The sequence below is a fragment of the Talpa occidentalis genome, unplaced genomic scaffold (assembly GCF_014898055.3).
Source record: "Talpa occidentalis isolate TD23 unplaced genomic scaffold, MPIMG_talOcc4v2.1 talOcc4.2, whole genome shotgun sequence".
Classification (NCBI taxonomy): domain Eukaryota; kingdom Metazoa; phylum Chordata; class Mammalia; order Eulipotyphla; family Talpidae; genus Talpa; species Talpa occidentalis.
The window spans coordinates 74,815,879-74,960,057 of NW_023602073.1; the positions used below are offsets into that span (position 1 = coordinate 74,815,879).

Genomic DNA, 144,179 nt, shown 5'->3' on the forward strand with positions numbered 1-144,179 from the left:
TAGTACACCTAGGACAGGGTTACTAACATCAACAAGCATTCTCTAGTACAATTTTGTGGACTCCCATGTTTACCACTTTCTTGCTCATAATTTTTGTATATATTTAGCCTTTTGGGGATAATTTTCTTTCTTCCAGAGGTAAAACCTTTACCAATGGCTCTGCTATTGATGGCAAATTTTCATTTGCCAAAAAATATTTTTATTTTGCATTAAATTTTGAAGTAGTTTTGCTGAATAAGAATTTCAAATAACTTATTTTTCTTGAGAAATTTTCATATAGTACTTAATTACCTTTTGACTGATTTCCAAGTTGAGAAGTCAACTTTGATGGAGAGGTCAGTTGTTACTCCAAAAAGCTCTCCATTTAAGTGGAATACTAAACAGATGCTAGAAATGCCTTTGATTCCCATGTATTTTAAGTTCTAATAGACTTTTTCAACACTTTATCTGTCTTATCACTGCCGCTGGATAATTTCTTCATATATATCTTCCAGCTCTTTACTTTTCTCTTCAGTGACATCTAAGTCATTACTGAAGACATTTAATAAAGTTTGAATTACAGTTTCCTCCCAGAAATTCTAGTGGTTTAAATATTTGATATTCATGTTTTTATACTTTGTCCTTGAAAACACATAAAATATACTTTTTTATATAAGTATGGGTGTAAATGTGATTTGTTGAAGAGAGTAGAAATATATGAAGAATCTTATTGGCCATGTGACTCGAAGATTAGAATTATTCTTTTTTTTTCTATAGCTAGAAAATGAAAGCATTCCAGCTTTTTAAGTTGGTTCTAAATTATTTCAATACTTACTAGTAGCCTGGTAAAGAATCACTCCTCATACCCCACTAACCCATCAACTTAAGTCCTTTTCCCAGACTGGCTGAGTCTTAGGCTGCTCATACAGTTTCACCTCTCTGATCCTTCTGTTTTTAAGCAGCAAATTTGAGGCTATAGCTGATCTCCTCATTTTCTCCCCATTTGGGATGTACATGGACTTTTTAGAATTGATTTAAGGCTACCTGCCTCCATGAAGTTGAAACTAATAAGCAAAGATTAAGGTGCATGCTTTAAATTTCTCAAATTTCTTTGAAAATTTTAAAGCCTATACATGATTTAGTTTATATGGTCTTTGACATTCCTATCTTTCAAACAAGCTTTAACAAACATTACAAGACTTTGAAGTAACTTCTGTAGAAACTTTGCTCTTTTTAAATTTCTAATTTGGATGTAGTGTCATTTTTCTGCCTAAATATGAGTAAATACAGGCATTGATAGCCACTTTTCCTACTTTCTCTGGAGTTAAGATTTTAAACAAATTTGATAAAATACAGATGCATAGGTTCATACTTACTTAGCAATGTATCTGCTTTATCAGCAAAGGCATCTTCACTTCTAACTTTTAAAAGTTCCAGACAAAAAAAAAAAAGGAGAGAGAAGAAAAACCTGCAAAAGAGAAAGCAGTAAAGCAAGTAATCTGAGATGGAGACTGGATGATTGATTGAGCATCTGACTGAATGGTTCTGAGACAGTTACGTATGTTTGGGAATGAGGATTTCTTATGTCTTGAATGGAACTGCAGCATAAGCTAATTACTCACTCTAAATGTCTTGGGATATGATATTTGCCAGACTGTATAGTAGCCAGTAGACTCTGGCTCAGATTTGATGATGGTGATACAGGGATTATAAAATGACAGTTCTTTAGTTGAGAAAAATATAATTTTGGATTTTCTTTGTTGTATTTTATTTTTTTTCAAGTCAATGTAGACTATTTACAATTGCTGTAGTTTTATTTTTTTTTTAATTTATATTTATTTATTTATTTAGATTTATTTATTTATTTATACAAGCACTGGGTACAGTCAGAAGTGCGGGAGGGTGAGAGAATTCACCAGAGCCAGAGCGGGGAGCAGAACAGGCAGAAGGACCGAGGTACACTGCTGAGGGGAGCAGCGGGCGGCAGAAGAGGTCTGCGCACCATGTGGGACCCTCCTCTGGTGGCTGGGGAGCAGCCGGGGATCGAACCGGCACCGCAGAGGCCACGGGCAGCTTCGCAACCCAGCGCTCAACCGCTGCGCCACCGGGGAGGCCCAATTGCTGTAGTTTTAAATAACTTTCGTATTTGTATACATGTCTTTCTATTTCAAAAAGGATTAGGACCCATTTATAAAACAAAATACATATAAAGAATAATTAAAAACAAACACAAATCAAAAAATCTAATTCATACTTAGTTAAAATGACCTGAGTAACTGAACCTCATGAAAATAGGCCAAATTTTTCTGATTTCTGGTAATAAAAAGCTAGAGCATTGCTAAAATAATACCAATAATTAACTACAGTGGTAATATTGAGAATATAATAGAACATATAAACATACAGGTACTTATCATTTGAGAAAATGAAAACACTAATATCAATCAACTCTTTTCTTAAAAGAGAACAAGATATTTTCCCATCCTAATCATTTTTTTTTACTTTAAAGATTTCTTTATTACTTGAATAGATTAAGAACTTATTTGTGAAAAAAAATTATTTTTGGATTGCTGCTTTGCCCTTTTAATAGAAACTTACATATCCACAACACAAAAACTAGTTTTGGCAATCAAAAACAACATAAAGAATCACGTAACCCACAAACATTTTACATGTGATATTCTTTATGACATTCTTATAGCTTGTAACCCTTAAATAAAGGACCAAATCAAGAAGCACAGTAGAAACTAGCATCACAAGTTTAATATATTTTAATATATAGAAATACATTTAAACAGCACATTTAAAGAATAATATAATAGACTTCCATTTCTTACTCTTACAATGGTACACCATTAATTCAAAAATATATTACTTAATGTACCCCCCAATATAATTATCAAATTTTCTTCAAGATAAACTGTATTTTAAAACAACATTGCAATATACCTGAATTACAAACCCATAACATTTTTAAGCTATTTCTGATATGTTAACAGGATGATTAATAAATGATATTTTATGAATATTTTAGATAATTGTAAAAAAAAAAAAAAAGCCTAACTGTGGAGCCACCATAAATAGCAAGTTATTCAACTAAATGTCATTCTTCAAAAAGTCAGTGTGTGTTGAAAAAAAAATAAAGCTAAAGCAAGCCTTAGAAGGCAGAGAGAGAAAATAAATTAATTTCAGAGGAAAGAACACACATGCACATACACACAACAGGACCTTCCCATTTGGAATTATTTGTGCTTGGAGGAAGGTTTACAAAATCCCCTTACAAAATAAGGTTTTCATTGAGCTCGTTCTCAAAGATATGAAAAATGGATTTCAGCTGTTCTTTCGAAATGGCAATTCTGTCATAGCCATTCTGGGATTTTTGGTAATTTCCTCCAGTTTAGTTTCAGTGCTTTTACCCTAAATAAAATCCCTTGCATCACATCAATCAGCAAACTCAGTTATAAAGTAGAGCGAAAGAAAATGGCTCTGTCGGCATCTTTGCTCCAGTATATTTTATGCATGCAGTTGTACTCTTGTCTATGGGGAGGGAAGTGGAGCACATGTAAATGTTTCTTTATTTTGGATTGTTTTTAAATCTGAAAAAAAATCTGCAGCAGTAGTGTTCTAGATAATAGGCAGACATAATTTACTTGAGGTAAGAAGGTTGTACTACAATTTTGTAGTGTTAACTTGGAAAGTTATGGACACAGGCTCAAGTCTGTCTCCATAGAATTCCTGAAGCTTTGAGCTCTTTGCAAAATCTACAAGCCACAAGCCAAGAAGGAACATGCTCCTACAGTTACACCAATTCTGTTAAAGCAAACAGTTATAACAATGATGTGCAATCTTTCAGTTTCTATGTTCTGCCTACCGTCTATTTATTCAAATCCAGTTCAACATTTCACTTTATCTAATGAAGCAGAAACTCTACAAGAAAAAATGTGTTTATCCAAGCTTTTTTGTTAGGGTTATTATTTCTTTAAGTTTTATTTCTAAATAAATATCCTATCATAGTTTTCATTGGCACAACATACCCAAATGCATTCCGTTTCGTTCAACAGAATTTAACAGTCACAGGAGTTCTAATTTCAGAAAATTATATAAAAATTATACATGAAAAAAAATTGAAACACAATTGAATTGGACTTTACATATTCCATTGACAGTTTAACGGGGCTATCTAATTATTGTATGATATAGTGACCTATGAAATAGATTTTATTGACAAGGCATCCACGAAAGAGAATATATACCTTTAAATAAATAAATGTGGCTATATACATGATATTGTACATAAAGAGATGAAAAGAGCCAGACTAATTTAAAAGTTCCCCTTTTGTCTGAAAGTATACTTTTTATTGAAGTCATAAACCTTAATACAGATCTTTTCCTTATTGCCATTATTATTTAATATTAGTGGCAGCCACATGAGCGCACTACCATATTTCTGTATTTTTTCAAAATGACATTGGAGCTGTCATCAAAGTATAGCACAGAGATGGCATTTAATTTGGTTGGAGCACAACAAGGCTTTGGGACATGGTCAGGAAACATCAGATGAACCTGGGAAAGAAAAACATGGTTTGCATTTTTAACAAATAAGTAGACATTTTGTCTGCAGTTTTAAAATAATATGCTTGTTTTATCACTCACAATCAGGTACACCCTTAAGCTACCACTTTCTCTTGTTTGTTAAGTAGGATGGCTAGGGTGGGAGGACCAGGCTGGTGGCGAAGGATGTATTCTTGGGCATTCACATCTAAAATCAGCCCAGCAGTCTAATTATGTGTTGGGGCCTTGAAAAATATTCTACCAAGTAAGGAAAATTCACTCCATGGAATATTCAGTGGAAATTTTCCCCGGGGGGAAAAGTACATGGCAACTAACATTGGTTAAAATAACTATTTCTATTTACTTCATGAGAAATACAGACGTTAAAAATGCAAATCAATGGAGCTGCATGATTGGACCGTAGAATGATTTGGATCTAAGAACTTTTAAAGGATAATTAAATAATAAATGGTAAAAGATATACAAACTCTTAATTTTCCATGGTAAAGACAGTATAAAAATTATAGCAAAATTAACTCCAGGTATAATGCAATGATTTCAACTCCTCCCTAAGGAATGCTATCCCTATTGGCAGGAGCTTAATATCCTTTTTCATTCTTTCTCCCCTAGACAAATGCACATAAGCAGGCTAAGCTAAATCAGAAGGAAGGAGCCTACATATTTTGTAAACTGAATATTCATCTCCCCCTAAAACCTGAAAAGGTGGTTATACATGCAAAATGAAATGCTTAAGTCAAGGGCTTACACTCATTTTGATCAGCCTGGCAGTCTGCCTACAATTTGCAATAACTGAGCAAGGAGCCAGAATACAGCTTCCCTTTTCCCACCCACCTATCCTGGCCCTTTCCCCAAAGGAGTTTATGGGAAGTCCCACTGATGAGTCCCGGGGGACCTACAAAAAGCAAATACAGCACTTAGAGTTTTGGCTGCACAACGTCCTGGCTGAAATGATATAGGAGCCCTGCTTGTGGACAGAAACAGCAGGAAAAATGAGGTGATCTGACATGGACTTGAAATTTCCTAAGACCTCACAAAACCAAAAGTTGGATAGTTACTACAAATTTCAGATGCAGCTTGTGTCCCTCATCAGCTTTATCTTCCATAACCCACACACACATGATTGATCACCCTGTTTCAATGACCTTGGCAGCATCACGAAGCAGTTGCTCTGAAAAAAAATGGATTGTTCTTGAATGGTTTCTCAAACATATTAGTCACAAACATGCTTTCCTTTAGCAACAAACATGCCTGTCTTTTTGTTTCATGTCTTTCACGGAACATATGTAGAGAGTGCACAATGCCAGTGGGGAAAAACAATCAGACTTCCCATGTGCATTGCAAGTTTTGCAATGACTTAAGTCCAACATCCCAGAACAGTGAGGGAAAGAGGATTCTTGTTCCAAGTCCATGTCAGATTTTTTAAAAAAATGTTTATCTTTCAATATTGTCTTGTAGACTATAGTCCTAAAACTAAAAATATGTAATTACATATGTGAAAGAAAAAAAGAGAAATGGGAAAAATGGGACAATGTGACAATTATTTTTTTGCAATAATTAAGCACTGTTTAGCCTGATAGGTTAGATATATATCAAAGAAAGCAAGAGTCTGCCATCTGGGTTATTGAAATGACAGTAAAATTAGGCAAAGAATTTGCTGAGAAGTTAGTGGTATTCTATACAACCCCAAAATGTCTGTAGCTGAATGTTCCTCTATGACCCTACAAAGAGACTGTGGTCATGCTTGTCCCTTCACGGCATGAAACAGCACATGTCTCTGTATGTAATAAACTTTCAAGTCAAAGTGAATTCTTGAAAACAAGGATAGAAAGCTAAATGTTATAGAAATTCTTTTCGCCAGCAAAGACACCAGCAGAACATCAAATTATTCAAATATTCAATCAATTTATACACCATTCCTTATTTAGTAGGAAACTGGGATATTCCTTTGACTTTTAAAGTTTTAATTAATTGTTGGGGGCGGGAAGTAACCTTTTTAGAGACAACTTCTCACAAATTTAGTCGTTGCTCTTTTTGTTAGTTATAAACCAACCTCACAAAGATTTTTTCCCCCCCTAATAACTCCTGTGCTGCTGCCATCCACCAAATAACTCTACTCCCATGATTAAGACTTAATCTGAAATAATGTGGTCTTTTCCTTCTCTCCTAGTTACAGATAGCTAAAATGTTCATATTAATCTCAAAAGTAGTTAGGAATTATATCACCCAGTTACTGCACCTCTTAGGAACTTCTCACTTAGTCTTCCAAAGCTTGTGCCTCTGCTACATCAATAAGTCACATAACACGAGGCAGGTATATCAGACTCTCAAGAGGTTTCATGAGCTCATTAGACTTACAGCACCATTTAAGATCCACAAAATCAACACTTCATTATCTTTTTCATAAAAGCAAGCCTAGTTAGGGGCCTCCCTGGTGGCGCAAGGGGTTAAGCATCATCACTATGAAGCTGTCCGCAGCCTCTAAAGAAGAGTTTGATCCCCAGCCAGGGAGCTAAACCACATGGCGCAACAGACCTCTTCTATCTCGCCCGTTGCTCCCCTCAGCAGTGTATTTTGGTCAGTCTGCCTGTTCTGCTCCCCACTCTGTCTCTGGTGAATCCTCTCATCCCTCACACCTCTGTCCTGCATCCCAGTTCTCGTATGCATAAATAAATAAATCTTAAAAAAAAAAGGCTAGTTATTAGAGATTAAATCACTGTTAAATTCTTAAGAGTGAAGGGAAGAAATGATGATTAATTCCCTGAAAGATTATCAAAAGAAAGATGTCAAGAAATAGAAATGTATCTTCAATTCATTCTACATTGAAGAACATTCATAATACCAATGTTATGGAACATTCTTAAATAATTAGAGTAAAAGTGCCTGGATGAAATTCACTACAGCTATTATTCAACGTTTTTGCAATGATTACTAGTGAATTGTTAGGTTCAAAACAGTTCCTAGAAAACTGTATGGTTAGTCATATTGAACAGTGAAGAAATTAGTATGGAATAACCACTTCTTTGGATAACCACAGTTTTCCTAATCCCATCCTCATTCTGGAATCTGGATTATTCTTTAAACCAGCCTATATTTCCTGACTATATTGAATATTATGTTTTTGGCTCTTAAAGTAATAAAGGAGCTTGAAAAGAGAAGATAATGTGCTGATAATAATAGCTCCAGATTGATGCTTTCCTTTAAAATAATTTTATATGATGCTCATATTATAAACCATTTTCAATCCTACAAAAACAAGGCATACCAAAGTCTGAACTATAGCATGGTTGGTGGCATTCATATGGGCATTGAGTGGAAAAGAACATTCTCCATCACAATAAAATGCAGCATATCCTTCTGGTGCTATGATCCAGTCCTAAAATGCACAAATAAATAAATAAATAAATAAACAAATAAAGAAGAAGAAAGAAAGAAAAGAAAAAAGTAATATCACCAAAATCAAAACAAAGGAAAATGTTTTTTAAAAAATACTCAAATATATTTTATCTGAATAGATTTGTCTTTTGATCCAACAATTATTCTAGTAGGACAGTTCAAGTTTACAACAAAATATAAATATTTTCACAAGAAGTTGTCTTCTGCAATTTCTCCCAAGAGGTTGTTATGTGAAATATTCATAGTATGCACTAATCCATGTATTCATGAATAAAACCATAATCACAAAATAGCATTCTAAATATTGTTTAAACAGGAAATGATGAACTCTGGAGAGTTCAAGTTAAGCAGAAAGGAAAAGAAGAATAAACTTAATTAGGATAATTCTCATCATTTCTTAAAAACTTACTCCTGGTTTTAGAAGCCTGATGACTTCCTAAAGCTTTATATTTGCTCCTTGTGCTGTTTTTCTTTCTACTTGTATATTAACTTTATAGTCTCACTAGAAGAAATAAATTGGAGCAAACTTCTGAAAACTGTACATGAAAAATTTTAGGAAGCTAAAAACTTGGCACAATAAATAGCTGCCCTGACTTTTTTCCCCCAAGAAATAAAATCTGGTCCAAATGTAAAATTATTGAACCATTCATGTTGAAAGTTCACGATAAAATGTGTTTGCCATAAAATATTTACACTTTAATATTACTTTTCAAAAAAAAAAATCGTATGTTCTGAGAATTCACTGTAAGGGGATAATGAAATCTAAAAAACATTACTTTAAACTATTACTACATAGAGGCTATCAAAACTATCTGGGTTAAATCCTCCTCTTCGTGAAGTGCATGTAAAATGATTTTTAAGTGCAAGAAAAAAAAATTTTCTGTAAATCTACCTATGAAAGAGACATAGTCAAGGATTTTATTTCCTGGACTGATAATTTGGCACCATAAGGGACACATGGAATTGCTCAAGTTAACCTGAAGATTTGGTATTTAAATCAAATTAAACAGCACCTTTTTTTCACTTTTAAATATCATAGGGTTGTATTTCTTCTACAGCACAGTTGTTGGGGACTGTAAACCTTAACAATTATGTTCCAAAGGTCAAAGGATAATGGAGAAATACAAATGACTGGATAATTCACTCCCTGCTAAGTCATGTCAAAGATAATTAGTCACTGTACTGGAAAAAACACTGCAAAGATTATGAGTAACTTAGGATTTATAATAAAGCAGAAAAGAAGCACTGAAGTGAAAAACCACTATTCTTACCTGCCATCCCAGATCCCGGAAACTTACATAGAGTTCATGTTTCTTACAGGCTTGTTTTTGTTCACTTGTATTATAATCTGAAGATTGAAAAATCAGATTTTAAAGAAAGGGCAGCTTATTAGTAATACTAATATTTCTTTGTGACATCACTAAAAAGTTCAAGCTACATTTGAGGTTGTAAATTTGAGTTTAAATCTTAAAGTGAGAGCCATTTACTAGTTGAACTACACATCACTGATCCTACATTTCTTTTTATGGACAGTGCTGTTTACTTGTGAGGTTCTAATGAGGATGTGCTTCGATCCCCTGCATGTGAGTATACAGTCCCACCTGACATTTATTGAGTCTAGCTGCTCAGTGAATACCCATTCACTAATTCACACACACTACAGCGCTATTTAATATATTGACATGTATTAAGTAGTCACACAATATTATTTTAACATTTTTCATGAGATAAGTAATGGAAAAGCACCAACTGGGATATTAGTGAGTTGATATTACATTAATAAGTATCTTAAATTCAGGATACCCATATTGAACTTTTAATAGTGCCCCCCCAAACCTGTGCCACCTATAGACCTCTCCATTCTTGACTGGTAGTCAAACAAAACAAAACTTACTCCCTGTCCCGCTTTTACACCTGCTTCCAATCTGTCTTAAAAGGTCAAAACCCTCTCACCATTTCCTTGACTTTTCCTGGTACAAGTCACCATTGTCTCTTACCTGAATTTGAGCAATGTCCTCATTGTTATTCTCCTTGCTTCTGCCCTTGCTCCCCACGACGAAGAAATCACATGCATTTTTTAATAAATGATATTATGCCATTCCCCACCAAAAATTCCCATTAAGTTTCCCTATATCTTTATGGCTGAACTATCTTCACAGTGACTTATAAGGTCCTATCTGATGTGGCTCCATTACTACTCCGGCTCATTTCCTACCATTCTTCCTCTGCTTCACTACACTGACTATGGCACCCCCTTGATTTTTGCACATAGGTCAGCCTTTTTTCCAGATTATTGCCTCCACTCTCACTATTTCTTCTCCCTGCAACCTTCTGCCCCTGGTTTTTATATAGCTAATGACTTTTATGCCTTCTTCAAATCTTCATGGCAGCATCACCTTCTCAATTAGAGTTTCCCTACATATCCTATTGTAACCCAACCCCAATCTTCCTGACCTCCATAAACTTGCTCCTGCTTTTTTTTTTCCATTTTATTTGTCATATTTTTTTAAAAAAAGATTTATTTATTTATGCATACAAGAAATGGGGTACAGGCCAGAGGTGCGGGGATGAGAGGATTTACCAGAGACAGAGTGCAGAACAGAACAGGCTGATTAACTGAAATACACTGCTAGGGGAGCTGTGGGCAAGACAGGAGAGGTCTGCTGTGTCATGTGGGTAGTGCCCTGGCTGGCCTGGGATCGAACTCGTGCTGCAGAGGCTGCAGATAACTTCATAGTGCTGTGCTCACCCTCTTGCAGCACAAGGGAGTCCCTCACTTGTCATGTTTTAATATTCAGTATCATTCAATAATATATCCTGAGTGTCGGGCATGGGACCTGGCACACCATAGATACTCTACAAAAAATTTGAGGAATTAACAAATAAATACCTCAAAATGTTCTTCCAATGATCTGTAGCAAATGAAATACATTATTTCCATTGCAGATTTTGGAATATAATCTAAAAAACCCATAAACTTCTATAATTGTTTAAAAGAATTAAGGGTAAATGCATAGGCCCAATCTTGCATCTAGATAAAGCACAATACTAAACAAACACAGAACTTAACAGAAAATATATGTTTTCTTCTTAGAGTTTATTCAAACTTTATTCAACTTTATATAAATACCATGCTAAAAACTAACACATTTTGACTATTTTCAATATGAAAAAGGGAAAATTTAGGGTAAGGGAGCAAACAAAATAACTTATTTTTTAAAAAGCAACTAAAAATAAATGAACATTTTTAAAAAAGAGGCAGTAGCTATTTCTATGAATAAATGTTACATTCACTCTGACAATCAGCTCTGGCCAATCAATATAGCAGTTTATGATCCATAAGCAGTCTCTATTAAGGTGTCACCTTTCAGTTTAATTATCCTCAGCTTCTAATGAAAATGGCACAACAATGATCCAAATGGTCCATATTAGCAAGTCATGTCATTTTACTCAGTTATTTCAACTATTTATATAATGTCTGTCTAGAAAACAAGGTGACTAAATTTTGAACGCATGTTGGAGTTATCCCTACTGTTCATTAGCTCCATTAAACTAAATCAAATATGTAGCTAATGATGGGAAACAGAGAAAAGACAACTTATTCGAAACTTGGCACTTTTATTTTTTGGGTAAATGCTTCCTCAATCAGAATAGCAGATAAATTTTTGAGAAAAAGAATATTTGATTCTGGTGTTAGCTTAATTGCATAAAATTCTTGATATCTAGAATTTTTAAAAAGTCAGCTCTGCATTAGACCATAGACCAGCAGATTTTTTCTTTAAAAATACAGACAGTAAATATTTTAGGCTATGTGGTCTTCTTGCAACCAGTCAACTTTGCTGCTATAGCATCAAAATAGTCATAGACAATATATCCATGAATGGCTATGGCTGTGTTCTAGTAAAAATTTATGTAGGAATACTAAAATTTGAATTTCATATGATTCTACATGAAACAAAATATTACTCTAGTCTTTTTTTCCCCAAGCATTTAAAAATGTAGAAACCATTCTTAGCAATTGGGCTATACAAAGACAGGCAACAGGCTAGGTTGGGGTCTTAGATCTTACTTTGGCAACATGTGCATTAGGCAATAATGGGAATATTTAGTCACTCATCCTTGTTCTAATTAAATACACTGAATATGAATAAAGGCATTGTAGCCAGTGACATAAGTATATGTGAAAAGCCATAAACTACATGTATGTTTATTTGAATTTCATGTTTATTAAAATAAAGGAAGCATAACTTAAAAGTTAATATATATTTGTTCCAGCTATACAGTTTTCAAGCAGGCTAACTGATGTATATAATGTAACATCACATAAAGGTAACGAGCAATGAAATTTATAACAGAACCTGGTTCCAAGAGTCTGATTTCATAGAATGTTAGGACCATATGTTTATCCTGTCAGAAATAAAAATTAATGGACACAGAGTGAAGTAAACGTATCCAAACCAGCAAAGTATGTGGTTAGGTTTACTATAAATGGTTAGAGGAATAAACTGTGGGAGAAAGGGCAAGGAAATTAGATTTATATCTTAAAAAATACTGATTTGCAGCTTCTCTTGGGATAATAAAATGAATTAAAATAATGCTACTGTTGATGAGCTTGCCTACAAATGAAGAATCATGTGAATAAAGTACCTAAATATTCTAGTGCTATAGCCAAAACCAGAAAGTTATGCTAACATTCCTCAACAATACTTACAAGTGTTATAAACTGCATTCTGTTTTGTCTCTTAATAGTAATAATATTGAGAAAATAACATTGGGAAACAGTGACAAAATACTGAAAGCATTTTTAAATATACCATTTCTTTATGGTCAATTTCTGGAATCAGTGAAATTTAAGCTATTTTTTTTTAGTTTGATTTTTTTTTTTAATCTATTTTGTCTTTGAAAACAATCGTCAAGAATGCATCAAGGTTAAAAGTGGTAAAAATAATTCGTGAGATCTACATATGGTTTCAATGGTCTGCCTAATAGTCTCTGGAAAAACAGCAAACTAAATAAACATGGACTAGCTTAGGTACGAAAGGAAGAAGAGAAATCACGTTTAACAAACTCCAATTAGCAAGGTGGGTTTCTAACTAATATCAGTTTCTTTAAAGGATGAAACTAATATCAGTTTCTTTAAAGGATGAAATATAGACATATCTTTAAAAAAGAGAAAAAAAAATTGCATGTAGAATTTAACATGTAATTGTAACAACAGCTTAAACAAGCCAAATGTGGTGAGACGCTGCAGTTTCAAAGTAAAAGGGGAGATGTTAGCATTCTCACCCTGAGTTCCCAATGGGAAGAGGAGATAAAGGAAGTCAGCAGGTACAGTATCAGGATTTTAATTATTTTACAGATAATGGAAATGACAAAGGAATGAAGATTTAAGAGATAAAGGAGCAGTAATGTTGCTACAGTAGATCATTCAGTCTATTCAGGAGTGTGCTTTTTATTTTATTTATTTTTATTTTTTATGACCCAGCAATTCCACTCCTGGGGATCTACCCAAAGGACACACAAAAACACTGATCCAAAAGAACAACTGTACCCCTATGTTTATTGCAGCACTATTTACAATAGGCAAAACTGGGAAACAACCCAAATGCCCAAAAATAGGTGACTGGATCAGGAAGACGTAGTGTATATACACAATGGAATGTTATTCAGCAATCAAAAAAAGATAAACTTATGCCACTGGCAGCAACATTGGAGCTAGAAGGAATTATGTTCCGTGCAATAAGTCAGAAGGAAAAAGAAAAATATTGGATGGTTTCACTTATAGGAGTGTGATTTTTAATATGACTTTGGGGTAGAGAAATTTCATGATAAACCTCAAGCAAATAATTCTCCCCAAAATGAGGGATTTCAAATTGCTACTGTTTTTCTAGCTTAATCACCATCTTCCACATCCTCTGAATTCTTCACTTTAATTTATGCACAACCCAGTAGGAAGTACTATTGTTTATTTGTATAGGGATAACTATGTTTGCCTATATACAAATCTGGAATACTAAACAGACACACAAAAATAATTCTCTGGAATGTTTGCTTAACTCTGCTTAGCAAAGTATCCATGTGGATGATCCTTTTAACATTCTCACTTTAGAGCTCATTGATATAAAAACCTGTCTACAAACCTGAGTTTTTTACTCCCTGTCAGACACCTCCAGTTAAAGTGTCTTAGACATCTATGTGATTTCGCGCTCTTTAGATGCTCAGTATTTTAGTTAACATAATCAACAGTTATCAAGTATCCCAAATCAGAAAATTTACTGTTTTATTATTTTCTTTCTTACCCATATCCATTGTGATATTAGTCCCAAAAGCCACATTTTTAGTCTATTTAACCTGTTGGAAACCCTCTGGTTTTGAAACTTCCTCAAAATTCTTTTTTGGTAACTTTATCCTAGGATAACATTGCATCCTTACTATCCTCCTACATCTATAATGATAAGTCTTTTGTCTTTTTTATGGAACTGTTTTATCTCCTTGGTGAGGTACTTAAAATGATAATGTTTCCTAGGAAGCTCCATCATTATGCTTTTCTCTCTGTTTTCTGTCAAAACAAAGATTCCTTAAGTCAGGTTTATCTAACAATTCAGGCTCATATCTATATCTCTCTCCACATCTTCTATTTAGTCTTGCCACACCCATCTCCAGAGTCCTATCTAACCTATGCCTTGAGGGTTTCATCCCACATGTTTTGATATTCACTTCTCTTTCCCATGTATCATCTTCACTGCTCAGTGTTGGACTGAACTACTCAGCATATTTGGACTTTCAGTTCTGTCCCTTCATATCCCATCCTTATTCTGATGTCAAGTCAATATTTCAAAATATACATCAGATTATGAAACTCCTTTTTTCCAATTGCCCACAAGGCACCATAGCTTCTTACCATCACATACTGACACTGATCTGGCCCATTATAATTTTCTAGCTAATCTCATACTTTTCTCCTACAAGAATACTTGCACACCCAGAAATGTGACACTAGTATATGACTTAGCTGTTGTACACTTCAGTCCAAAATGGCTTCACCCAGCCTTCTGTTTCTGGAAAATGTCTGTGATTTCTCACTGAAGTCCCTCATGTAATCTTTTGGCCTATTCCTAGGCATTACTTTGGCCTATTTCTAGGCATTACTTCCCCTTACAGCTGTCACACTACCTTATAACAGCTCCACTAGAATTATTCTCCGAATAAGCACTAATGTGCATCTTTCCATTGTCTATGGGTATGCTTTTTTTCATTGTTTAGGAATACTTTGATTATTTTATTATTAAATATCTATCATAGAAATATTGACTAGAAAAAAAATAGGGAAAAAATCATGGGAGAGGCAATGGTTAAAAATATGAATTCTGGTACCAGATTTCAGTTCTACATCTTACTAATTCTGTGTCCTTAGGTAGGTTTTGGAAAATTTTTGCCTTAGTTTCCACTTTTGTAAAACTATGATGATAATAGTACCTACCTCATAGAATTAAGAGGACTAAACAAGTTAATACTTCAAAATCACTTAAAACAAAGTCTAGCACATCAGTAAGTGCTGTATGTGCTTGTAAAACTTAAAAAAAAATAATAACTGGGTTTATTTCTCCACTGGTCTTGCCTATCATTATACATTTTTTAGATGCTATAGTAGATATATAGCAGATATAGCATATCTTTCCTATTGTCTAGGAGTACTTTTTAAGAAGAAATATCCTCATTTTATTCATCTTTTATCAGCATGTATTTTATGTTGTATATGTCACATAACAGGTGCCAATTTTATACTAAATATTATTTTACAATAAATTGTGCTTAGATATATACTTTTTGTGGATTCTCTCTAGACAAAGACTTGGCAACAGGCACAGTACATTAGTGTCTTTTGACAAGTTTTGTTTTTTTTTTTTATTTTTAGATCATATATAGTTAATGGTTCAAACAGACTGGGCAAGCTAGGTTAAAGACTCTAAAACCCTCTTGCTTCTGAAATCAGAGGCCAAGAAATCCCAGAAAATGACCAGGAGTAAGGGCACTTATTTTAAAGAGAGAAAACTTTTAGAACTCTCTAATGTAGGAGTATAAACTCCTTATGTACCAGTATGAAGTCATATAAAAAATAACAAAAATAATGACTCACACGGAATAAGCATGTTCTCAGTTCTTTACATATATTAAATCATTTAATCCTCACAACTCATGTAATCTTATCCTATGAGTAAAGTACTTTCAATAGTCTTATTTTACAGGTAAAGAAACAGAGGCAGAGAGAAGTGACATTTTTGTCTAAGATTATACCAGTAGTAAGTGATAGGCCCAGGATTAAATGGCAGAATGGTAGCTAGGTGATAGATAAATAGATAGCTAGATAGAGCTAGACATATGCACCAAAATAATTACTGTTTTTGGAGGGATTTCAAAAATTTTCATAAGTTCCAAATACCAGTTTTTAGTATTAATTATCATAGAAATCATATGGGTTCTAAATAGTCTTACATCTACAGCTTTGCAGGATTTTCACCATATCACTGATTTTGAGAGCCCCAAATTGCAAACAACCAATATATCTTTTAATAGAGACAAAATTAGATATACTCTGATACAAGCACTACTGAATGTATTATTGCCATTAAAGAATAAATTTGCTCTATTTGAAAGATGGCTGAGACAAATTGCTACACTATACATAAAACCAATTATATGATATTCAGGAAAAGGCAAATTTTTTGTTATAAAAATGATCAGTGGGTTGCTAGAGATGAATGAATAGGCAGAGAAGAAAGTAGTTTTATGTCAGTGAAACTTTTCTGTTATTGTAATTATGGGTATATTTCCTTATACATTTGTTTAAACCCATAGAATCTACAACATCAAGAGTGAGTCCTAAGGTAAACTATAGACTGGGCATTTCCAATGTTCAACATCGATTCCTTCTTGGAAACAAATGCACCAGTCTTATAAATAATATTGATAATAGGGGAGGCTATATATGTCTGTGAGCAAGGTGTATGTGGGAAATCTATATTCTCCAAAAGAGATGCATGTATGGAGGAAAAGATTTGGCAGTAAGGGTACCACCATGCTGATATAAATGTATCAGGGTAATCCATTCAGTTTTATTTAATAGTTAATTATCTTTAATGAAAAAAATACACTAATTATATATTACATTCTAAAGAAATAATTCAAATTAATTATTCTCCCTGGTTTTAGTTAGTATCGGTTTGTCTAAGAGGCATGAGTTTGCATTGCATGCGTTAGGCAAGGGATAGTGCCTATGAGAGTTGAGAATAAATGCAGCAATGTTTCAATATTTATGATTGTTTGAAAGACTTGTACTAAGAAATCACCATGGTTTCAGGTAGGTTCAGGTAGGTTCCGGTTTCAGGTAGGTTACCAATAATGTTATTCAACTTCAAAGATCATAGTATCAAATATGCAATCAGGAGTCTTTTCAAGTAGCTTTTCAGTGAACGCAAACATGACTTATATTCTGCTAGTTTTTCCAAATTCTTAACATTCTATTCTTTCTGGCACTAATATAGTCCTCAAAACAGCATCTTGCTCTTGGTAGGTTCTTTTTTTTTTTTTTTTTTAAGATCTATCTATCTATCTATCTATCTATCTATCTATCTATCTATCTATCTATCTATCTATCTATTTATACAAGCACTGGGTACAGTCAGAAGCGCGGGAGGGTGAGAGAATTCACCAGAGCCAGAGCGGGGAGCAGAGCAGGCAGAAGGACTGAAGTACACTGCTGAGGGGAGCAGCGGGTGGCAGGAGAGGTCTGCGTGCCATGTGGGACCCTTCTCCAGTGGCCGGGGAGCAGCCGGGGATTGAACCGGCACTGCAGAGGCTGAGCGTTCAACCGCTGCGCCACCAGGGAGGCCCTCTCAGTAGGTTCTTTAAAATTGTATTAGTCCAGTACCTTTTTATATTAAGAGCAGATAAATTTTACCTATTGCCTTCATTTCCTTCTCCCTCCCCCCTTGGTATTCAAATTCCAATAAACACTCATTGTGCTACCTCATCATGAAACAGGTAATATCTTCCCTAACCTTTGTGCCAACCTTTGTGCCTTCCCTAACCTTGGCTAAACCGTTGTGCCAAACTCTTGAAGGAGACCAAAGGAGGATGTTTCTGCAGAAAATCTGGAAGCACTAGTTCTGTGTATATTCATTTAAAAAGAGGAAGTTTGTTTTTCCCATATAAACACATTTATGTATTCAACAAGCATTGGGGGTTTCTGTTTTGTGGTGGACATTAATCTATATGCTCCTTCCCAAAGAAACATGGGAAAACTTTCCTCTTTGAAAGAGGAAAGAAGTAAAGTCAGCAAGAATGACCTGGGTTTACTTTTCTTGAACTAACTGAGACTTTCAACATTTGATGAGATACTTTGCAGAAAAAAATGCAGTCAAGCAAACATCTAATACAACTCTCCCCTCTCCCCACCATCTTCACTCCTAGTCTTGGAGGCTTCACACATATTTTATTGTAAAAACCTAGTATTTTTTAATATTTATATTTGGATATTTTAAAATTTTCACTGGCATTTCAAGCCTCCTAAGTATCAAATTTTGTGTTTATATTAACTTTCCCTTTGCTTAAATCCCTGTCTTTTAGGCCAAATCCTATGAGACTTCTCTCTGTATGCTTGATTACTACTTATTGAAAGGTTAAGTCTCAGAGACACAATCCAGCTACTTTTTTTCTTATTATTATCAAAATATTAACATGCTCCAAACCATCTACCACATATTTCACAGAAAAGGTTGCCAATGACAAACTTTTAAAGAAAGAAAATATTGGTTTATATTAGAATAATTTTGTACTCTAAATGGTGTTAGGGAACTGGTGAAAAGTTACGTGATTCCTGCTCCATGTGTTTTATTCATCTCTAGTTATAGAAGTACATTTGTTACTTGTGGTCAGGAAGAGAAGATAAATAGAGTTTACCAACAGGGAAAAGAACTTTGATGATTTCAGTCGCTAGAACTCCTCTGCCAGAGTCATTATGATCTCTAATAATAAGTATGTGACTTATACTTTTCTCTTTATAATTTCCTCAAAAATTATTTACTATTCTATTTAAGGTTTAACAAACCTTTTTCTTAATGCAGTCTGTTACATTAAATTAAAAACACTTCAACCAATTTCAGAACCATTCTACATGAAAAGAAAAATACACAACTTTGACAGACTAGTATTTACAAGGAAGAAAAGGTCTTAGAAAGTTATTTTTCTCCATCTTTCATATTAAGCAATTATACTTTTTGCCAAACTAAATACTTTATGGAGATCTTTATAAAATAGCTTTTTAAAAAGGCACTAGTATTATGTTTTACTTTCAAATGAAGAGACAACTGAACTTATTGTTTAGAAAATATTTTAAAGCATTGTTTAACACACAGTATGTAATTAAGTATAATAAATTTCCATATAGAAATCTTCCCTCCTGCTTCTATTATTGCACACACCAAATAGACTTCCTTCTAACATGATCCTCATAGCAACACTTTAGGAAATGTCCAGTGAATTTTCTTTAGTATTTTTGTTAAGACCTAGTTGCAATGAAAAAAAAAAAAAAAAAAAGTATGGTTTTGGTTTTATTTATAACCATTTTTTGTTTATTTTTTTTTATGTAACACACATGTATGAGTAAAAAATAATTTGTAGTATGACATCAGTTTCAAGTAACTTGGCAAAAAAACAAAGATTTTAGGAATAATAGCAAACACTATCTATGTTTTTTGAAAGAGTGAGGCATTCTAATTTGCTGAAATACCATATGCAGAGATCCATAATGTCTGTCTGTTCACCAGCTCATCAACTGGGACTCATAAGTAATTTTCATATGGTAGCTAGCAACAGAAAAATACATATTTTAAAAGTGACCAAGCATAATGTACTGAATTTGGGTATTCTAGAATAGCTTTGTCCTTCAAAAATACTTATTTCCTATAAAGTCTTGAAATAAAATAGCTATAATTTTAATCTAAGAACAGCTTATGAAAATGTTTGTAGCCTGAGATGAACACAGTATTTATTGGTATAAATCATGATTAAATTTAGATTTTGGCTATTAGAAGCTTATTGATCATCTTTCATCTCCTTTTCTATCAATTAATAGATTAAATCATAAGCACATTGGGGTCAATTGTGTATTTGAAATATTTTGTTTATAGATTGTACATATGTATTATATGTTTGTATACAGGTATACATAATTACTTAAGGCACATTATCTAGACAATAACCCTCCAATAAATTAATGGAAACATGAAAATACCTTATTTCCCATACAATCTATTCTTCTTCTTTTGTTAGAAATAAATTTAAATTGCATGATTCAGATGAATTGTTTAAACACAAAAGAAATATTTGTACATAGAATTTACCTGGTTACCCATTTATATTGGAGAGGGTCTGAGGAAGTCAATCCAGCAGTTGTATAGTTCAATTTTGGCTAGTTTTTGTTGATGTAGTCATTTCATAACCTTATTACTGCTAGCTTGTTTTTAATTTGAACTGAATCTTTCAACAGATGAAGGCAAGTCAGACTTATTTTAAAATGAATTACTGAGTGATTCATTGATAAAACATTCTAAGGATGCTAGATACATGGCTGGATGATTTAATAGACCAAATGAAGGTATATCAAGAGGGTGAATTTATTGTGGCTACTTGATTTGCAATATATGACCCCATAACTCTTAGTGCACAACTGCTGCTCTCATTTTATCTTACCTCCAACACTGGACATTCTGGAGGAGTCCTGATGAGAGCTGGATTTATTGCGGTTTTGATTTTTTCTTTTGTTGGCTGCTCGCACAGATCGAAGAAGTACCTCACTTGCCTTAAAAAAGGCCACCATGAATGGTTGTTTTGACTGAGGCCCATGTCTTCCCACAAGACCAGCAGATTTTACATTGATACTGCGCCCTGAAAAACACAAACACTCAGTTTATGAAATTTACTCGGTTTATAAAATTTACCTGATCTGAATGAATTTTGAGGGTACTTTGAAACAGGGAACAGTTTTAAAACATTATCAGAATGTTTCTTCGCAGGCCAAGGATTCTTATAAACATTGAAAGTTTACTATTACAGACAATTATCCATGCTTGACTTTTCATTTTGCATCATTCTTCTCCCACAGAACACCCTCTGGCTGATTTCACTGATACTTCTCAGACTAGGAATTCAACAATATTATAAATGGAAGGGCTTGACTGCCATCAGCCTGGAAGCCTCCACATTAAATAAATAACAACTTCAAAATTTTTAGTTGCAGGGTCTTCTATATTAAATGCCCTATAATTTTCCTCTAAGTGATAAAAACTGAATGGCTAAAAGGGTGTTTCTACTTCTCCACCTTATTTCTCCTCTTTCAAGTGTTAATTAGCCCTGATAGCCTTCCCTTCCTCACCTCTGGCCTGTGCCTAACAAACTTTAGGAAGCTGTGCTCTACTGAAAGCTCCTCACTAGTCATTCTAGAAACCCCTGCTGGGGGTGGGGGTTTGCTTTAAGCTTCAGTTCTTTCTCATTGTGAAGTATTTTGAAGTAAACAGGGAAATTTCAGAATCCCTTACCCTTGGAGTTTTTGACAGACCTGCATATTTACGGAAAGGATTTCAGAAGACCCAAACCAAATCTGGAGGTTCTCAGAAAAGAGAAAAATTCCAAGAAATCTTGGAGAATCACCTTTGTTTCTAAACCAGCATATATCCCAGATCTTTCTGAGCTCATTGGTTTTATCTTAGAGAAGAAGGAATGCAACCAGGGCCTGAACAGGAACGAGTTATACACCAAGCTGTCTAAAGACTAGCAGAGTAGTAGATGTTGATAAATGACCTCTCCCATTGGGGTAGTAAGATTAATTATAATTATGACAAATAATTTAAAGTGCTTGTTATGTATCTACTAGGCTTTTTTAGAAAAAGTATTTTCCATGCATTATTTAATTTGCTTCCACAAATCCTCTAGGAAGTTAGTATACCTATTTTTCTCCTTATGCAATTCACTGTTGCTGTGCTCTTCTACTTTAAATTATCACTGAAAATAATATAGAGGATATATACAAATAAAACAGTTGGCTCATATCTAGTTTCAAGAAAATCACCTAAATTGGATGAACCATTCAACATTAAGTTGTAGTTGTAAATATGCAGTTGAGAGTTACTCAAAAGTCATGCAAAATTTCTAGTTTAGCATCAGCAGTTAGCAATCTTTGAAGAGAAATACATAATGTGGTTTGAAATATGTGCATGATTTGACTCTGCCATGTCCCCTGAGAGATGTGCATGTTTTCTTCAAATATTTTTTCAGAAAAGACTGTGAAGCAACCTCAGTCCATTATAGGACTTGACCCACCTTATAAGAAAGAAAAGGAAAACAAGTCCCTTAAACAGCATCAATAGCATGTTAGCAAATAAACAAAGTTTACTTTGGCAGCATAAACACTTTTGTGTGTACTTGTATTGTGCAGAGTCCTTCTACCATCAGAAAAGGAGACCTGTCATGTGAGGCTGTGCAGCTGTGAGGAGGGGCACAGAGTATCTTTAAAGGTGGAGGTATTGGTTAGAAAACAAGAACTGTACACCAATCCCAGCAGCATCCGTGTCTTCAACAATTCTTCCACAACATATTGGGAAAACCTTGTTCAATTTCTACATGTATGAAAATGGCCATCTGCCTCACAAATGACACTACACTCCCTCCTACCAAAGAAAGAACTTACAAATAATCAAAACAGTAAACCTTAAACAAATAAGCATATAGGTTTCTCTTTTAAATGCAAACTTACAGTGGCTCTATGCCAGAGTCTATATTCCTTAGAAAAACTCTATCACTGGCATAAATGAAAGAGGCAGTTTGATTTGTGGTCAGAGCAGTTTCCATTCTACTTCCACTGTAACAAATGTATTAATTCAGCTCAGACTTCCTCCTTCTGGCAGCCCTTTTGCTGTAAAAAGAGAAATTAGAAGTTCTAGCCAAATACCATACCTTGAACTGACCCACTTCAATACATAAACACTTTTACAACATGTTTATTCAGGTGTAGCACTTGAAATTGGTTTAAGATGTTTCCAGTGACAGAGAACTCAGCAAAAGAAAAAAAAAAAAGAACTGAGAAACTTAACTGCTATAGAATAGAATAACTGGCAATCTGTTCTCTGAATTTTTGATTTTCTTTCTGTCTTGGAGTACAACATAAAAGGCATTTGTTGAACTTTTATTTTGATTTTTTAATGAAGTGTTAATTTAACACGAACTAAATTTTTACTTGTATATATTGATGACTGCAGAAATCATTTCTAATATATGGTCTCTCTAATGCTGAAATAGGTTGCTGCAAGATGTTCACAAATGGAATACAGTAAAATCGGTTTTCCATTCATTACAACACACACTGACCCTTTTATAGTTAAGTAAGCACTTAACACAAAGTTCCAAGTTTTCTTTGGTTTGCGAGACAGTTTCTTTTATTATTATTCTAAAGACTCTCAATATTTTAATTTTTATCTGTGGAGAAATAATACTGCTCTAAAGATTTATGTTCTGAAAACTGTAAAGATGTGTGTATTTTAAAAATATGGGTTTCTTGGGCTTTACAAAGGTGGATATTGTATGTGAAGCAAAGTACCCTTCAAACCAATGTGAACTCCCTTTAAAATAACTTTTAATATTATTAGGTTTCCTCTTGGTTTCCTTTTTACTTCAGCAATGAGGTGACTATTAAGATTCCATAAGTTAATGCTTGCTCAGTTACTCTTGGTCTAGAACTACATTATAGAAGCATTAACTATTTGACCTACTCCTTCAGACACAATATCCCTACATTGATTATGTTGATGAAACCTTTTGAATGGCTGAACAGTTGTTTTTGTTAGAAATGCTACGGGAACCAAGACTATATTGTATGTATTAAAGATAGTGAATCTACTATAAAAATTACTTGACTATGTTGAATTTTATTATTCAATGAATGGGTGTTTTAGATATGGCAAACAGATGAATCTTACCTAAAATATTTTGATTTAGGAAAAATATACATAGGTGTGTGTCAACATGGATTTACTATTCAAAGCTGATCATCACCTCTTTCTAGGTTTAAGCATACAGAGAGATCACAGATAGATGATAACTATTTAGAGAACATGTAATGATGAAGCACTGAATATATAGTGCAAATGAAAATGGAGTGGGGTAATGAAAAGAATATTTAAATAAAAGGATAAGACACCAACTTGAAGCCATGCTCAGTTACCCTGGCATTTAAACATGTTTTGTTTTAGCTTGAACACTGGTAGGTTTAATACACAAAGTAAATATTTGAAAGAAGATTGAGTAAACTCAGGGCTAAGAACTTATCCTAAGGAAAAGGTGAAATCCTAAAAACTAAATATAGAATGACGTCCCATTGTGTACAGCAGCAGAGATTTTGACTGTAACTTATTCCTTCTGACAGAGTTCCAATGATCTCGACTAACTCCTAGAGAACAAAGGTGATTCTGTGAATATCCAATGGAACCATTTTTCCCAAAGTCCTTGTGAAATAGAAAATGTAGGTTAGCACTAGTCAGGATCTTGTCTAGCAATATGACATGAGTTATGGGAAAAAAATTCTCCCTATATCAGAACAGTGCCTTCAGAGCAGCTGCACAGGGGACAGCAAAGTAGCATTAGCTCCAAGATCTTCTCATCATTACCAGTACCGACTTCAGAGAGTGGTAGCAGTTTGAGGAGAGCAGAGGAGTAATATGATGCCATAGGGCATTTTAAGATGCACCAACAACAGTACCTAAGTAAGAGGCAGTGCTGGTGATGGAATGAAGTGTCTCTAGAGGAAGAGGACACTTGTTCTGCATATTATTGATGTCTTAATGTTATACACTGGGAACAGAGAAGGATACTAGCTGTGTGGGGTGACGAAAAGAGAGGGGAAGTCAATTAATGGGAGTTGTTCAAGTTTCAGTAGCTATGAGGTCTTCCACACAAAAGGGTGAGAAGAGGAAATAGAAAAAGTTTTTTGAAGGATATAACAGCATTCCAATGATTTCACCAAAGACCCAAAGAAATCTTATTTATGCCCAATTATTTCAGGCTTGTATATATAGAATTCCTAGATTATAAATAAGATGGGTAATGAGAACAACTAAGAGAGTTCAGAATTTGGTAGGCAGAGATACTGTCTTTTTGTATTTACAAAAGGAATACCTATTACATTCTAGCATGTGACATTTCTTAAGAATTGTTCCCACCTTGGCTACCTTGTTTTTATCTTAGCATTGTTGCATAGGTACCAAGAGAAAAATAATTTGACCAGCAAATATGCAGGGACGTTATTTCTCATTTATAGTAATTATAGAGTGAATCAAATAGGGTTAGGATGCTATCTTCTAAAGAAATGATTATTCTTTTCCCACAGAAATCAAGAGGGAAGGTTGCAGTTCGGACCTACCAAATTTTGCCATCTTGGAAGCTGGAGATTCAAGACTTCTAGACCTGCTACTCTGACCCTTAGGGTTTTGTGTAGCTCTGGGTCAGGACATTACGTTCACATCATACATCCATTTCCAACTTAGAGTCACAGAGAAGGTAGGCTGGCAAACCAAAGAGCCATCCCTAACTCACTGGTTTTATATTACAGACCATTCTTTTTAGAAAATGTTTATTTCTTTAAAAACATGGTTATTAAAGGAGACTCTGACATAAAACAGCTCTTTAGAGACATGTTGATGTTATAAGGATAAGTGGTTCCAAATATGAGCATTTAGTTTCCCTCCAAAATACACAGTTTGAAAAACATTCATTTGAGGATTTATCAGAGTCTAAACGTTGCTATCGCTCTAAGATGTTAGCATAAATTCCAGTTTGTGTTTTTCTTCCTATAAACCCACAGTAATTGACTGCTTAAGCCAAAACACCTGTGAATGAATGTGTACCAATTACCTTTCCTTCAGTTGGTAAAAGATTCTTGCGGTATCCTCCACGGACTATTTCATAGAAAGCCAATCATTCTCATTCACATAGCAGCCTGATCTTCACGTATTTCCAATCTGTGATTAAATTCAATTCTTGTGCTTTTAAGTCGTAGTTTCTGTGACTCTAAATTATTCTAGGATTTTTCTTTCTAGAAACAGATGGTTTAAAATGTGCAGAATTCTCTACCTAGCATATAGACTAAATCATTTTTATATCGGATTTTGAGAAATGTGGGAAAGATAGAATGTTGCCTGCTCAAATTCCATATACAGTTTAACTCAGTGTAACCTTAAATTAAGCATATTATAACCTAGCTGTGAATTTCAACTCCATTATAACTGGATGAAAATTTTGCATAGTTTCTCATTTTCTGGTGAAAGAATACAACCATTATCACATACAAGCACAAGGACTTGAAATATAGCAAACAGAATTTTACATTTGAGGTCAGGACTTGCTTGTTTTTAAGAGGTTTTATATAGTCTTATAAACTTGAAAAAACAAGGAAAATTTGGGATTTTAAACTATTTCAGAGATACTAGATAGACATTCAGAGTAAAAACGCATTTGAATCATTTTTTTTTAAATTTAGAATGTATACTATTAAGATTTTTGATGGTCCGGTTTAATAAACAGGGCCTCTATGCAATTCCTTTATTAGAGTCTTCCATTTTCTTCTTTGTATTGACATTTAAAAGATAAAATGTGGTTAAAAATAACCACTTTGTTTGATATTAAATATCATACATCTCTAGTTAATTGTAAGTGTCCAAAACAAAAGAAGGAACAACAAAACATGCGAGAATTTTTGACAGCTTTCACAGCTAGGCAAAAAATGACTGATCTGTTGCTGTATATGAATGAAGAAGAAAAAATTCCATGGAGGTATGAAAGGCATGGTGGTTGAAGGAGAATCTTACCCTTCTATGACTGACATGAACTGTGAGTTCAGACTTAATCTGCAGCTAGAAATGTGGGAAGAGAGCCTAGTAATGTAGCTATGGAAGAAATCCATTTTCTGCTATGATTGGGGTGTGTGAAGGGTAGAGGATTTTAAAAGTGGGAGAGATTTTAAAGAGCTGAAATTCTAAATTTTTTTTTTTTTCAGAAGTGACTGTAAGGCATTACAGTTGGAGAAAATCATGGGGATTAAACAAGAATATTGAATATTTTGTCAGAAACATTGCCATGATGACTAAGGCGTGACTGGGACAAACACAGAGTTGCAAACTAAAGCTCATGAGACTCCGGGAGGGAGTGCCTGGGGGGAAAAAGGCAGAAAAACATAAAGGAATAGGCCAGAGTTTGTGCCTAGCAGTGGAAGCTGTCCAGAATGCTCAAATATTTCATTGCACTGAGGGTGGGACTGAAGTGATGGAAAATGAATAATCTCCTTTCATAGGACATCAGTCTGAAATGAGTAGACTTACTGCCACAGGCATGACAAACTCAACAAATGCTTTTCACTCAAGTCCTATTTCTAGCTAGTAGAAACATGAATCTCATAATAAGCATTGTAGTTTACCTTCTCATAAGCACTTATTTTTTAATAGCACTTCTTTTTATATATACCACCATTCCCCCGAGGCCCTATGAGCTTTGCAGACATCATCTGTCACATGACCCCAAAATAAGGGTTAGTAGTTGGTCTTAAAGCTCTCATTTATTTTAAGAAAGCAGAAACATTCTTTTAACAAAACTATGGGAAGAGTGAATTATTTTTAGTCTTTTTTCCACTTATTATGTGACTTTCAAAAATAAAAAAGTACACACACACACTCCTTTAAAATCATATGAGATCAAAATAAAACTATAATGAAGCAAAGTTTCAGCGGCATCAACCAAAAAATCTTAAAATTATCACTATGTGTTAAGATAGCAATGAAGAAAAGATCTTAGACTTCAAATTCATTGTAGTTTGCTTCATAGCACTCAGCATTTTATCTGTAGTAGGTGAAAGTGGTCTTTGAAATGAACTTACAGCAGTTACTTGGGAAATTTACGATTGTTTCAAGGAAACATTCTTCTTTATCAACTTTTATGATATATGTTATGAATATATTATTTTGTCACACAGAAAAGCATGGTTCATTAAATGCTTGACCTTCCTTTTCATTTTGACACATGAATCTGTGAAATAATGAGAAGCTATTTCCAGAATATTTAGGAGAGTCCAGTAACAACAAAATGGAAGAGAAAATTAGTTATTTACACTCAATGAAGAGAAAGAACAAAAAGAATTATTTTCCAAAATATTTAGTGAAGAACAGACACTGAGACACCTAATGCTTATAAGCATGATAACCATGATAAACATCTATGTTTTGCCAAACAAAAGAACAGAATTAAGATATTTGAGAAGATTATTTCCCTCACATAATAAAGGCTGAATCATAAAACAGTATTTTGTGTAAAAACAAGCAGAACTTTTCTTCGCCAGTTTCTCATGGGTCTGGCTATGGCAAATCCATAGACTGCTCTGTTCACATAAGGGACCAGTGACAGGATGAGATTTGACAGGTCCATGATCCCCTGGTGGTCTCCAAAAATAAAAGCATCCTTATGACCTATCCTCACTGAAACTAGCAGCTGGATTTAAGAGTGTTTATCTCTTGGTCAACATAGGGCAGCAGCAGCTGGCCTCAGTGAATACGTAGAACTTTCATATTTCTATCCACTGCATTACATCAGTGATAAATCACGTGAATACCTCCACCTATAAGTCTAACTGGTACCCAACAGTAATGATAAGCATAGTTTTCAAAAGGATAATGGGAATTAGGAATTCAAAGATTCATCAGTTTGAAAATTCTTAATACAGAAGAATTGCTGCCATCTGCTGAAGTTGGCTATTGACCACTTGATTGATGCACATCATTTCATTTACTCCTCACTAGAAGAAAATGGTTACATTTCAAAAGAGAATAAAATAAGCTCAGAAAAAGGGGAGATTTTTAATTCAACCCTCTCAGTCCTAAAGTATTCTATTCTCTTCAAGTACACAGTGCTTCCCTTTGTTAGAGAATGGCTAGGGCAGAAGATTGTACCCCAGGTCACTGTTTTCACCTTGGGAAGACTTGAGGAAAACCATCTATCTCATAGGTCTGTCAGTGACACACACTATGTTTGTCAAGAACAGTATTACAGCTGCTTCTTTTATTAAGATAGGACTTTCTTGGTTAAGTGGGAACATAAGGACTCAACTATCCTTAACAGGCAGGAAGTTTCTCCAGTTTCCATTTGATTCAAAGAGAAATTACTGTGCATGTCTAAGGAGCCAGAATGTACAATTTCCCATCAAAAAAGGTCCTTCTAATTTCAATTTTTTAGTTAAAATGTATTATATTTGATACATGCACAATAATATAAGTGACATCTATATGTTTGAGTGCCTATGAAAAAGTGAATTCATGCACTAACACAGAATTAATGGACATTACCAGTATTTTTGATGATGCCATGGGTTGAATTGTCACTTTAATACATAATAATGACTTTGTTAGATTCTGTTGTTTCTCTGTTGGTTTCCTATCCCTTGAACCTGCCCCAGGTGTGCCAAATTTAACTCTCAGCAGCAAAGAACCACAGTGACTTTTGTGGAACCAACTTTGAATCAAATAGATTCCATCTCATCTCTAACTGTCATGTTGAGACTCTTGGGTGAGTTGCTGTGTACAATTCACTGTTCTCTTCTTATTGGCAACTACAAAAGACACAGATTGTTACAGAGACCTAATATTGCAGCCTTCCGTGTGACAACACTTGTCAACCAATCATAAAAAGACAAATGTACTGAAGGGCCAATCCAAAAGTTTCAAAACAAATGACCCAAGCTCAGCCCATTTTTCTGCTTGAGTCTTTAAATTTTCCCTGTCCCCTGACCCTAGAGGAACACACCTTGGGACTGCCCCTTGGTCATGGCCCTGGATCATCATCCCTATTCTCTAATTAATATTTTCTTGATTACTACAGTCTGATTATTTCTTATTCAACACTTCTCATGCTTTATGCTGCTGCAAAGTTCTTTCCCCTTCCCATTGTGTTCTCTGCTTATGTGGTAAAACCAGTACTGCTGTTATTTTTGCAATATGTATTTGAGAAATATGTACCAGCAATAAGCTAAACATATAGCATAATGGGAATGTCAGAGTTAACTCTAGTGTATGATGAGAATAAGGAGAATCTCATATTCTTCATGGCCCTAAATTGATATTAGCATGAAAGTATTTACCCCTCAGATCATTAGTCAAACTAGAGTTAAGAGTCCAGAATAGGAAATATAACAAGCAACAAAAACTGGAATATGTTTCTGACATTGGCATTTGTTTGGCAAGACTGGTGCCCCATGGTCACTGTTCTGAATTAGAGAAAATCAAAAACAGAAATACAGATGTAGCCAAACACTTCCATATCCCTTTTCATTAAAGGAAATCTTAAAAAATGGTAAAAAGTATATCATTTACCAGATAATGAAGCAAGACTAACTCCTGCTTGTCTCTGCTTACTTTGTCATTGATCTAAAAACTCTTTTCCATGTATGTTTTTGTGTTGTGATGCTAAAATTTGGATAAGCAAATTATGTTTACCATGTGGTTTTCATTCAAATATAAATACACAATAAATTTAAATGAAGGAAATTGCCTTTAAAACTTAGTTTTAAAGCATTGCATATATAATGACATGGTAAAACAAAATTCAAGTTGTTGAATTATTGAATATATTTCAGAGTACTGATTGGAGAAAATATAGATATCAAAAATAGATATCAATGCAGAGAAAGAAATCAGAGTCATGATTTTTCCTATACAATAGAACAAAGGAATCTGAAAATTATATGCAAAGCATTTTGTTTAAAATATGAATTTTTAGAAAATCAGTTATGGTCCACCCATTGAAACTTTACTTACTGGGGAGTGATGGGGAGCCACGTACACTGTCAAATTAAAAATGTGTTTCATTATCAGAGGATTTTACTTTCAATTTTTTTTGGGAAAAAATACCCCAGTGTATTGTTCACTCCCAACACAATTTAGATTGTCCAACACATTTTCAGGACTGGAGCAACCACAATTCACTATCAGCTTTGACGGTAGATGGTAAGGTGTGATGAGAGAAAAGACTGAATTTGTACTGACATTTTGCAAAAGAATAAATTAAGAAGTTCAGGAAACTGCAAGTTTGATTAGTTCCAGAGTGCTTTTCTGCACCTTGGCTTAAACTACAAACTTGAACAACAATTGATACTTAGAAAGGGTTGTGAGAGGTAAATTTCATGGTGGGGAATATGGACTACTGAGGAGTAAAGAAGAGATGGAGATAAAACAGAGGAGAACCTATCAAAATACATTAGTGAGCAACACAGGGCACAAAGGAAGGGGAAAGTTTGTTATCAAATTCAAAATAAAGAAATTAAATTTGCCTAAATTTAATTATATGTTGAAGTGAATCACTGGCAGAAGCAAAGCTACTTTTTTCAGTTTATTAATTTATCAAATTAACTATAATTGTATAAGAGGCTAAAAGAAATATTGAAGTTAGAAAACAGAAAAATATGGTTAAAATGCTGCTACCTTTTGTGGGCCAAATCACGAATTCCAGAGAGAAAAATATAAGAAACCAAAGGTAAATTCCAACAGCACCAATTTAAAATTCAATTTTGTCCCATAGCAATCATTATTAATAACATTATTTTGTTTGAAAATTATAAAAATACATGTATTTCATTTGTTTGGAATTTGTTCAAAATTCATAATTCATGAGAGTCATAGTATATAACTGGCTCTGAAAACAAGCCCTTTTCAGTTTCATGAGCAAGATTCTTAAACTTTCTAAAACCAAATTTCCTCATATATAAAGAGTGAAGATAATTCAAGAGCTTATTAGCAAAATGCCTCGCATTTAGATAGTTCTCAGTAAATGATGTTTTCATTGGTCATCACAGCAAATAGTTTGTCTACTTTTGTCTACTTATTTAAAAAGGAGCTAAAAATGTACCTAAGAAATAAAACCTGGATATAGCATGAAGAATCAAAATTATGAAATAGTAACATGGACGAAAAATTGATATTGACAGAAAGTACCGCTAAAATGCTATTGTCTTTCGTGGGCCAAATTTGAAAGTTCATGGAACTGCAATAGAAACAGAATCTTCTTTAAAATGTTTTGGGAAAATTTAGATTTTATATGTGTATTTTTTTATCTTAATACTGAAAAACTACTTGAGACACTTGAAATAAATATAACCCTACCAAATGCTGTAATAAGAGCTCTCTAGAAATCTTATTATTTATAGATTTTCAACAATGAACTTACATCTCATCCTTCACAAGGTTACTTGGCAATGTGTTCATGCCTGGATATTCCCTCTCTACATGGTCACATGCACATTCACCTGAAGTGCAAGTTCATGGGGCATTTAATAGCTCTTTCTTCCTTTCACCATTTCTCCATCTCTAGTTTTATAGAATAGCTTGAATTTTGATTTAAATGTCACTATTTTATACTGGGCTCCTTTAAGATGATATGTTTCAATTCACTGTACCTTTTCTGCATATAGTATTTATATATGTATAATGCTTAAAGTATAACTATATGCTTATAAACTAACTACACTTACCTGAGAAATCATCTCATGTAAAATAATAATTCCTAGACAAAAGGTCAAATAAATAGTAAATTCTAACAGTCTCTTATAGTTCAATGATTTACAGTACAAATATTTCCATAGCCATTTCCATTTCTTGGGAACTTTTCTTATGTTAGCCTTAATTCTGGCCCTTTTGCACATATATTTCATTTCTAGACTATGGGGGAGAAGGGTCAATTCTACTTATTCCTTTATTTAAATTTTGAACATAATACTCTTCAACTCTCCTCCTAATTTATTCTTAAATATTCATCCAAAAGTCAAGCAAGAATGCCATAATTATCTTGAACATTAAACAGTACATAAAGAACTGCTTCATTTATACTAATATTTACCTAGAAGAAATCACAGAAATATATGTTCCTTTTTCCTTTAAGAATATTTAACAATGTATGCAATTCTTACAGCTTCTTGGACTTAGAGACATTCCCTTTTATTTATTTGGAACCAAATGTCATCACCATAAATTCAAGGAAAGGGATCCATATGTTTTATGAACAAAAATGACTTAATTGCTTTATAAGATAAAGTTCAGATAAGGGAAAGGAAGATTATCAAATCTTAAAATGTATAAAAAATTCTATGTAAGTGTACATAATTTAACTTCTTGAACTCAGATAAATAATAATGAGAAACTGTAGTCAAAACAGCAGGACACAAAGAAAAATATCACCCTTGATCTTTAAATTTCTCTTACTACTTATTAGCACTATGTCAGCTGATATTCAGATTAACTAGCCACATATATCACAGGACACTTGACACAGATAAATAGTCATCTGACAACACAGAGCTTAAATTGGAGATTTTTCACCCTCAAATAAAAGTAACTAGCTTAGGGATCCTAAGGATAACAACAGCAAACTTATTTACCCAGACATTTCCATTTAAGAATAACAGTTTCCAAGACAATAAATTTAAGCAGATATTACAGGAAGAACTACTCTCTCACACATTTTATAAAGCTAAACAGTGTAAAGTTAGTAACCTGGATTTTTGTTTAATATTTATTGATAGGAGGACTTTATATGCTGGAATATAATTTTCTAATTAGGAATAAGATATATTCTGTATTTCAAAAGATACAGAATTTTTGAAAAATATGATTTTGATATAAAATATTTAAAATATATAATAGGATATTGCAATTTTGAAGAAAAATTTTATCAAAATGTTAAAATACTCTGGACATGATCAGGAATAATAATAACAACAACAACAACAATATCTCAAGGTTGTAAAAAAAATTACCAATCCCATTCTTTTTTATTACTGTAAATGCAACAGTTGCCAATTGCCAGGAATGAATAAAAAAAAAAATCCTAACAAAGTTTAGAGACCATAATAAAACCCTAGTTAATAAAAGTTTTAAAATATACACTTTTAATTTTATTGTACTGATAACTGAAGTTAATTTGTTTTCAAGTTTGCACGATAATTGTGAAAACAACAACAAAAAAAGAGTTAAGGGCCTCCCTGGTGGCCCAGGGGTTAAGTTTCAGTGCTATCACCACTATGGCCTGAATTAGATGCCTAGCCAGGGAGCTAACACACATGGCATAGCAGATCTCTCCTGTCTCACCTGCTACTCCCCTCAGTAATATATTTCAGTAGATCTGCCAGTTCTGCATCCCCACTCTGTCTCTGTTGAACCCTCTCATCCCCTGTATCTCTGGCCTACACCCCAGTACTTCTATGCATAAATAAATAAATTAAAATAAATTGTTGGTAAAACTCTGGTATCTACAAAATTTCTAAAAATGGAAAGGTCTTATGTACCAACAATCAGGATAAAGCCCTAACTTCACTCCTTTACAATATCTGAGAAATATAGCTGCTCACCAGTAGGGGTTATAATCTAAGAGGAGGCAACAATTATAGTGATTTCCTTTCTTGATGTTCAAGAGAAGTCTGATATTCTTCCAATCAATTCATACGGTATCTTCAATTTTGATTCTTTTCTGGGGAATGTCATTTATATAATAGGGATTTTACGGGACTTGTCATAATACTGGCACCACCACTATCAATATTTCTTTAACCATGTGCTCTATGAGCATTAGAATACTGTTTCTAATTATACAGTTTTTTCTAAGGACCCATGCTGATGTCTAAACATATAGATTTACTAAGTATAAACCTGTTAACTTATAGAGGCAGTTCTGGCTTGAAAAATTTCTCTGATGGTAGTACAGTCTACCCTTGAATTATTTTCCTTTGTCTATAACCCAATCAAGTGATAGGAAGCTTTCCTTACATTTATTGATACAATTAGACATCCCCCAAATAATGTTTTCTAAGAATGAAATGGTTAGGACTTAAGAAAATCATCATACTCAGTACTAATAATTTGATATTCTCTGATGCATATGACTATCTAGTCAATATAACCTATTAATTGATCATAACACATATCTCTGAATTTTCATTTCTATTGGCTTCATACTCCAGATAAGAATATATTTAGGGCCTCCCTGGTGGCACAGGCAGTTGAGTGCAGTGCTGTGAAGCTGTCTGCTGCCTCTGCAGTGCCGGTTCGATTCCTGCCAGCTGCGGAGATGCCCACATGGCGTGGCAGACCTCTCCTGTCTCGCCGGCTGCTCCCCTCAGCAGTGTATTTCTGCTGTTCTGCCTGTTCTGTTTCCCCCTCTGTCTCTGGTAAATCTTCTCACTCTCCCGCACATCTGGCCTGTACCCTGGTTCTTGTGTAAATAAATCTTTTTTTAAAAAAAAAGAATGTATTTAAAAGTTTCCTACCGGTGATAATTTCATTTACCAAAGTTATTAGACATGAGCCAATAACATAACTATCTATCGATCTCTCTCTCTCTCTCTCTCTCTCTATATATATATATATACATATATATATATATATATATATATCAGTATTCTAAACTTTTGTTTGTGGATTAATGTAAAACCTCCTTAAAGCATCTGTAAAACCTCAATAAAAGAATGGATGCTCACTTAAAGGAGTGTACCTTGGAGTAAATGAAAAGTCTCTATGATGTTTAGTCCACTTCAGCATAAAAAGAATTAATTTTGCCCCACCACTTTCCACATTCCATTATCTAATACACTCAAGCACAGCCCTCCTAAGAGAACTACACTCATTTTAATGATGTTAGGGCTAAAACATGAACTATTTTGTCAGAGCCAAGATGTGAATCAGTTTTCTAATAATTTCTTCTTAGCATTTGTATTTCTAAATGGGGCTATCTATTTCATTTATTGTCCTTATTTAAATTAGCTATCAAAACTTTAAATTCTAAATTATCTGCAGCAATAACTATAATTTCCTGATATTAAGCATCAATTATAAAGGAATTTAATTATATCAATAAATTAAACCTCTGACATCTGTTTTTCTTAATTTGGCTATAATCTCAATTTTAATTTAAATCTCAATTTTTACCTTGATACTTTTGAAAATCATGCCACAGCTTTGGAAAAAATAGATTCTAGAGTCTTATTGAAAAAATAACCTTATCATGTTTCTTGGACATTAAACAATACTCTGACAAAACAACATTTTGATGACATGAATACAAATGAATCAGAAACATACGGATTGAATTTTCCCTGACGTAAAGTGGGTTTGAGTAGAAAGGAAAAAAGTCATTGGCAAAATTTATTGTGAAGATTGCCAAACCTAAAATATCTGAAAACATAGGGTTTATTTAAAGGACAGTCTAATGAACCTAAAATATATATCTTTCTTTTTCCATCTGTAAATTATTCTATAAATCCTATTCAATTCTTTGGGGGAAAAAGAATTAATTTACTTGAAAAGGTGAAATCACATAAAGCATCCAACAATGGAAAATTAGAGTATTTGGGAGCCTTTTAAGCCCCAAGCCTTAAAAGTAGACTAAATTACTATAATTATAATAAACTCTGTGTGCTTACATTGTAAGGATAATTACCACAGATTAATAATTTTAATAAAGACCTTATAATAAAGACCAACTTCAAGAAATACCTTATATGTATCTTTCTAATTTAGGGAATGGAAAATCTTACAATAAATTATTAGACATACCTAAACTTATTCACTTGTTATTAAAAATGTACATATATTCTATCATAAATGTTTATTAATTATGATAAAAGAGTGTTCAAGAACTCTGAAATGGATTTTGTACAACTGAATACAGCCACTTGCCTGAAATCTTTTGGGCTATTTATTGAAAAGCAGCAATGTTTCTTTTTTGTTTGCTTACTCTTATGTTTGTTTTACTGTGCTGAAACAAACATATGGAGCTAAGATAATTATCTCTTCTCCCTGAAAAAAAAATTAACATAATATTTTTAAACTCTCTAGCCAAATCCATGGCAGTTCATTTGTCAAATTTCTAAGAAGACATATTTCCACAGGTCCTCTGAGAAATCATAATGCTACTTTTGATTTCAACAGGTTTTTGATTTCGAAAACACATTTAGTCCTCTTAGATATTTTCTTTGCAGGAGCAGATAAAATTTGAAAATAGCATCGTTGACTTTTTCTTCACCTTGTTATTGCAATATTTTGACTATCTGTGATTTGTAATACAAAAATAATTCTGCTCTTGGTTTGGTTAATAATCACCAAAAATTTACAGATTAGAATGCCTTCTTAAGGCTAACATGTTCAGGGCCTCCCTGGTAGCGCAGGCATTTGAGCACAGCCCTATGAAGCTGTCAGCAGCCTCTGCAGTGACGGTTCGATCCCCGCCGGCCTTGGAGCAACCCACATGGCGAGCAGACCTCTCCCGTCTTGCCTGCTGCTCCCCTCAGCAGTGTACTTCAGTGGATCTGCCTGTTCTGTTCCCTGCTCTGTCTCTGGTGAATCCTCTCACCCTCCTGCTCATCAGGCCTATACCCCTGTTCTTGTATAAATAAAAAATATCTTAAAAAAAAAAAAAAAACTAAAAAAAAAAAAAAGACCAACATGTTCAGTGGCAGGGGGTCTATCAGCATCTTTTAATCAAAACCTCATTCAAAGAGCATTCAAGATTTATTTTTTCGTTTTTTGAGGTTTCAACATTTTAGTCAAGCTTTAAGTAATGCTAGTTATATTAAAGTCATTCCCTACAAAATGGAAGACTCTAAAATATACCCATTAAACTGCAAAAAAGTATACTGAATGGCAAGAACTCAATTCCAAATGCTATCACCATGTGATTATAGACACAGAGATTCTTCCCACCTTGAAGCTGGAGTGTTCAGAAATGCTTTTAATGTCAGAACCTGCACTGTATCAAGAACTGATGGTACAACTCTGAAGGAGATAAACCCATGATCTCATGAATTTGATATTCATTGAAACCTGTAATCATAATGATGCTGTTGTGATTAACTAAACAAGTCTGGTTTCTTTTATGATGTGATCAAGTTATAAGAATAAATTAAACATACGTTAAAATTCATGTTACTTTCACAATTTGTTTCAAAATCAATTTCCTAACACTATCAGCTATCACATTTTATACATGAAAATTGTTCTAGCCACGTCTGGACTACTGATGTTGTACAGAATATACCATGCCATCTTGCCATTTTGTACATTTACTCATTTGTCTCCTCATTTAGCAATAAATTTTTCCTCCCGTTGTTACCACCACTCCATGGCCCCCTAAACTCCCTCTCTCCTCATCTCTATTTCTTTACATTTTACCTAAATGATGTAGTTTAAAAACCACCTGGGCCATGGTCTTTTGTTCCCGACCCATTTGAACTTAACTGTCTCTTCTATTTTCCCAAAGTATCATAGCACTTGTTCATTCTAAAATTAGCTACATATGTCTTCCAGATTATATTCTCTTTTAACGTGTTACCTTGCATATAGAGGCACTGAATAACTTAATCCCTACAAATTAATAAATGCGTAATTGTCAACAGATTTAGTTCAAAGCAGAGTTTGTGATTTTCAATTCATTTGCTGAGAAGTAAACATATCTGGAATTCATTGTTGCAGATACAAAATGGTTTATCTGCTCTGTTTGAAGCAATATCACAATATCACACTGAGAACACCAGTGTTGGTAATAAATGAAACAAGAATAAGCTGACTCATCTGGTTATCCATATTTATAGAGAATGCCATGAGGTTGTAAGCTCCATGAGGTTGCAGTTAATAAACTAAGGTGCCAGCAGGGTCACTTGCTTTCCCAAGGCCATATATGTTCTAACTGTGGTTAAAAATCCATTTTAAGTATTGCTTAAATGCAAAAAGGTAATATGTCTGCCACATTCATCTATTTTAATATTTTCATCAGACAATATTAAAGAAACAAAGAAAAGCAACAAAAGACTGCAATCTCAAAGCTAACTTTTAGAGAATTTAGAAACCTTTGAAAAAAAGTGCAACAGTGTATTTTATATTTAAAAAAATGTGTGATATGGGGCCTCCCCGGCGGCGCAGCGGCTGAGCACTGTGCTGCAAAGCTGCCCACAGCCTCTGCAGCACCGGTTCGATCCCCAGCCACTGGTGAGGGTCCCACATGGCGCCAGACCTCTCCTGCCGCCCCAGCTGTTCCCCTCAGCAATGTACTTTGTCATTCTGCCTGTTCTGCTCCTGCTCTGGCTCTGGTGAATCCTCTCACCCTCCCGCGCTTCTGACTTTACCCAGTACTTGTACAATAAATAAATAAATCTTTAAAAAAAATAAAAAAAATGTGATATGTAAATATAAGATATGTAAACCAAGGAGAAAGGGAAAATTCAAAATATGAAGTAGTTTTAGAAAGGAAAAGATAAACTGAAAGCAAATTAGAAGTTAAATTATGTTGATAGCAAAGGAACAAGAACCAGTAAGAGGAATAGAAAACCAAGAGAGAAATTTCAGAATTTTCATGTGGAGGCGGGGGCAGGAAACAAGCTGATCATATTTCACAGACCTCTTGAGTTGTTTAGTTAGACATTTCAAGCATATCCCTAAGGAGAAGATTGGGAGAAGCACATACCACTAATTTAATTTTTCTTGTTTGGGCCACATACCAGGAAAGAAACAACTGGCTCAATCCCACACTGCCAATTTCTCAGTCACATTTCTGACCATAAATGCACAGTAGTTTAACATTGTAGGAATTCTTGGAAGATCATTTAAATATGTGCTTTTCTCAGCCTATATTTAATGCTTCTACTCTGAAAATCCTTAATGATAATCTCACAGCCTTAATGGGGAAAAAAAAGCCCTATAATTCAAAATATTTGAATTATTTATAAAAATATTTTCAAGAATACAGCCTTGTAACTGAAATCTATAGAAAAGTCTGGATTTGGGGGAGAAATTGCTGAAATTTGTCTATAACACTTTAGGTAAGAAGTTTCTTTTTCTAAATCAAGACCTGAGGCACAGAATTTTTTTCTAGATTAACTCTGGAATAGACTTAATTTGTATCTACTAATATGATAACCCATGGTATCATTTATAGGCTGTGAGTTTGGTATGGGTAAAAGAATACCATGGTAAAATTCTATTTCTTAGTGTAATGAAACCCCTTTGAAAGAGAATCAAGACAGACCCAAATTGACTTAAATCCGTAGCTCACTAGGCAAAAGGCATTAGTATAATACAGCAAGAAGGAATGAGTGAGAAAATTTTGGGATAATATTTCCCTTGCCTGATACTGCAGAAAATTAAAGACTGTAAAACTTAAATAAGGCACAATCTACAATTAATTATCCCTTTAAAAACTACCCTTCCTGGGCTGGGAGAGTAACATTTGTAGTGTGTGTGGGCAAAAGCACAAAGTAGGCCCACTTGATATACTTCTAAATTCTTAAAATGTATTAATCAAGCTAACAATTCACTAAATAAATAATGTTCTATCAACCTATCACAGCAAATACCATTAGAGATGACCTGGAAGTCTGGATTTGAATTTAGCTATTGTGGACTCTCTGAGTGATCAAAGGTTGACAAAGGCTTTGAATAAATTGGCCTTGGCTCCCTGGCTTCCAGACTGACTGACCAAGATACCGCTCACCACAGTCTATAAATTCTGTTCCATTTGTCTGAAATGTCTGGCTCCAACTTCTTTCCCTAATCACATCTTCCTGATCTTTAATATCGTGGCTCAAACCATTCACTGTTCTAGACTCACAAGTTTGTTAGATTTTTCTCAGTCTGTAGTGGGTCACATTAAATAATATTATGTGATTACTCCCTTTTGCTTCACTTAACTACAAGCCTTACAAAGTCATTTCTGAGTTTATCTATAGAATCTATCCAAACAGAGAGCACATAATTGTTCAATGAATACTGGTGAGCATAAGAATAACTTCCGTAGCTTCCTAAAAATGAAGATTCCCTACACCACAAGTGATCTGGAGCTGTTATCTTTGACTAAATATTTACAATATGTTTAAGTTTTAGCTTATATTATTTCCTGTGGGTTTTCATAAATTTTGTTTCATCCCTATTCCTCCCACCCTCTTAGTATTGGCAGCTCCTTTGTTCCCCTAATGCCTTTTATTTTTAATGTCAATTTCCTTGCCTTTTTTTAAATTAGGTTTTGGAAAAAAAGTACATATACTAACAGTCATTCTTCTTCGATACACAGTTATATCACTTTTTACAAATGGTATCATCTGTAACTACCACCATAATCAAGACACAGATCTGTTGCACAGTATATGAAGCTTTCTTTATATTGCAACATTGTTACTTGCTTGTATCAAGTCTTCAATATTTGATTAAAAATTCCTTAAGAGCAGGAACAACAGCTACTTCTTTTCCCCTCCATCCCCACTGCAGAGCCTAGCAATAAATGTGTTCATAAATTGGTGAACTGATTTATAGATTGTCCTGTTATAATGGAATATACTACCTTGCCTACCATTAGTATAAAACACATTGCCTAAGTCACACAAAAAATAACTCTCAATATATTAAAATTACACCATAAAAATTGGGCCTCCCTGGTGGCACAGGGGTTAAGCAGCGCACTATGAAGCCATATGCAGCCTCTGCAGCACAAGTTCGATTCCTGGCCAGCAAGGGAGAAACCCACATGGCGCAGCAGACCTCTCCTGTCTTACCTGCTGCTCCCCTCAGTCGGTCTGCCTGTCCTGTTCCCCACTCTGTCTCTGGTGGGTCCTCTCACCCGTCACCCCGCATCTCTGGCCTGTACCCCAGCTCTTGTATGCATAAATAAATAAATCTTGAAAAAAAATACATGAAAGTCAGTGCTTACCATCTCCTGTTTCTGCACAGAGCTGTAAGCCCAAATTGTTCTGTGGATTAATCACCCAATGATTGCTGGTCACAGTGATATCAAAGACAAGCCAACCCACATCTAAAGCCTGGGCCTTTCTCGTGTCTAATAAGAACAAATCTGCATCCCTAAGGAGAAAAAGAACAAAAAAAAAGTTAAAGTTTTGAACAAAGATCATCATTCCCTATACTTAAGTGAAAACACTCCAAAAGCACTTTTTAAAATAACAAGTATCATTTAAAGAATAAGAGGAACAAGTGACTCAAGTGTTGAGTAATAAGATCAAGAACGTCTTATTGTTAGGCTTCCAACTCAATCCTGGTGCAGATTAGTAATATCTGAAAGTAATTTCAATTTTTTTGCTCCTCACTCGCCTTTGATTGATTTAGTTGTCTTGAATTGGTGCTAATAATCAGTGTTCCCTGAAAGTACCACCTACAAGTAGCTCCCACCTGCAAGCTCACAGGCAATGATTCAACTCAGGATATGATACAGTAATAGTTTTCCACCTTCCCCCATTTTTACTATATGCATATATATGTATATACATATGCAACATACACGCATATATATATAAAATATTAGGACCCATTGGGTATATGAGGGTATATAATTAGGATGCATATAATTAATTATTTTATGGATACTAAAGACCAAAAGAAGGTCACAGAATATATCACTGGATTAAAGTATAAATCCATTTAATTGGACAGCCCATATTCCTAACTTGCTTTGACATCTTTGATATGCATAATTCCTTTAGGGACAACAAGAGCTGTAAATAAGAACTTGTATGCTTTAAGATAATTTTGACAGTATTATCATTAATATTTATTGATCTCAATTTTAGTGTTACATTTACAAATGTGTAAATATTTGCTGAGTTTTATTTTTTTATTATATCCTTACCATAGGTCGTCTCTGAGCTAAATGTTATTTCTGACATGTAATCTTTACAAACTTCTTTTATACTGATAAAATGAGGCTCAGACAGAATTATGGTAAAACACCAGAACTCCTTCAAAGTGGAATATAAATACACTACTATGCACCGTATGCCCTTTTTCACTTTGCTAATTCTTTGCAAAGGGAAAATCAGAGCTATGTCATAACAAGCTATATTAAATACTGTTCTGCATTTATCATCTATATGCAACAGAGAAGTCACTGCAAAGGTGGGTTATAAAATATAAAAAAAAATTGGAACAAAGCCAAATTGTAAACATGTATTTTTTTTTGAAATGCTGTATGATAGTTGAAAATTAAACTGTGGTGTTTTTTTTTTTTTGGTTTTTTGTTTGTTTGTTTGTTTGTTTTGTGGGACCCTCGCCAGTGGCCGGGGAACGAACCAGTGCTGCAGAGGCTGCGGGCAGCCTCGCAGCCCAAGGCTCAACCACTGAGCCACCAGGGGAGGCCCGAAAATTAAACTGTTTTTAACAGAGATGAAGAATGTCAGTTGATATTTTAGAAGCTACATCTTCATTTCTTTATTTCTCCTTGATTTATGACATTCTTCTATTAACTTAGAGAAGTTAAAATAAATGTATTATGTTGTATGGATAATAGATGATTAAGTCATCAAGTTTCCCTACTCCAAACTATGCAACTTTCATTCCCTTCACAGTTTTCATCACAGAACTCACTAATGGAGGGTGGCAGACAGTTTTTCATATGTGATATAGGTCTCATAATGATATACGACAGATATATGACAGACATATATTACAGTGCAGTGAAAAGATTCCCACTTAAATTTTAAGGACCCATTATATTTACAGTGTGATGGAACATCAGTCAAATTATTCCTCTCCTCCTCACCTGGAAAAACCCACCCAAAATCAACAAACTCCAAGAAAATATAGGTTACCCTTAAAATTTTGAGATCCTTGGTTAAACATCCTTGAGCCTGAACTCTTAGGCATAACTTAATCACACTATTATTCCTTAAAAAGGAGTTAACCTGTAGTATGGGGAATACTCAAGAGCTACTATGTTTTCAAGCCTATCTTCATTTGAAACATGCAAAAATGTTCTAATAAATTCTGCAAAGCTTAAAATGCTGATGTCAATAAACACTTGAGAAATAAAAATAATGGAGAGGTAAATATTCAGAAAATTTGAACAGGTTAACAAATACCTTTAGATAATTATTTTGGTGATATTTCCTATTTTCTTTAAATTGTATGATTTTTCTAGGGAAAAAATATCCTCAAACTATCTACATTCAAGTCCCAAATTTTCAAGCAAGTCTATGAGGCAGTTACAGTTTTCATGACTATATTTCAAAAAAGCACCAAAAAATTCATATTAACCCTAAATATCTGAATTTAAGTAATGAAAAGCTATATTATTTTTGACTGATAACATCTATTCCTTAATTTCTCCTTTATCCTTTCAATATAAGAAAATCAGCTGCATTATCTACAGACAACAGAAAATGCTTTGAGGGGAAGTCAACTATTAATAAACAGAATGGTAAAAATTCTGTTTTTTTTTATTCATGCAGCAACTTTCATCACAGCATCTTAAAATTCCCCATCATTCTACAGAACATTAGATGTGATTTCATTTAAAGTATAAATTTACTCTACGAAAAAAAGTCACTTATATTACTGAAAATAGTAGACTATAGTAAATATAAAGTAATTCAAGTCTTGCTGTACCAATTTTACTGGATTCACTTAGAAATTCTTACAATATCTAATAAAAGAATATTTTAAATATTGTTGCATAAAAACAAATGCAGGGAAAAAATATATGTAGAATAATAGATTCATTTGTAGCAGAAATAAACCCATAACATAATTACTTTGTATTTTGTACAATTATAATGATTAAAATTAACGTTTGCAATCTAAAAAAGATAATACCTCCATTTACATGGATGTATGTAGGCAAATATTTCAAAATGAAATTGTGCTAGTTTCCTTAGTCTACTGTAATGAAGTACCAAGGACTGAGTGGCTCAAACAACAGAAATTAACTGTTTCACACTCCTAAAGACTGTTTAGTTTCCAAAGTCATAAAGCATCAGCAGGATTGATTGCTATGAGGTCTATAAGGGAAGGACACGCTCCAGGCCTCTCTCCTTGGCATGTAGGTGGCTGTCTTGTGTCTTCATACTATATTCCCTCCATGTGTGTCTCTGTGCAAATTTTGCCTTTTTTATAAGAACACCTCTTGGGCTTCCCTGTTGGTGCAGGGGTTAATGTCTCAGCACTATCAAGCTATCCGCAGCCACTGAGGCATGAGTTCCATCCTAGGCCAGGGAGGTAACCCCCATGGCACAGCAGATATCTCCTGCCTTGCCCGCTGCTTCCCTCAGCAGTGTATTTCAGTAGATTCACCTGTTCTGCTCCCCACTCTGTCTCTGGTGAATTCTTTTAACCTCTGCACCTCTGGCCTACATCCCAGTTCTTGTATGCATAAATAAATAAAAAATAAATCTTAAAAAAAAAAAAAAATCCCAGTCACAGTGGGCTAGGATTCACCCTTATGACCTCATTTTAACTTAATTATTTCTTTAAAGAGCCTATCTCCATATAAGGCCACGTTCTGAACCACTGAAGGCTAGAACTGCAATATATGGTTGGGAGACAGGTGGGAAATTCAATTCAAATCTAAAACACCATTAAAATATTTTATTTAAAGGTAGGAATAATTCTGATGTGACTGTCCCATGTTTATTGGTATTATAGCACTATGACTACTGAATGATTTTCAAAGACAAGTAATGAAAGTTAACTTATATTAATGAAAGTAATTCATGATTATTAAAATTTTATTGTCCTTTTCAGGTAAATTTTGAATATATGTCTTGACTATATTCATTATGGCTTCACTATGGCTTCATTAAGCCATCCTGCAGTTCTAAAAGCAGAGTAATATTTAACAAAGAATTTGAAGCATACATATAGACTTATTGGATATGAAATATGTAGAAACGCTAAATACATTTACTCAGAGGTGAAAAAAATATGCATATATGCTGGTAAATACAGCTCCGTATAACACATTTGAGTGGCTCTTAACTTTAATCATGACCAGAGGTTTAAATATGTCTAGTCACTGGGACTTTTAGATATTGATTTGCAAGCGTGCTTTTTATTTTATTGAAAATAAAAAACTGGGGCATCCCTGGTGGCACAAGGTATTAAGTACCGGACTATGAAGCAATCAGCAGCCTCTGCAGCATGAGTTCGATCCCCGGCTGGCCAGGGAGATACCCACATGGCACAGCAGACCTCTCCTGACTTGCCTGCTGCTCCCCTCAGCAGTGTACTTAGGTCAATCTACCTGTTCTGTTCCCCACTCTGTCTCTGGAGAATCCTCTCACCCCCCACATCTCTGGCCTGTACCCCAGCTCTTGTATGCATAAATAAATAAATCTTTAAAAAAAAAAAAAAGAAAATGAAAAGGTTTCAATACATGTTTTGGTAGTCTTAAAAAAACCAGAAAGGTAGGTACTTCACTAAGGAATGAATAGCAGGAGTCAAAGTTTAGAAAAATTTGAGTTATCATTTTTATAACTCATCTGCAAATACAAATTGTTGGAATGGAAAAACTGAGGTTACATAACAGAGACTATGTAATGGAAGGGCTGAAACAATATTTATCATCTTGAGATAAATATTAGTTTATTAAAAATAAACAAGGATTTTGGGGATCAGACAGAATTTTAACAATTAAGGAATTTCTCAGCTTCATTTTCATCATGTATATAAAAAGTATTGTTAACTCCTGCCTTAAAAGATTTTGTGAAGACTAAAAATAATACAATCTGAATATCTATCTGGATGAAAACAAACTGCAGTTGAATTTTTTACATGGACTGTCATAATTCAGATGACTCTGAAGTATTCAATTGTGCTGTGAAATTTGGGAAAGTATTATTTGGGAAGGTATATTATTTCAAATAACCTCAATGTTATTTTTTTAGATGGTGATAGATATAAGTTGGTAGAATTGTTTACAAAAAAAAAAAAAAAAGACAAAGCAGAAAGCGGATAAAGGGAAGAGCAGAATGTAAGGGGGAATTGAAAATAGGAAGAGTCAAAGAAAAAGCAGACATAGGAAATTTGGAAATTACTCCTAGGCATGTTGCCTGAAAAATCCAATTTCTGACGCTTTTTGTACATCACTCTCTTAGTAAAAAATCACTTATAAACACAGTCAGAGTTTGTGGATTATAATACTTACCTATCTAAAAATCTCTAAAAACAAACAGTAAATATATGTGGGTACTTATGCTTGAATAACAGTATTTCCAATGACATACACGGCATCACACAGATTCAAAAAATGCCATATTTTAAACAATATATATGGACCTTAAGATGATGTACTTTGTAATACTGTAATAGAAATATTTAAGATGTATCATGATATGAATCAAAATATGACTAAAGTAATAGAGATAATATCAAAGATGCTGGCAAAATTCTTGAAGAAAGATTTTATGTATGGATTTAAATAAGAAATATGACATATTCATGAATATATGACATCTGATTTAAGTTGTTTACTTCATTATATTAACTTTTTTATTATGTAACAGCATTCATTACATATTAATGTCTATAAACAAATGCACATATAAAAATATTCATTTTCTTCCTCTAATTCTTTTGATTTTTGATGGGAAAAACAAATATGACCATGTGTTCTTATAATCAGGTATTTACAATAAACAAACATGCCTGGTAGCACAGTATGCTTGTAGTTTTGGAAGTTTCAAATGTTTGCATTCTCTGCTATCTACAAAGCTGAATAAATTGAGTATTTTCATCGTAAGATTAAAAATTTTATGTCTGATGCGAATTATGTCTGTTGTAAAATCATCTAGGTCTAGGATTTTATCTGTTAAAGTAACCAAAATAAATTACAGAATACTAGAACTAAGTGAGATATGAATTACTAATCCACATTATTACATTGTTGAATAGAAAAAATAAAGTGATCAATTAATTCCCATGCTCACTCAGACAAGTGGAAACCCAGGTTTCCAACTCATTTTCAGAAGTTTCTTTTATATCATGGTAATTTTTCTTCAGTCCCAAATGGTATTTTAATCTGCTCTCATTATACTTAAAAAATCATTGGTTTTTGTGTTGGAGTACTAAAAGGTTGAACTGAGTCACCATCATAACATAAAATGAGAAAAAATAGAGCAAAAGTGTGAACTGGCACATTTCACAAATCCATCCAACCATCCATCAATTCATTTATTCACTTTCAATTAAATATCCCCTTTGATGATAAATTGATATATGATAAATTTAAAACCTTATGATTTTGGATTATGGTTGGCCACAATAGAATTTTGGGTAAGATTTGGAAAGTAGAAGTGAAACAGTAGCCATAATTATGCTTGGAAGATTTCTATATGATCCACTGTTATTACAGCTTAGGTATACTGGGGAGATCTGCTGATTCACCTTATTGGTGTGGGGCAGCAGCTGGGTCTACAGTTCCTTCAGATTCCACTGAATCTCCTTATTCAGTTCTTCTGAATCCAGGGCCAGGCATGTGGACACATCTATGAGGAAGGATTTAGTAGTTAGGAAATCACCTGTGCCATTGAAGTTGGAGGATTGAAGATAGGTTCCAGTTGATTCTCATGGGTCCAGATTATTCTCATAGGTTCTACTTTATCCTTCTTTTCCCCATCTACATTCCATCTTTCCTTCTGAACTGTTTGTCTGGAGAACCTTAGACCCAGCATCTGTCTATGTGAGCAACAGCCTTACAAAGATTGTTTAGTTAATTTCCAAAATTGTGTGCAGTCAAATGCCTACAATAAATTCTTTTAGTATCATTCCACAGAGGGATTAGTTGAGAACACTTATACCATAGAAGGGTGATACTTTGTTCTCAAAGAAATAGGCACTCCAGATATGAATTTTCCCTCTCTGTCCATGAGTTTGCTGCCATGAATTTTCAGAATTCCTTATTCACTGCCATGGAATTCTACACAGCTTTGCTTCTGAGCAAGAAACCCACTTAATAGCAAATGAAGTGTGGAATGGGCTTACACTCATGGAATTCACAGGTCTTACCATGTTTCCCATCATCTTGCAGCAACTGCAGGATATAACAATAGAAGCTTACTCGATTCCATCTGGGTATCAGTTATCTTCTGTGAAAGAACTAATATCCTTCAGGAAGCTTTATATGATCTAAGTCAGCAATAAACAGGGCCAGTCCTCACAGTCAAATCTCTCTTTGGTTGAAAAACCAAGGGAAACAGAGGTGCCTCCTCTCACTCACTCTACTTGCTCCAACTAACAAAATATTTCCTTCTGGGGCTTGGGCCAGATGTTGGGCTCTAGTAGTCCAGAGCTCTCAGATCCTAAAAGCAGAGTGTTTCCCTCTAGTAGTCATAGCAATGGTTCCAGGAAATTAGAAGTTAAAATATTTACATGGGCTATCTTATGAGATATCTAAAAGGAGTCACTTTGGGCTCCTCACATTAGTGAATGACCAAACCAGTGAGGTCAAATATATTGTGTGGGATGATTGATCCCAATTATCAATGGAAAACTAGGTTTCAACAATCACAATATGGAAAAGGAAGAGCATGTCTGAAATACAAGAGATCAACTGGAACATTTCATATTATGTTTCATGTGATATAAGTCAATGGAAAACTATGGCCCAATGCAGGTATTACTGCTAATGGCCCAGACACTCAAGAAAGAATATTTGGTTTACCTCATGAGGTAAGGATGAGTTACAGTGCATGCTCAACACAAAGAGGATATGGTTCACATAGTAGAAGAAGGAAGTTATAAATAGCAGGTACAACTATGTGACTACTTGCAGAAAGGAGATTGTAATAGTTATGAGTTTAGCTTCCTTAATTTGATATAAATGTATTTGTATACATATCTAGCATTTTTTTCTTCCTTTCCCCATCTGCCTACTATCTAGTTTATGTAGTTTTGATAGCCCCTAATCTCATATATCAGTGTTGAACTTATATATATATATCAATCAAAGAGAGAATGTGTCTTGGTTAGAAAAGGAATGACCAACATCCAAAGATAGATAAAATAATTATTTTACTATTTTTTTTGGAATGGATGAATTGTTTAAGGTGCCAATTTGATAAGGTTAAACTGTTGTGGATTTGTACTTTGTTAAATTGGAACTAAAAATGCCAAAATTCTTTTCCCTCTTTGGTTCTGTGCTAAGGCTGGCCATAGAGAAATTTGTGCAGGCGCAGAAGTAAAGCAGCAGCCAAGTTTATGCTTGGGAGATTGGTAAAGTGCCAGGCTTCCCTGCTGCTTATATACATTGTCACTAATCTGCTGATTCATTTTGTTGTGGGAGAACAGCTGGACCTGATCTTTTCCAGCTTCCACTAGATCTTAGATCCATCAGTCTCTTCAAATCCTGACCCACAATTCATTCTACCAGATCACCTCCTTCAATTTCTCTACATCCTGAGCAAGGAATATGTCAAGCTTCTAGTGAAGTCTACCATCTTCCCCTGCAGATCACGCATATCATTGAAGCTGGAGGCTCAGAGATGAAATGGATTCCAACTTGTCCTTAGAGTTCTAGCTCATGCTCACAGGTTCTAGTTCTTCTTGTGCTCTCCCATTCCATAACCGTTTTTCTTCTTAACTACACATGCGACAAATTTGAGACCCATCATCCCATGTAGAAGTGACAATCTTACATGAACTGTTATAACTGCAGCAAGTCAATCACTGTAGTAAATCCCTTATTTCTTTTCACTAATAATAGCTGTTTCTCTTACTAACTGATATATTTCTGACATGTGTTAAATTATTTCCTTCTAAGCACTATGTTGAAGTCTTAATCTTGGCACCTGTGATCTTTTTGGAAATAGGATTCTTAAAGTTGTTATCAAGTTAAATGAGGCCATTACAGAGGACCCTAATCCAATCTGACTGCCTTCCTCATAAGAAGAAACAGGGTGATATTCACAGAAGGAAGACAGCAATATGAGGACAGAAACAGGTAGAAATTATGTTGACACAAGCCAAGAGACACCTAGAGTTACCAGAATCTTGAAGAGATAAGGAAGGATCCTAGCCTAAAAATTCTGGAGAGTATGGCCCTAACAACACCTTGATTTTGGACTTCAAATCTCTAGAAGAAGAAAAATATATTTGTTGTATTAAGCCATTCATTTTCTTGGTAATCTGTTATAGCAGTTTTAGGAAACTAATACACTCTCCCACTTGGACTATTTTACATGTTAAACTGGAAGTGGTCAGAAATATAAAATACTGAGAACTGGAAGAACAAAAAGGTGTCCAAAAGAGTCAGGGGTGAGGAGACTGTTGAGTGAATTAGAAAATCAAATTACAGTATGCTGAGGGGCAAATGCAATAAAAGAAAGTAAAGGGATTGAAAGCAAATTTTTGTCTAAAATATGGGTAAAAGATGTACATTTAAACAGTAGGAACACTGGGCCTCCCCGGTGGCGCAGCGGTTGAGCGCTGGGATGCGAAGCTGCCCGCAGCCTCTGCAGTGCTGGTTCGATCCCTGGCTGCTCCCCGGCCACCAGAGGAAGGTCCCACATGGCGCGCAGACCTCTCCTGCCGCCCGCTGCTCCCCTCAGCAGTGTACTTTGGTCCTTCTGCCTGCTCTGCTCCCCGCTCTGGCTCTGGTGAATTCTCTCACCCTCCCGTACTTCTGACTGTATCCAGTACTTGTATAAAATAAATAAAGAAATCTTAAAAAAATTAAAAAAAAAAAAAAACAGTAGGAACAATAAATTAAGTAGAGAGATTTCTTTTAAGGCAAGAAACATAAGAATATCTATGGGACACACTGTAATTCATAGTTAGAAGATAAAATATATACTATTTCAACATAAAAATAAATGTACACGGATAACAATGAATATTTTCCAAAGTAAGCATGATCTCTAAACACTATGCTTGGAATTTACATGTAAAACTTCTTTATCAATGAAATCATTTCTTACAAGAAAAACTGGATAAATTAATATGCATTGGATGAGTACTTACATGGGACTCCCATTCAACTCTTGCTGAAGTCTATTTTATCAAGGACAAATAAATCCTTCTGAAATAAATACTCTTGCTCATTTCAAGATGTGACAACTATTTCTCATTGATATCTTATTACTTGTTAAACAGTGTAGAACTCATGGATCCTATGAAGAGCTTTACCGTAAGTCTACCTTTATACAGCCAAGAATTGTAGCTGTAGGTAGAACTAGTATCTGCTTAAATTTAACAATGAAGTGCAAGACTATGGCTTTGCTTAATGTTACCAAAAAAATCTTCCCTTTTACTTTCCTGAGATTGTTTCTTTTAAAATGAAAATTAAAATATTTACCACATAAATCTATTTCAGGGATAAAAGGAAAACACAAATAAGATGCTACACAAAGTATTATATTTTCTTAACAGAAAACACTGATGGGGGGTAAGTGTATACATAGCAAGTTTAACATGCTATGCTGATGGCATAATTAGGATGAAAAGGAATTTGTGCAATTAATACTTTAAATGCTCATTAATAACATGAACTTATTTCTGGTTTATAGTTGCTTGCTGATTTTGATATTTTCTTTATTATAATTAGTCTTTTTTTCTGGTCCCTAATTAGGTTTTCTACATTCCTTCTATGAGTGAGACTATCCGGTATTTTTCTTTTTCTTTCTGGCTTATTTCGCTGAGCATGATCCCTTCCAGCTCCATGCGTGTTGCCGCAAAATGCATGAGAGACACACTACAGGGGTGGGGGGAAGGAGAGGAGGGATTAGGGTCAAAATAAGGGGGGTGGGAATTGTATAGGGAATATAACCAAAATGAAAATGCATCCACTGTGCAAAAAGAAAAATGATGTAAGAATTATATAAAATAAAATATAAAAATATATAAAAAAGAAATAAAACATCAGTACACATAAAAATAAAAAAATAAAAACTGTAACGATAAAAAAACATGCACTTATAAATTTTGGATATAGTAATTCATTATTTTCTTTAATATTGACCAAGTTACTTAATACAAACAATCTATAATATATCTTTGTCTCCAAATTCAAGTAGAGGAAACAATGAGGTCTAAAACTTATCAAAAGGAAGTAAATTTATTTACATTAGAAGCAATAAGATAATCATGGGCCTCCCCGGTGGTGCAGCGGTTGAGCACTGGGCTGCAAAGCTGCCCACAGTCTCTGCAGCACCGGTTCAAGCCCTGGCCGCCGGTGAGGGTCCCACATGGCGCACAGACCTCTCCTGCCGTGCCTGCTGCTTCCCTCAGCAGTGTACTTCGTCAGTCTGCCTGTTCTGTTCCCTGCTCTAGCTCTGGTGGATTCTCTCACCCTCCCGCGCTTCTGACTGTACCCAGTGCTTGTATAAATAAATAAATAAATTTTTAAAAAATAAAAGCAATAAGATATAATCAAAGAGAACTATTGTTTAGGTTACTATGGTTTCAATTCCATGTATATAAGCATGCAGATGCATATACATGTATATATACACAGGCATGTGTGTGTGTGTGTGTGTGTGTATGCCTGTATACATAGAGTGAGAGACAACAAAGAAAATTCAATAGTATAAATATTCTGGTATATAATATAGTCACACAACATTAAAATTAAATCTGGTCAAGAAAAACTTTGGGAAATTACTTAGACGAAAAGTTGTAATACTATTTCATCTCCATAAGACATGATGAACCTTACTATCTATAGTGATATCTCATTTTCCCCAAAAATACAGGATTACAACTATTTTATCTCAATCCACCTCTTTCCATCTCCTTATGCTTTGAATAACATATCAGGTCTAGTAAGAATGCAGTGATGAATACCCAAAGAAAAAGAGACATACCATACCACTTAAGAAACCTGAAGAGCAGCTCTAACATGAATCACAAATCAATCATATTATCTGTATTTCACTATGTCACATACTTCTCTCAAGAGCAGCATTTAGTAAAATGCTATATTTGGATTTGGTTTGCTGATTGATATTTTCAAATGGTGATTATTTTCTCCTCAAACAATAAATTTATAAGATAATAAATAATAAAATAATAAATTTCAGTAAAACCCAACAAACATCAATTTTTATAATATGTGATTCAAAGCTTTATCCACATTTTAAATGTACAAATGCAGATTGGTAAAAAAAAAGCAATATTAGATTAAATTGAATGACAAGGATGGCAAAAATGCAAAAACAAATTGAATTTCCACTACAAAATTTCAATCACTTTCCTCTCTGTGATAATTCCAAATAAGCAGACTCCCTGACATTACACGGTGCTATAATTTCTCCTGCTGAGAAACCTATACATGTACTACTGAAAGGGTATTTATAAAGGAAAACCCATCATTTAGCAAGAAACAATAAACAAAGAAATCAGGATATTACACACTTAATCCAAACTTTCAATGCCCTTTAATAAATGAACAAAGGTATCCAGGGCAAGTTCCTAAAAGTTCTTCCATACTGTGACTCTTTTGACCCAAGATATGTCATAGTCAAAGAGAAATTCAGGGCCTCCCTCGTGGTGCAAGGAGTTAAGACTCAGCCTGTGAAGCTATCAGCAGGCACGGCAGCCTGAGTTTTATCCCCAGCCAGGGAGCTACTCACATGGGGCAGCAGACCTCTCTTGACTCACCAGCTGCTCCCCTCAGCAGTGTATTTCAGTCAATCTACCTATTCTGTTCCCCCCTCTGTCTCTGGTGTGTCCTCTCCCTCTTCCACACACACACCTCTGGCCTGTACCCCAGTTCTTACATGCATAAATAAATAAATCTTTAAAAAGAGAGAGAGAAATTCACTCTGGCAGAAATCATTCCCTTTTTTAGGTTTATAACTTATATCTTCAAATATGATTGGATTTCTCAAACACAACAATATGAATATTTTGGCTCAGGTCATTCTTTTTTAATTGGAAGAGCTGTTCTGCCCATTGCAGAAGTTGAGAGCACTCCTAATAAAATCCCTAATTCAACATTTCTACCTCTAGATGCCAGCAGCATCTCAACCTTTAACCTCACCTATGTGAAAACCAAATAAGTCTCCAGACATTGCTAAATGTCTCCTGGAGCCAAATTGCCCCATTTGAAAACATTGACATACAGCCTGATTGCAGCACACTGAAGAAATGCAAGCTATGCTGTGTATTGTAACCTTAGAGAAAATATCATCAACCATCTGACTGTCCTGTCCTCTACACTGCTCTCAAGAGCCCATGAAATCTTCCTATGTGGAAACTGTCAATGTACATTCTAAAGTATGTCCACAGAAGAATCAAAAATCTTAAGAAAGCAGGAGGGTGTAGATGATGTAAATATGAACCTGACTGTGAATTGGAATGATGACAGCTTAACTAAATAAATCCAAGTAGTGAAGGTGGCTAATGACATTGAGCAGGATAGCTTAAAATGTTTTTACAATGCAGTTCAGATATTTATATTCAAAGCATAAAATTAGGAAAAAGTTGAATGATACTTAGCACATTTTCTGTGGGGAATATATACACATATATATGTATGTACATATGTGCATATCTATGTATGCATGTATGTGAGAAACAATTCAAGTAAAGCATTAGGACAGTACCAGACACATGGTGAATGCTCAGTAAATGGATATGCTATGGCTTCTTAGTACTAATAATGCTGGCTTTGATAATTTTATATGTATTATTTAGCTATTTATAAACTTAAACATTTTTTTAAATATTTATTTATTTATTTAAACAAGCACTGGGTACAGTCAGAAGCACGGGATGGCAAGAGAATTCACCAGAGTCAGAGCGGAGAGCAGAAAAGGCAGACTGACGAAATACACTGCTGAGGGGAGCAGCGGGTGGCAGGAGAGGTCTGCGCGCCATGTGGGACCCTTGCCCGGTGGCCGGGGATCGAACCGGTGCTGCAGAGGCTGCGGACAGCTTTGCAACCCAGCGCTCAACTGCTGCGCCACTGGGGAGGCCCCACTTAAACATTTTAAAGCTTAGGAATATTTCTTTAAGATACACCTCTCTCTCCTATTTCCTCTCCCTTCCATCTGGCTATAGAAATTCCCCTTCATCTTGAAAGGCCCAACTCAGTGGTAAATTCTTCTCAGTGGCTTCCCCCAAGTTCTCTCACCCTCCCACTTGAAGAATTAATTTTCCCTTCATTTGGATTTCCACAACACTTAGTGCATACTTACTTCATAATGCTTAGCACGTTGTAGTAGATTTATGAAAGTCTGTGTGAGGCAGGCCTACCACAGCCCCAGCCCTTAGGCTATGAGCTTTTGAGATCTTATTTACTGGGCTTTAGTGCCCTGGGTAGGCCCATGGTAGGTGCTCAGCAAAGCATGCTGAACTTAGCTGAATTAGCTAGAAAATTCAATCATGTGCAAACCTCATTTCCAATAATGTCAGATAGATGAGGTGTGACTGAGGAGCAATGCTTTCGATACAGTATTTAGGGCTGTCAGTTCTATATGCAGAGATTAAATAAGTGAAATGCAGTGTGTATTGCCTCTTTTTTTATGAAGAAAAATAAAGATCTGGATAAATATCAGAGCACTTCTTTAAATGGCACACATTTAAATAGGAGTAGGGATAAATGTTGGAGGTGAAAGTAGGAATAAAATAAATCACTTGAAAATATATCACTTGAAGAGTTTTAAGTCTCACTAACATAAATACATATGAATAAGATGACTTAATGGGCTCTTCTTCATATTTGATTACACCAAGCCATTCATAGACTAGCTGGTAAATAAACCAATGTCTTCACTGTAAAACATATCTATAAAGCCGCAGTCTGCATTACAGCAAGAATCCCCACCCTATCGCTCTTAATAATACTTTAGGGAAAGTGAGCTTTATACATATGAAAGACATACACACTCACTGTCAGATGCACCACATTCAAGAGTATGGTCTGTACCAACTTTTCAATTGTTTCTGACTTTAATTCAAGACACTAAGTAAAGAAAATCCACGAGTTTAAAGGTAGGCATTTTAAGAGGTGACCATGGCTTTGAAAATTGCCCAAGGTACTAGTTTCTTTTCTTAGCCCCATTAGTTATTGGTTTTAAAAAAATAAATGAAACCACAGATAAGCAACACTAAAACATAATAATTGGATTTAAACATTACTTTTTCAAACAGAATTTTTTTTCTGTGTATACTATAACCACATGATATATAAATGAAATATTTATGATCTATCCCTCCTCACTTTCAGAGAAAGTTAAGGTTCAAATTTTCAGGGAATTTTTCCATAGAATAAAGGAAAGAAAAAAATATTTTGGGGTCCTCCCTGGTGGCCTAGTCTCACCTCTATCATTACGGCCTGAGTTAGATCCCCGGTCAGACAGCTAACCCAAATGGTGCAGCAGACCTCTCCTGTCTCACCCACTGCTCCCCTCAGCAGTGCATTTCAGTAGATCCACCTGTTAGGCTCCCCACTCTGTCTCTGGTAAATCCTCTCACCCCCTGCACCTCTGACCTACATCCCACTTCTTGTATGCATAAAATGAATAAAAATAAATCTTTAAAAAGATTTATTTCTTTCATTTTCTGTGGGGAAAATGTTTTCCATGCTTAAAAAAAATAAGAGCCACTTATTTTTGAATCCTGGAATATTGTTTAATTTTGTTTTGATTTTGGCTCCTCTCTACCTGAAAAAGTAGTGAATATGGTTTTGTAAATAAATATATAATGAAGATGTTTCATTCTGTATTTTAGAATAGATTTAACCATACATTAAAATAAGTAAAGATTTAGTCAAATTATTCCCAAGAAGTAATACCAAAACAGCATACAGATGTAATTACAGACATTATAGAATTATAGAAACATTGAGAATAATGTATTTTAAATAAGGTATAATTAGAGAAGTAGCGAATATTCAGGTAAATATCCCACTTTTTAAGAAAAATGAAATTTCCTAAATTTAGGAAATCTGATAAGCTAAACATAATACCTATAAATACTACAAAATTATTATTAATAAAATCTTGAGTTCATTCAAAAATAAATCTATAAATTATCAATAGACTCCTCTACCAGTTCTTTATTTTCATCATTTTTATCATAAACTAAATTAAACCATTCAGATACTTAGAAAACAGTGATGAGAAAAGTTCAAAGAAGTACCTAGTGCAATGGATGACATTCAAATATCCTGAGCAGAGAGAACAATGGGCCTAAGTAAAAGTTAGAGATCAATGTAAAAGTTTGTATTTAGATTCAAATAATCAATAAATATATGCCAAAGGATAGAGACCTGGTATAAAATGTTTTCTATAAAAAATACTTAAGATATTAAATTATAGTTCAACTGCATTAAAAACAGTATAAATTGCCAAAAATAAAGATAATCCAAACATTTAGGACATGTTAATGGAAGTAGTATACTAAACATGGTTAAGAGTGATTTTACAAATAAACTTACAGACAAATACCTAGTGCTAGAGCTGAGAAAGGAAAGCAGGTCTTTCTACCTTGAAATTACAGTTTCTAAAATAATAGTATATATAGGTCAGTATCTATTAAAATATATCCTGCTGAATCGGTATTTCATAGGATAATAAGTATGAAACAAGGAAAATGAAACAATAACCAAATAATCTGAGGAATACAAGGTAAGATAAAATTGACAGGTCTCTTTAGTATAATGCTTTTCTAAGCCCTTAATATTCTTTGCATTTTGACTTTCCTAGAGGATGATCTAATGGATAGATTTTTTCCAATGCATTTTACTTTAGAAGGCATTTTTTTTCTCTATTAAATATTGTGAAAAGGCTACTATTCCATGGAACACCCATCAAGAAACTCTGTCACACTAGAAGCCCAAGAAAACCAAAAAGGCCAAGAACTAGAAATATTCACCAAAGAAAGAAGGGGACACGAGAGGGGATTTGTTAGCTGTCCTTAAATTTGATCTTATCAAAGAGGGACATAGTTTTTCACCAAAGGAAAGATCTAGTGAATAAAAACTGCCAGGAGATGGATTGCACCTCAATATAATATCAACAAAGATTTTTTTTTTAACAAAAAGTAAGAACTCTTCAACAAAAGTAGATAATCACCTGCAAAGTTATTACCAAGGAATTTCTGCACTGAGGTAAAGTCAGAGAATACTATTATGATCCTATTTATGTTCTTTGGTTGGATGACTCATTTATAGTAATTGTCAACTAAAGTTTTCTTAGATTTAATATTTCATATTATCTGTCCAATTTGGTACCATTTTGAATTAAACATTTGATAGCCACAGGCTAACTCTCATCTGTTACAAATACAATGTCTTAACCTCAAAATCCATGTAACACACATGCCATTTACTCATACAGTCTCTCCTCTGTAACTTAAAAAAAAAAAAAAATACTAAGTGGGGCCTTCCCTGGTGGTGCAGCAGTTGAGCGCTGGGCTGCGAAGCTGCCCACAGCCTCTGCAGCACCGGTTCAATCCCCGGCCGCTGGCGAGGGTCCCATATGGGGAGTCAGACCTCTCCTGCCACACCCACTGCTCCCCTCAGCAGTGTATTTCATCACTCTGCCTGTTCTGTTCCCCGCTCTGGCTCTGGTGAATTCTCTCACCCTCCCGTGCATCTGACTGTACCCAGTGCTTGTATAAATAAATAAATAAATCCTTAAAAAAAATACCAAGTGAATTAAATCATCTTAATTATAAATAATATGTATGCAGAATAAAATAGAAATTGTCTCATTTACAAAATGAGACAATAGCTTGCAAAGCAAACATGGGGAAAGATAAGGTGTTTTGGTATATAGGTTGGTGTCAGAAATAAGGAAAAACTGAAATGTATAAAGTATGTATAGATAATTACTGTGACTTTTAAATATGTCTATACAAGGCCTTGAATGTCATTACACTGTGAAAATATGATTTAAAGGATCACACGGGTTATCACTGAATTTAAGCACAATTTAAAATTCGTTTGCTAGGATAAAAAGTTAGTTGTAAAGTTTATACCTATTTGTGTATTCCTTGATGATCTGATATATACTAATCTTAATTGTTTCATTTTCAAATCGATTGTTGCTACGGTCCTTATATATCCGAAATTCAGCTGCTGTCACGGCTTCCCCATGAGGAATTTGTGTAAGATCAAACCGGAATTCTTTATAATGCCTTCGCTGGTGAGAAAAGTCCTTGTCTCTTTCAACTAGAAATAAAAAAAAGGAAAACAAATTAGTCCTTTATAAAATATGCAAATTAATGGCAAATTCTCAGATTTGAAAATGGAAACAAACAAGCCAGCTATTATAAAACTAGAAAAACACTAAAACCACAGAATCATACATGTTTCCAGTTGAAGGAAATTCCAAAAACCAATAGCCTTTACTTCAAAGCAAAATAACCTCTGTGGTTTTATACAAATTCCTGCATCCTAAATGGAAAGGCTATCCAAATATGTTTTTAAAAATGAGGTGGTAAAGTGATTACAAGTATTTATCAGGTGCTGGAATACTGAAGGGTTCAGATAGGAATCAGGACTATGTTATAGAAAGTTCCAGAGTTCCATGTGAAGTCACTGGTGACATTTAACACAGCCAAGGGAGCTAGAAAGGAACAAGGACTAAGGATTGCTGGCACATAGGCCTATTTATAGCATTTTATAGGACAAGTAAATAAAACTTATCCACTTTCATAAGAATGGTTATTTCTAGAATGTCTTCCTCAGAAGAATTTTTCCTTCTTTTGCTAATAAAATGTTCTTTTAAAAATAAGTTCTTATGAGATTTTTTTAGTACAACTTCTTTATTATAGAGCAACGTAAAGCACCCCCAAAGACCTCAAAGACCTCTGTCTGTTTTTACTCAAAATTGAAAAGCACACATATTTTCCTTCTTCAGCAACCTTCTTACCAAATAAAGTCAGAGAATTTTCCTCTTGGGTATATTAAGAAATGTTGAAGAATTTAGGATAGTAATTGTCAGGCATATTACCTGATTTTATAAAATAATGTACTACCTGATACAGTTTATATATTCTGGGTACCAAAAATATTCTTTAAATATTACATGTTTAGGGGCCTCCAGGGTGGTGCAGGGGTTAAGATGCAGCACTATGAAGCTATCCACAACCACTGAAGCATGAGTTCTATCCCCTGCCAGGTAGGTGACCCACATGGTGCAGCAGACCTCTCCCTACTCACCCGCTGCTCCCCTCAGCAGTGTATTTCGATCTGTCTGCCTGTCCTGTTTCCCGCTCTGTCTCTGGTGGATCCGCTCACCCACCACACCTCTGGCCTGTACCTCAGTTCTTGTATGCATAAATAAATAAATCTTTTAAAAAAACACAAAACTATATAAAATTTTAGCAATGTAAATTTATCTTATGGAATTACCTTTTTCAATATTGGTAGCTTTCACCCAAATCTGTTATCCAGAATAATATAGGACAAGATTATCCTAAAAAAATCCACAACATAGTGAGCAAAATGTTATAAAATTGTAACCAATAATGTCTTTTAATGTTTCCAGTCACATGCTTTATTTATTTTTTTAAGATTTATTTATTTATGCACACAAGAACTGGGATGTAAGCCAGAGGTGGGGGTGGGCGGGGTGTGTGTGAGAGGATTCACCAGAGACAGAGTGGGGAATAGAACAGGAAGCTCTGAAATAAAAATAAAAATAAATTTCCGTCGTTATTCTAAATTTCCAGTTTTTTAATCTAAGCTATTTAGTCTAACCCCATAAGGAGGTAAATTTTCAGAGTTTAACAAAATTTTATATTAAACATACCACATAGAATACAATCGTAGTGAAAATTTGTCCAGTGGTTCAAATTTTCATATGCTACTACTCTGAACCATAATGTCCATGAGACATTTATGAGTGAGTAATGGAATAAAATTTGTATTTACATAGCCTTGCATTCCTAACGATGCTCACAAATAGTCACAAGGTAATCTCAAAGAGTAATACAGGGAAGATGTCAAACATTAATATCTCTGACTTAAGAATAAGAAATTGGGCGGTGACAGCTAGGTGTTTCCCAATATCTAACTCTTTGTTCATGTCCGTACCACCTATGTAATGACATCTTAGTGTTCTGCACTTAGAGACTAGTTGTTAGTATACATAAACAATGTTTCTCAGCAGCAGCAGCACACACACACACACACACACAAGAACAGACTATAATATCAAGGGTTGGATAACCAGTGTGTCATTAGCATCCAACACAATATAATGACCTACTCCAGAGTAATCTAAGTATTGGTTGAATAAAAGATTGTATGAATGGATCAAAATCTGACTTCGTATCATCCTGCTAATGACTGAAGGCTTAAAGGTTATTTAGCTCCCACTTGTTTGAAATATATTTCAATTGTCACAACTGTATTTAGAGGCAATGACATGTAACTGAGAGAGAACAGATTTCACACCAGGTTCAAGATTTCAATTCCCAAGCCCTCAACAACACAACTCTGATTATTTGGCTTTTTTATTTTCCTGAGATACTTTTGTGTAGTCTAGTTATCACTTTAAAAATTTGCACTTCTTGGGCCTCCTTGGTGGCGCAGCAGGTTGAGCGCAGCACTGTGAAGCTGTTCGTAGCCTCTGCAGTGTGGGTTCAATTCCCCGCCAGCAAGAAACCCACATGGCGGGGTTTCTTACCCCAGCTTTTGTATGAAAATAAATCTTTTAAAAAAAAATTGTACTTCTTTCTGTGCTTTCATTTTGTTCTGTGGTACTTTTACTCTCCAGAGGAAGCTCTATTTCTGGTCTATGTTCATACTTCTAGAACTTATTCCCTACAATCTTTGTTATACCAAGTGCTTTATATTCACTTTTTAATATTGGTGACACTTATTATCTAAAGAAAATTTTACGAATAAATATGACTGTATTCATAACTTGATTTAATATTGTGTAAGACTACATTAGTATACAAAATCATCCTTTTACTATACCATATTTTAAACATTTCTTTTTTTTTTTTTAAGATTTTTTTAAAAGATTTATTTATTAATTTATACAAGCACTGGGTACAGTCAGAAGTGGGGGAGGGTGAGCGAATTCACCAGAGACAGAGCGGAGAGCAGAACAGGCAGACTGACCAAGTACACTGCTGAGGGGAACAGTGGGAAGCAGGAGAGGTCTGCACACCATGTGGGACCCTCACCCGGTGGCCAGGGATTGAACCGGCACTGCAGAGGCTGCGGGCCGCTTCGCAACCCAGCACTCAACCACTGTGCCACCGGGGAGGCCCCATATTTTAAACATTTCTAACTTACCAAGTGAATCCCTCTATATCCCAAACTTTTCTCCACCAGACACATCATAAGCAACGCTATTAAAACAGAGGAAAAAGAACATGCACACCCATTTTATATTCCTTAGATAAAAGCTTTTAATAAGAGATGTTCTTGCCTTGTTCATATTGTGATGATTGGATAAGTATTAAGCTTTCTGTTTCAGTGGGTTATTACTATAACTCACTGCAATTGCAAATGACTTGGGGAGCTTTAACAAGAAGAAAACATCAGAAAAACATGTATAATATTTGTGGGTTTTGTTCACATTATAGGAAATATTTAGTCCTTTAAATTAACTCTAACTTATTGATCAACTGAACACCGTGAATTTCCCAAATCATATATTTTATCGTTTCTAATAAAATCTGCATTATCAGCTTGAAGTACGTAACACTTCATAAAAACCCTAATTGTATTCTTGTTTAGCGATAGCAAAGAGTATGTTACCGGACAAAAGAAAGAAAACCACATAAAACAGAACTAAACAAGAGTCAGAGGGATAGCTCATTCAACCCAGACCCAGATTTGTCAAAGGAGATAAAATTACATAAGTGTTAAGACAGACTGAGACCAGGAGGTTAACATTTTTCTCTAGTGGAGACCATTTATTTACCCCATACCATGGATACCAATTCTCTCATGTGAAGAGGAAAATTGAGATTAGTAATAAATATAACTAGATTTAAAACATATCCTGTATCCATCAATTCACACAGGAAAACTATGTTTTTATATATTTTAGTGAGGTAACATTGGTTTATAGCACTGCGTGCAATTCAGAGGTATAGGTCACACCTCTTTGGAAATATGTTACCATACTTTATCCACTACCAAGGAACCCATAGACACCTACCATAGTTCATTTGGCACTCTGCCTTCTTTGCTCTCCACCTTTCCCCTCTTACAGGTAGCCTAATTATACATTCAGATTTCTAGGATATATTTTTGGATTAGTTTTGTCTGATCCTTTGTTTTGTTTCTCTATAGCTCAACTGTAAGTGAAGCCATATGGTATTAGTCTTTCTCCTTCTGATGTATTTCCCTTAGCACAACCCCCTCTACTTTCATCTACGGTGATGCAAATGTAAAAGTTCATCTTTGTTTATAGCCGAGTAGTATTCCATTGTGTATATATCCACATCTTCTTCATGCCCTTCTCTGTTCTTGGGCACTGAGGCTATTTCCACAATTTGGCTATTTTAAATAGTGCTGCAATGAACACTGGAGTAAACATATCCATTCCAAATAGTTTTTATGCATTCTTGTAAATACATAATATTTGAGAAACCTCCTACTGCTTTCCACAGGGGCTGGACCAGTCTATATTTCCCCAACAGTGTATAAGTGCTCCTCACTGATATTTGTTGTTTCTAGTCTTCTTAATATGGGCCATTCTCACAAGTATGAGATGGTATCTCATTGTGCTTCTGATTTGTATTTCCCTGATGAAAAGTAATAACAGACATTTTTTTTTCATATACTTGTTGGCTATCTGTGTGCCTTCCTTGGAGAAGTGTCTATTTAATGAAAAGTACATTTAAAGAGAGAATACAATGACTTGTCCAAACTGTTATTTTCACATCTTCAACAGGTTACATTTTGTCAAATAACCATATATCCACTACACTAATGCTACATTCTCTTTTCACGTTTTTATTTATGATACTTGATTTGAAGCCAGGTGTAAACCAAAAAATATAACCATTTAAATTAAACAATTTCATCAACATACGATTGCTAATTTATTTGAACTGAATGAGGCCAAAAATGCTCTCTACAAAAAGTTAAAATAACTGCTTTACTCCAAAGATACACACACAGACTCATAGAAAATCACCAAGTATTCAGCAAAATTTATACAATTTACAGCTCAAAGCAATTAAAATGATGGTAGTAAATATACCTACATCTGCTTCTAAGAACCTGTTTTTTGTGAATTATAAACATTTCTATCTATGTGAACTACAACTACCTAGAGGAACTGAAAGCTTACCTACACTGACAGAAACAGAGAATGAATTTATTATTATAGTTTGGTTTTAAAAAGTAGTAACATCAAAGCATATCAGTGGTAAAATATGAATCAAAAGATTCATATTCTATGATTAATGAACTGATAGTGAAGAGAAACAGGATTGACTGTATATAAGCCCCAAACTACATTCTAAATGCTCTAGCCAAAGTTCTGCAAAGATTAAACTTCTTGTGTTTAAAGACATACACCGAAATATTTTATTGTTGAGCTATAACTGAAGTTAATCATTGATAGCAATCTCCTCTTTTTCCACAAGCAGATATCTCTCTAATGACTTTATCATTAATAGACTTTGGATAAAAATATCCTGGCTGAATATTTTTGTGCCTACAATGTCTGAAGAATTAATTAACAGAGAATTACAGTTTTATCTATTTAGTGATTTATCTGCAGTTTTAAGGAGATGCATTCATGGGCAATCAGTCTTAATCTCCCACACAAGGGCTGTAACTTGGAAGACAAATAAAATCAGTAGCTGCAAGGCAAAGATAGCATTCTCCCAGGAGCCCAGCCAGCTGTTGAAAGAATACAGATCACTGTTTGCTGCTGAGTGCAAAAAATCATTAAGAGATTATTCATAGAATTATTACTTATCACTGCTGCATTTTAAGTAAAAAAAAAAAAGCAAAGATATATTGTGACCACCAAGATATATCACTTCACAAGACATCCTTCACTTACTAGTCCTTTGAGAAGCATAAAGTTGGTCCTATAAAGGCCTATTCATTGGTCAGTGAATGCACATGTACATGTTTGCTTGAGTGGATAACCACTCCAGAGAGTATGGTAAACTCCACATTCCAAAAACCCTAAGAGCCTCTTCACGCCAAAACAACATGTGATCAGCAAGACAGAAAACGGTCCCCTGAATGTTTTGTTTCAAGAACAATTTCAGCTGACTTTCAAATGTTCTATAGTTAAAACACTCTTGCACTCATTAATACTTATGAGTACAGCGTTTTTTTTTTTTTAAAGATTTATTTATTTATACAAGCACTGGGTACAGTCAGAAGCATGGGAAGGTGAAAAGAATTCACCAGAGCCAGAGCGGGGAACAGAACAGGCAGACTGATGAAATATACTGCTGAGGGGAGCAGCGGGCACGGCAGGAGAGGTCTGAGCACCATGTGGGACCCTCCGGCGGCCGGGGATCGAACCGGTGCTGCAGAGGCTGCGGGCAGCCTTGCAGCCCAGCGTTCAACCACTGTGCCACCAGGGGAGGCCCTGAGGACAGCTTTTTTAAGAGAAATCTTAAAAGGATGAGATGGCTAAATAATTTAAATATCATAATGGAATCACTAAACAAATTGGTTTTCTGAATTGATTTAATATTTGTATATGATTTTGAAATTTGCAAAATTTAATTATCCAATATTTATACATTGTTATACTTTAAAAATTAATAAGCAATTCAGGGACAAAAGAATGAAGTCTTACATAAAAACTTTGGAATTGTGCTAACAATAATGTCGTGATCCAAATGCCCTCTTTAGAATTCATGGGCCCAGTACTCAGACTTCAGTGGTTATTTAGAACATCATCATATAAAAGCCACACATATCAAGCATTGATATGAAATTTAATACATTTAATAATCAAGGTAATAGTAAATAAGAAATAACAATTAATGATTGCTTTCATGAAATTAATATATTTAAATTTTTTGTTCCATCCTTATTTGCACCAGTAAGGTGAAGCTTCCATTACCTCCACAGGTAAGGAATTAGTTGACTACAAATGCACTCTGCCTTACTTAACTCTCAGCAAGTTCTATTTTTCGTTGTATTCAATCTCTTTCTCTCCACCCTATGTCAATGTCCCAGACAATAGACACTGAGAACATCCCATAGATAAAATTCATCATGAAATGGATTCACAGGAAGCCTCAATAAAAAAGTGTTGAAAAAGACTCATTGGAATTGTTAGGAGATCTGGGTGAAAATTCAAACAGGCTGGGTTTTGTTCTGGAACTGGATTATCTGCAGGAAGCAGAATCAATTTTGTTATTGGTATTTTAGTAGTTTTCTTCTAGAAAGAGGAAGAGAAGATAAAGCCATAATTGGTAAAGAAACAACAGTTACTAATATTACCCACAAAAGGGAATGTTGAGTAATTTTTGTGTATAAACAATGTTCTTGGTTTTTTTTTTTTTTCACTTGTGCTCAGACATGACTGTGAAGTGATCCTATTTTTGTCTTTCTCCCTATGGTGACAGAGTGCTCTAGACCAATATTAGTGTTCTGGGAAATTGCTCACGTTCCACAAGAGAACTGTGAACATCAGGTCAGCTGATAGCAACTCAACAGCCTAGCTGACAGGTCCAGTCCATCTCTGTGATGTCAAGGGCTGCTTTTCTCTTTCTCGCCTCCATATATACTCATCTGAACTATACTGAAAAAAAGCTGCTCTGCTGTTTCTATATTTGTTCAATCTCAAGATATTTATTGGATAACTCTGGGCCAAACCCTAGCAGGAAGATATAAGAAGCAAAGAGACAGGATCTCAGGATAAGAAGGCAGACATGGACAGGGATAATTATGATTCAATTGTGGTGAGCTGATGCTGGATATATGTACTATATGGCAGAATAATAATAAAGAAAGGAACAACACATTCTGCAGGAGATTTCAAGTCTAGGGGGTCAGCAGTGGAAATGAGGAACAGCATGAGTTTACTTAGAACCTATCACTGTTTTCAGTATTCCTACTCCTTCAATGCATTCTATATTCTATATTTAAAGACAAGATGATTTCACTTATAGGAGGAATATAGGGGAACCATATAAGGGATCAAGGAAAAAATAATAACAATAAAAACAAAACAAAAATAAACAAACAACTATACATCAGAGTATTCTGCAGGAGAGAGGGAGGGAGAGGGATCAAGATGAGGGTGGGATGAGCACAATGGACTATGGTGATGGTGCATGGGTGAATTGGTGGTGGGAATTCTATGGGGACTACACCTGAGAAAAGAAAGCAAACATTGTAAAAATTAAAAAAAAAATGAACAATGATGTAATATATGTAAAAGGAAAGAAAAGGGAGAGATTTGAAAATTGAAAATTAAAAAAGCATAATAAAAAAAAGACAAGAACTTACTTTATTCTTTAATCAGTATCACCTAACATAGGCAGGTTTACAGTCAACACTCAAATAGCTTTAAGAGTTGAATGAATTAATGATTTCTCAGTCATCTCCCTTTTCTAAATTGATGGTTTGATTACCCTTTACACTTTCCTCTAACTAAATGCTTTTCCGGGCCTCCCCTGCTGGCACAGCGGTTGAGCGCTGGGTTGCGAAGCTGCCTGCAGCCTCTGAAGCGCCGGTTCGATCCCCGGGCGCCGGGTGAGGGTCCCACATGGCGTGCAGACCTCTCCTGCAGCCCGCTGCTCCCCTCAGCAGTGTATTTCGGTCCTTCTGCCTGTTCTATTCCCTGCTCTGGCTCTGGTGAATTCTCTCACCCTCCTGCGCTTCTGACTGTACCCAGTGCTTGTATAAATAAATAAAAATTAAAAAAAAAAACCAACTAAAATGTTTTTCCTATTTTCAGCAGTCTAAATTTTACCACTACTTAAAATGCAAAGTTCAAGTGTCACAAAGATGACTGAGCATTTTTATCCAAATTAATTTCTTCTGCTGGTAACCCCTAGTACTTTTTCTATGAACTTTATTTTGATAATGGAGATGACATAATACTGTGGTTAAGTACTGGATTTGTAGTAATTAGAAAAATGAATTCAACTTTTGTTTCCAACTTATTAAAAGGATATAATGTTAAGATATGCCTTATGTGCCCATCATTAATATAAAAGTAGGTTATAAAAGGCCTACTTCACAGTATGTTATAAAGGTTGAATGATATTTGAAAGAAAGAATCTATTTCCTAGAACATAGCAAGTTCTCAAAAAGTAGTACCTCTCATATTAAGCACTTTCCATTTGCATTTTTATTAATTAAGCCATCTTATATTTCCCCCATGAGTTAGAGATTTCAGAAAAAATATCCACATTTTCTTTGCATTTGTTTCTTTTCTTTGTATTGTTACACATGTTCCAAACAGAACTTTTTATATAGTGAATGGTCAATAAAAGTTTAATTATATAATTGCTTCCTGACCTAAAACATGGCCATTTTTGTTTTCAAATGTTAATTTCTTTACCTGGAATATAGGTTTATTAAGAAAGTGGATTAATGTTATTTTTTAAAATTGTTATAGTGGAGTTAAGAAATGTTCAAGCTATGGGGCCTGTCTGGTGGCACAAGCAGTAAAAGTCTCAGCGCTATCAAGCTATCACCAGCCACTGCCATGTGAGCTCCATCCCAGGCTAGGGAGCAACCCACATGGCACAGCAAACCTCTCCTGTCTTGCCCACTGTTCCCCTCAGCAGTGTATATCAGTAGATCTGCCTGTTACCTAGCTCATGTAAGCATAAACACTCCAGCTCTTGCAAGCATAAATAAAAACTAAATCTTAAAAAAAGGAAAACTTCAAGTTAGATTTTACATTTCTTAGAAAATAATTATTTGATAATTTATTGAAATACTTTACATTTATAATGTAGAGAACAGAAGAGCACATACTTTGACATTCACATATTTTCATCCATTCCAATTTACTGGTTCTGACACAATCCCTCTTTAAAGAGATCTGAAAGTTTTATCCCTGAAGATGACAATGCATCCTGAAGTGTTGAAAATATTTTGTATTGTTTTAATTGTAGGCATTTTATAAAAGGAAATAAAAATTTGGATTTTTAAATATTTATCTTTTGTGGGTTAAAAATAATATTAAACTTCAGAAATTATTTTGGAATACTTACATATCTGATTAAATAATTTTATACAATAAAAATGATTACTTAATGATGAGTGAATATATTTAGTATATAAATATTGAATATCAATCATATTGTGCACAAATAAGAAATGTTTTTGTTGTCCTGTAAGAAGCCACTGTAAAGCACAAATGTCTGATAATCACCCTTTAGTAAATATTTAGTTTGCATGTTTTCTTTAGTGGAAAAATCTGTGGGTTTTATAGATTGCTTTGTAACTAGAGGTCAGTCATTCTAATCTCACCAGATTTCACTGAATGACTACATGAATTATGCTCCTTCAGAAAAATAAAACAGTCCATTTTTAACCATCTAAAGGTGACTAAGATTACAGCAAGTGGATATACACCAAAGAACCTTCTTTTATATCTTGAATACAATGATATGATAATTTATCTACAGTGAATACTTGTGGTTATCTGACAAAAACAGGTCAAAGGTTTTGTGAGGTTTTTTTTTTTTTTTTTTTCTAAAATTGCTTACTGACTTCTCTAATGACTGATAATTGAAAACAGAGACTGGAGCTATCAAATGTGGTGGTTGACAGATAAGCAGTAGATTAATACCAATACTTGGTTAGGAGACACTATAAGGGCAGGAGTCACAGGAATTAGCTATTGTGCTACTGTGAAAAGACAGACATCAAAAAGCCTATTATCCCCTTAATAGCTCTTCCTCAAGCTTGAAATCCATTTTCATTTCCTTTGGTTATAATTTAGAAATAATCTTAATGTCATTTTACCCATGGTGTCAAAGGAAAGTCACTTAACCTATGTCTATCAAAAATTAGTGTCTGCATATTTTTGTTTACATTATTAAAATATTCACATTACATTTTTAGTATATTCAATGTTAATTTTGGAGAATTTGAAAACATTTCAGGAAAAAGGTATACTTAATCAAAAAATGAAAAACTCAAACCCTTGACAATTAAATTTGTTCCAAATTTCTCTATGGAGGAAAAATGAAGTAGGTTTAAGACAAAGTTTGCATAGTACAAAGAATATGAGAATTTTTTTAACTGGACAAATATATTTTTCAAATTAGCAGTTTTAAATTGGTCTGATAGCTCTTATAGAGTTCATTCAAGTTCACTCTGGTTCAATCTGTCTTTTTGAAACAAAAGCACACTATAATTTTTTTCTGCCAAATAGCTTGCATCAGTAAAGTTTGGTATGTGGAAGGAGGTAACAGAAAAATATGATTATAAATAATGATGTAGAAAGTTATTAAGGACACTATTATTAGGCTTTATAAGGTTTTAAAGTAGTGGGGAAAAGTGATATAGAGGAATACATGATATTTGTATCCCATAACAAATACAAGGGTAGCTGATTTATCTGTTTTGCTTAGGCAAGAACCACAAGCAGCCACTGGTGACCCAGCTTTGTTTCCTAAGAAGTGCTTATTTGCTGTCTCTCTCCCCAATTGGACTTTAAGCTTGGCCACAGCAACGTTTTTGCTTGGTTCATTACTGTACATCTGGCTCCTACCTTAATCACTGGCACACAGTTGTTCCAAATGTATGTGAAATAAATTAATATAGGAATAAATGTCTGGTTCTTAATTTTTTTGGTTGTTTCAAATACAAGAATGAATACAAAAATATAGACCCTGTTAATCCAACTTAGCCAAAACAGAAGCTCTCAACCATTTATTCTTATGTGAGCCCGCCAATGTTACAACATAGAATTAGTTTTAATGGTATGTTTCATTTTTCCTTTCTTTTTGAAAAGAATCCAAATAAATAAGGAAAACAGTATTTCTAATGCTGCATATTTACTGCATTGTATTTATTGTCTGTCTTATAGTAGCTATTTGGTATTTAAAAACATGCTAGAACAATAGACGCTCTGATTCTTAAATAAATATATCACTCTTAGAGGACAAAAGGTAATAGAAAAATCCCATTGCTCTTATTTTATAGTTATTCATAGAATTGTATTTTAAATAATTTATAGAGTTAATGTTGTAAAAGATATCTACAGTTTTTAAATACAATAATTCATATTTGTAATTTTCTCTAGTTGCATAAACAGACAGTAAACTCATTCCTCCATAATATATACATGTTATACAATCAAATTTTTGATAACATTTATAACTTTTTAATCTCCTAAAGTACTGAAAATAGTTGGTGACTTCAAAAAATTTTCTTTTTATAATGAAAAAATTATAACTGCTTTTGTCTGGTATCTTTGTCCAACATCATCCTTGAAAGTGAAACTTCACCAATGTGTATGTTTACAGATATTACACTCTTTGCTTTAACATTTCTCTAGAGCACATTAAAATTGTGAGCTAGATGAATCAATATAGTGCATTAAAAATGTTTTTTATAATTGGAGAGCAATATCAGAACATGTGCTAGATTTAATAAAGAGGTAACAGGTGCCAAAATCAATAAAGAAATCACACAATCTTCCCACATTTATTGAATGAGACCATGCTGTAATTAGAGACAAGGGATCCTCAGCAGTCTCAGGTCACAGGTATTCATATGAGCAGTCTCATATTTTGGTTCATCTGGTTTCACACTCTTGGGCTTTTCCTTTGTATTGGGATTTCAGGTCAACCACAAAACTAAAGCAAAATTCAGCTAAGAATCATTGAGCAGTATCTGGTTTTGAGTTCAAACTATACAAATCCTCCAAGTTTCTTAAGATGCACACCTGGAAAGAACAATAAGTCTTCTGAGATTGGAGTCAACCGATCTCATATTAGATTCAGATTTAATAACTTCCTGAGTTTCCAATCCAATTTTATATTACTTATCAGATGGCCTATTTTCTGATGCTTTTCGTTGCTCTAAGTTTAACTTGTTCTTCATGTTATTTAATAATCCATCCAACTAACTCACATACACTGTTACATAAAAAGCCAAATGCAGCAACAGAAAAATTTGAGTACCAAGTTTGCTAAACCTCATAGTCAACAAAAGGGTTAGGAACTGGTGATACCTAGCATCCCCGGAACTGAGTATGACGCGTAGGTATGAGTATGGGGTTAAAATAAATGTTTAAAATACAGGTGCATTTCCTGATTGCCTTCCACATCTGTGCTGCTGAGTTACTGCACTTCCCTATATAAGTTTTTACATTGTCTGGAGAGGGGAACACTGTGTTATCACCAGCACAGTTGAGACTATAGCAGTAGAGAATTAGACAAACTTATGTCTACTAATGTTGAGTTCTCAGACCTCTTTCCTCATTTGTTTGCCAGAATGTTGAGAGCAAGGCTTATACCTTCCAGACAAGAGAATGAAACGATACTGTCAGTCTAGTCTAACAATACTGAGAGGAAATTCTCCACGAAATGGCAAGGAAAATCTTCAAGACAAAATGGTATGGACAAGTTCCCTTATATGCTAAAGTTTCTAATCAGTATTTTAATGTATCATTATTATACAAGCACAAGCAAAGATCACTAAATCTATTAGAAGATTTCTATCTCAAATATAGAGATAAAAACCAATTTTTAAACAAGAAACCTATAGGAGCTGCAAAAATGAACTACCAAAACATATTAAGATAATAATAGCTTTGAAGAGATAAGAGAAGCTATTCCATGTGTGGAACTATGAAAAAAAAAAAACAGATCATCAATGTTAAAACATTTCTTCATATATATATAAAAATGAAAAGCAATCTCAATCCAAAATAGTATATTGAAGAGATTTTTAAGAAAGAGGACATTTGGCCAAAGGAGTGGAAAACAGGATAGAAAGATCTTTAAAAAAAAAAAAATGAAAGAAAGGATTAATCCAGAATTAACCATAATAATAGTTGTTCACATAAAAAGGAATAAAAAAATAGGAAAATGGAAATCATCAAATAAATAATTCAGTTCACTGATCAAAAATGCAAAAGTTTCAACATTAGAAATTTTTATTGTGTGGACAAACAGAAGATTATACAACCTTCCAGATACAAAACACAAATCAATACACAGGGATCAGGAATAAAAATGGATTTAAATTTCTTAAAAACAACACTGCAATCTAAGCATCAAGGAGACAATGATTTCAGAATCTCAATCAAAAATTAATTTCACCCTAGAATTGCATATACAACTAAATTATCCATAACATAAAGCCACAAAAATGATTCTTTCTGACATAAAGGAAATTAATAATTTGATCCATGCTCCTCCCCCCCAAAACACACACACACACACACACACACAGGAAACAAAAATTCTTTCTTGGAATGTCCTGAAAATTTTGCTCCTGCAAAACAAGGTAGTCAGAAAGAAAATCAAGGTATGAGCTTGAGGAAGAGAAGTTTTAAGGAACAAAAACAAAGATAATTACCAGAATGGTTATGAAGGAAAGAGAACAACTATCTTCCAGAAACAGAAGGCAAAGTCTATGGAAGAGACTAGTGACTCAACAGGAAGGTACATTAAGGCTAACACCACAAAGGTCTCATTCCCATTCATGCCTTCCTTTGAACCTGGCCAAGTCTAGGTGAGGCTGAGCCATACTTGTGCCAAGAAGCAGATTTCCTGACATGTATTTATGAGGTTCCTGTGCTATTCTCAAAGTCCTGCTGCCTGGGTCATCTGAGAATACGCACTTCCCATAGAGATAGTTTCCCCCTTTTTTTTGCTGTCCTCAAAGTTGGCTCTTGAACATGGTGAGTCTAGAAGTTGAGAATATAGAAAAGTCCATACCCTATTACCGTGTTTCAGTTGGCTGACCCATAACTGGCCTCACCACAATGCAGCCCCTGAATTCCCTGGACTCTTTCTGCCCTGAAAAAGAGCCTTTTAAAAACTGTCAAGCAAACTAACCCTGAATTGTTTCAGAGGCTGTGTTTAGCTCAACTTCTGGAAGCATTCACCTGAACACTGAAATATCTAGTTTTGTACTCCCTACTAGTTTTAATAGCAATTGGTTTTATATTTACTTATATGTGAAATATATCTGGCAAGATATGTAATTGAGGCAGAAAAAATAATATATTCAAGTTTATATGTAGTAATTCATGGAGAATGAATTCATATCTGGGTTTGGCAGCATCAGTCACGCTTATAAAAAATTCCAAGAAACTACAAAACTTCTTTTTGAAATTTTATCTTTACTCACTGCTTTAGTGTTAAAGTAATTTTAAAATATTACTGTTCTCACTTATTTATAAAGGACATAATTCTTATAAATAAGTTAAAGAGTGACTTGGGCTGACTAAACCACTGAGCATTTCAGTCAACCTCATGATACTGATCACACTACAGGAAGTTCAGACTCTGCAAACTGCAAGTGTTATTCCTACAGTCACAACCAAGTCCTACAAAAATTGCTCTTGCATAGAAACAGAAAATACACTTAAAGTTCTGTTTTACTTTCTCACTCCATGAGCGTTCACAAGGGCATATCTCTGAAAGCTCATGAGCATCACAAAGCAGTCTACTCTACATTGCTCTGCATTAACACATAGTGAAAACAAAAGTTATCTCAAACCAAAATTTTCACATATTCCCAGTTGTAACCAGCTTTCTTTTGGAAAAAAATCAGATAATGCTGAAAATAGCATTGTAAATAATCATTAAATAGAAGATAGTGGACAATGGTGATGGAAAGAGCTAAGGGAATTCACTGAAAGAGAAACATCTGAGAGAGTAAGGGGTTAATAAAGCTCATTAATATTCACTACCTAATAAATTCTGCAAAGGATGTCATAGACCATGTAGACAGGAAAACAACCTCATATGAATAAAACAAAATCTATGTCATTAACCACTGTGTTAATGATTGTGAAGAAATCGTGTCTCCTCTCTCTTATATTCATACAGGATAGTCTGTATTTAACTATCAAATCCAAATGAATTTATGAATTTAGATACATAATTAGAAGCCTTATAATCAGTCAATGACAATAATTATTAAAATTATAATACTTAGCATTTATATTATGCTAAATGCACATAATTTTAACATAATTTGTATTTAGTGAGAAAGAAATTCAGCTAACATTCAATGAATATTTGTTATTCAGTCACTATTTTAGGCACAGAAGATTAAAAAACAAAAGAATGGAGAAAGGTTGGAAACATAAAGTATGTAATTATCTTGTTACACTATGAGTTATTTTAATTCTAGAAGAAATGAAGACCATGGAAAGTGATATAAAATTAATATGCATTAGAACACTTTCCATTAGTGATTAATGCCTTACTGGTTGAAATATGAAATTGTTCTCTTAAAGCTTTCTTAGGTTAGATTTCATAAGCAGGTACTTCCTTTATCCTTGAATCTTGTTTTTTATTTACTCCTAGGTATATTCTGAGAAAGCTATTCATTAAAAATAGATATTAGTAACATTATCTGCATTGGATTGATAGGTAAAACTGTATCCTCGTGTGTTTAACATTACTTGTCTCCTGACTAACATAAAGAGTCATTTTAATTTTTTTGGATTCTGAATGGTCTCAAAGGAAAACTTACACTTGGCTAGTTCATGTATCTATTTTTGAGGTCTATATACTTTCATTTAGATTATGACTACCAAAATTGAATCAACTATAATTTTATTGGACCTTTCCCTGGGGCAGACATGCACAGGTGTCATAAGGAATACATTCCTCAAAAAATGTGAAATTCATAGTTTATATACCCTCACTGATTCCTTTTTTCTAAATAAATTTAAAAAATACATTTAAGTTGACAACACCAATAAGATTTCAGAAACAGATTTTGTAAATCCTCAAAATTTACTAAACAAATGATACAACTATCTGGGTATGGCTAGTTTGTGAAGACTTCCTTACTTAAGAATAGCACTAACTATTTAATCTTTTGATAAAACCCCTGTGCAGCAAAACCATCACCTTATTCTTAACCATCTGAAATACAATTGTATGAGAACAAAGACCCTGTCACAAAGCCCTGCCCCCACCCTACAAAGGAAACATAAAAGAATACAAGATTTCATTAAAATCTTACAAAAGCAAGTACATAACATATACAGGGAAAATGGTCCTAACAGAACAGGGATCATCTCTTGGATTTAAGATTAATAAAATAAAATACACAAATACAAAAATATTTTCACTTGGTTGAGCAATATAGCTTTACCTTTTGCAGTACATACTATCTTACAAATAAACTCAAACCATAAATCTAGTTTCATTCATATTTATTGAACATTTATTTTGTTCAGGATGCTCAGCATGAAGTTGTGAGTGTGGAAGCAAGGGCAATACATATTATGCACTACTTTTGTGCAAAGACTAAACTGCATTGTTTAGGGCTCAGGGGTATATAGTTCTCTTTTTCCAACTTTCTCTCTCTCAGATTTGAATTCTGTCCACTTTTCAATAACCCACTTTGCCTTTCTCAAATGCCAAATATAGCCTACATTGTATTCAAAATGATAGGTAAAAGTACAGCAGATTTGTAGGACTTGAAAAAACATTATAGTGACCGGAGACTAAGAAAGGAATTTTCTGTCAGAAACAGGGAAAGTGTTACTAACAGTACTCAATTTAAACTTAAAACTAAAGTATGAGATTAATTTAAACAACCCTAGTTTAAAACAAAGCATTAAGCATATAACTTATACCACTCTTGGTATGTTTTTAATACATTTTGATTCAACAAAAATGAAGAACTGCATTTGTTTTTTCTTTCTGAAATATCACAAGACCATCTCAATATTTATTTAAGTATAAACTCATGTCTCAATTTTATCGAGAGGCAAAACAGAACTAATTATTATACTTGTAAACATGAATAAGATATCTAAAAAGACTCAAAGGATCAGAGAATGATACTTACAATTAAGGTAGTGTTTATTGAACATTTGAACTATACCATGCAAAAATTTAAGGGCTTTAGATGCATTTTTTATTAAATACTGTATAAAAATACATAACTGCTGGGCCTCCCTGGTGACACAAGGGGTTAAGCACCGCACTATGAAGCAATCCACAACCTCTGCAGCATGAGTTCTATCCCAGGTGGCCAGGGAGAACTGACATGGCAAAGCAGACCTCTCCTGTCTCGCCTGCTGCACCCCTCAGCAGTGTATTTTGGTCAGTCTGCCTGTTCTGTCCCCCTACATAACTTCAATTCAAAGTAATCTTAAAAAGGGATTGATATTGAAATTTTGCAATAAAATTGTTAGCATTAATATTGATCAAATTCTAGAACTTGTGTACACATAGAGCTATTTTTACAATTACAGAGAATAGAGAATCTATTTCAAAAGCAAAAACAAGCGAACCAACAAATCCTTCTCTAATTGCTATAAAAAGATTTAGGTCTGTAACTAATCATTCCATTATCCAAAGTGAAAATATGACTTGATAAGTCTTAGCAAACTAAACTACATAATGAATCAGTCATAAGAACATGAATTTTGTCTAATGAATTTGTGGACTCCAGTTGAAAAATATTAAGATAGAGATATTAATCTTACCCACAAATCTAAGTGTCACTGGGAGATAACACACAGATTATCCAGATTGCCTTCCTGACTTTATACTGCTGCCAACTCACATATCCCAAGGAGAGCTGTCAATGCTAACTACATCACTTTAATTTTGTAATTTCTTGCTCAATGTGAAATGTCAGTGTTAGGAAGTTCATAGATCTAACTCAAATAATATATCATATTACAATTTTAAAAATTTACAATTTTTACAATGAACTTGAAGAATATAAAAATTCCAAGATGCTCATCATCACTTATTGTCAGCAAAATTTACAAACCAAAGCCAAAACAAGAGTATTGCCCGTATCTGTGAAAATGTCCCATATAAAAACAAAACAAAACAAAAACAAAACAAAACAAAAGAAAAAACAGAAACAAGTGTTAGCAAGTATGTGAAAAAAAGAAACCCTCACACACTTTGGTGAGAGTGTAAACTGATCCAGCACTTATGGAAAACAGAATGGAGATTTCTCAAAATATTTTAAATGGCTCTGCCATATGACCCAGCAATTCAACTCTTAGCTCACCCCCAATATGCAAAACCACTAACTCAAAGGGATATATGTACACACCTATGCTTATTGTAACATTATTTACAATAGCCAAACTGTGGAAACAACCTAAGGGTACAAAGACAGATGAGTGGATAAGGTTGAATTAGCATATATACATAATGGAATACTTCTCAGCTATTAAAAAAAAAAAGATGAAATCTTGCCATTTGCAAAAACATGGATTTGGAGATCATGCAAATTAAAATAAGTCAGAAGTAGAAAGACAAATACCGGAGGTATCACTTCTCTGTGGAAAACAGAATAACAAAATAGAGGTTTACATAAAGTCAAATCAATAACAAATCTTAGAACTCTGACTGTAGATTTGAGATGACCAGAGGAGGAGGGAGGAAGGGGGAGAATAAAGTGAGCAGGTAACACTATGGTGGACTATGGTGTAGGACTATCGGTGTGTTGTTGTTGGATGTGGTGTGGTAACAACACCTGAAGGGACTGATCCTGTACCTCTAAACCATAAACAGTGTTGTAAACCAATCCATTGTTATCTCAATTAAATTATCAGAACAGCAATATCACAATAATTTTATTTATTTTAAAGATTTATTTATGTATGCATATAAGAACTGGGGTACAGGCCACAGGTGTGGGGGGTGAGAGAATTCACCAGAGACAGAGTGGGGAACAGAACAGGCAGACTGACTAAAATACACTGCTGAGGGGAGCAGTGGGCAAGTCAGGAGAGGTCTGCTGCGCCACATGGGTAACTCCCTAGCTGGGGATCAAACTCATGCTGCAGTCTCTGTGGACAGCTTCATAGGTTGCATCTTAACCCCTTGCGCCACCAGGGAGGCCCAATATGGCAATACTTTTAAAAAGAATCTTTTGCTAGTAGATATTAATAGTTTGATATTTATGTCAATAACACTTAACTAATTTCCCATTGTAATGTGCATGCTGAAAATATTTTAATAATTGTTTCATTTGATTTTTCTGAATCTATTTTCTAAATGAGACTATTTTAAATATTTCCAAGGTGAAAAATATTAAATCATGTTGAGAACGATACTTTGCTTTCATGCTGATATGTGTTATATATTCAATGTTCTGTCCATTCTAATACCTAGATGATGAAAGAATTTTGTATACATGCATGTTGTCTATTAAAGATTTTATTTTTAAATCTCTATATGTTTTACTCCTCCTGAAATTTTACTTGGTAGCAACCTCTAAACAGTGCTGAATAGATATAGTGAGCTTTGATATTATATTCATTACCATACTGGGAAGTAATTCAATACTTAAAATATAATGCCAACTTCAGATTTTGTGTACATATCCTTTATGACACTGGTATCATTTTCCTTCCTTGAGGATTTCTTTGTAGTATTTCTTAGAATGCAGGTTACATTACTTTGAAACATCTCCACTATTTCATATAAAATACATTCTATTAGCCATCATTGTGCATGATATAGTGATCCATGTTTTTATTCTTCAATAATGATCAAGTTTTGTTTTGATTGACAATTAAATTTATGATGAATCCTTATTATCCTGTCACACTTAATTTTATGATTGTTCAGAGTAGATCTGTTCTACTTGGTCTTTGGCTGTAGAGTATGACTCCTACTTTAGGTTTCCTTCTAGGTATGAGCTTTCTGAGATTCTAACTGAATATCCAAGGAGAAAGAGCAATTTGGAGATGGTTCATTGACTATTTATCAATTTTTGTAACTGTGTTCTTGACATCATGCCTCATTAATTTAATTTCAATTAGAATAATTGCATAAAAATGTTTTTTTTTCTTTTATATCAGTTTAAAGACAGGAAGTTTTTAAAAATATATTTATTTATTAAAAAACCTTACCAGTTTGGGGGGTGGGTGTATATTATCATGAAGTTACAATTTATAGCTAGATTATATATTCTTGTGAATTCATTTTGAATGGGTTAATTTAAACTACAAATAGTTTCCTTTTATAATGAATATTTTCCTTGAGGCCAATTTTGTGAATTCCATATATTAGCAGATTATATTGTTTTACCAAATTCAGACTCCAAAATATCTCCCAGCAGTTTTTTAAAATTCAGAGGGTATTCAATAAACAGACTATCAATACTTCTTATTGACAATTTCATATACTACATAATCTATTGAGGCTTTGTCTTCTTGTACTTTAAAATATGGTAAATGTACAGTTTAATTATTGTTCTAAGTAATTTTGAAATTCTACAAGAAAATACCTATGACCTCATACTAAAAGAAATATTCAAGATATAAATGTTATCTTTGAAAAAGGAATGTTTAACACCTACCTAGATATTTCCTAAAAGATTCAGATGTTTAGTAAAAAATGTACACTTTGAAATGATGATTTTGACACTGAGTTCATTTTAAATTCATTTCAAAAGCAAAATAATGACACCTTGTATATATATCATATAGCTTCCATTTAATTCACTATGTACATGACTGTCAGTTGTATTTATTATTTCCCATATACATGAAAAACCATAAGTAAATGCTATTCTGCAAATTATTTGAAACATACCAAAATCTGAAATCCCCCAGAGGACATTCACCAAATTTTATGGCTAATATCTTTACACTGCAATGCACATAATAAGAAACAGAGCTGTCATATTTACTTCATAGACATTTATAATGAGATTTATATTTTTGCCAAGAAATTTGAGTTTCACAACAAATTAGATATGCTGAGACAATAAAAAATAAACATGGAACTTTATAAGTTATTCCAAGATATGATTTTACCATACAAATTACTTAATATCTGCAAAAAACTAAGTCACTCTAGCAAATTCACCTGAAATCTAAAATGGGGCTGTAGAGCAACTCTTAAAACAAAATCATGGTCTGGATGTTTTTGGTTTTTGTTTGTTTGTTTTTTGTATAATTTATTTTTATATTCCCCATGCAATTGCAACCCCTTTATTTTGACCCCAATCCCTCCCCTCACCGCTCCCCAACACCCATAGAGTGTCTCTGGTTCATAGCTGTTTGTTGATTTTGATTTTTACTTTCTTATAGTTATTCTTTTTCCTGGTCCCTTATTTAAGTTTTCTAGATTCCAGCTATGAGTGAGACCATCCAGTATTTTTTTCTTTCTGGCTTATTTCACTAAGCATGATCCCTTCCAGCGCCATCCATGTGGTCTGGATGTTTTGAGGTAGTGATATGCCCAGAAGGTGGGAGGATTTCCATAAAAATGTGTGAATATGCAACACTTCATTTACTGTAAAGATGAATGTCTCCTACTAGCCTTAAGTGATATTTTTTATTTACTGTGCAGAGCTATATGTGACAGCCTATAGATCTTAGCATATTACTTAGTATATTACTTGGATTAAAATATGAGATTGAACTATTATAAAGGCACTTTCAGCGGAATATAGGGAAACCAGTCTGTTTTCCTCTCGCACAAAAGAGAGACTAATATTTCTGTCCCTCCTTGGAGAGCTGATTATCAAATTCTCTCACACCAGTTTTCTTAGGGGGAAATATATGTATTTGATATATATAATACCATGCCTGATGTTATGCATGCATGCATATATACATACATATGTATGCATACATACATATGCATACATATATGCCTATATACACACATATAAACCATTAGTCATTTTAACTCTTCATTCCCAAACTTTTATAGAACAAAGTATTTGGGAAGAAGGACATTGAATCCATTTCTCTCACCTCCACTGCCCCCCAATTTCAATATTTTCAGGCATAAAAAATATCAGAGAAAACAATGATGTTCTAGAGAGAATTAGGGAGAGTTACAAAGTCCTGGCATTTGGAAATAGGAGCAACACAGGAGTCCCTCACAGAGAAAAAGGACTCAAGTCCCACCACCGCCTTTGACTTATCACCAAACTAAACCTCCAAAAATATGAACTGATCATTCTTTAGCACATAGCACTGACCAATTTTTATAAGGATTTACATGAAATGCCAGTAAACACAGTGAAAGTTTAATATGGAGAGGGAAACTTCACTGACATTGTTTTGAAATTATGAATTATTTACTTGCTAGTATATACTCTAGCCAATGTATAATTTAAATGCTGTGTGGCAATAGTAAATAAAATAGAAATGCAAGCACTAATTTTAATATTTTATGTTTAAATATTTAATAATTTTAACATTTAATGCCATTATTAAAGATGCATATTAATTGTTTCAGATGGGTCTCATTAGCTCATTAGAGGGAAATGCTCTCCAAAATAGTTTTTTTTTTTTTTTTAAAGATTTATTTATTTATTTATACAAGCACTGGGTACAGTCAGAAGCACGGCAGGGTGAGAGTATTCACCAGAGCCAGAGTGGGGAGCAGAACACGCAGACTGATGAAATACACTGCTGAGGGGAGCAGCAGGCGCAGCAGGAGAGGTCTGTGTGCTATGTTGGACCATCACCGGCGGCCAGGGATCGAACTGGTGCTGCAGAGGCTGTGGGCAGCTTCACAGCCCAGTGCTCAACTGCTGCACCACCAAGGGGAGGCCCTCTCCAAAATAATTTAAATAAGATGACAAAATGAAGGACTCATGCTAGCATTATTTACAATCTCACTTGAGAAACTGTAATAGTCCCTTATTCTCTCTATTTCAATAGTCAATCCTTTTTCTAGGTATTCTGCCTTTAATTAACTTGCACTCTTATCTATGCACTATTACCATCTTTTCTCTTATTGTGTGCACATGACCCAGTTACTTACTATATATCTGAACACTAATTTAGTCGCATTTCCCTTAACAGATACCTGCTCTTTCCTGTAAATGTCTTTGGAATGGAATGACTTCTGACATATCCCTTAAATTCAAATATTTACATGCTTAGCAGGGTCAAGCAACTGATTATTTTAATTTAATCATCTACTAATGTAAGCTCCAACTCTTCATATATGTAAATATATAATAAAGAATAAATTACTTTCCTTTTATTCTTCCTTAATATTACATTTAACCATCAGCTTATATTTTGTAATTATGTATAGGCAGATTATATTTTTCAATAATCTTAACTTCAAGAAAGTAAATATGCATAGTGAAGAGATAATTTCAAACTGAAATCCCTTTTCTAAGAGAGGAAGAGGAAAGTAACCACCAAAGGTTAACTATGGACAGGTCCTATCCAAGCTTTATAGACCCTTAAATCCACTCTCGCTGAGAGTGGGAACTATAGTTCCTACCTTACAGATATGGAATCTGAAGCTTCAAGAAATTTTTTTTTAAAGATTTATTTATTTATACAAGCACTGGCTACAGTCAGAAGTGCAGGAGGGTGAGAGAATTCACCAGAGCCAGAGCGGGGAACAGAACAGGCAGATGGACGAAATAGACTGCTGAGGTGAGCTGCGGGCAGCAGAAGAGGTCTGTGCGCCATGTGGGACCCTCGCTGGTGGTGGGGGATTGAACAGGCACTGCAGAGGCTGCAGGCAGCTTCACAGCCCAGCACTCAAACCGCTGCACCACCGGGGAGGCCCAGAAGCTCCCAGAGTTTTACTGATTCATATTGTGCCACTCGAAAATACTGAAACCGAAGATTTAAAGTGAGTGTGTTCAAAAATGTACCTAGGCCACTGCAGTCATCTTTACCAAACTCGAGATTAACATGCATGAGTTCATGTCTCATCTGTCATTCTCAGTCCAGGCAGATGCAACACTTCATTTCCTGATAAATATTTTTCAATATGTCCTTTCATAATGTGACAGATTTGAAAAAAAAGTGTTCATTTTCTCTAAATAAAACTCATAATATATTCTACCAACCTTCCTAGTTTCAAAAAAACCCAACACAGTCAATGCTATAAAGTAATTCATATGTACAGTAAAAAAATCAAAAGTTAACATCATTAGGAGGAATGCAACAACTTCTAATGTACAGGGATACAATCATACTACTTTGAGCCATATTACTTACTAAAATGGGAAAAGAGGCTTCTTCAAATCCCAGAAATAAACCAAAAAGGTACAAATATCCTTCAACTTATAAGATTAAGAGAGAAATATGTTTGTATAAAAATGTTTTGCATTTTTATGTTAAAGGATTTAGAATCTAGGTTTTGATTTTTCACCTTACAGAAATGACTAGTAGATTAGAATTTGTGTAAAAAGCAGAAAATTCTTCAGTGTGTGGAGTGACTATTATTATCGCATGCCTAGCACCTTGCTTACAAAATATCAGTGATAGATCTCAATATATTGAAAATGCAAACTGTGCTACAAAATTTAAAAAAAGACTCCTAAACTGGATCACATTATTCCTACAATTGTTTGAGAGATTACTAATATTCTCAATGATAAGTGATTTAATTCTATTCCAGTTAACTTTTCTTATATGGATAAATGATTCCAATTTAGACAGTATGACTCTTAAGTCATTATGTACAACCCAAGCTACTTGTAGACTTCCCTCTGTGAAGTCAGTTTCTACTTTCTGACCAAAATGTTTCTTTGTGTATATTTCTGTAACATTGCTTGTAAAATGTTCTGTTTGTTGTTTTGTTTCCTGGAAGACTACCCTAATGTATGAAAAAATAGTTTGCAAAAATTAGTCTAACTCCTGGCTTCTGGTTGACCAATTGCTGTCACTTTGGAATAATCAAAGTCCAAAAGAATGCATTTTCATAAACAGAGAAAACGTGGTATCCTACTTCATTTTATTCTCTTTTATCATTTCATAATGCTACACAAAGTTTAGTTGATATGTATACCATTCATAATTCAATATATTCATGTACATTATGTGAATTAATGTACATTACATCAATTACATTTACATACATAAATGTAAGTCTAGTCACAGATTATGGAGGGTATCACAATGAGAAAAGAGTCTTTATCTTGTTTCCTGGTATAATCCTGGGAGTGAGAACAGTGCCTGGCATTTATTGGAGCATAATAAATATTTGAGGATGACTGAAGACCTGGGACTTTATGCTATGGTCTGTGGATGGTCATAGTGGGCTTTTTTTGCAGAGAGGTAGTAGTTTGAGTAGTTTGAGATTGATAGTTTTCAATCTCATTTTCTGCAAGGTCTCTAATATCTGTATGCTTTAAAATAATGTGATTCTAGACATGCATCAGGTTCGAGTGGGATAAAAGACACTGAAGGAATGTTTTCTTCTTTCCAGTCAATAAAGACTGTAGGATTAAAGCAACTCTTAAGGTTCATCTAGTTGCACCATGCTCCTCTCTAAATCTTAACTGGAAATTAGGTAGATACTGCTTGAACATTTTCGGTTATGAAAACTAACACTATAACAGCCCACTTCATCTTTGGACAGTTGAGAGTGTTATAAAATTCTTCTTCATCTTGAGCGCAAATGTGATTTACCGGTAATTTATATCTATTCTAGATAATGACTGACATTTCTATGCAAACGAAGTCAAATATTTGAGAATGAGGATTAATCTCATCTCATCTCATTTTCCCTTTTCTAGACTAAATGGTCAGTCATTTATTCCTTCAATAAATATTTGTTCTGGCCTACAGTGTGCCAGACATCATTCTGAGAATTGGGGATAGAGCAATGAACAAAATGGACAAAGTCACTGTTCTTATGGAGCTCATATCCTCCTGGTGAACACTGTAGCAGCAATGGCTAAGAGGTGAGAGATAAATATATCAGCTTGGTGATGAGTGTCATCTTATGTATGTATATGTGGACACATACATACATGCATCGATTCATATCCGGATAAGTGACAGAAACTATTATGGGTGCTAATTAGGAAATGCTAATTTAGAAAAGTGAGAGTAAGTTACATACATGTATCAGAGAAGAAAAACACTCAGGAAGTGCAAATGGCAGAGACAAAGGCCCTGATGGAAGACAGTGTTTCATTTGTTGAAGGAAGAGCAAGATGATCATGCTAGAGCCAAGTAAGCTACAGGAATAATCAGTAAAAAAAAACCTGAATTACTTAAGGTCTTGTTGAACAGAGTAATGAGTCAGGGTTTTACCTGGTTGAAGGAAAGTTCAGAATTTTATCCTGTTTGATGGAAAAATTTTACAAGATTTCCTTCAAGTATTACTGAACTAATTATTCATAATGCCATCAAAACTTATATTCACCTCCTATGAACTTAATGGATTTTCCCTGTAAGTCTTGGAAATTATGGGACCAGAAGCTGATTAAAATAATGCTAGAATTGTCTGACAAACAAGAAGAATAGGACCATTTCCAACCCACTCTTTTTTTTTTTTTAAAGATTTTTTTTTTTTTAATACAAGCACTGGGTACAGTCAGAAGTGCAGGAGGGTGAGAGAATTCACCAGAGCCAGAGTGGGGAGCAGAGCAGGCAGACTGAAGTACACTGCTGAGGGGAGCAGCGGGCGGCAGGAGAGGTCTGCGCGCCATGTGGGACCCTCCTCAGATGGCCGGGGATGGAACCGGCGCTGCAGAGGCTGCGGGCAGCTTCGCAACCCAGAGCTTAACCGCTGCACCACCGGGGAGGCCCTCCAACTCACTCTTGATAAACTACTACTGTATTAATAAAGTCTAAACTTGCAGTACATTTTCAGGGGTTTATCAACTTGTTTCCTCCTGAAATTACAACCAAAGAATATGTTGAGGTCTTCTGTAGCACATAAGGTTCCATCAGTGCTATATTTTTTTTTTTTAACCTAGAGAAGAAGTTTTTCTCTAGTATATCACTTTTCCTTGTGTAAACTGGATTCAAATCCCAGGTCCCATTTACTAGATATACAACTTCGACCAATTATTTGATTTTTCTATCTGTAAAATGGTGATTCACAATATTTGTAAGTTTATTGTTGAGGATCAAATAATAGATATAAATTTCTTAAAACATGCCTGATGAAAGGAGTTATTTGACATGAAGCCTATATATACATATATATGTCAAATTTACAGTTTATATATACACATGCATATGCATACATGCAAACATTATACATATCATATATTTGTAGTCAATATCCTTCTTCATGAATCTCTAACTAAGGGTACTGGGTCCCCATTATGTAAGCATACAAAGCATTTATCCTTATACCCAGTATGCTTATATATTTCTCTATCCCACAGAGTCCTACTGTCCCAAATTCCATCCAGTATAAACCTTGTCTGGCACAAGTCTTATTCTGTACATGTTTTCCATTCCCTACCTGGTCACAGTTATCCAACTCTTTTCTAAAGAAAACATCACAAAATGTTTGATAACAGCACTGCCATAAATTATTGGGCTGTCAGAAAAGTCATGATGTATTTTTTCTTTGCCTGTTGATTTTCATTTTTAATTTTAGTTTTTTTTTTTTTTCCTGATTCCTTATTTGGGTCCAATACATTCCTCCTATAAGTGAAACCACCCAATATTTTTCTTTTTCTTTCTGGCTTTTTTCCCTGACTATAATCCCTTCCAACTCCATCCACGTTGCTGTGAATGGCATGAGTTTAACCTTTTTGATTTCTGAGTAATATCCCATTGTGTATATATACCACATCTTCTTGATCCAGTCATCTATTTTGGGGCATTTAGGTTGTTTCTATAGCTTATCTATTGTAAATAGTGCTGCAATAAACATAAGAGTGCTGGTGTCCATTTGAATTAATGTTTCTTTGTCCTTTGGGTAGATACCTAGGAGTGGAATTGCTGGATCATATGGTAGTTTTTAGTAGTTTGAGGAAAGTTGTGTCTTTTACTGTTTTGATAGAATAAGAAAAAGGAAAACTATTTATAATTCTCTTAACTTTTCTTTCCCCAGTCTAGAAAGTTAGAGAAATTTTTGTACTGACTTTTGTTTCAGAGGATGATTTGAGGTTTAAAACAGAAAACAAAGGTTGCCGGTAGGTAATCTCCCTTTCTGACATTTTTGAGGCCTATAACTTAATGTCACTCAAGGAATTATTTTAGGTTTGTCAGGGATGAAGAGAGGAAAGCTAATGCTTTTGAGGGGAAGAAAGGAGAGAACAGCAAGACAAAACAGGTAAGCTCCGCAAGACTACGGAGGGGTCCAGAGTTAGTTCCTTCTAGGAGGTAGGGGGTGTTAAGACCCCGTAAAGGGGTTTGAAAGGAGATTTGCAACCCAAGAAACTATTCTGGAATTTTTCTGAAAAGAGGATGAGCAGCAGAGTATTGGACTTCAAAGGAAACTATTGGCTTAGAAAATAGAGAGTACTTCGTTTCTTTCTTAACAAGACTTCCTATCACTATTTAAAATATGTGCATGTATAATTTTGAAATATAAAATGAAAGACTCAGCCTAAAAGGATTAAGTATTACAAAAAAGTACTTGTTAAAGCACTACTCATGGTTATAGCGATTACTCTGGTCAGATGTCATAAAATGCCTATGATAAGAAGAAATCTACCTATTTCCTCTAGTAAATCACAGGAACTATGGCTTAAAAAGTAAGAAAATCCTCTTTTGTTTAAGATTGGGCTGTATTAGATTTCAATAAGTGTATTTCATTCCAAAGATATCTTGAGTGTATGAGTCTACAAGAGCTAATGATTCTAATAATTTTCCAGTAAATTTAGAATAAAAGGTACTGAAAAACCTATTTTAATGTTGCAAGCATTTCCTAGTTAAAAATATTTAGAAAGTGTTTCTATTTATAGATCTATGTTTCTATCCTTATTATTATACTGAAATTGATCTAATTCAGGAAGTATATAAAATCTTACTTTGGAAATAATACTAAAAAAAATAAAATTAAAAAAATTAAAAAGCAGGTATGAAAAAAAACCTCTGAAATTTATAAAATACAGAAAGTCAAGAAACTTTGGCATAGTTTAATAAGGTTTATTAATTTATGATTATAAATATTATAATAACAAAATATAAGGAAAACTAGAAAATTACTCTAATTCTCAGCAAATAAGTGATATAGGGGGGTTAGTTCATTTCTTTTTAGACTTTTTTTTTCTTTTTAGACATTTTGTGCTACATTTTCAAAACATTTGCATAACTAGTTGTATATTCCTTAACAGATATTTGCCCCATTTCTTTATTGTGTTTCCTATTCTTTTATCTAATAAAGTGTTAGTACTTCCATCAACTTCTTTTATATGTATTCCAAATATATTTTCTGATTGGCTATTGATCTTTTTATTGTTCCCCTTTTCTTAGATGGAGAAATTTGCAATATAGTTAAATCTAGCTATCCTTTTCCATTTCTACTATTAGTAAACTTTTTCCCCCAACGCAGGCTTCAAAATAACCACTGCTATGTTTACTTCTCAAAAATAAACATTAACAAATGAATTAGTTAACTAATTTTAACTAATTAAACTTTCAATTATTCCCTTTTGATTTATAAGTATGCATTTCTGTATATTAAATTACTATATATGCTAGAATTTCTCTCTTAAGCTATCCCTGTTACATACGAATATTATACTACCTCTACAGTTAGCATTGTATTTGTTATAACATTTGGTAGGACTTTACATTGTATATTAACATTTGTTAGAAAAATTCCTAAACTTCCTATTAATTTATTCCAAGATTAATTTTAGTGTATTTTGTCAAGATTTAATAAAGATCCAATTAAAAGTTCATTTGGAATGATGGAAATCCTATACCAATCTACAAATGATGTTTGACAGCTCTTCTAATTCAGGAAATTATTTGCCTCTGAATTGTATACCTTTTTCATTTATGTAAAGTTTTAGCTACAAAGGTCATAAATATTCTTGTTAAAGTTTTTACATCCTTACGTTGGTGCTGGCTTTTTCATTATAGTTTCTGCGTGTTGTTTTTGATAGTCAAAAATCTGTGTGTTTTTAATTTCAGTTTTATGTCTGCTCATTTAGCCAAACCAATTTATTTTAGTACCTTTTCATTAGATTCCCCAAGTAAGCAATAATGTTAACTGGGGAGAGTTAGACTTTCAGAACTTTCAGACGTATCTTAATTATTGTTGGTGCTAAGTAGCACACTTTTTGATCTTGCTACTGTGGTTTTGTTGTTTGTCCTTTTTTTTTTTTTTTTAATAGACAGGTCTCCAGAGTTAAAATATTTGTTGGTTTTTTTTTTGTGATGGACTTACCACATGATTAAAATTCTTTCTTTTTCTAGTTCTAGACCTCTCTCCCCCCACACACAATTAGAAATTGAATTTTATTGTATGCCATTAATATTCTATTAAGATTACTGCTGTAGTAAAAGTAGGCAGTTAGAGCAGTACACTCTGGGTTCAAGAAAAAAAGGAGTCATTAAAGACAATGATAAAACTAACTATAGATCACTCTTTTTAATTATCATTAGGCCTCAGGATTTCTAAGGAGTGTCAGTGATAAAATACTATTCTCAGGAAAAATTTTGCATTGATTGATAATGAAAACATTTCTGTTGTTCATGTTGTATTTTTATATAACATATGTAAACTTCAAATTAACACACTTATTATTTATCATTCTAATAAACATTGTATTCTATGGAAGTTAATGTGGAATACTGCTGGCTATTCAGTTGACTCCAGTACACATGGGAATTAAGATCAAAGTTCAATTCCACTTTTCTCTTTACTATCATTTAAGGTATCATTGTTTTTAACAACTCTACTGCTTAAATGCAAGGATATATACAGTACTGCATGACCGAGAGAGGCACAAATAGCACCACAGTTTGAAAAATTCCAAATCACTGTGAATTTCAGGTTTTACCAAATACAACAAACGTCTATTCTAAATTTTGTGATTAGGATATCTTAGCAGAAAATTTCCAAATATGAAAACTTTTCAAAGCGGTTAGATACACTTACAGAAATAAAGGTGGATGGTAATACAATATCTGCAATGGTAAAACAGGATTTTTATGAATCGCTAACAAATTTATTCTTATATATAATAATTACTTTTATGTATATATGTGTATGTGTATATGAAATATATATGTATATGTATATATGTGTGTATATATGTATAATATATGTGCATGTGTATGTAAAACATGTATATATGGTATACAATATATGGGTGTACTTGTTGCTACATGTGAAAGAAACTTCTAAAAATTAAAATTGGTAAAAATAATTCTTTGTTCAATTAGAAGTGAAGAAAGATTGACAAATCTGGCCACACTGAAAAAAAAAAATCTTGTTATACTGCTACTGACCATAAATATGAAATGATAGCTTTTAATGTAACCATTGACAAATTTGTAGAATGCTTGGAAATAGAAACCCTAATGTCATTTCTTTATATTTGACCAATATGACGGTATTGGTCAATATTTTTTATTTTCCTTTAAATAAAGGAAATTAATATAATATAGAAGTATCACTCCAGTGCCTCTTATCCTTTTAATTTTTATTTTGTTGACATACATATTTGCATATGTGGATGGATGAATGAATAAACAGATCACTCAATTAAAAAATATTATATTTCCTTTCTGGTTTTATTTTACATGATTCACCTCATGATTCTTATTGAAAATAATTTGTCATATAGAGGAGGTACGTGTTAAAATGATCTGAGTGTCTAATGTCCTAGGCATTGCATCAATTAAGATCATGTAATTTATTGAATTGACAGAAATCATCCTTTCATTTCCAGAATCAAACTCAATTGGTAAATGAATGACTTTAAAAATTACCCTTAATTTCAATTTGTAAGTATTTTAAAATGTTGCCTTTGGATTCTTGATTTTAATTTGCAAGCAAATTTAATTAAAGTTTCTGCCATGCAAAATAAAGACCTCTCTCTTTTTCCTACGCAAGTTATGCAATTTATAAAAAATTACTATGTAAACATTTCTTTAGCATTCTGGAACAGTTTAATGCTTTTCTGTTATTTTTTTTTTCACTCCCTTCTCCCTTCCCCATGATGAATCACCAAAACTTGAAAAAAAAAAAGTTTTTTTAATAATTATAATGCTGTTTACCTATTCATATTTCTCATTCCTGAGTCACCTCATTAAGATGTTCACCTTATTAGCATAGTTAATATAGTAATCTACAAAGGCATTAAATCTATCTTTATATATCATGCCTTTTAATTTATTTGTGTTCTTCCTGTTTTGAGTACATTTAACAGAAGCTTGTTTATTACTTGCTCTTCCAAATTAACAGTTCATAGATGACTTAAGTCTGTTTTTTTTTTTTCCCTAATTCAGAAAATTGTTTTTACTGTGTTATTCTTTCAGCATTTAAAGGGGGGGAGGGGTTGTATTGAAATTAATATTTAACTTACTACTTTACATTCTTTTATTTCTTTTATGCAAAAGTTCTGAAAGCTTGAATTTATCAAAAAGTACAATTTTGTCAAATACTCATATTTTAATCATTTTTCATATATGGTATTTTTTATTCCTTAAAGACATTCCTCTCAGTTTAGTCAAGAGATTTATTTTGAAAACAGAGCTAGCCAATATTTTATAAACATTTTCATTTCAAATATGGGATATAAAGTGTCTGCTTCTTTGTAATTCATTTTTACAAATAAAATATGCTATTGGTCCTGTGAATTTTGACGAAAGCAGAATCCTATGACCACCACCCACATCAGGACACAGAATAGTTCAATCACTGTTCTGCAACCCCTAGGTATGCAATCACTTGCCTATGCTTAACCCCCATAGCAGACACTCATGTGTTCCCCAACTCTATAGTTGCTTCATCTAAAATTCATATAAATGAAATCATACAATATGTAGTACTTGGCATCTGGTATTTTACATTTAAAAATGTATTTTAGGTTAATATGTGTTTTTGCATGTATCAATAGAATTCCATGGAGTGAATATAACACTTCAACCATACAATCATGGAAGGATATTTAAGTTCTTTCAATTTCTGGAAAATTATGAACTGAACTTTTATAAACATTCATGTTCAGGTTTTTGTGTGAACTTTAGGTTTCATCTCTCTAGGGTAAATACCTAGACATTTCTGGGACACAAATGGCAAGTGTATGCTTATTATATTACAAACAGATAAAATATTTTCAAAGTGGTTGTAGTATTTTGCATCAATACCAGCAATCTGTGAGATCTTCAAATCTTTGCAAGCACTTTGTATAATGAGTCTTTTTTCTTCCTTTTCCATTTTAGTAATTTTTATGATATTTAATAGTATCTTATTGTGATTTTAATCATAATTTCCCTAATGACTGATGATGATGGACTTGGCTTCTTGTGTTTATATGTACATAGTTATCCATAACTTCATATTATTTTTAATGCTTATACTATGTTTAAACATATACATATAATGCTTAAATTGTATATATCATCTAGTGATTTATTGAACATTCTAGAGTCTTCCCAAAAAATATATTCTCATATTCTCTAAATAATTTGATACAAGTTTTAAAGCACAATCCTTAAAATAAGTCAATTTAACTATTAACTGTATTACTCAAGCACATCATTGCTCATAATGGTGCATGTGCAAGCACAGGTACCTGCACACCATATTGTGCAGCTCTTTGTATGGTAAGTTTCATACTACAGCTTTTTTTCTATTAATTTTTACTTATAATATCTTTTTGTTTTATGACTTTTACTTTATTACTTTCCACATAAAGAGTTGGCAATGCTGGAACTTTGCTAAGTTTTATTTGGTTCATGATCACAGTGACTTGTTCTGTTCCATATCATTCATTTTCCCCTTGAATCCTAAATTTGCTAATAAAAAAATCTAACCCCTGATTTTTTTCAGCTTTCCCGGTCCTGCTCTACCTTATTCTTTGATTCTGAATTTATCCAATTACTAGATTTTTCACTTCAGCTACTTTTGCAGTTAGCACATTATTAAACTTAAATTTGGATTTTTGTTACTTAAATGTCTTTTATAACAATACACTATAATAAAGTATCGAAACTTAAGACAATATGATTGAAAATTTGTAAAAGCTAAGAGAAGTTTATAAGATAATAAACATGTATAAAACAAAATATATTTTAGAGATGATATTTAGCCAAAAAAATATGCATATATATGAGCATGCCTTGGTATTCTTCCATAACCTCAGATACAGCTATCAACCTAGAAGGCACTGATGAAAGTGGGTTGTAAATATCCCACATAAATGTCATCATTTACATATTTGCTGATGGTAAAAAGTGATTTCAAAACATATTAGGATTCTGTTATAAAAGCTTAGACTAAAAAAATCAAACAAGATTTGTGGGTAAATATCAGTAATTACTAGTCAATTAAAAATAATATGTACATTTACTTAGTATACTCTCCTGCCAATCCAAAATGCCACCTCAGTTAGTACAATAAGGTATTTACTACACATCTGCTACACCCATTTTTTATAGGTGATGTGCATTTGCATGTTTTAGAAATAAATAATAAAAGATCATTTGGCTACAAGGTCACTTAGACGAAGCACATTTGTTCAGCTGATTTCAACTCAGACTGTAGCTCCTTGAAGACTATAAAGTCCATTATTCTTAATTTTTATTCCAGCAATTCATTTATAATTTTCTTTTGCGTAATTATATCCAAAATGGACTCTAGGTGGAATTTTTACAAACCCATAAATATCTGGAACTTTTTTCAAACAACTATTATATACAAACGGCATTAGATATAAAGTTAGGTGTCAAAGTATAAAATTTTTTAAAGGTGAATATCAATAGTTATTAACTACCCATTCACAGAAGGAATTTCTAAGAATAAAGTGACCATGAAATATGGCAAGTAGAAAAATGAGCAACATTGTCAATCTAGAACTTCCCAAAGAGAAAATATGAAAGTTCAATAAACATATGAAAGATCAATATTAGAAACACTAATTTAAGAATAATTTTTCATTACCAAGAAATATATCATATTTAATTCAGTTCTCAGTCTGATAAAATAAAAGTAGTATTCACGATTGGTGTAAGGGCCTTCCTGGTGCCCTAGGGGTTAAGTCTCAGCACTATCACCACTATGGCCTGAGATCCATCCCTGGCCAGGGAGCTAACCCACATAAGGCGTAGCAGACCACTCCTGTTTCACCTGCTGCTCCTCTTAGCAGTGTATTTCAGTCAGTCTGCCTGTTATGATCCCCACTCTGTCTCTGGTGAGTCCTCTCACCCCCTGCACCTCTGGCCTACACTCCAGATCTTCTATCAAAAATAAAATTTAAAAAAAATATACAATTGGGGTAAACGGAAATTGAAAAAAATTTACTGAAATGTAGTTTAGTAATATTTTTCGGAAGACTAAAATGTATCATACCATTTGCTCTGATAATTCATTTTCAAAATGATCAGAAATTATCCAAAATGTTTATAGTATACAGAAAAATATCCATTGTGACAGAATATACATAGTAAAAGTGGAAAAATTATATACCAACTAAAAAAGTTAATGTAAGTATAATTAGTTTACTGAAATATTGTTATTAAATTATGCTCATAAGAGCAAATGAATTAACAAGGAATATGATATACAAAAAACTAAGAGTAAATACACAACTTTGCATAATATTGCTCAAGTCTATGGATAAGTACATTGAAAAAGGTATGGAAGGAAATATATAAAAGTATCTACAATGGTTGGGTTAGATAATAGAATTATAACATTTTTCTGCCTCATTTTAAATTTGCATATGAACTGACTATAGCATCAACAAATTAAATTATGCTCTGTTTGCCATATCTCCCAAATAGCTTTTATATAATAGTATTTCTCCCTGTTTCTCATAGTGAATACCCTGTAATACGAGGGGCCATTATACTGTTAGGAGCATTCCAGAGTCCAACGTGCAAAAGAAACAATGTCATCCATATACATTCACAATGCTCATTAGCATAATAAAGTTACTGAAAATTCTCATCTTGGAACTATAATAACCTGCTTAATTACTGTTTCTCTGCATAGTTTGAATTTACTTGACTACAAAATTTCAGATAACACCTCTTACAAAGATGTACATTTGCTTTCAATGAAATACACTTTAGGAAATACTGACAATTTTGATTAAAAAAAACATAAATGATAAAAACACCCAAGAGATTTAAATAACTATAATTAAGTATATATCATAATTTGTATATTAATGAAGCTAGTCAAATTAAAATTAAATATTTTTTTCCTAATCGTCAGTAATGACTTTATTATCTGACTTCCTAAGTACACTTCACTCTGAATAGTAAGAAACCAGATATTGAGATCCTTTTCACTTCTCCTTATGTTACAATCAGTCTAGATAGACTAAGAGGATAAATTACGTAAAGGGGGAAAGAGAAAGATAAAGAAAACAAAGTTTTTAAAAACAGCAGATAATATCCTCAATACTCAGTTTTACTCTGCAGCTACCTCTTGGCCTGCTTTTCAAATCAGAGATTAGACCTCAGGCATTTAACTAAAATCTGACATATTAACAGTGATACGTACTTTTTTAAATTCCTTTTATGATTTCCCATGCATTGAGAGCTGAGGGGAGTTAAAACTGTCCTCGGGCCTCTCTGGTGGTTCAAGGGGTTAAACACAGCACTGTAAAGCTATTCACAGCCTCTGTAGCATGAGTTCAATCCTGGGTGGGCTAGGGTGCTACCCCCATGGCGCAGCAAACCTCTCCTGCCTCACTCACTGCTCCATTCAGCATTATATTTGTCAGTCTCCCTGTTCTGTTTCCCACTCTGTCTCTGCACCCCTGCATCTCTGGTTTGTACCCCAGCCCTTGTATGCATAAATAAATAAATCTTTAAAAAAAAAACTGAGTTATCCTCCAGTGCTTTATTATTTTCTTTTGAGAAATGTTGTTGTCCCAGAAGTTTTTTTTTAATTAATTATTTCTGTTCTACAGATATCTTATGAATTAAAGGCTAAGGCCTTGGGATAAATATTTTTCTAAAAGAAAATACTCCTTTCCTGTGTGTTAGTGGCACAGAGCATTTCTTTAAAAAATTAATTATCCCAAGGCCTTAACTTTTAATTTATAAGATACCTATAGAGCAGAAATAATATACTTAATTTTTGTGTGGTGAAAGGGTAATGAGTAAGCTATGTGAAAAGAAACAAACTTTACACCTGCAAGAGATGAGGGCTGCAGCTGCTACAAATGAAGAGTCCTTTAAATGTGGAGTGTTCAGTGTTATATGGAACACACAGATTTCAACCACTAACAAACGGGATGAAGCAGAGGCTATCTGCCAGAGTTTCTATTTGCAGCAACAGGATTTTTTAGCTTGTAGGCTATAGATGGTCCTGCTGCCCACACTTCCACTTTAGTATATTTCTCATGAGATTCCCTGGCCAATCCAAGACTGGGTCAGAAAATCATGAGCAAGGCACTCATATTTAGCTGCAGGCCAGCCCTGCTTGTGTGGCCCTCTATATTGGCCAGCAGATTGGCAGTTATCCAGCATCCCAATGAACTCCCTATTAATTTATTCCAATCTCCAACCACTGCATTTGAGGCCTATTACTGCTTGCAACTTTGATACTCTGCCTGTCTCCTATTTTGCCCAATGTTACTCCTGTTCATGCCAAGTCTCTTTCAAAGGTAGAATCAGCATAGAGCACCTTTCATCCCTTGTTACATCCCTTATTACCGGTAAGGTCGCATGGCACAAGAGACAGTACCCTTGATGTCTGTGAAGTGCTTCTTTCCCTCTGTCTTATGATTTTGCATTTGCTTCCTTCCAATGGCCACAGAACCTCAGTCCTTCCCAAAGTCTTATACAGGAGCTCAGCTCCACGGATAAGACTCTTGGTAAATTTGTCATTAGAGATATTTCCCAAAACTCAAAGCATTACTAATGAAGTGAAAATATTACAAATCCAACCCACAACATGTTGGCAAAATACAAAGGCTTTATAAAGAGTTCAAACAATGCCCCATCAACAGTCTCCCAATGGCATTTATAGGGATAACATAGCATAGCAGTGAACAACTTGAACTCTAAATACAGTTCCTCTTCTTACAAAATGGAGGAATTTGGACAAACAACTTACTCTCTCAGGGTTTTACTTTCCTCATCTGTAAAATAGGCTCTTTTTGTGAGAATTAAATGAGTTAGCACTTGAAATGCTATAAGCACCCTGTCTTTTACTCATAAGCACAGAATACATGCTAGCTATAATAGTAAGTTTCCAATAGAGCAGAAAACATTTTTTAATTCTACTTTAATTATTTCACTTTGATGATCTGATGTTTCATTGAAATGAAATGATTTTTAAACACCGATAACTGCGATGGTATATCATAGATCCATATTTTGCTGCAACACTCATTTCACAATCACAGCAAATTGTTAGTAAAGAATAAATCAGTTCTACAACATAACACTTTTTCAACAATCAACTTGAAGCAATAATTGCCTGATGGCCTAATGTCCAGATGTGAGGCAATATATCAAAGAGGACTTTATACTAATTCTTACAATTCTGCTTTTTTCCACATTATAAAATATGTCTCCATTGACTCTTATTATAACCTAATCCACATCACTTTCAATGTGTACAGTAACAAAGTAAACACTGAACACAACCTTATTAGCACACAAGTGAAGAAGTTAAGTTAGGGTCAGAGGTCAAGACCTGGACAGATCCAACAACTTAATTTTGAAAAACTGTAGGACCTTTTACCCTTATTTCCTGAGTCCAACACAAATAAATAATGAGTGGGTAAGCTACACTTATGCTTTGGAATGTGCAATAAGCATCCTGTGCAAAATGTTAACCTTTCTTTTTTTTTTTTTTTCTTTTTTTTTTTTTTAGCCACTTCCTTTAAAAATCACTGAAGCCTTCAAATCAGTAGAGTCCTACAGGTATAAGAGGAAGTTTCTGACAGAGTCACCAAGCTATGTTAAATCTTGGCTCTATCTTTCTCCATGGCTTTTGAACTAAAAATTGTCCTTTGGTTCTGTTTGCTGGTGACGGGAGTCTTGTATGCTTTGAATTTCTTTAAAGGGATTGAAGTTTAAAGAATATTTTCCCTATATGCAGGAGTTAATACTGCCTGGTTATTTAAATAGCAAAAAAAACATATTAGGGCCTCCATGGTGGCTCAAGGGGTTAAGACACAACCTATGAAGCTGTCTGCAGCCACAGCAGCACGAGTTCAATCCCCAAGCAGAGAAAAACCCACATGGCACAGCCGACCTCTCCTGACTAGCCCGCTGCCCTCCTCAGCAGTGTATTTCAGTCGATCTGCCTGTTCTGTTCCCTGCTCTGTCTCTAGTGAATCCTCTCATCCCCACACTTCTGGCCTGTACTGCAGTTCTTGTATGCATAAATAAAGAAATTTTTAAAAAATATTAGTTTAGTGTGATTTCTTTAAAATAGTGTGATTTCTTTAAAATATGTGGCATTAAGCAAAAAATTCTGACACAAGAATCTTGCCCTGAGATCTTGGCTGGAAGTAGGCACAGGATTCAGCACTATGCCTCTCACAACAGTAGATAATTACCTTATATTTGTCAAATGACTGAATGAATCATCTTTCAGAACTTCAGTCTCTATAGACAGGCATTTGGGATATCGACTCCTTTAACTACTATATGCCACAGTAATGTCGATGAAACCACATAGTACCCATAAAGTATAACACATTGTTATCTTTCTTAAAAGATGCACTGATGTTTATATTTTTCGATTGGGTTACCAAGCTGAAAAGTAGTGACAAAGTACAGAAAATTTGTAGCCAAAGAATTCATGGTTCTAGTACTGACACTGTTACTTCTTAGGCATTGATAACTTTCGTAAGTTATTACCTTTGTTAAGCCTCAATTTTCATATCAATAAAATAGGAATAGAAAAATACTTATCTAACCGTAGTTGAGATAAAGATTAACTGTAACAATGTATACAAATTACTTAGTCCAGTGCCTGCCACAAGAATTATATTGTTGTTTTTGTTACTTTCATTACTACTGCTATAAATATACTATAATTAAAATCATATATACCTGAGACTGTCAAATACTTTATTTTTTTAAAGATTTATTTATTTATGCATAGAAGAACTGGGGAACAGGCCAGAGGTGCAGGGGGTGAGAGGATTCACCAGAGACAGAGTGGGGAACAGAACAGGCAGACTGATTGAAATACACTGCTGAGGGGAGCAGCAGGCTAGACAGGAGAGGTCTACTGGCCATATGAGTTAGCTCTGGGGATCAAACTAGTGCTGCAGAGGCTGCTGATAGCTTCAAGTGCTGTGCTTAACCCCTTGCACCACCAGGGAGGCCACATGTACTTCAAATGTATTACTTAAAGGCACAAAAAATTATAAAGTTATTTAATAACAAATTTATCACTTTGAGAAATTCTTTCTCAAAGTGAATAAGTATACACTAATAACCATTTTTGACATGGTAGTACAGAAGATAAAAATTTGAAATGTTGATTTGACTACGTCAATATGCATATTGGAATCCATATCATTTCAGAACTTTTACTCATTACAGTTGAAAATTAAGATCATTTACTGACTTCTCTTTCAGCATGAATAATGAAAAACAAGAAATTCCTATTTTACCACTCAAAATATTATATATCAAAATTCAATGCAGAGATTTTTATAATATGATTGGTAAAAGTAAAAGATGCCTACAGTTAATGTGTAATTTTTATGTGCTTTTTTTTTGGATCAAATACATAAATTCTTATCTGGTTTCAAATTATAACAGAAAGGGCCCCCCCTGGTGGCACAGGCAGTTGAGCGCAATGCTGTGAAGCTGTCCACAGCCTCTGCAGCACAGGTTCAATGGTGGCCGGCCGGTGAGATACCCACATGGTACCGCAGACCTCTCCTGCCTCACCCACTGCTCCCCTCAGCAGTGTATTTCAGTCAGTCTGTCTGTTCTGTTCCCCACTCTGTCTCTGGTGAATCCTCTCACCCCCTCCACCTCTGGCCTGTACCCCGGTTCTTATATGCATGAATAAATAAATCTTTAAAAAAATTTTTAAATATATAACAGAAAATAAAGTTAATAAAAATTTCTGTTATCTTAAACATAAAAAAGCCCAAAGAGTCTAGAAAATACTTAAGGCTGAATGGTATCAAATAGAAATAATATGATTCTAATGATACAAGTAGTAATGAGAATAGCTAAAATTAGAAAATCATAAATTTAAACATAATTTGAGTTACAGACAGCTCCAGGAGTGAGAATTTGAAGAGAGCAACTTTCCTATTTAGAGTTCAGAGTTTATTTACCAAGATTTTCATCATGAATCAACTTTTTTCAAAATTAAAACTAAAAGAAAACAAGTTGGCTTATGAAAATAAGCATTAAAACTTGAAGACTATTTCCCCTTCTTTCAAAGGGTCTTTTAGAGTGTGCCTGTCTCTCTTCACAACCAAATATTTTCTAATTGTATATTATTACTTTGGCCTGCAATCAGTTTCCCCTTCTCCATAATAAGCAAGGAAATGGAACAGGTAATACCTGGAACTAAAATAAAACCATGGGGTTCATTCTAGGTATCTGACCAACGGGAATATGAAAAGCACTTTTCAGCAGTACATCCCCAAAAATGTTGGCTTTGGGTGCTCAAAGGGAAGCCCCACAGTCACCTGAAGACTGTGTTGGGACTGACCTTTTCCAGGACACACTGATGTTCGGGAACACACTCCATCAACAGTCCAACTTGCAGGCAGAGCCAGTGAAATTCAAGGGTTCATTTTCTTTTGGATTGAGAAAATGTCATGCTCATAGTGTTTCACAATATCAGCAAGGCTTTTCTATGACAAAATCTAATGAACTGGCTGCAGAGCTTCTCTAACATTTGGACTCCATAGATTTAACTCTAGAAGTGTTTACATGTCTAGGACTATAAATGAGTACTTTTCTAATGTAGGCATAAAGGCCTACAATCTTACCTTATTAAGTCCTAACTAGAATGTTGCATCACAATGTCCACTTTCTAGATAAAGAAACTGTTCCAGTGAAGTGGAATAGTTTGCTGGAAGATATGCAGCTGGATGCAAAGCTGGTGTTCAAGTCAAACTGACTGCAGGGCTTTTCTACTCAAACGCTACTGAGAGTTAAGAACCAAATAGCTGTGAAGCTGCCCCCGCAGCCTCTGCAGCATGAGTTCACTCCCCAGCCAGGGAGCTACCCACATGGTGCTGCAGACCTCTCCTGACTCGCCCGCTGCTCCCCTCAGCAGTGTATATTAGTCTATCTGCCTGTTCTGTTCCCCATTCTGTCTCTGGTGAGTCCACTCACCTCTGGCCTGTACCCCAGTTCTTGTATGCATAAATAAATAAATCTTCAAAAAAAAAAAAAACAAATAATCTTTCCTCACTCTAAGCAAAGAAAATGGCCACAAAACATTAAGCATAAGCCTATTTAATTGATAACCACTAAATATTCAATGCCTGCATCAAGGTTACTTGGATAGGACCTGACACAATTTTCAAGTCGAACTCTCTCTTTCTCTGCTTTTGATAAAAAGAGCAATAAAAATCTGTTTAAAACTGCCATCCTTACCAGCTTGGAAAGTGAATATAGAAAATACTTGAGAGAGCTGTTCAACTCAGTGCTTGTCTGTGATTAAAAGGCAGGGGGATGAATATGGCCTCAATGCTCAGTGGTTGGTTATTTATGAGAACTGAGTAACAGACATACCTGCTCTTCCACTAAATTCTGCCTCTGGGAGTCACAGAAATTCTGCCACAGATGAGTAAAGGTAGTAAAAAGAAAGACAATAATCCCAATTTACCTCATCCTATTATTTGTGCCAGCAACATTAACTGTAGAGAATAGCATATGATTCCACTCAGAGTTCAAAAAGTTTTCACATATAGGCATGCATCATTTTAAGAAGAATGACAAAGGAGTTCAGACTAAATAGAAGAAAAAATACATTGCTACTCATATTTGCTCAACATATTTGCAAATACTCTGTTGCTTTCTATTTTGAATGTTTAGACTGATAATTGCAGGCTACTATTTGTACTGAGAGTGTGATTTCTGCATTTTTATGTGTTTAATTTCAATTTGCTAGAAACCAGATTTAATATATCAAATGAAATGAATGATCCATATACAATTTAAGCATATTTTTCAGCACACCAGGCTTGGAGTTTTCACTTTCTTTCACCAAATTGTTAACTAATAAACTTTCTTACCAAATTATGATTATCTTTTGAATTTTACCATAAATTATGACAAAGGTTAACAAATACATGAATAACTTGCACAGAAATTGAAGTGATTCCAGAATTCTTGTTGACTAACCGCCCAATATTTATCCCTCTGTGCCAAATATCTTCATTTTGTGCCTCAATATTCACTCTTCACATTTCTCTACTTTCTGCATCAAGAGTCTGACTTGCGTGATTTATCCCCACAAACTGTGATCCTCTGGCTTTCAGTGAGGATCAGATAATGGAAATGTGATAGAAATACATGGTCTGGGTACTTAATCCTTGGTCTCCCTTCCTACTGACAGGGGTTGGCTTTCTGGCATTTCTCTCCCAAGGCCACCATTGCTGTCAGGGTACCTTCCCCAGAGAGCTCTCCTCTGAGTTTTCTGATAACTGTTTTCTGTTTCCTGACCAGGAGTAGTAAAGACTCCCCCACTGATCCAGATGCTGCAATATCCCCTGCTTTGCAAAATAGCCCTGCATATCTTATAAGGGCATTAATTAAACTCTCCTCAAATGATTCAATTTGAGGGGCCTCCCCGGTGGTGCAGCAGGTTGAGCACTGCGCTGTCGAGCTGTCCTCAGCCTCTGCAACATGGGTTCAATTCCCAGCTGGCCAGGGAGATTCCCACATGGTGTGGCAGACCTCTCCTGTCTCGCCCGCTGCTCCCCTCAGCAGTGGTTTCTGTCTGTCTGCCTGTTCTGCTCCCTGCTCTGTCTCTGGTGAATCCTCTCACCCTCCTGTGCCTCTGACCTGTACCCTAGTTCTTGTATAAAAATAAATAGATCTTTTAAAAAAAAAGATTCAGTTTGAGCATGTTGATGATTATATATCTCTGAGTTCATAAAAGGATGAATAGGATGTGCTTCCTGCCATCATAACATGTCATCAGACATACAGGGGCAGCTTCATGGTCATGTGACCCATGCAGTGACACAGGGCCTGTACTCACAAGAGCCCCACACTTGGTCTAATGCTCTGCTGCCATCACCTTGGAATATTTAATAAATTTTGAGCAAGAGACTCCACATTTTCATTTTGCATCGGGTTCCACAAATTATTAAGCAGCTCCTGCAAATACAACTCATCTGTTGGATACACATGTAAGTCTAATAACAGTAATAGACATCTGTTGAGTTCTCATAATATTCCAAATACTGTTCTTAAAAGTGTGTGCCATGAACTCATTTAATCTTTTCAACACCACTGAGGAATATGCTATTATCATCTACACATTCATAAAAGGAACCAGAGTCAGAGAGAATTTACGTAACTTGCCCTAACTCATACTACTAGAAAGCGTAGGATAAGGGATTCCAAAGCAGGCATTTGGTCTTTGTGTTACTCTCTTCTGTTATGGAGGCACAAAAAGGAAAGCAATTAGGCTTGATGTGTAATTATACCTTAAACCACATTAGTGGTGATATCGCATGAACTTATGAGTATGGAAATGACTGTGTCTTCTATTAAGGGAAGCTGATCACAAAGTTGTAATGGTACAAAAAGACGGTGCACAAGAAATAATATTCAATTTCTCATATGACAGCATAGAATAAAGGACTTTGTAAATATTAATAATTTATTTTGACGTGTCTCATAGTCTTGAATAAAATCTAAATGACCTTTTCAACTATTTTCTTTATTCCTAACAATCCCAGGAAACATGTTAAACAAGAACAATAAAAGTTATTTAATTCCACAAAGAAATTACTATGATAAATAATTTAACTATATTCAGTCACTTCTAAATTAGAGTTGCTTCTTTTAATAAAGGGACTGACACTACATTGCTTTGAAAAGAGAAAGGACACAACTTTATGAAGACAGGGATCCTCAACACCTTAGAAATTACAAAATAGCACTTAACCCTAGTTAATTTCTATAGCATTGAAACTATTTACCATTATGCAAAGTTTTGGTTTCTAAACTTATGTAAAGTTTATGTAATTCCTGCCTTGTAAGTAGGTAGAAGGTATACACTCTTTGGTGATAGAGGTTTGTTCTTGTTTTCTTTTAATTAAATATTCCTCTTTCTTGATGTACTAATGATATTTTTATCATTTTAAACTTTCTACATTTTAATAGTTTTTGTTCCTACTTTTCTAGATTATAATTTTTACCACAACCATTTAGACAAAGCTCATCTATATGAGGGTTTATTACTTGGTTATGTGGACTCTTGCAAATATCTGAAAAAGGTAGGTGAACACTCACGATTATTTTCATCGTAGTGTCATAATGTTAAGATCCATGACTAGAGCTTGCACACCCCATTCTGACATCAAAATCACAACAGATTCTTTTTCCCTCCAAATAAATGAGCCAGTTGTAGGGCTCACTGGTATGTTTTAAAGACTATCTTAGCCAAGGGTACTATTTTAAGAGATGAGCAAATGGGGAAACCCCACCGCCCAGCCAATAAAATATGAACTTAAGGTGCAAAGAAGCACTCATAAATATTACTTAGAACAAGGACTTCATTGTTTCACTCCAACCCTTTCAGTGGCTCCTCTGATCTCAACCCCTCTCTGTGCGTCAGGGAAGCCTCTTCCTTTAACCTGTGGTTTTTTCAAGCTGAGCTACTACATTATTTATGACTGTAAATGTGAGTAGCCCGTCTGTATGCTCCTTGTACACACACACTGAGAGTCCACTCCCTTTTCCCCACTTCGGTATTTTAGTGTGTAAGGATGAAAGGCTTTCCCCCCTGGAGCTGATGTGGTTGGGGATGTTGAATTAGCTGCTGTGTCAGTGTGAGGTAGACTGAGGATTTCCCAACACATCTTCCACCTGCACAACCTCAAAACTAGTCTCTGATGTCCCATTTAATTCATTTTCCTTCTACCAAGGGCTTTGCAGAAAATATTTTCTTTCTGTCTCTTCCTCATTGTTCTCTGCCTCCAACTGTTACTCTTCATCTCTTTATCCTCTCTCATCATCTCTTTTCAACTTAAAAAGGAAAACACTTTCTTCGCAGAGGTGACATGAGTATTAAAAACAATATAAGTGAAAGCTTTTTATAAACTAAAAGAGAATTGCATTTTTGATTAGCCCTGTTTTTGCTCAATTTTGCATTTTTTCTTTCCCTTAAACTTCCCTTTTAAATTTTAATTATGTTATAAAAAAGTAAAGGCAAAAGACAATTAAACTCTGTCAATAGGATCCTCTGGGAGAGGTGAAGAAGCAAAGAAGAAAGGGATGGTGAGGAAAGAATTACAGGGGATGGCAACAGCCAGAGCAGCTCTGATGCCCTGGGGAGCTTTTCTCCTGATGGGTGGAGACTGCAATTGGCACATCATAACCTTTTCCTTCTCTACTAGAGGGAAAACAGGAGACTGTACCTAAATGATCAAGCTGTAACTAATTGATTTTCAGCTAATCTAAGCCTCTGGCTATGAAGAAATGCTCACCAAAGGCAGACCCCAGGAAGGGTGGGGGCAGTAAGGAGAAGGGTGCCAAGAGAGCCTGGGGCTAGAAAGACCATGGAACTAAAGAGGAAAGGCCAAAAAATGTGGGGTGGGGGGAGAGGCAAGGAGAGAGGGAGGCTGTATTTTAAATAAATGCAATGAAAGGGAAAGAACTGGAGATGGTGAGTGAGGCAGTCCCAAGTGTGTATTATCATACCTTCTTATTTCCAACTGTCACTTCTTACTAAACTTTTAAAACTGTCTAGTTGTGAGGGATCTTTGAGATGTGCCAAAATCTTTTAATTAAACCATGACAATAACTACCTTTGTGGCCATGGCCATCATTTGATAATAAAATAGCCTCAAAGGAAAACAAGAATCCCTTTGGTCAATTTATGAAAGACAAAGGCTGTTGAAGACGAGAGATAAAATTCTCCACTCTCAGAACTCTTCTCTTCAAAGGTTAAACGTTTCAAGCAATGTTGTTTTACCCAATATTAGCATTTGTGATTCCAGACATAATCCATGAATATTATCATGGCTTTTAATCATCTTTCCTCCCATTCCATCCCCTCTACTCTCCCAAAAAGAAAAAGAAGAAAATTGTGGATGTGTTTATGGGTGTGTTTATGTTACAGAAGTGTTAATAACCTTGTTGGAGAGACTACATAGATAGGCATCTTTAGGCAGGTCTGTATATAAATTCCTCTCCACTGGGCACTTTGAGTCGGCCAAAAATAATAACAAATATCATTGATGTCTTTCAAATCTTTCAACTGAGGACACAAGCATTTTTTTTATTCCCAGCACCAGGAGAGTTTAATAACTTGGCCAAGTAAGAGGAGAAAAGTTTAAAGTTTTGAGAGCGTTTTTTTCCTATTTCATATTTAAAATGCTAAATATGATTTTATAAAATATGAAAAAGCATCACATGTATATGCTTTTATGCTTGAGAAATACATATTCTTAAAATATATCTAAGTATTTGACTCCAAACCATCCAATGAGCAAGTCAAAAACCATTAATAGACCCAAAGTTCATTTTTATCAGAGAAATACATGCAGAAAAAGAATAGTCTAAAAGTTCTAGTGTTGACTGGTTTTTGTAATTTCCTCTAAAATAGCTCCAATGTTACATCATTTTAATTATATCACCAATTAATCAAATAAAAGTGGACTTCAAACTAAAAGATTTCAGGAATGCACTGTATGTTTGTCTTTATATAAATAGGAAATATACTTACATATTGCAAGCAAATTATTTAACTATTTCTTTCATTTTTAAAGGCATTTGATACATAAACTAACCCTTAACACTTTTGAAAAAGTAATGGTTATGAAGAAAAAAATTACCAGAACAGCGCTCTGTTACTAACAAAAAAATGTGGTATTATCTCACAAAAATTCTATGATAGACAACAAAATTAAGGACAAAACAGAGAAATCAACCTGGGAAAGCTAGATACTATGAGGATGACAAAAGCTGGCCCCAGAATAATGAATACAACCAAGTAGAAAGTTACTCTTCACACAATTATTTGTTTCTTCAAAGAGAAAAAAATCAATAAAATAATTAGAGATCAAGACTGATGTGTCTGGTTTCATAGTGATTTACAGTGACCTTAAGGCAATTAATTTGTATTTTATATTCTCTTTCAATAAATTCCAATTATTTATCACTGATGAAGGTAAAATTCATTTCTATCAAATCTTAATACCTCTCATAGCATTGCACCAACATTCTGACATCATCAAGCAAGGAGGATTAAATTTTAAAAGTTAAGGGTTTTTTTATTATTAAAGAACTACACTACCAAAAAAAGATCATTTCATTTGAAAATTTATATATATATATACACACACACACACACACACACCCATATATATATGATTCAATTTCAATTGTTTCCTCTTGATGATCAAAACTTCTCTGGAAAAATGACTTCCTGAATGAAATTGTAGAAAATCCACTATCTCATTCGAAAATGACAAATGCAAACTTTAATAAAAAGGATGCTAGTAGATCCTTTTTATGTAATTCATCTTATTATAGAAAACGTCAGCAGATTCTTTTCACATATTTAAATATCCAGGTGATTTCCACAATACAAATCCCTTGCCTATTGCTAATTTGATCATTTGCCCTTGGTCCTTACGAAATACATCTTTTAAGACACTAAAAAAAAAAAAAAGAAAAATACAATCCGATGAGTCTTAACAGAACTTGAAACAAGTTGCAAATATTTGTTAAAGGATGACAATTAAGGTACATGGATATTCTTAGTGCAGTTAATAATGACATTATACTTCTACCTTTTTAAAAGTATTCTTTCACCTATTTCATTATGGAAGAAGTACAGAAGTTAAAGCCTCTTACTAGGTAGTGATTGGTTGCAAGATTTTCATATGTTAAGGAACATGAGCTAAGAATAATAAAATAAAATTGTGGTTCAATTTTCCTCAGAGACTGGCAGGAAAAACTCAGTATCAGAGTCAATTTGTCAGTAATTTCTTGTGAGACATATAGCTTAGAACAATTTTAAAAAGAAAAGAGATTATAATTTATTATTGAGAATAAATCACTACAGCAGTGTAGCATAATAAAAAGAAATAAATATTTTCTTAATTTCCAATATCCAATATTGTTTCTCTAGAGTAAAATGAATAATTGTATTTCATGGTATAGTTATAAAACTGCTTTGTTATTATAATCTAAACAATATAACCAAAATGTCATTGATTTAATTGAAATAGATGTATTCTTTAAAGATAAAAACAGTTCTAGAAATCACTACATAGAAGTTCACTATTGTTTTTATTATTTTATGTAGATTTATAAAATTTAAGTATGTACAGTTTCAAAAGCATACTTCATTCTTTTTTAAAAAACAAATACTCTTGTGTATTATCAAAACATTCAATTATAATAAAAGCTATTACTAGGACAGATGTCAGTCTAAGTTATTATTTTTTAAAACATACATCATAACATTTTTCTCTGGAAGATCACAGAAAACTTGAACTGATTTGTTTTCAGTGATTTTTTTATGAATATGTGAATCATTTTTTTAATTAAAATACAGAAACTGATATAAATTACTGAATAATACTTTAGAAACTACTACAGGGTAAAATGTACCATACGTCACATTTGCAAGACACTTATGTTAGAGAAAAGTAATCAAAGTAATTTAGAATTAAGCTATAGTCTAATGGCTTAAAAGTTCCAAGTGAAACCTGTAATTTATATATAGAATAAAAGGCCTCCAAGACACCTGATTAGGGCAACCAGGGATGACTTACAAAACTTAATAATGAGAACTTTGTCTCTAGCAGCATGAAACATATGATTTATTAATCACCTTATCCTTCATGCTAGGATTGCAAATGAGCAGACAATATTAAGCACTATATATTATAGTAACATCCATGTTTTATTAGAACTTGTTGCTAGACTTTTCAAAGAATATTTTCTTTGAGATATTATATAAGGAAGTTTTTAACTAAGTGTATAATAAAATATGTCAATTTTTAAAGACAAAGCAGACTGTATTTTTAAAACAAAAATTTGAAAGTTCTTACAGTAAAATGTTCTCAATTCTTTTAAGTTTACATTTGTTGATAAAATTAGCAGTCTTCAAAAATAAATTATGGTTTCCCTTTAATGTCTCAAGATAGTAAATTTTCACCTTCAGTCCTACTAAAATATTTAAAGAAAATTACAGCCCTCATAGAATCATTTTAAATTGGTAAACTCTTTATTACAATGAGATGAAATACTGGACACTAATTTAACACTTGATATTGTCAATATTTAAAGACTACATGAAAGTTCCAGGATTGACTAAAGCATAATTTAAAAATTCATTTTCTATTGATGTTGCCAATTAAAGAATTTGTCAATTAATTTTTTAATCTCAACTAAAAAGGAAAATTTTGTATCTATAAAGACCATCAAATCTTGTTTTACAGTTCTCTTGCATGTGAAAAAGTATAAATAGGTATGAATTATATTATTACAGTTAAATACTCAATTGAAATCTTTTCTAAAATAATTTTACAAAATTTCAATCTCTCTCCATGAAATTCTGATAGAAGTCTTTTGCAACATTACTTAATCTTAACTTGACATTAATATTTTCATAGCAGTGACCTCCTCTGAGTTTTTAAGTAGTATATATACTTATATGTTTTTAGGTTACTGACAAAAAAATAGTTCAGAATGTCACTTTTACTTTCCCATCTAAAAATACCTGCTTCTCTTTTATTATTAATATTTTTGCCTATAGTATAGTTATTCTCACGAGTTTTACTTTTTAAAATTACTGCCTTTTTATTCACATATTTAAGCAAGGTTGATATTTTAACAAGATCTGAGAAAACCCACTTTACCCAAACCATAAGTGTTTAATTTTAGTTTTTTGTATGCATATATATGTAATATATATATTTATATATATACACACACACACACACATATAGTCTAAGGCAAAATCTTACATTACATCAGTGAAAGAAAGAAAACAGAAGCTGGAGAGTAGAGTTATAGAAAATGACTTTAAATAAACACGACCACCTACCAGGCAGCTACTTTACCATTAGGAAAGCCTCCACTTTGGAGTCACGTAGATTAACAAATAAATGAACAACATACCTAAATTGACAAAGCTCATGACCATGTCAGCATCATTCAGAAAGTTGGTATCATGTAGGCTGGCAAGAGGAGGACTCTGGGTGGTCAGGGGAGCCGTTCGAGATAACTGTATGCGACGAGGATAGCCATTGGGAGAGGCTGGGTATCCCTTTCTTGCCCCTCTTGTTTCTCCTGCCAGTGATGCCCTCACCGAATACTCCGACTCTTCGGGATTTTCTTCATTGGCCATGGCGTTGTACAGGTCCAGCATAAAGAGGGGTGCTGAGGATGCTTGTTTTCCAGGTGAAAATGGTCTGGGTCTGTGAGGTAAACCCAAGATAGAGAGAATTTCCCTCTGTATTTCCCGTCTTTCATGGTTCCGTAGTCTTCTATAAATAAAACTGGAGTGAACATGATTGTCTCCCAAACCTCCTTTTGCATAACCCACTAGAACCCAGCAGCTCCAGAGGAAACCCACAATACCCCTAAGTAAAAATACAGTCAGAGGCATTTTTGTCCAAAAGCAAAAGTTGATATTTTTAGTCCTTCTTGTTCTCTTAAAAAAAAAAAAAATCTAAGTTGCAAGGAGGTACAATTTCCCAGTAGCTGAAAAAATAAATTCACCTATTCTTCATGACAGTGACAGTTCTGAACACAACATCCTTACTGTTTTTCCTGCCCTATTTTAAATATTTTGGAATGTGTCAAGAGTAGTTATTTCTAAGAAAGCCAAAACTCGGATTTCCACTTATCCACAGTTGTTAAGAGTTTTTGCTGCATTGATGTAGCAGAAGACGTCTAATATTATTTGATCAGATGACCTATGCATTCCTATATGAATTTATGACAATCAGGCCTTTGGTATCTGAATGAACAAAAGTTGATCTTCTGAGAAACTGTAGATCCCAAAGTTATCTTCACTTGCTCTTGAGTTCTTCTCAACCCTTGAGCTCCTTCCAAGACAAATCCTGATTTCTGAATCACAGATCTATGCTGATCTGTACCTTGGTGTTGGAATATATATTTGTCCGGCAGCTTGGTGATAACTTTAACATCTTTTGTGTCGTCTTAGTGTAAAATAAGATTCAAGGTTGTACTATTCAAGTAAATGTGTTTCCCTGAATTTACTTGAAAACCTTCCTATAAAGCCATTCAATCCCTTTCTCCTTCTCACTGTTAATTCCACCTCCAGCAGGCACAAATATACCAGCCCTCTTCAAGGGAGATCTAAAGAGTAATGTAAGCACAACCCTGCTGGGAAAGAAGAGGCTTCTCATTGTAATTTGAAACTGGTAAAGCAAAAAGAACTTAACCCTTTGGCTACCAGAAAAGCCTCCATTTTCACAATATTATAGACACACATCTAACATAGTACAGTGATGCACAGGGCATATAAGTTCTAAGGGGGGAAAAAAAACAAATTTCAAGCAGCAGACTGAAAATTCTGACACCAATTTTATATAGCACTCTTTCAGATCTTTCACTTAATATACTTCTCTATTAAGTCTCAGGTGTGGTCAAATTATCATGCTATGTCTCAGTTCTATATTTACTTCTAGTTTTTATAAGTTATTAAAGTTTACTTCTTAAAAAATAAAATGAGTTGTGAATTGAGATTAATTTGTCCTTCCCTACTGACAGTCAAATCTTTTCAGAAGAAAATAAAGTATCATCAATAAATATATTCTAACCCTCAAAGAAGTAGATACGATAATTCAATAATGGTGATTAGATAACCCAGTTTGAAGAGTCTTTAAATATCAAAATTGTAAGCAAAAGTGCACATTCCTATTTCTTATTAAATCAATGCAGTTGAAATACAAATACCCTCAGATACAGTGTCACGATTCTTAACTTTTAAGTCATTTCAGTTGAAATGTAAACAGACATACAAATCAGGTATTTCCCATAAGTTGTAGTCAGTGCTTTGATTTCTTTTAACCCATGTAAATAAACACTAGTCAAATATTCCTCATGACTACATGCAGATTGAAATTTGAGTTCCTAAAATTTGATGGATATAATGGGGAAAGTGCACACCTTTCTAAAACACCGTGCTTAATCCGAGGAAATGAGCAAAGTACGTGTTTATCCTTAATGTTTAATGCCTTTAAAATTTGGAAGCCTACAATGTTGTTGTGCAGCTATGATTTTCCTTACAAGCTCTCACTTAACCTTAGGGCTCACAGTACTTTCATTGTCTGGAATAGCATTCTGATACCAGTGTAAATTTATCAAGCAAATGTTAGAACTATTATGAAATTGTGATTTTTTTTTAAACTATCTGGAGGTATGTGGTTTCTTATTTCTTTTTAACTGTTTTTTTTGAGTCTGTAAAGCAAAGTGATATTTCCACAATCTTCTGTTTATTGGAGAAGGCGAAACACTGAAAAGGTTTGCATCATTTTTCTTCTACAAATTCACTACACTAAAATGTGATGAATGCTATTTCATATTTCCCTACTGAATATTCTTTAATAGCCAAGTCAGATACCACAGTAGCAGACCCAATACTGACATACAGTGAACATGTCCATAAAATAGGTGTTACGTGAAGAGCAGTAGTGTAGGTCAGAAATAAATGAAGAATAAGCATTTCGATAAGAAATAGTTTAACCCACTAAAGTTCTTGAAATTGTTTATTTCAAACTAAGAGCTGTTGGTCATTGGTAAGGATTCAAATCAATTACTTGGAGACAAAATACGTCTCTACATTTAGAAAACATATGTCAGATAAAGCATATTACAGTTTTCCTCTGTATTTTAAAATAAATTATCAAGGTTATGAATTTTCTTCAAGTCTCTAGAGAACAGCATAGAGTTACAAGTAAAAATTGGCCACACTAGAGGAAGAAACAACTCTTATTATCTTCCATATGTGCTGATTTTTTCTTCCTAAGATCCAAGTGAAAAATAAAAATGAGTCTAGGTGTCACGAGCCTCAAAAATTCATTTTCCCAAAGCATGATTTATAATATCAATCAGCATAATTGTGGTTTAATTGCTTAAACAGGCATATAGCATACCTTTATATTGGGAATCAGCTGCTAGTATTCTTGGTCAGAATTTTTAGCATCCACCCTCCCCCACTTTTCCTTCCAACTCAGACTGGATTTGGCAAACATTCATTTTTCAAAAGGATCAACATGTGCAATGAGAGAAAGAAAATAAAGAAGAAAAAAATCTACCAGGAATAAAGGGGAAATGCTAACCACCAAAAAGCAAAGTCACATTCATTTTCAATTACATGTAAATGTATTTTATCACATAGTTTGGATTCCCAGGTAGAATTGTAGCAAAGTATGTGAGAACAATTTAAAAGATAAAGTATTTTGCAACTGCAAGGCAAAACAGCCCAAATTCAAAGCATGTACTTAAAAGTTGTGTTTAAGTCATTGAACACAGTGAAAAAGTATAGACTGAAAAAGTTGGGACAGAGGAATACATAGGGCATAACAAAAATTATTCCTCAAGAGCAGTATATTCTAAGAGGAACCTGGATCAAAACCCACCTCTCACAATCTAGTATTTTTCTGGGGTTATACATTCATATAAATGACCTTTTGGTGGGGAACACAAACAATAGAATTCATACAAGAAGTAGCTCTCCACTGTCATTCTTTCTGTTCATTTTTTTCTTTCCTTCTTTAAAATTTGACACATTTAGATGACGAGTATGAAAAAAATGACTATGGAAAAGAAACAGATTCATTTTTTTCCTCTCCTTTCAAAGGAAATTTGCACAAAAGAAAGTTGAAACATTCATAAATCTGCTTTGGTTTGGAAGGATATTTTTATTTTATTTATGGTTTTGTTGCTGTTATATTGTTTTCTCTTAATTGAAAATTATGTCTGTAGTATAAGACAGATCCCCAATCTAAATATCAGTGTTCCTAAATTACCCCTCACTTTTAAAAAACAATCCAAAATTATTTTCATATGAACATGAAATTCTTTTTTTTAAATGATTTATTTATGCATTCAAGAACTGAGGTGCAAGCCAGAGGTGCTGGGGGTGAGAGGATTCACCAGAGGGTAGAGAGCAGAACAGGCATGACCATGAAATTCTTAAAGAGAAGGTATCTTAGAATGTGTTGGAGGGAGTAAGAAAAAAAAAGGGGAAAAGAGAGCCCTTAGGAGTTGAAGAAGCTTGCAGCAGTGGCAGAATTCAAGGAAGACCTCCCCTTCAGAAATTTCTGGGTGAATACAGGACAAGTGCAGAACAGAGCAGCATCTTGATATTGAATTGCCATCAGTTTACACGTTTATTGAGCTAAAAACATAGTATATACATAAATAGGAAATATGGTCTGAGTAAGAATGGTCCAAAAGCAGGCAGAGCGGTGCTACAACACCACCATCTGACTTAGATTTGCCTGCAGTTAACCTGAAAGGGATTGTAATCAATTGTAATCATAGAGAGCCTACACTTTTTGTCTGTGATTGACAGTTAAGGAAATGTTGGAAGCATATAATAAATTACAGTCACCAAAAACTTTGGAAAAGTTTGGTGATATCTATTAAATATTTTTAAATGAACAGAGGATTTCTTCCAATATGCTTTGTATTATTACATGTTCCTAACATTGTTTTACACTATTTCAAGAGAGAAGGTATTCAAACAGTTAAAAAGAAAGAATAAACCAACAATTACAAATTAAAAATTGAACTCTTAATGAAGTGTCAGTCTAAAGATATGACATAAAGATTCTAATTAGCTGATACCTGAATATTTAGTCACTCAAATTATTAGATCCATCATACAAATTAATAGACTATTTAAAACCAATAGGTTGACCATTAAGCAGTTAAATAGGGAACTATGGAATATCTTCATTTGTAGAACACTTTATAATTTTCAAACATTCACAATAATCCAGCATTTGAAATTATTCAATCATTTAACAAATGTTTATTGGAAGGCTATGATTTGACTACTATGTGCTAGCTATATAGCTTTGGATACAAGAAAATTCAAACAAGGTTTTTGTAGTAACAGTTTACAGTCAATATGATATCATATCTATTGATTTGATGTTATAAAATTATTATTTAAATGTAGTTATTGCTCAAGGGAGATTTTTACTATTTTCCTTGTGAAGTTAGGTAGAATGAGAACTACATGAAAGTAGGGGATGAGTTAATTTTGTTCACCAATGCCAAACAGCATATATTAGCAACTCAATTAATATTTGCTGAACAACTTTTTTAAAAACAAAGATGAATAATGCAGGAATATTCTTAAAGCTACTGCATGGTTACAAGGATTCAATAGCTCACTAGTTTACAAATGTGTTTGTCTCTTTATAGGTAGTTTCCCCTGGCCTACTAAAGGTTCCTTTCAAAAGAAAACAGGCTTATTAAGTATCTTATCCCACAGTTATGGATCAAAGTACAAACTTCCATCAATACTAGACAGTCATAATAAGCCAGAAGGAAAAGCATCATGTAATGAATCACATTACAAAACACCTCAGTCTATCCTTACAAGGAAAGCTGGTTAGGTGGCTACCTGTTGAATTAAAGGGGCCCCTAACCTAAAGGAGCAACTTCAATTCCTAAGAGTGAATACCTCAATCTTTTGTGCTATAAATACTTTTTTGGTTTGTTTTGTTGGTGCTGTTTTTAAGGGTCTACGTTACAATGCAAGAATCTGTGAACGTAAACACTATTTTTTTTAAAGGGATTTTTTTTTTTTTTTAGATTTATTTATTATACAAGCACTGGGTACAGTCAGAAGCACTGGAGGGTGAGAGAGTTCACCAGAGCCAGAGCAGAGAGCAGAACAGGCAGACCAACAAAACACACTGCTGAGGGGAGCAGCGGGTGGCAGGAGAGGTCTACGTACCATGTAAGACCCTCGCCAGAGGCCAGGGGTCAAACCCGCACTGCAAAGACTGCGGGCAGCTTTGCAGCCCAGCGCTCAACCGCTGCGCCACGCCACCACCGGGGAGGCCCAGTAAACACTATTTATAAAACATTAGCAACAAACACCACACCTGCTAAGTCTCATACAATTATATACAGTAGACACACAGATGCAGAAGAGGGAGGGTCTGGTAATGTCTGGAGAATGAGAAAAGGTACTTGGCAAGGAAAATTAAAGAGGATGAAATTAGTATTTTTTAAGCGCATACTTTTCATACTCTACACTTTTTTTCAGATTCTGACTCAACAAGTATCTTACCAACATATTGACCAAGTCAAAATCTGTATGAATATTACAGTTTGATGACAGGCAGAATTGCCAAATTATCCCAGTAATTCACATGAAAAGCAAGTTAATCCTCAGTGGAAAATGAGGATATAAGTGTCCCTAACCATATGTTCCAAAGGAGACAATCTGAGGGAAATTTAAAAATTATATTACTTCATACAAAACTGCCTGAATAGCACACTTATCAATACCTATAATGCTTTAATTAGGTGATTCTATGTGTCCATAGCATTTTTCCCTGGGAAAAAGACAACATGTTACTGAACCCTCATCCAAATGTTAGGATAAATTTAGAACTTAACAAATCAGCCCAACTATATCACAGAAATTGTCCATCAGTAACAATAACAACAAAAACTTGTGTATATGCTACCCTGACCCATGATATTTTACAACATGAGAGGATATGATATAATAAGATATAATACAGTGAAAAGAAGTAATAATGGGAGTAATGGATATAATGATTAATATTAAAACAGTAAGCATATATAATCTATCTTACACAAAGATTCTCAAGAAATACTACTGGCTGGCCCACCCAAAGATTAAATTCAAACAATTGAGGAGCCCAGACATCAGTTATTTTTAATACTGATTAATGTCATTCAAAACAAATACTCTTGGCTACATCTAAACCACTACACACATAACAAAAGTGTTTAAGAATCATAGTTTCCAAATTAGAATAAGACCTTTGATTTTTCATTGATTGTTCCTAAGAATCCCATAGTTTGTAATAAATTGATATTTAAATAAATATACAATATTTGTATTCAGAAAACCTATTGCACCCATTTATACACTAAATACAATTTGTTCAGCAACTACTACAGCAATAAGTAAAACAAAGTAGTCCCTAATCTTCCCAAATGTAGAGATTAGTTGATTTAGGACAATTGTCTTAGATATTGGATGTGAATTCTAAATTTAAAAATGCAATTTCTTATACAAAAATGCTACTGTATCACAAACTGAATAAGCATATATTCCTCAAAATGGCACCTGTTTATCACACTGTTCTCTTGACTCTCCTTTGCAGTATTTTCTTGGATTAAAATATAACATGGACCACATTATCTCTTTAAAATTCAATTAAAAAATGTAGTCAACTGGGCTCACGTAACAGGTGTCCTTCATGCTTACACAGGATATGTTCAGGTCTGGAATATGCCTACACTCTGAACTTTTCAATGACTGTGGGGAGGCATGAAGGGGTTATCTTCAGACAAGATGTGTATTTCTGAAGTTCCCTCTTGTCCTGGATCTCCTGTCTAGCTTCATTTCCCAGTTACTTTCTATATTTAAAAGTTTTTTTTTTTTTCTCTTCTTAAAACGTGCATTCTATTGATATCTCTCTTCTTCCATCTTACAATAAACCCTTTATCTTGGTGTCTTCATTTTTAAAAGCCTTTTCCCGCCTACTTTTCTTATCTAGAACTCTCTTTCAAGTGTGTAACTGTTTTCTTTATCTCTCACCTTTCACCACCCCTCTCTTCCTGCTGGGTAATCCTACCCTCACCCCTCCTAATCGCCACTTTTTTCTTCTTCTCTTCTACAACAGTTGTATTTTCCATAACTGCAAGTTCATTAGCAGGCGGTAATAAATTCAAATTGCAATAGAATAGTCTTCCTCTATGATAAGTACATTTTGCTTGTAAGTTGCTTCTGTATATATGGAGGCAAATATTGTAGTCTATACCTCAACTGTATTTACAAAAATAGATATAATACTTTTTGAAACTCTCATTATTTCGTAATATTTCTTTTTTTGTTATAGTTGAACATGTTTGTGGCTAGACTTTGTATTTTCTCCTGGAACACCATGAATACATTTGGAATTTGTACAACTACCCTTCATGTGTCTTCCATAATTTTATTTTTTTGAGTATTTCTGGAGAATATGTTAAGCATATGACATATTAACTCTGAATTTCAGTGAGAGATGCAGTCTTACCATGAAAATAATAGAAAATAAACAGCTATTAAAGTTACATCCTGATGCCAGTCCACACTGAATTTAATACTTAGAGTCCAAAGCATTTTTTTCTTATTCTCAATACTTTTATATTCTGATTTGAAACACAGTGCTCTTAATAGGAGATTCTAATGATTCTAAACTATATGCAGTATCAGTCAACACTGTCTTCTAAAATGTCTTTTCAGGCTTTTCCTAGAAAATTTTACGGGTATGATCTTTATCAATTACATGTTATCTTCTAATTATTTTTAAGAAAATAAAACTAAGTCAGACCTTCTACTATATCTAAAGTAATCCAAGAATTCTCCAGATGTAGATATATTATTTTTATGTATATTTTCAAATGCACAAAGTAAACCGCTGAGAAAAACTCATTAGACAAAGACCAATTTGATAATGTCCCTATTGTTTAGTTTCTACATGAATTAAGCAAGACATGTTTGAGAAGCATAGTGATTAGCAAGGAAAGTACATGGGATTTATAGCCAGGAAACTAAATTTGTATCTTGATTTTGCCACTTACTGTTGAAATGGTCTTGGAAAATTCTTTTGGAATCATACAACTCATAACAGGAAGGAATCATTTTTCTGAATCTAAAATGGGAGGGAATAAAAATAGCTCACCATGGGGTTGTTGAGGCCATTAAATGGGAAAATGTATAAGAAAGTACTTCATAAAATTCAAAGTGTTTCATAACATTATCGTGTGCACATGGCCTGGCAGAATTGAGAGTCATGTAAGCCTTTCCATTTGTTTGTGCACTTTGATAAACGGAGACTCCTGTGTAATCACTAATGGGCAGAAAATAGTTACTGTGAAAAGAGCATTTCCCAAAAGAAGGTTGTTATGTCTACAGAGAGTCAAAGTTAGACAAAGTCAGGGATTTTATACTGTTATCTTTACACATAATCTCTTAACATCTTAAAGGACATAACAGCCTTTTTCTCTGGTGATATCCACTCCTTATTTTATCAATTCATCTCAAATATGTTCCCATGGTATCCCAATGCAGTGGCAAAAAAATAAATAAAAGGTTTGATTAACTGTTCTTTTACTCTTCAAGGAAAGAAATTTAAAAATGCACATTTACCCTGAGGGTTTCCATTAGTAGTAAGGGAAGTAGTTTGTTTATTAATTTAGTGAATGAAAAGAAAGGAAGAATTTGTTTGCTTAGCTTTGATGCAATTAAGCAACATTTGACTAAAGACTGGAAAAGACAATCACCCAAAGCACATAGGCAAGCCTGCAAGGACAAGGAGCCCTTTACGCAATTCAGAGCATACGGGTTGGGATCAGAAATGACACGAGTAGTGTTCACCTACTGCCTAGTTTGTGACACGTGAGAAAGGTCCCTAAACACTGCCTCAGTTTCTTCATCTCCAATAAAAATGGTATATTAATAACATATTTTAGAGAGTTGTCATGATTCTTAAATGACACAGTCTGTGAACATTCTTTCATAAGGATAAAGTAATCACATTTGTCTCATTGTTATTCAGAACACTGTCACTGAGAGGTAACTGAACAACTTTTGTACCTTTTACAGACAGACTGTCTAATGCACATAGCATGCCAGTGCACATTTAGAACAAACAAAGCTATGTGGTGGTAGTGATGAATGGGAGTGATAGCATGGAGCATTTTCCAAATAAAGTTTGCCATGAAGTCATTTATTTAAGGAAATGATTACTGTGTTGCCAAACACATCCCAGAGTTCATCTTTAACCAGTACATTTTGGGAAAGAATTAATCTGTGTCTTATAAATGAAAAGTCATGATAACACTGATCATGAATCTATTTTCAAGAACTAGACTAAATTTGAATTCTGGGTCCACTATTTCGTAGCTGTGTAACCACACTCTGGCTCAGTTTCAGGATCTGTATAATGGGAAAATAACAGTTCATACCACATACGGTTTTATAAGGATTAAATGAGTTAATCTAAAAAGACAGTACAGGGCCTGGCACATAATAATAAACATTGGGTACCATTAATTTCACTATGTGGTGAGCAATCACTGGAAAACAGGACTTTCTTCTAATGTAGCTTTATATCCATATGCTTACCACAATGTTTGGCATATAGGTGCCCAATGGACTGCATTTTCATTCACTTGTTTAAAATATATTTACTAAGCATCTACCTATAGCTAAACAACACCAACTATGGAACAAACATTAGTAAGTATTCCAGGCCTCCCTGGTGATCTAGGGGTTATGTCTCAGCACTAGCTCCTCTACGGCCTGAGTTCAATCCCTGGCCAGGGAGCTAAACCACATCTGGCACAATGGACCTCCCCTGTCTCATCCATTGCTTCCCCTAGCAGTGTATTTCACTAAATCCCCAAGTTATGCTCCCTACTCTGTCTCTGGTGAATCTTCTCACCCCCTGCACTTCTGACCTACACTCCAGTTCTACTAAAAAAAAAAAAAGTATTGAGACATCCTATTACTTTACTTATTTAGTATCAAAGTCTATGTGATGGAAGTCATAATTGTAACACTACATAAAAACTGTTCTCACATTGGTAAAACAGCTCAGCAAAATTTAATACAAAAAGTTGAAATGCTTATCTCCTAAAAGACATTTTCTTTTACCAACATGACTTATAACACCATCAGCCAAGTGCACCTGATAAAGTATAATAAATATGAATCTAGAAATATGCACTAACAGTAATTTCCTTGAACTGAAAAGGTTCAATTTTTCTTTTTCAAATTATGTAAATACCTGGAGAAATACTACATAAAAAAAAGTACCATCCTATGACTCCAAGATATGAAAGGTAGTTCATGATTTTTTTCTCTTCTTACTGAACAACTAGAGTCAATGTTATTGTCCTTTGCAATTTTTCCATTGGGAGAAAGGGAGTAAAAGTAAGATGAAATGAAAACTAGTTCAACCTGATCTGTCTTAGAACTTTTTCATGAAAGGAAAGAGCAAGGTCATTTAAAAAGACTTTGTGACTAACTCAGTAACTAAAAAATATCATTTTATTCATTTCGATAAAATCAGTTATAAAATCTAAATGTGGTTCACCAATTAAAATTGGTTATCATTCAAATACATAAAAGCTTTCTTTGAAAGTTGTTTTCAAATTCAACTATACCAACTATAGCTAATTATAACTTTTATATATAGTAGGTAGACAGAGATAAAATTCTCAAACACGTAAACATAATAAATGGAAGAGTTTACTTTTTCCCTTATTTATGAGAATAAAAATGAAAGCCTTTTTGGTATCCAGACCAAACTCAAAACAAAATCCCTAACTTCTGTTTTAGAATTTTGATGCCAAGCTTTAACTATGAAAGTAACAATCCACAGCACTGTTGCAAAGCTCTAAAAAATGGGGTTTTATACAAACACTGACAGACTCTGACCATCAGTGGCATTAGAAGGCGCCACCATAATTGCAGTCTCCTTAAGACATAACTTTTTTCAGGCTAAGCAAGAGAGCCAATATTTTGTATTTTAATTAAGAAACCTGGACTTTATTTATAATAATTGACTGTGAGGCCCATTCTTGCCAGGATATAATTGTAAAAGAGAATTTTTGCCTCAAGTAAACTTTCATTTAAGATTTTGTAACAGATTCAAGATTCAGAATAGAAAATTTTTTCAATTACTTTTTTTTAACTCCCGTTGTAATATTACCAGCTTAAGAATGTATTTGAGTGTATGTAACTCATTCACCAATGGCCATAAATATTTATTTTTTGGTTCCTGAAGAAAACTTTTTAATCATACTGATGCAAACATATTCTCTGCCATGGACACTAAACCCAGGACAATTTCCTTTATAAGCTAGGTAGATCTGAAGGTAAATCACTGCTTGCATAGTGTTATAAAATCAATCAATATTCAAAACAGAATAAAGCACCAAGGAGATAATCTAATAAACAGAGTGTCTGATGCAAAACATTTATATGTTGATCTTGAAAATGACTATTTTTTTAGTTTTACAGATAAAATATCCTATACAATAAACCCTTTAAAGCTTTTATTACCAATTTTTTTCTTCTGAATCATAATTGTCTTTTGGCACACATGAGAATAATAATATTGCATAGTATTTGTTTTAAAAGTAAATTAGAGGTAGGATACATGGGAAAATTATACTTCTGGAAAACACAGTTCCAAAGGAAACCAAATGGAACACTGCCACCTTTTGGTTATAAAAATTGCAAAGTTGTATAACTTCTTAGATTCTTGAATGAAAATGTTTAAACACATTTTTAGCTTGCAGAAACAGGCCTCCTATTTCTGTTGGTATGAAAATATCCACCTTCAAATTTTGTTTCTCAGTTGTAGTTTTTATCTTTAAATATTTCAGTTTCCATTTTACTAAGTTTTCCCCAAAACTCTTGAACTTCAGAACCTGGAAACAATTCTTCCTGTTTATTTTGTAAAGAATGGCAAGTAATGACCTAGTAATGAAAAACACAAAGGGACTTTTATATCCTAGGGCTCTGTTGTGAACATTTCTATTACTTCTCTTTATACCAAATCACACCACTACCCTACAGAACAGGATTTTGCAATGATAAACCCGAATTCCCCAAAGCACTAATTGCATTTTTTTCAACTACAAGGATTTATGCCTTCTCACCCCATAAGTGTTTTATGTATATAGTTTTAAATTACAAGGTAAAAGAAATGATACAGTAGAGGCCTACGCACATATAGGGACTAATTTATGGGTAAGAAGAAATGAAGGGTTATATATAGGCATTGGTTTCATTTAGGGCAGGATCTGAAATTTTGTGGTTTTCTAAGCATACAGACAAAACAGGGACAGTCAAAAATGGGAGAGTAGATAAGTGTTAATAATGAAAATAAAGGAACAAGTTGAATCACAAACTATACTTTTTTCCAGTCTAATTCTTAAAACCTGGTTGACTATTCTTATAAAGGGACCCCTGCTATAAAAGTAGAGAAACAATAAATAATATATAACCAAAACAATAAGAAAATATATATATATATGTATATACAGATGACTAACAAAATGAAAGAGAAATCCCTAGGTACCAGCAATAAAGAAAAATATAAAATCAGAGATTTGTAAAGTGACTTAATAGGTGTTTAGGGAGTTATCAGACTCAGATAAAACTTCATTTCTAGGAGATGCAGATTAAATGTCCATTTGAATTATGAAGATGACGTTGCACATATGAGAAGTTAGATGTAGAAAGCGAGATCCCTATAAAAGCTATGAAAATGAAGGAGTATCTTTTGAGTGAAAGAGGAGAGGGACAAATTCATCACACTTGGTGAAGACTGGTTGTAACAGGGGTATTCCATTTGGTCTAGGGGCTAATTAGAAGAAAATTTTCCTTTAAAATTTAAAACAAACACATTTATAGTATTACACTGCCTCACAGGATAGTAGCAGAATTCTCAAGTCTATAAATTAAAAACCTATCCTAAAACATTTGAGCAAACACACATATATATTATCATTTAAACAATCTAGGATCCATAGCATTCTACCAGGAAGGGACAGGATGGGGCATTCTTATTGAAGAAAACTTCAAAACCAAAAATCATAAATCACACAAGAAAATAATCTAACACAAGCAGGAGTCACTAAATAAAACAGTAAGAAGGGGGGCCTCCCTGGTGGTGCAAGGGGTTAAGCAGCACACTATGAAGCTATTCAATTCCCAGCCAAGGAGCTACACACATGGTGCAGCAGACCTCTCCTGACTCTCCCACTGCTCCCCTCAGCAGTGTACTTCAGCATATCTGCCTGCTCTGTTCCCCATTCTTGTCTCTGGTGAATCCTCTCACCCCCCCACCTCTGGCCTGTACCCCAGTTCTTGTATGTATAAATAAATAAATCTTTAAAAAAAAATCACAGACTGGTATTAAAAGAAATATTGTAATTGAAAAAATTAAAAGGCATAAATTTAAGTCATATATTCAGGTGGACAATATTTTGTACTTGTTTTTGATCATTCACTTTAATCTCAATATTTAAATTCCATAATTACTTATTAGTCAATTCCATGGGAAAAATGGTTATTTCTCATTTTATGCTTTTCACTTAAAAATATCTCCCTTCTACTCCCCTTTCTCTTCAGGAGATATTTAATTCTATGTCTTGAAAACATCTGGTTTCTGGCCATTGGTATCTGTCCATACTGTCACCCACTGAAAAGCAGAGTCAAGTATGGCTCCAAGGATCTAATTAGGTCAACTGGAAGAATGATGTTGCCATTCACCGAGAAAAAAGAGCAGTAACAGCAGGTTTGAGGAAGGATCAAAATGTGGAATGCTATCTTTGCAGGACTTGGGAGACAATCAGGAGATTAACTCAAGTAGACAGATAGGCAATTTGGATCTGAGGCTCAAGAGAAAGAGCTGAGCTACAGATGGCAATTTGTGGCATTAACACAATGCCTGACAAACTTAGATGCTCAATACTTGACTAAAGACATTAGAAATAATGGTTGAAACCATAGGAAAGTATGAAATAATGTATAATGGCTGAAAACAGAGAGTTGAGAAACAGGACTATTCATGAAACAGGTTAAGGAAGCATTGTTCTTTAAAGAGTCAGATACATAGGAAAAGAAACAAAGAGATAGCAGTGTCACAGTCCAAGATAGCAGAGAGTTCAAAAGGGTAAATTAATTACCATTCTCAAATAGTTCAGTGAGGTTAAGGAAGATAAGGAATAGAAATTGTCTGTCATATTAAGCCACAGAGAGACCATCAAAGACCTTTACCTAAAAAATACTGGTGGGGTGGCCTTGATTGAAAACAGATTTTGAGGCCAAGGCCTTTATGGAAAATGGAATGGTGAAAATGATAACTGAAGACAACTAATTTATAAAAAATTATGGAAAGTAAATGAAGAAGAAAGAAAGGTTTGCCACTAAAGGGAACTAGGGTGAAAGTAAAGTTGTATACTTGGTTAGATTAAAAATTGAAAAACATAATTTCTTCACTAGTCTGTTTATTAGTCTCAGATCTCTGGTTATAAGTCTTTCCATTCTCTGTATCACCTATATCAAAGTTAAATCCTGTGAATTCTTTCTCCATAGCAGTTTTCACATTTGCCCTGATTATTTATTTCATTCTCCTATCAACGCTCCCCTAAATTATGCCTTCTTAGTCTTCAAGTTACCTTATTCAATTTTATGTTATCTCCCTAAAATATTGTTTGATTATATCACACATTTTACATTTTACAGTATTTTTATTGCCTGTCAAATAAAGCAAACACTACCATTATTTACTGAAAGAAAAAAAAAAAAACCTCAAAATTGTTGCTCAGCTCAAGTAGTCAACTTCATTTTACAAGACTAGACCATTTTTCATGCTGTTCTCTCTGACTAAAGATGCTATCTTCTTTTTCTCCTCTTATCCAAAATTCCACTCACCATCTAAAACTCAGTCCAGATGTCACTTGAACAATTATATTTTCTTTGATCTCAAGTTGAAGAGATTCCTCTTTTCCCAGCAACCTGACAGCTCTGAATTTTGACAGTTCCTATCAGACTTTTCACACCCAGCATTTGCTAACTTATTGGTGTGTTTAACTCTATGAGATAGTAAATGGCTTGAAGACAGAAAACATGTTTTGTATCTCTTAGCTCTCACAGAGCCTTATATAGCAGATTTTCAAGCGCTCTAGTACATTTGTGAATTTGTTGGCAATGTTAGTGAAAGAAAAGTCAAGAAAAAGAGCAAAAGCAGTAAAATTATTGTACTACCTATTCTGCAACTAAATTCAAATACCTACATTACTACTATTATTATAATTGTGGAACTTTACAGATTTTTGTACAAATGCTTCTTAATTAAAGCCATGACAAATCAGTTTAAAAATGATTTTAATATACACAAACAATAATGATGCTAAATGTAGAATCTCCAACACATATTAAAACACCACCAGAACCCTGCACTTTAAAATTATTCTATTCCTCTGGGAAATGCTGGAGACTTAAAGAAAGGGATCTGCTTGTTTATTATCCCAGAGGATTATAGTAGCATATGAAGAACACTAAGAATATTGGTCCCACGGAAAGTTTTTGAACAAAGAATTATTATTATAACAATCACATAGTGACATAGAAAAACCATACAATTTTACATATTTAAAATTTTCAAACGTACTCTCCACAAAGGGAGGGTAAAAGAAGATGAGCTGACCATCTGTAAGCCAGGAAGTAAGTCCTCTCCAGATACCGGATCTGCTGGCATCCTGTACGAAATAAACATCTATTCTTTATGGCAACCTCCTCCCCCCACCAAAAAAATAAAAAATAAAAAAATAAGAAGAAGGGGGATGTTCTCTGGAAAATCTTATTTGACTGAAATAATCTATTTATTTATAAAACTGTCTTAGATCTGGTGTTTTCTATATAGAAAGATTAACTAATGATTCCATTTCTTTAAATGTTATTAACTACTCAGATTTGCACTTTAAAAAATACAAGAAAAAAATACACAATACACACAGACTTAAATAAATGATATACTAGAGAACCAAGCCTAACTGCTGTGGAAATATCAAGTTGGGTATTGCTAACAAGAAAGAGAAAAGAAGAGGTTGCAGGCCCAGAACTAACATGTGAAAGATGAGTGGAGTATTGGCTGAGGAGAACTGAGGTGAGAGACATGTAATTCCTAACCCAGTACAACCAGTTTTGAAGTTTCAAAAGTGTCAACTCGTATAATATATTTATGGAAGAATAACTGGTCCGGCCTGAGTGTGCTCCCTGAGAAAATATGGAAAAAAATATGAAAAGGAGGCTAGAACTTTTACTTCAGTACGGAGGTGTTTACACCTGACCTTAATACGTAGGGTGTCAGAAATTATACAACTGCTCCCTTATCTTTGTTATTTGACAGATTAGAGATGCCTGGCTAATATAAATTACCATGTATTCCACTATTCTAGGCTACTTTTCTAAAAAAAATTCTGACTTTACTACTCCCTTTTCCTAGTGTGTTACATGTAGGAACTCTGACGGAATAACTAATAGCTATGTCATATTTTGAGTATTTTCAAGTCCTCAAGTACTTGAAAACTTTTGCCTTTTAAATTTTATCTGAAAGGAGAGATTCAGGTCTACAATAAACCACTGATTTCCAGAATAAACAGTGATTTTTATCCAGGAAATAAAAAATAAAATGGGAAAAATGTAAAATTTTAACCAAGATTTGAACTTGCTTCAAAATTGATCAGATATATAGCTAAGTTAGAAATTTTCATATTATTATACTTCAGATTATTTCTATCCTAATCATTTTATTGCCAGAAATTTTTATGAAATATTATGATATATAAAGAATGAGATCCTGGCAGATTCCTTGCCTACTAGCTATCAGCTTGATAACTACTGGGGTGGGGAAAAGAGCTATAGTTTACTGACTACTGGTATGAATCAAACTCTAAGTGAAGTGTTTTGTATATATAACCTGATTGTATCTCACAATAACTCTATGAGTTAGGCATCATTTCTTTGGACTAGTGATGTAGCTTAGGTAATAAAATTTTTACACTTAAGAAATTTTAAATTTTACAACTAGTTAAAAGGTAAATAAATAGAATATACATCTTAAAACAATATTTGTTACATAAAACCATGTTTAATTTATACAAGGCCATACATGTATTACTTGGCAGACAAAGAAATGAACCCAGGTCTCTGATCCAAGGACCATGATCCTAAACATCTTTTATTGACTGTCAGCAGATGGCCCATAAAACACAATATTGACTAAAATGGAGAGGTGATTGTTATTCAATAAATCTAGAGTTCTTATATAATGTGTCTGTGAACTACTTAACTCCTCACTAGGCACATAAAAAAAACAATCCATTGATAGTGTTCATTACTACTAATATAATTAATAATAATGATTAATCAGATAATCCTAGTCAAAATCTTAAGCAGTAAAATTTCTATTTAAAAACATCAATTACTGTGTTGAAATTCACCAGATGACTATAAATTCTTCTCTTTACTTTGGGATAAAAGATCTCTGGGGAGAAGGATCTATGTGAAATGGATATGCAGGCTTTGTGTCTGCTGCAGAGACACAGAATCAGTAAGAGCCAAGGCATTCTTAGGAAGAAAAGTTCACAGTATTTGTTTTTCTTTTCCCCAGGCTCAGATTTCCAGAGGCCCCAAACATAAGCAAAAGAAGAAAAAACTAAAGAGTTGAAAGGTAAGCTTTAGATAAACGTGACTCATTTGTTCAGAGAAAAAGGTCCAGTTCCAGAGAGAGAGTGGGGAAGGAGCATTCAAAAGAACTAGGGCAATCAGAGAAGGAGCGTAGGCCTAGTCTGCTTTCGAGGGCCATGGAAAGCAAGTGTCTATTAGATCAGAGAAGACAAACAGATTTTGAAGGCAGAGAGCGCTTACAAACTAAAAAATAATTCAGAGTTGGTCAAGAAGCGCATGACAGCATGGAAAGGCAGTCTAATTTCTTAACCTGATAGCAGCCAAACTAGATTATTCAATGTTCTGATAAATGACATTAAAATGGAGGTCTTAAAAGTACACAAACTTAAATTAACAGTTTTTAAAGATAAAAATCATTCTGGTTTCATTAGATGATATTTTTTCAAAAAAGGAAAAACAAAGGACAAAATTGAAGATATCTTGACACTACCACAAGACAGCAGGAGAACAAGCAAATGAGGAAGGGATAATGCCAACACCTCTAACATTAAGAAAAGTTACTATAGGGTGTCCCTGGTGGCACAAGGGGTTATAGCACTGCACTATGAAGCAATCTGCAGCCTCCTCGGCAGCATGAGTTCGATCCTCAGCCAGCCAGGGAGAGGAGGCAGACCTCTCCTGTCTCATCCACTGCTCCCCTCAGCAGTGTATTTCAGTCAATCTGCCTGTTCGCTTCCCACTCTGAATCCTCTCAACCCTGCATCTCTGGCCTGCACCCCAGCTCTTGTATCCATAAATAAATAAATCTTTAAAAAAAAAACATGAAAAGTTACTTTAATGCCAAATCAAAAGTAATCATAATAAATAAGAACATTTTACTGAAAAGAAAATTATTAAAATTCTCATAAAAATAATATATATTATTAAATTTTAAAAGTATTTAGGGGTAAGGAATATTATAAAACAAATTACATAATAAGTAATTTTAAAGCAATTTATTAAGGGTGCTAAGGAAGAAGACCTCTTATTTAACCTTGCTCCTACTGAAATTTGTAATAGAATTTATCCCATAGATTTAAAAATAATCTATTTAAAAGTTATTAGGCATCATGCAAATGCTAAATAGTCTTTCATTTTTTTTTTTTTTTTCCACATAGAAAACTCCCAGGCCTGGTCTCAATTAGTCTCCATGACTTAATGAAGGGCAATGACCATGGGAGCAACTGAAGCCAGCATGGTCATGGATATGAGAATGCAAGTACATTTAAATTTTTCTCTGAGTCCTCCCCGGTGACTCAGCGGTTGAGCGCTGGCTTGCGAGGCTGCCTGCAGCCCGCAGCCTCTGCAGTGCCGGTTGGATCCCCGGCCAACGGGTGAGGGTCCCACATGGCGCGCAGACCTCTCCTGCCGCCCGCTGCTCCCCTCAGCAGTGTACTTCGGTCCTTCTGCCTGTTCTGCTCCCCGCTCTGGCTCTGGTGAATTCTCTCACCCTCCGCGCTTCTGACTGTACCCAGTGCTTGCATAAATAAATAAATAAATCTTTAAAAAAAATAAATTTTTCTCTGTATACGTTTTTAAATTATTTTGTCAGGTTTTTTGTTGTTGGAATAGGAGGGGAAGGGAGAATGTGGAAAGGAATACTTTGAGTGGTGTTTTATGCACATGTTAACTTAAAAGACCAAAGCCAAACAAATAATTATTGGACGTTAAATGCACTGTTAATAATTTTTCCTAGTCTCTGGTTGCCAGAAAGATAAAAAAAGAGAAATACAGTGCTAATTTATCTTTCCTTACTTAAAATCTTTATTTCCATCTCATCCAAGAACTCAGGTCTGTATTCTTCCTCTTTTATTTTTTTTAAGATTTATTTATTTATACAAGAACTGGGGTACAGGCCAGAGGCTTGGGAAGGTGAGAGGATTCACCAGAGACAAAGTAGGGAGCAGAACAGGCAGATGTACTGAAATACACTGCTGAGAGGAGCAGCGGGAGACACAGGAGAGGTCTGCTGCACCATGTAGGTATCTCTCTGTCCAGCCAGGGATGGAACTCATGCTGCAGAGGCTGCAGATAGCTTCAAAGCACTGTGCTTAATTCCTTGTGCCACCAGAAAGGCCCTGTATTCTTCCACCTTAATTATACCCTAAAAATTATTTCCTTCATTTGAATTGTCACAAAAATGCACAATAGAAATTATTCCTGTACTGAAGCATAGGGACAGAATCTATGATCATTTAGTCAAATAAGGTTACCTGTTCATCAGTGGCACTGATAGAAGGAAAACTTGGTTAAGAGAAGAATTGTGCAGTCCCAGCTGTTTTTATCTTTGCCTTCACTATCACTGCTTTGGGTGATGTGTCTGTAAAGATCTCTTTGAGGTGCATGTCGTGTAGTGTTTCGCCTATATTTCCTTCTATGTATTTTATGGTTTCAGGTCTTATGTCTAGTTCTTTAATCCATTTGGAGTTGGTTTTTGTCCATGGTGTGAGGTAGTAGTCAAGCTTCATTCTTTTGCATGTAGCAACCCAGTTTTCCCAGCACGATTTATTGAACAAACTTTCTTTGCTCCAGTGCATATTCTTTGCTCCTTTGTCAAAGATTAGTTGACATAAATCTGTGGGTTTATTTCTGGATTTTCTATTTGGTTCCATTGTTCCGTGAGTGCAAACTGGTCCAACCACTATGGAGAGCTGTGTGGAGATTTCTTGACCTACTAAATATAGAGCTTCTATATGATCCAGCAATTCCACACCTAGGTATTTACCCAAATGACCAGAAACAGTAATTCAAAAGGGCGCCTGCATCCCTATGTTTAAAGCAGCACTATTTACAATAGCTAAACTATGGAAACAACCCAAATGCCCCAAAATAGACTGGATCAAGAAGATGTGGTACATATACACAATGGAATATTACTCAGCAATCAAAAAAGATAAACACATGCAGTTTGCAGCAACATGGATGGAGCTAGAAGGGATCATGCTCAGCGAAATAAGTCAGAAAGAAAAAGTAAATACCAGATGGTCTCACTCATAGCAGGAACTTAGGAAGCCTAAATAAAGGACCAGGAAAGAGACTAATTAATACAAAGTGAAAATCAAAATCAACAAGCAACTATAAACCAGAGACACACTGGGGTGGGGGGGGAGAGGTGGGGAGAGGAAGGAATAGGGTCAAAATAAGGGGGGGGTGCAATTGTATGGGGAATATAACCAAAATGAAAATGCATACATTGTGCAAAAATGAAAAATGATGTAAGAATTATATAAAATAAAATATTAAAAAGAGAATTGTGCATGTGGCCAAGGGATAGAGGGGTGAACCTGTGATGATTTCAGACATGGTAATATTTGTTCTGAGTCCTCATGGAAGACTTTATTACAAAATAGTCTTCCATTAGCTAAAAAGATGATTCATTTCAAACAACTATTTGCCTAAGTCACAACTGAGACATGGAAGAGAATCAGGAAATCTACTTAACCATTAGATAAATGAATTGCCTCAATGGACTTTGCAGACTAGTTTTCCTGCCAATCAAAAATGATCAATAAGAATTTGAGAAGGCAAAGAAGGTATGGAAAAGAAATTCCCTGCACTTATATAAAAGCAGAAGACAAGAAAATATATTTCATGCCCTCCAGGAACTATGGGTACTAAATTGTTGGGCATGTTTGGAAGCATAAAAGGAAATGAAGACAAAAAGTGGGATGAGGCCAAAATGTAGACAGTCTTGCTTCCCATGCAAGTGTTAAGCCTATCAGGGGTAAGAGTGACATTTTCTAAGCAAAACATTTAAAGAATTAACGTCCTGTAGAGACAATGTGGAGGAGAAATTAAAATGAGGAGACACTGAGAATAGGAACAGCAATATGAGGCAATAACATAGGGGGAAAAGCTAGGGCTAACTAGTAGGAGAATGTAGAGGAGGGGATAGATTTTAGCTCTAGTACACACATAGATTAGTTTCAAAAATAGTTAGTTTTTATTTCCATTTTAGTTGGCTTAGATTTTTGAACAATTTTCCTGCCTGTGAAACTGAAAACACCTTTGTCAATATGATTTAGCAATTCTTGCATGAATTATAATTAAATGAATTCCCACATTATTATAAATAAAAGATGCTGGCTTGTTTATAAAAGAAGCTAATTGGAGTTTTATAAAGTCAAAAACTCGAAGGTGACCAAAACTGACAAAATAATGGGTTTTTCAAAGATTGCCTTGGAAAGTGATATTCTAGGAAGTAATAGTGATAGGATTTTTTAACAACTGTAGACTTTAATTAAAGCACCCTCTTATATATTTTGGTTATCAGCAGTGACCAACAGAATTATTACTTAATTTTTCAATATATATTGATTTAATATATATGGTCTAACAATTCATAAGCAATTTCAAATATCTGATAACTATAATTGTATAATTATATAATTATATATAATATGATCCTGTGAAAGGAAAGAGGTTGATAAATACTACCACATGAGTTTTTTTCATTCTTTGAATAAAGCATTAAAAATTTAATGCCAAACTTCCCAGAAATGTTTTATTTATTTTAATATTGGGGGGAAAAATGTCATGAGCTATTTGAGCTTAAATTTTAAAAAAGAAAGTCACTTCATGTTAAATTCTACATAGTCAGACCCTTTCTGGTATTTAGATATATCCAAATGGACTTTCAAACACAATGTTAAACAACACCTAAATTCATTCCTTTTGCAGTAAACCAGTACCAATACTAGCTTTGCTGAAGTGTGTATTAATGACACCACCATAATTTCAAATATAATACATCCACATATCAAAAATAAGGCAATAGAAAAAAATGCACTAAGTATTGTGATAGTATTCATAATATATTTGGATATATTCTATATATGCACACATTTTATTTTTAATGGTATATTTTATGTACTTTATGTGACTTTTTCCCAAATCCAAATTTGTGTATCTATATCTTCATTTTTAGTAACTCCATTCTATTTTGTGGAATATATAATGTTTTTTCCAATTTGCTAGCTAGAAAGTAAGCTGCAATGCAAACCTTTGTTCCTACCCTTTTACATGCTTGTACGAATATTTCGTTGTTAATACTAAAAGTGGAATTGCTGAAAAGTGGTGCACTTTTTTACTTATTTTTACTTTTGCACTTTTGTACTTATAGTTCATTTCTAGGTAGGAAATTTGGCAGATAATTATTTTTATAGCAATGAATAAAAGTGCCTCTTGAAAAAGATATGGGTCTTTGACCAATTGTATTCTTTATTATTTTCATTTCTACTTCTGTCAATATTAATTGTAAATACCTACTATCACTATGACTCATTGTATAGTTCCTTACCATCAGAATATACCAGTATACCTTACCCCTCTCAAGGGTGACTGCAATAATATCCTTATTGATCCCCAACTTCCAACTATTTACCTAGATCATTTAACTCACTCTCCCCACACCAGAAATTTTATTTATTTTTATTTTATTTTATTTTTTGAACAACTTTTGCTTCCCCCACCCCCTCAGGTTGAGTCCCCATAGAATTTCCTTCCCCAAGGCACCCATGCACCATCACCACATTCCCCTGTGCTCCTTCCTCCCTCCCTCTGATTCCTCTCCCTCCTCCCCTGCAGTGTCCCTGATTTATAATTGTCTGGTTTTGCTTTGTTGTGTTTTGTACTGTTATTTTTTTTTTTTTTTACTGAGATACCACACCAGAAATTTAACCATGGTCATCCTCACATTTATATTTCTTGTCTCTCTTTGTTTACCAAATTAAATTTAAGCTCCAGTTTATCACATCATTCAAAAAAAATAAATTTAAGATAGCCTAAGATTGTTAATACACAAGCACCTTACAGAAAAATATATACTTAATTCTCATTAGCAAAACATAACCTCAACCAAGTTCTCATTTCCCTCTTGCACCCTTGATCCTCTCACATATAAATATACAGGAAACAAGCAGAGAGACTCAGTAAGGAGAAAAAAGAAAAAGCAGATTTGTATACATAACCCAGAACGTAATACTGAATATAAAATATTTACATTTTTAAATGCATAAAGAAATAAAATGAAATTAAAATTATATCAAAAATAGACAAAGTAGTGCCTCCCAGATGGTGCAGCGGGTTGAACGCTGTGCCGTTGCTCCCCTCAGCAGTGTCTTTGATCCATCTGCCTGTTCTGCTCCCCGCTCTGTCTCTGGTGAATTCTCTCACCCTCCTGCGCCTCTGACCTGTACCCCCATTCTTGCATAAATAATATTTAAAAAAATAGACAAAGTATATTTGGTTTAAACTAAACAGATTTTCTCCAAATATAAAATACACAGTAACTGATAGTACAAATTCAGTATGTAGGAGAAGCTATTTGTAATTCATGTTATTTATAAAGAATGTAAGTCAGAAATATGTATCTCCTCAGATCAATAAAATCAAATGCATAATATTTAAACACAATTAAGCTTTAATAAGATTATATGGTTTTACACCAGAAATTAAGTAATACATTCTGCTAAGTTGAAGACAGAAAAGACTATAAACTGGTCTTAATAAAATTTAAAGTGTTGGTCTAACACAGAACACATCCTCAGAACAGAATGTACTTCAGTTAGAAATCATTGTCAAGGGCCTCCCCGTGGCGCAGCGGTTGAGCGCTGGGTTGCAAAGCTGCCGGCGACCTCTGCGGCGCCGGTTCCCCGCTGCTCCCCGGCCACAGGAGGAGGGTCCCACATGGCGCGCAGACCTCTCCTGCCGCCCGCTGCTCCCCTCAGCAGTGTACTTCGGTCCTTCTGCCTGTTCTGCTCCCCGCTCTGGCTCTGGTGAATTCTCTCACCCTCCCGCGCTTCTGACTGTACCCAGTGCATGTATAAACAAAAAAACGAACGAACAAAACAAAAAACAAATAAATAAATAAAAACATGCCTCTATAAAAAAAAAAAAAAAAAAAAAAAAGAATCATTGTCAATAAAATAAAATTATATTTTTATTTAAGAATTTTTAAAACACATTTTCGCTAAGAAATCAATAAAGAAATTATAAAGGAAATAGCCATACACCTATAACTGACATATAATGCAAAAATTACATGTAAAACTTGTTAGATACAACTAAAAGGGACAATGGAGGGTGAAATGTACCGTCAAAGTGCTTATATTTAAAGAGGAAAGACTGATAATGTCATGAATAATCCAACTTAAAGAATTTGATAAAAGAACAGAGTAAAGCTAAAGAAACACAAAAGGAAATAATGATAAGTTCAGAAATAAATGAACAATTAAACTAAGACCACGTTGATGACAAAGATATTATGGTAGTAAAAAGAAAGACAAATCACTTAAGAGAAGGAAAGAGAGGGATCGAGCAGGGGAAGGAGAATAGAGAGAAGAGGAAGGAGGGAATGTCAGAGAGAAGGATATTGGAGAGAAGGACAGGAAGAGTAAGTCAGAGAAGAGGTATGCTGGATTTCAGAACCCCTTCCAAACTGAATTAAACACAGAATACATTCCATGTGGCGATACTAAAATGTTAGCTTCACAATGAGGCAAGAGCTACCCGTGGTGAAGATCAAGCAAAAGAATGGCGTTTCTCAAAATTTCTTTGAGGCTTCTCTGTTACCAATTCACATTCCAGTCCACAGGTTACTTATAGTGCTCTCCAGGATTCATCTTAGAGTCATCCTGGGGTCATGGTTTTCAGAAAATCCTTGGAAGATTCTCACGGTTCCCTTGGGCCATCCTTTGTTGGTACTTGTTATCTAGCAAAACCCCAGATGATAAATTGTAACTATCAATTATCCACAGTAACACTACAGGCCTCAATCTCCAATGATCCCAATCTTTACATTACAGGGGAATTGATGTTAAAATAGAAAGATTATTTTCAAAAATGTGAGGATATAAATTAGAGAAGTATGAAGCTAAAAAAGTATTGCTGTCTTACCCTGTCTTTTCTCTTTACTTCAATATTAAAAGAGAAACAGCCAAATAATCAACATTTTTATTTAAAATTCTGGGTCAAATTTCTGAGATTTGATAATTGTGTAAAGAGTGTATATTAGCAAAATAATCAGAGCAAAATGATAAAGCACAATATATTAAGAGGATTCCTAATCTATAAATAAGCCTTAGAAAAATGTATAAATGATAGGAGGAACTAATTCACAATAGAAATATAGATGGGCACCAAATATGATAAAACCCTAATTTCAATTGTAACTGAAGAAATGCTAGCCAAAAATAGGATATCATTCTCAAGGTTCACACTTGATAGACAGAAATATCAATATTGATAGGCATATCCAAGTCTATCCAGATGCTGTTTCTGATAGTTACAATTTGTCACGTAGGATTTTTTCCAAAGTTCATGTGATTAAAACACATAATATAATGTGATTTATTTAACATTTTCATTTATTAATCTATTTGAAAACTAGTCTCATATCCAACTGCTTACTCAATACCTGAAACTCAACGTATCCAAACTAAATTCATTTTTCCCCAAAAAACTTTCCACCCTTCACGTTTCCCATCTCAGCGACAGATACTCTACCACCCAATTGCTCAGGTCAAAACCTGGGCAACATCTTTTATTTTACTCCCATATCTAAGGTGAAAACAAATTCTTTGAAATCTGTATTTAAAACCTACCTGCCAACTGACAGTGTCTTGTCTTCCTCAAGTGTTTGCCCTAATGTCACATTCTTAGCAAAAGCTTTCAGACCATTTAACTTATAGTTGCATCTTGTATTTCCATTCCTCTTTCCTTTTTCCAGAGGGAGGGAGGAAAGGAAGGAGAAACAGAAGGAGAGGGTGGGAGGGAGGCCCAGAGGGAGGGGCGGGGGGGGGGGAGAGAGAGAGAGAGAGAGAGAGAGAGAGAGAGAGAGATCTTTTACTTCTAGAATTCTAGAACTACTTGGTATAAAATAGGTACTCAGTAACTAATTTGCAATAAATATTATAAAAATGGTGATGATCTTATAGCTGCTATATTTGATTTTAAGTTTAACCAGCTTATGTCAGTTCTCAGAGGTGTGAACTTTTAAGTTTGATTAGTTAGAATTCTGTATATTTTATTTTTTTTTCAATTTTTGTTTTGCTCTATTTTAGTTATTTTATTGAAGTACCATTAGTTTACATCCCTGTTATTTTGGAAGTATAGGAGCCCTCCGTTCAGGGGTAGTCATTATAGTGCACCTACCACAAAAGCACCCTTATCTCACACATACCCTCCTCTTCCCATTCTGGGTGCTTCAGTTCTATGGTCAACGTTCAAGGGATGGTTTAACAGTTTATTTTGATCATTTTTTTTTCCTCTATTTTCTATATATAAGTGACAACATTCAGTATGATCTTTCTCCTCACCTATTTCATGTAGCATATCTCTCTAGTTATTCATTTATGACTTTATGCTTACAAAAATTACATGTTCCGTTTTCTAATTTTTGAATTAAATATTTGACTATTTAATATTTTATTAGCTATTTTTATTCTTGCACAAGTTCTCTGTTCATTATTTCTTCTAATCCCCTGCTATGCTATGAATATCATCTGAAATTTTAGACAATTATTGTTGCTATTTTTCAGGGTATTTCACATTTTTAGCAATCTTATCACAGTTGAATTTTGTACATATTTACAATTGCTTAAACTTCACTTTACTTTCATTCTAAATTTCATGACTAATGTTTTTAAACACAAGTACTATTTAATGCAAATGAATACCAATTCAGTTGGACTGAGAATTAAACCTACATCACTAATTTTCTCTTAAAACTACGGATGTTGTTTCACTCTTTTTTGATTTAATTTGTTGTACAAATAAAACATTTTTTGTTGGTTGATATCAGATTTGCAACCAAAAAGTCTAAATGCTATTGGATGTTTTTTCTGCTCTCCCAATTCAAAAATTTCCCTAGATTTTGTCTCTTTTAATTAATATTTTCCTTCTCTGAGGGATACCCGTCAATGTGTAGATTTAATTTTCTCTTCAGCTCATAAAGCATTCCTTCTTTACTACCTAGACTATTACTTTTTTTTTTTTAATGAGAATAAACTCTATTCTCAGTTCTTCAATTTTTAAGACTCAATCTCCAGGCCTCCTTTAGGAATTTAAATTGCATTCATTAGATTAGCTCAGATGATATCATGATTTATAATATAGTTTAATTTTGTTATTAAAAGGCTTAATTTTCTTAGCTTACACAGCTAACTTCTGCACTTTACACTTCTACCTCTTTTCTTCTCCACTCAGTTTATGAAAATTCTGTATGTCCTTACATTTTAAATTTTCTCTTAACCATAAATCTATCGAATAAGTTCCCACACTACTACCAATTACAGTCATATGAACCTGTGGGTCCTTGAATACAGGTTCTCTTAAATACCTTAAATTTCAGCTATAGGGCTCTGCTGAAGTCCTATAGCTCCTTGTCTATATTCTCTTATGTTACAGTCAGCCCAGCTGTTTCTAAATTGTTCTCATTTTAGGATTTAGACAAGTTCAGGATAGGTGAGGTAGAGTACAAGTAATTTATCCAGCATAAAGACAATAAACTGTGGGAAAGTCTTTAAGGGAAATAAGGACAGACACACAAGATTGTTCCAATAGCAACACCCTCATTATTAAAGGATTGAGTGGTTTTGATAGAATCTTCCTTTCCTATTCCTGGGGATTTATATCTGAATCCCAGTGAGAAAGAGCTACTGGCAAGCAAAAATAAATGACTATTTCACTAAATTTTGAATATTAATGTTACATCTACCATAATAGTAGAGAGAATTTTCCATATGTCAGGTTACACAAAATAAGCATAGAGCCTGAAGAATATCAATTCTCCCAGCAGTTTCAGCTGACATGTCCCTTCAGCACTGGATGTTTTTATAGGTGATTAAATAACATGTTTGGCTGAAACAAGGAAAATGCCCCAGCATCAATGGGTTTGCTACTTGGAGTTTGGTGAAAGGAAAGGGTGAGAGCAGGGGGTTCAGAAGATCCCACAGCAGAAAAAGTGTCTTTGAGAATTTAATCTTAAGAGAATAGAGTGTCTTTGAGAATACAAAGCAGCAATAAGTTTCACGCACATGTGTACACACACACACCACACACACCTTTTTATGGCACCCAGTAGCTCAGGTAGGTTGCATATCAGCTATTAAAAGTAGGTATAACCAAAATGTTTTCAGAAGAAAAGGAACAGAGAAAGAAAAATTTTCAAGTGGTTACTGTACCTAAAACATCCAATTCTAAACACATTTGAGTGCCATGTAAGGAGTCCTAAAATTAACTAGAAAAAAGAATTTTTGTGATGGGGAATATAGTTAAAGGAATAATGTTTATGTTAATAATACAATCCCACTTACTTCTAGACTTATGTTGACCTGGTAATAAGGATATGTAAGTAATGCGATGATATGAATGTATGTTATCATCCCCATCAAATGTTGCCTATAAACTCCTTAAAGTCCACAAGATACCTAACATGTTGCCTGATACCCAATATGTAAGCAAGATATGTGTAAAGTAAATGAATACGTTTTTCTTTTATACATTTTATTCTCTACCAAATAGGGATATACATATACAAACCCTAACAATACTTAAATCACATTAACTCAGATTTTACCAATATTTGAAACAACAGATTTACACAAGATATTGTTCTAAATAAAAACCCCAATATCAAATTTATTTTCTTCTTTTTAAATCAATACTTTCTTAGGTAGTCAAAGTAGCCATTGTTAATTTTATATCAATACTTTAAACTATTTTTTAACTTGATTATTTTACTTCTATAATAAAAGTACAGCAAAATAAATGACAGCAATTTTATTAATTTCTCTAAAATATGCTACATTCTTATTCACAATAATTCTGATTTTTTTTCTCTTGAAAAATATTTATAATTGTTAAATCTATGCTTTAAAGTATATTATGTATAGATGAAGCCCAGCCACCCCACCCCACCCCCATTTTTTGGTACAGTATCTGGAGTTCTCTTTTTGGAAAATCAAAATATGAGTAAATACACTGGCAATTCCAATGGATTTCTTTAAATATTACCCTGCAGATTTCAAAGGAAGCCATTATTATGCCTTTGTTCTCTCAAGAGAGGAAAATCTTGTGTAAGACATGTCTATCTTGAAGACCACCTAATGTTTTACAACGTACAATTTCTAAAGGAAAACATGACCAAGGAAAAGTCTTAAATAGTATTATGTGAAAAATTATTGTAAGACACAATGACTACATTTGCATGTTTTTTATATTTGCCAATAACAGTAGCCATGTAATACTATGGGAAAGTTTATAAACATATGTACACATATTTTTCTTTAATATCATATACTAAAATGTTCTTGAAAATAATATGCTTCAAAGAGCAAGTTTTGATGAGGTCTGAGTCAGAGTGACAGGAAAATCTGCTAATCTCCTATCAGGCAGAGAGTTAAGTAACAGTGTTATTAGAGACTTTGATGATTTTGGAGGCAAATTTAATAATGATATAAATCAAATGTTAAAATAATCCTCTAAGGAAACTTACTTCATTTGGGAGAAAAATAAAGTTTTACCAGTAACCATAGTGAGTTGATATTATTGCAGTTGTTTTTATAAGTTGTTGCCATGACTTTTTTGACTTTTGGGCTAGATTTTACTTCAAATACAACAGATGGCAACAATTACACTTCTATAACTTTTTTTCTTAAATAACTAAACAGAGCACAATAAAATAAACTGGCTTATACACTAGAGAGTTTTGTCTTGTTTCACATATTATTAAAACTAAAAGTAAACAAAGTAACCCAAACCAAATATAAAATAAGACCTCCATTATCCCAAACTTCACCCACAAATTTAAGAATATTAAAATGCTCCATTTTTTACTTTCCTCATGTTTTCAAGAAGACTTAAACAAAATGGAACAAATATATACAGAAGAAAGTTCGCAGCAATAACAGCTCAAATCAGAAGCAAACAAAATGTTTAGGAAAAACTTATTCTGCATCTGTCTCTTTAGTTCCAAAATTTGAGAAATCAGGATCAATTGGAATTAAAATCTAAAATAAATTTCATAAAAAAATTTTTCATTTTAAGTATTTTCAAATTTAGCATTACATGATACCTATTTCCTAACTTTCTCATGACCTCTCTAAAGATTTTAATAATTTTCAAAATTCAAATTAAAGTTTACAAATAATGCCAAGTTACAGTAATTGTTACAGAGCATATTTTAAACAAATTAATTATATCAGGATTATTTTAAGAAAACAGCATAGTTGATGGGATATTAGCTATAATGAGTAGAGCACTTAATTGGATGTCAGAGACTGGATTTCCATGTCCAGATGTTTGAAATAATGATGTATGTGCTTGGGTAAATCATTTAACTTTAATTCTTCTTTTTTTCCCCATTCTGGTAAATGAAGACAATAAATTCTGTGATAAAAGCAAATTTATAAATTATGCTCAAATGCTGACATGTTATATTAGAGAGGGACTTTGATACACCACAATAATACCAATGTTAAAAACTCTTAGTCATTGTAATTTCATTGGCATAGATGAGAGTCTTAAGTAGTGTGTGGAATGGTTTCTAAAGCAGCAAATTGCCTCTTTTAATGATCTCATCATGATTTCATTCTTTGGTTAACAGCCTGAGAATGCGATGGAATAAAGGTTCTGATTGAGTAACACCCAAAGTATTTGCCTATAAAATTTTTATTTAAAAAACAAATCATGCAAAAATTCAGCAAATGACTAGTTAAAGAAGACTAGCAAAACAAATTTTAGTAATAAGTAAAGATTAAATCCTTGTAATAATTAGTACCAACAATAAAAAATCAATTAATTACCAGGTATTTCAGATTGAAA

At 34.0% G+C, this 144,179-nt stretch overlaps 1 protein-coding gene across 1 annotated transcript; it reads right to left on the reverse strand.

Moving 5' to 3' along the window:
* Window positions 1-4,304: 4,304 nt before the first annotated feature.
* Window positions 4,305-113,200, reverse strand: BMP5 (bone morphogenetic protein 5). The gene is made up of 7 exons (XM_037520922.1): window positions 111,986-113,200; window positions 59,757-59,949; window positions 41,761-41,909; window positions 20,695-20,889; window positions 9,216-9,292; window positions 7,814-7,924; window positions 4,305-4,542 (listed from the first exon to the last, which is right to left on the reverse strand). Exons 1-7 carry the CDS (start codon window positions 112,473-112,475, stop codon window positions 4,393-4,395), a joined length of 1,365 nt encoding a protein of 454 aa, XP_037376819.1. The 5' UTR covers window positions 112,476-113,200; the 3' UTR covers window positions 4,305-4,392.
* Window positions 113,201-144,179: the final 30,979 nt, after the last annotated feature.

Excerpts from the sequence above, each read along its gene's own strand:
- BMP5 (XM_037520922.1), bottom strand. The coding sequence starts at position 112,475 with ATGCCTCTGACTGTATTTTTACTTAGGGGTATTGTGGGTTTCCTCTGG. Across the intron at positions 59,950-111,985 it reads CATGAGCTTTGTCAATTTAG|TTGAAAGAGACAAGGACTTT; the intron begins GTATGTTGTTCA and ends TTTTATTTCTAG. Across the intron at positions 7,925-9,215 it reads TCCGGGATCTGGGATGGCAG|GACTGGATCATAGCACCAGA; the intron begins GTAAGAATAGTG and ends TGTGCATTTTAG.